Here is a 144,179-nt window from a genome sequence, read left to right on the forward strand (position 1 = left end):
GTTTCAAAAGATGCCTGAGCACAGTCAAGTGTGTCTTGTCTATCCAATATGTCTATCACTTGTTGAAGGGAGGGATTTACTAGTTTCAAAATTTGCTCCCGTATGCGAACATCAGAAACGTTCTGTGCAATTGCATCACGCACCATTGTATCTGAATAAGAAAGACCACAGTCACAGTCAAAAGAACACTCCCTAGTAAGTCCTTGCAATGTTGCTACCCACTCCCTATTAGTTTGACCGGCCGTACATTTTGTACGAAGAAACGTATACCGTTTTGCAACCACATTAACTGTTTCTTTGAAATAGGAACCTAAAGCAGACAAAATTTCCCCGTAGGACAGAGTTGCTACGTCGCGTCGGGGAAACAATTTCACTATCACACGGTAGGTGGACACACCAACACAAGAAAGCAAAAATGGCTGCCGCTCATTTCCTTGAATTCTGTAGGTGGCTAGATGGAAGGCGAACTGTCGGGACCATTCGGTCCACGACTCGTGCGCCGGGTCGTAGTTCCTAAAAGGCGGTGCAACTGCGAGTTGTGGCTGTGGTAGCGGTGAAGCGGCGGCTGCCGCATCGGTTTGAATGGCACGTTGACCCTGGACGAGCTGTCCAAGGGCATCCAATAACGCCTGCGTCTGCTGAGTCTGCAAGCGATTAAATTCGGACAGTACATCTGGCGAAGCCATGACACAAGTAAATGTAAGCAATCAGAAAGAACACTTTAAATCGTCGCCAAATGATGTGTCGACAGAAGTGCCGACACAGTGTTATTTTGAGGGGGCCGATAGGCACGCTATCTAACGCAGATGGGCGTGAATTCTGGAACAGGATAACTATTGAATGGTAGCAAGAAAAGTATGTAGCTGCTTTATACTTAACTTTAATGACTCCTTGTGATACATCTCTCAGGACTATACAAATGAGACTCGTAAGATACATGCACTGTTACAATTGGCGCCTTGCTAGGTCGTAGCCATGGACTTAGCAGAAGGCTATTCTAACTGACTCTCGGCAAATGAGAGGAAGGCTTCTTCCGTATTGTCGCTAGCAATGTCGTCCGTACAACTGGGGCGAGTGCTCTATCGTATATCGAGACCTGCCTTGTGGTGGCGCTAGGTCTGCGATCACACAGTGGCGACACGCGGGTCCGACATGTACTAAATGGACCGTGGCCGATTTAAGCTACCACCTAGCAAGTGTGGTGTCTGGCGGTGACACCACAACAAGTACTGAAAATCTTACAGTGAACAAAATCACAACAAACACGACAAGCCATGGGAGTGAAATGCCACAGAAACACACACTTAAAAGACATAGACAATATGATGACAAAAAACAAACTAAGACTGATTTCCAAGTCGAGGAGAGCGGCCTAGCAATACCCGTGCCACCTCCAACTGATAAAAGAAATTTCCACCCATTCAAGAGTCAAACAGCGTTCCATAACAAGATACAAATGCATCATATTATGCTGCAGGGATGACCAGGCAATAAATCACTATTTACAACCTCCACCCACACTAACCTATTCTGTACCTTACTCAGATAAACATATTTCACATAGCAAACCATGTCCGCGTCCCTTAGCGTACGGCGTTAAGCGTCGTTGAATAGCTAGCGCGCCGCCAAGAAGTAAACATAGAACATGCCATCCGAGCTATCATAGTAGCAAGTGTGAAGGGCAACGATTTCAATGTATTTGTAACGTAAAGGTAAAGGAGAAGGCGAGTTGACGTTTTATGATCTTTGTTTATAAATGCTTTATTTGACATAATTGCTGATATTCCATGCGGGACAACACTACGGGTTTCCCGCCTCTTACTGGGACCTGAACGCGTTGCTTTTGTCTGTGAAAGTGCCAGATCGATAGGTGTTGCATCGAGGCCAGTACCTGTGCACACTGCGGAGACTGGTTCGCCCTGCTTCAGTTTGTCATCAAACGGGGACATTCGTGTCTTTGCAACTGTGTGGACTGTACTGGAAATGGAGCGCTATTCTTGGGACGAAAGGACAGACATGTACTGTGCTTGTGGGGATACAGATGGAAATGGTCACGCTGCCTAACGTTTGTACGTTCGGCGGTTTCCGAAACCTCGAGTGCTAGATCTGCGCGTGTTTACTGCCAGTTCAACAGAAAATGCCATATATGCTTTCACCAATCAAATTTTGAATGATCTGAATAACAGAACACCACCCATTGGGATTTTTTGTGATCTCTCAAAGGCTTTTGATTGTGTAAATCATGAAATTCTACTAGACAAGCTCACGTATTGTGGCATGAGTGGGACAGTGCACAAATAGTTTAATTCGTACCTAACTGGAAGAGTGCAGAAAGTTGAAATAAGCAGTTCTCATAATATGCAAAGATCAGCACATTCCTCAAACTGGAGAACTATCAAGTATGGGGTTCCACAAGGGTCGGTCTTGGGTCCTTTGTTGTTCTTAATATATATTAATGACTTGCCATTCTATATTCATGAAGAGGAAAAGTTAGTTCTCTTTGCTGATGATACAAGTATAGTAATCACACCTGACAAACAAGAATTAACTGATGAAATTGTCAATAATGTCTTTCAGAAAATTACTAAGTGATTCCTTGTAAACGGACTCTCGCTGAATTTTGATAAGACACAGTGCATACAGTTCCGTACAGTAAATGGTATGACGCCATTAATAAATATAGACCTTAATCAGAAGCATATAGCTAAGGTAGAATATTCAAAATTTTTAGGTGTGTCCATTGATGAGAGATTAAATTGGAAGAAACACATTGATGATCTGCTGAAACGTTTGAGTTCAGCTACTTATGCAATAAGGGTCATTGCAAATTTTGGTGATAAACATCTTAGTAAATTAGCTTATTACGCCTATTTTCACTCACTGCTTGCATATGGCATCATATTTTGGGGTAATTCATCACTGAGGAATAAAGTATTTATAGCACAAAAACGTGTAATCATAATAATAGCTGGAGTCCACCCAAGATCATCCTGCAGACATTTATTTAAGGATACAGGGATATTCACAGTAGCTTCTCAGTATATATACTCTCTTATGAAATTTGTTATTAACAACCAAACCCAATTCAAAAGTAATAGCAGTGTGCATAACTACAATACTAGGAGAAAGGATGATCTTCACTATTCAAGATGAAATCTAACGTTGGCACAGAAAGGGGTGAATTATACTGCCACTAAAGTCTTTGGTCACTTACCAAATAGTATCAAAAGTCTGACAGATAACCAACAAGTATTTATGAAGAAATTAAAAGAATTTCTGAATGACAACTCCTTCTACTCCATAGAGGAAGTTTTAGATATATGTAAAAAAAATATAAAAAAATAAAAAAGTTGTTATATTAACTTAATTATGTTGTTAAATTAACTTAATTATGTCATGTATTGGAAAATTTGACTCGTTCCACATCATTACGAAATATCGTATTCATGATCCATGGAACTAATATTAATCTAATCTAATCTAATCTAACCCTACCACAGGCAGAGTCACTTGAGGCACGTTTTCCACTCCTACGATCTCGTAATGGCACATGTGAATTGAAGGACTGTTTCGAAACCCGCTGTATTAATTCTGTGTTACAGATGCGGAGGCCTGACGGACGCGGTCGTCAACGTCAACGTATCGAGCGTACGCCAGGGCTTGAAGAAGAGGTGTTAGCAGTGCCGGTAAACACACCCTGAACAAGCTGCTGCGTGTCGTCCACAATTTGGCGTATGTGACATGAAAATTATTTGCACCCTTACCACCTTTCGAAGGTTCACGCCCTTAACCCAGACGATTTTCCGCGTCGAATTGAATTCTGACAGTGGTTTTTGCAAAGATGTGCCATTCATGTGGACTTCGCGAACCGCGTACTTTTTTACGGATGTGACATACTTTACAGAAGAGGGTATGTTCAACAGCCTTACTCAGCACATGTGGGCACGCTGCCCGCACACTGTCCTTGTTCGTGGTCACGCAGATTGCTTCCCTGTCAACACTTTTGCCGGCTTGGTAGACGATAGTCTGGTCGGTCCATACATGTTCCCCTGGCGACTGAACGCAAACAGGTAATTAATCTTTTTACGAAAAACTCTGTCAGAGTTGTTGAATACATTCCAGTAAACGTGGAACAGCGAATATGATACTAAGATGATGGTCCACCTGGGCACTTCACACATGCTGTGTGAATATATTTGGGTGAAACCTTTGGTGAGGACTAGATGGGGAGCAGTGGCATGGACTGCACTTTCATCCGACTTGGCACCCACTGCTTTTTCTTTCTAGGGCCACCTGAAATATGTTTGTGGTGTCACCGACAGACTCCATACTTGCTAGGTCCGTTAGTATACGTCAGACCCGCGTGTTGCCACTATCAGTGATTGCAGACTGAGCGCCACCACACGGCAGGTCTAGTCTACAGAGACTCCCTAGCACTCGCCCCAGTTGTACAGCCGACTTTGCTAGCGATGGTTCACTGACTACATATGCTCTCATTTGCAGCGGCGACCGTTTAACATAGCATTCAGCTACGTCATTTGCTACGACCTAGCAAGGCGCCATATTCAGTTACTATATTCTGAACAGATAATATTGTGAATCATGTACCGTCAAGAGCGAAGTTCATCATTAATGAATTAAAGTTAAGTATCAAACTAATTACGTACGCTTTCTGAATTCTAATTCCTTGTCATGTTCCAGACCTCACGTCAGTATAGTTCTTCCCTTCTCACGCCAGCCTGCGTGAGCTAGAACGCGTGCATTTCGGACTCCTCTAGTAACATGGTGTTGGCTCTTCTGCCAACACAACAATGTTGTCTATGGGACACTCAATAAGACTGATTAAAAGCTGATAGTGCGCATGATGGCATCCACCGATGTAATTTCCACTTTGCCAGGAGTGTTTGAAACTGTGCGACAGTCACTCCAGTGTCGTTGGACGGGGTGCAACCAAGCAGGAGAGCATAATTTCGAGGCCTTTTTGCAACTGTTTACAAATAAAGCTTATAAAACTTCAGCCCGGCTTCTCATTTACCTTGATGCCACAAAAAAGAAAACATTGCCCCTGAGGTCTGCTACCATAACGGCTCGGATGGGACATTGTGTGCCTGCTCTCTTGCCTTCTTGCCATTCGCTAAGGAATGCGAACATAGTTTGCTATGTAAAATGCGCTTGTTATGACGAAATATTTTCTATATTCAGTTCAGATACACCATAGGTATATTTATAAAGTCGTGTTTCAGTCCCTACGACACATAAGCGGGAACCAAACACAAACAACAGAAAAGAATGCAAAACACAATAATCACACTTCCCATTTGTACAATCGAGTAATCATATAAGTGCAATACAATAATTAAATGAACTCATTACAGAGTCTATACTTACTACCAAGGACCTTTACTAGCAACTTTCTACTACTGCATACAATAGGGCAGCCAAGGCTACCTAATCTATGGACAACAGCAGCAACATAAGATTTAGAAAACTAACAGCTATATACAGTGGATGAACATGCCTTCAGTGTGATTACAATAGAAAACAGAATCTCTTGTACAACAACGTGCAGATAAGACACAATACAAAAAGTACACTCTTGGGCCCCCACAACAATGTCTTGTAACACTGGAACTTGTAACAAGTACTTTGTATTCGAAACATGTACAGCAGCCACTGGCTGTCTTCGCTGTACATGATACCTGCTGTACAATAACCTCAGTCCGATAACTTGTGAGCCACACACTAAGCACTGAGAACATCTAAAGAACATTCTAGTGTTCTGTATATTACAACAATAACAAAATCACTCTTCTCTGTATTTGGCTTTTGCTGGTTACCGAATAACGACATGTCTGCCCTCCATATAGACATTATTGAAGACAGCTTCGCACATTCCGGATTGACCACTGACTGCGTAATGTGTCCAGGCTCCTCATCGTACCACGTTCCAGATGAGCTGTTGTCTCGGTTGCTGGCCACCAACAACCACCCTCTGTCTCCTCCAACTGCTGCCTGCAACGATAAATTGGGCTTGCAACACCACACCCAAAATAAGTGCACACAGTGGCCCATACCAGGGCTCGTGCCATCTAATCACTCACCCATCTCTAGCCACACCGCTACTGGCTCAGATCTACGCCCTGCTGATTGGCCTGCCATCGCTCAAGGCCTGACCAGAGGCGATGTGTTGCAGGATGGGAGGCCTCTCCACTGCTGCCTGCTGCTTTCTACTGCCATCCAGAAGATGCTGACAACTACAAGCAGTGCAGCTCCCTGGTTTACGCCGTGCCTTGCCACCCCAGGTAGACACGGAACGCCGGTGCTACTGAACAAAACACCGCCAACTGTGCTCTCCGGTCACACTAACAGTGCCAGAGTAGCCCCATCGGGGGCGAGCAGGAAGAACAACATGCCGCGTTTTTCAAATTCATGCCCCCCCCCCCCCCCCCCCGTATCTTGAGAATCACAGCAATTCTACCATATTACCACAATATTTTGTTGCTTTTGTGGTGCAGTATGACACTACTTGTCACATTGTGTGTTGATGGAACTGAGTCTTTGTGTGGAATGGATCTGTCGACTTGTAATTTTTCTCAAGGAAATTCAAAGTTGTGTATCTACTGGAAAAAATTCATCATGATTTAACAATTACGTTCTGAGTCTGTCCGAATGTTCAACCTGGCTAACGAAAATAAATAATCGATGGCAGAGATGGCCATGGCCTATACGTGTCCGGGTTGCGAGCACTACCTTGACACTCCTAGCTTCGTAACTAAATCAGCCCGATTTCCTTTTAGGAGTTACACAAACAAATATTGTGCAGAATTCACAAGTTGCGTAATGGCCGCGGATTAATCAGTGGTACAGGAAGTGCAGAATGAATTTCTTTCATTTCCGCCAGTGATCACAAAACTTTTGGTCTCTAGGCTACCGGTTATCTAAAGACCAAAAGTTTTGTGATCAGTGGCGGAAATAAAGGAAATTCATTTGCTATCATTCATACAATACTAAAATATTATTAATCATTAAGACTAAAGGAAAAAAATAATTACAGGAAATCTATAACTTTAGGACTCTGTGATTAATTCCAGGTCAGCTGCAAGAAGGGTCCAGTTAAACATGTGAGTCACTACTGTTTGGAAGTTTTTCACTGAAATAAAACGGATGAGTTTTCCGGTTTATGCGTAAAATAAAGTTAGCAACATACTAGCTCCGGAGACAAAGTACTAATAATCGTACTGATAGATCCTGCCATTTAACTTCTGAGCCCACCTGGAAGAAGTGCACTCGATGAAACCCCTAGTGAGGTCGCCTCTGCTTGGTGATGGTAGTTTGTTAGTACTTGCCTAAAAGTTCTGTAGAAATTTGAATGTTATTCTCTCTGAAGACACTATTGATTTCCTTCAATCTGTTTAAGTTATTTTTGGTTACTACTTCTGTTTCGGATTTTTTCTGCATTTCTAAAAAGTACTACCAATTATTTGGACTTATGTGGTTATTCCACATTTCCCCAGCTTGGTATATTTTGGTTTGTGAGAAATTGGGCTATAACTCCCACATATTCGTACTCATTCACTCATTACTTTACGGAGATGATTATGTATTGCTTGCTAGATGGTCGATCGGATGAACCTCAGGTGGACGTTTTCCGCGGCTTTTTTTGAAAGTGTATGGACATTTGCTGCAGACTGGCATTCCTACATGGACTTGCGAGGTGCTGACCATTGGCGTTTGTCTTCTTGTTTGCTGAACAAATTCCAGAGGATGTGTCTGTGTTCTCTTTCTGTGATGATTTGCGCTTTAAAATCTCTAGGTAGAACCTTAGCGTGGCGATGAAGGATCATGCAGAGTGTTCGAATTGTAACTAGAACGTCTCAACTTTGGTGTAGTCATTGATTGCATTGTTATATACCTGAGCATGAAAACTGAAGACGCCAAAGGAACTGAGACACGTGGGCTCTTTTCGACACTATACACTGATATGCAGAAGTCACGGAATAGCAATATGCACACATACAGATGGCAATAGTATCGCTTACACTAGGTATAAAAAGGCAGTGCACTCACGGAGCTGTCGTTCATATGAAAAGGCTTCCGACGTGATTGTGGCCGCAAGGCGGGAATTAACAGACTCCGGACGTGGAATGGTAGTTGGAGCTAGATGCATGGCCAATTCCATTTCGGAAATCGTTAAGGAATTCAGTATTTGGAGACCCATAGTGTCAAGAGCGCTCCGAGAATGTCAAATTTCAGGCATTATCTCTCTCATCATGGACGATGTAATGGCCGACGGCCTTCAGTTAACGACCGAGAGCAGCAGCGTTTAAGTAGAGTAGTCAGTGCTAAAACACAAGCAACACTGCTTGAAATAATCACAGCAATCAATGTGGGAATATGCGACAAACGTATTCGTTGGGGCAAATTTGGCGTTAGTGGGCTATGGTACCAGACGATCAACACGAGTGCCTTTGCTAAAAGCCGATGTCGTCTGCATTGTCTCCTGGGCTCGAGATCAAATCGGCTGGGCACTAGATTGGAAAATCGTTGCTTGGTCAGCTGAGTCCCGATTTCAGACGGTAAAGCACTGAGTGTGGCGCAGACACCACGACGCCATGGACGCAGGTTGTCAACAAGGTATTGTGCAAGCTGGTGCTGCCTCATAATTGTGCTGGCGTTGTTTAAATGGAATGGGTTCGGTCCTCTAGTAAAACTGAACCGATCATTAATTGGAAACGCTTGTGTTCGGCTACTTTGAGCCCATTCGCAGCCATTCACGGACTTCATGTTCCCATGACAATGCGCCGTGTCACTGCATTACAGTTGCTCGCGACTGGTTTTAAGAACATTGTCAACAATTCTAGCGAATGATTTGGCCACTCAGATCACGCGACATGAATTACTCGAAAAATTTATAGGATATAATCAAGAGATCAGTTCGTGTGAAAAATCCTGCACCGCAACACTTTCGCAATCACGGACGTCTATATAGGCAGCATGGTTAAGTAATTCTGCAGGGGACTTCCAACGGCTGCTGAGTCCATGCCACGTCGATTTGCATTACGCCGGGCAAAAGTAGGTCCGCCACTATATTGGGAGCCATCCCATGACATTTGTCATCTCAGTGTATGCCTTTAAGGATTAACACTAGAGCTTACAGCCTTGACGATGAGGCAAAGAGATATGTCTCAAGGCACAATTAAAAGTGGCACAAATTACGCTATCTCTGATACAGTGAATGCAACGCTGAGGAGTGACTGTAACGCTGATTCACGCGTAAATATAAGTTTATCAAACGAAAATTAAATTCTGCAAAAATTACATTATTTCTTGTGTATTACTTTCTCCAACGTATAATTTTCTCATAACGGACAGCTACGGTTGTTTCCTCATTTCCTTTCGTCTTTTTTTTTTTCTTCTCTCTTTCTTTTTGCTTAACGTATGGAATAAAGCTGGAAGATTTTATCGCCGCAAAACAATATCAAGTCACGAGCAGGGGAACAAGGTTGGCACATTCTAGAGCCGTTCTTCGGCATGAATTACTTAACGGCAATAGGGGATGACAGGACATCACTGTGAAGGAAAAGACGAACATTTTATTTCTCAGTGGTGTCAGTGCGCTTTTAATAAATTGTCACAGTACAGTTCAAGTCATCTTAGAGAAGTTCTCTGCGTAGTGTAGATGAAATAACAAGAAAAGCTGTAGCGAAGAGAACCTGTATTTTGCTCTCACTCATACAGCCTCACTATTTTATGGTCCATTTTCTTATATAGTAGCAAGAAGCGATGACTAAAACGGACCCCATCCATTCAGATTTAGGCTTATCGTCATTTTTCCAAATTATATCAGGCGAAAGCCGGTATGATTCCTTTGAACGGGCCACGGTCAGTTTATTTTTCCATCCTTGTCTAAGTGAGTTACTGCCCTATCTCTAATGCCACTAATGTTGACAGACTGTTAAACTCCGAACATCCGTCTTTACTTCCCTCACAAATAACCAACTCAAGTTAGATTTCTGTAGAGGGAATCAGCCCCCTCTTCTTCTTAGCCAATTAATGCAGGCAAAGAATTCCAAGTTTTGTGTTCTTCTGTTTTTAAATAACGAATCGAGGAAACCATTCCTCAAGAATTTTTTTGAATTACTCTCATCTGTAATGGGGGCTGATGGGCTCCTAGACGACTGCAAACTTAAGAAAGTTAGAAACTGTTGGAGCAGCGATCATATTGAATATTTTTGATCCTCATTTCAGTAAAACTCTTTCTTTCTACAGACTCTTAGGTCTGGAAATTAATTTCATTAGAGAATTGTGCTGGAAAGTCATGGAATGTATACCTTCACTCACCAAAATCTTCATTACGATTCGCTGTCCAACCAGAAGTATTACCTTTTGCCCATTTGATTTTGTGAAAGTGAGACCAGGGATGAGAACGAGAAGGGTATACGATATTTGTACGTTCCCACTCTTCAGTCATACGATCAGCAACTCCGTAGTCAATAAAAAAAGTGATTTAGTTTCAAATTGAAAAATATTTCGAAATAACGTCAGCAGGCACTCAAAAAGTGAATAAACATCACCTGTTATACAACAAAAAGATTGAATCTGAAAGTTATGGTCTTATCTGATTTGTTTGGACAGTGTCATGCTGCCAATAGAAAGCTTTAGATAGCAAATAATTGAACTGAGATATTAATGACATTACAGAGATATAAAAAAATCTTAAGTGATAATTGTTGATCAATGACACTTACAAACTTAATCAAGAATTCTCTCACACGTACGCTGCGTTTCTACAGAATGAGTGTATGATCTAATGGACACAAACAGCAAGTAACTGAGAGATATTATTAAATTAGTAATGTATAATACTTTATTAATGTTGTGCACCATACACTAACACTGTGCATAGTTACAGAAAACATATTATGAAGCAAGTCTCATTCGAACGAGGTTTAGCATAGACATTAGAATATTTAATGATCGTGCACTAGCATAGCTGAATAAACCGGGGCAGATGAGGAAATCTGTCGTGGCCGACTGAAGAGTCCATGCAGAAATCCACATCAAGTGATTTACGGAAAATATTGAGAACTTGTATGTCGATGGTTTCTCGAAGATACTTCGGAATGTGGTTCACCACCAGTTTGTACTAGACAGACTGAAGTATTGAGGGTTGAAGCTTGTACACAACAATGAGGATTCAGATAACGTTGTGGACGACACGCCAGTTCAAGGTTGCGTGTCATGTCACAAAATTTAAAACTTGCAAAGACAGAACAATTTACAATACAGTAGTTAGCTTTGTGACCACATTTAATAAACAAAAGCACATTTTATAGTTATCGTGGCTGATCAGTAACAGACATAATAATTTACTTCATACGAAATTGAGGCCACTTGTTGACGTATTGCCTGTTGGTTTTCGTTTTGGGTTATTTGGCTGACGTCTCTTCAACGATTGTTTCTAGCGTTTCGCCAGCGTATGTGGCTGGCATTGTCAAGGATTCATTTTCCACTACTGGGGCGGGCTAGACTCGAGCCCGCGGCCGGAGTTTGTGTGTACCTGCCGCACCAACGTCCGAGGACTGTCTCTTGTCATTACCACCGTGGTTCTCTCCTGTTATCTGCAACAGCCATTCTCTGCAGCACTGGAATCCAGTCTTTTAAAACTACTTTCATGCTTATGTGTTTCAATAGCTCCCCAGAATAAACTGGCGCGATAATTCTCCACAGAGAGAACCTGCATGGCGAATTTCATTGCGCGATCGGTCTCTCACAGCGCGTGTTCTATCACGGCCGTCTTCTTCTCCTGTCCCATCCTATGATATTGTTTGAAAACCAAAGCGGTAATGACCAAGGAAAGTTTTCAAATGACTGTCAGGAAAGGCCTTTAGTAATACTTGCTTTGCCATTTTGATCTTCCTGTCAATTCCAGTTTAGGTCCAACACATTAACTGTTGCCAATCAGAGATCTTCTCACTGACAACTGGGTGGAAATATATGATGGTATAGATAAGTCTAGCCTGATACAGCAAACAGTTGGAGTGTTGCAAGGTGATCCACGAGCCCCTTACAAATTATCTTAGCTACGGCAGACATCATTGAGACAATAAAACCCGACAATGTAAATCTACTCATGTATGCAGACAACATGGTATTAACCTCAGTTTCGGACGATCATCTGCAGAAAACCTTCAACCAGTTAGTGTACTGGGCACGCAAAAACGACCTATCCTTAAATGGAGAGAAGATAGTCTTCATGACGTCCAGAAGAGGAGGAGGACCGGCACTTTCTACGTTGGAGAGACACCACTAAAGTCAGTCACCAGTACCCAGGAGTTACCCTTCAGTCACAGGGAACAATATTCACACGCCACATGAACTGCGGAGCCAGTGCAGCAAAGAGAGCTATAAATGATATCAAGTCGATAGGCAAACTCTCCCTGGAAACAGCCCTACTTCTGTTTGAAATCAAAGTTGAAACTGTTGCAATTTACGGACTGGAAAACATATGGATTCATCTGAAGAAAACAGATCTCGAAAAAATAGAGAAGCTGAAGGCTACTCACTTAAAAAGGATGCTATGTCTCTCCAAATACACACTCTCGAGGCTTGCGCATTAATTTCCCAGAGAGCCCTTCTCCATAGAAAAACTGCGACTGAAGCACTTACTACCAGTGACGACAGCCTAGTAGGACTTAATGATGCAACTACATGAGAAGAAACGCAAGATATGGAAGGATATGTTACAGATGCCATGAGAAACCGTGAATTGACGCAGAGAGGATACGAACTTTGCCACATAGTGACAAGTCTCTCCGTGCATGGATTTCACCACAAACTGTGCAACACTCAGAGGTGCGGTGACCAGTGCGAGGGATATCATGTCTTAATCTGTAGGATCAGAACAGAATTGCTGGTGAAATTCTCAGTGTGTGTGTATGTGAAATCTTATGTGACTTAGCTGCTAAGTTCATCAGTCCCTAAGCTTACACACTACTTAACCTAAATTATCCTAAGAACAAACACACACACCCGTGCCCGAGGAAGGACTCGAACCTCCGCCGGGACCAGCCGGAAATTCTGCAGTGACTAAGAATAATAATAGCGATAGAGAATAAGTCCTGTACTCCATGCACTAAATGGCCAGTTTGGCTGCAGTAATCTATTATTATAATTCCAGTTTTCACACGTTCTATTTCCTTTCCCCTACTTCACTTTTATGTTTTCTCCTTCCATCAAATAAACTTTTCTGCGGTATCCAAAGAATTCTACAGGGCCTTATGCCTTTGCGTAGTTAACCACTTGCTTCTTTATGATATCATTTCTCAAAATTATCGGTAGACATTCTCTTCTGTTATTCCTTCCCCCCAGTTCAAGTCAGCAGTTGCACAACGCAGTCTTGCAAACTCTCGACAACCTCTTGTTCTTTCAACTTCTGAAGGTCTCATGTCCTTAATTTCTTACCTTCCTCCAATTTATTCGGTTTTAGTGTCCGGTTTATGACGAATAAATCATCATCATGATCCACATCACAAGGTGGAAATGTTTTTCAAGTTAAAATCAGTTTCTCTCTCTCTTATTATTATTTAATATATCTACAACCCTAAGATGACCTCGCGATTCTTGCACATATAGAACATTTTTTTCATCTTTCTTAAACCAAATGTTAGCAATGGCACAGAGAGATTATTGACATTGACTCCGAGCGGGTGTTGATTTAAATCAATGGGGGAAAATCGAAAATTTTTACTGAACTAGGATTCGAACCCAGGTCTCCTGCTTACTAGGCAAATACCCTGACCGCTCCGCCAACTTCATGGACTATCCTAACCCGCCTCTCATCTCTCCCACATTTTCAACTTACCCACACGCTACTAATGTAGTGCCCCTGGCCCATTATCTTCAATACTCGCTGCCTTTCGCCGATTCCCGTTGAAATTTATGCCAGACAAGAATTAGAATCGCTTTCTCCTCTTTACTAGACAGCTACGCTGAGCACTGCGACATGCTCTGGCGACTTGTCCTTCTGCCAGCCCATATTCTCATGCTATTTTCCTTCTCTTTCTGTTCCTGCTATCGAATTTCAGTTCCCAATGCAATTAAGATTTCGTATCCCTTAACCAACTGAACAATTTATTTTACCTCATCATACGAGTGTGGTCTTTCAAACTCTTTATTAGCTTCCCTGCAAATAGGCATATAAACTGTTCTTACTGCTGTTTGTGTGGCCTTCATCTCTGTCTTGTCTACGACAGTTCGTTCACTATATTCGTACTGATCATAACAACTTACTCTCACTCAGATATTTTCTTATTCAGTTTCAGGCCTACTTCTGTGTTTCCTCTTTGATTTTGTATTTGTAATCCTGTACTCAGCTAACCAGAAATTCCGTTCTTCCTCCTACGTCGCTTCATTAATATATATATATATATATATAACATTAACCTCTCTAGTTCCCTTTTTAAATTCACTAATCTGGCTACACGATTAAGGGATGTAACATACCATGCTCTGACCCGTAGATCGCCAATTTCGTTTTTCTGATGACTAACACCCTCCTGTGCATTCCCTGCTGGGACATGAGCTACTGTTTAACCTCCGGAATATTTCACTTCAGGCCATCATCATTAAACCATAAGGTAGAGCCAAATATCTCGAGGAAATTTTACAGTTGTAATTTCCCCCTGCTTTTAGGTGTTAGCAGCGTCAGTCAATAGTCCAGACTTCTGTAAATGCTGCGCTCTTCTGGTACCGCACGTTAATCTGTCCTCTCTACACTTTCTGACATGGTTTCACCTACGGTACTACACTACCTGTATCTTTGAGGCACACAAACCACTCCATCTCCATAACATACATTGTCATGGAGGAATTAAGTTCTATGTTCTGGAACCTATACAGAAGGGCACGTGAGTAGTCTTTAGATTCTCCAGTAAGCTTCAAATTTTGTGAGTGTGGTTTACGAAGCGGTGTGTGTTTCTACTATCATTTGTTACTAATTGTTGAATATGTAAGGCAAAACTGGTTAGGGACGCCTTTCCTCCACAAAACAATTTTGTTTAAACGCTGGGGTTGTTTTGTTAAATATTGTCATCTGATGATGAGTTTCAACGTCTTAAACGCAAAGGCCAAAGACTTGGAAAAATACACCGAAAGATGTAAGAAAATATTGGCCGAAACTTTGCGTGGAGTGATAGAAATATCTGTGCAAAATCATGACAGTTCTGCGCAACACGTTTTGAAAACTGATGATTCTCCCTACAAAGAATATATTTGTCAGCAAGTTTGCGAAAAGAGCATCGCGAACTGTTACCGGTACTTTTAAATTATGTTTACAAGGAAATTCATCTAGCTTTAGGCCTAGTTTGGTTATCTATATACTTTCAGCTTATGTAACTATTTTAAGCATTAATACGTCCTCACGTTTTCTGATATGTACAGATGTTACCTACCTGTTGGTAATCGATACGTTCAATGTACCGAGGGCAACAGGCGTTGCCAACTCCATGGTAGGCACTGATTCTCTTCACATTTCTTTCTTGTAGTATTAGACCCTTTTACCGACGCTGCCACCAGAAGTCTTGTGTGCTTTTGTTGAGTAAGAATGTGCATTTTGTTTAAGTACATTACAATGAAATCAAGTAACACGAAGCGTGTAATTAAATATATTACTACGATGAATTTTTATGAAGATACTCTTCAATGGAGTAGGAGGGGTTGCCTAAAAATTACTTTCTTTTTTTCGTAAATTGCTCTACATTACTCACAAAACATTTAACATCGTCTGTCAAGTTGCTGAGTACATCTGTAGACATGTACCTGATTGTTTTATAATACTAATATTTGCCCTTCAGAAGCTGTTTTTGTTCATAATGTTGTGTTTATGTTTATCCTTCTTTTGAGAAAACATACAAAGAGCGTTATTCAATAATGCGTTGTGAACAGTTGACAATATATATAGTTTTTGAAGGTTTCATCAAGATGTTTTAGAACTGGCAGCAAACATACGTCCTATGGTAAATGTCTGCTTTTTGAAATTATTATTACTGTATGCTGATAGTGGGCTTACACATGATGCGCCGAAAAATCTCTCAGAAAACTACACTGAAGCGCCAAAGAAACTGGTATAAGCATGAGTATGCAAGCCGCGCCTGATTAGCCGAGCGGTCTTAGGCACTGCAGTCATGGACTGTGCGTCTGATCCCGGCGGAGGTTCGAGTCCTCCCTCGGGCATGGATGTGTGTGTTTGTCCTTAGGATAATTTAGGTTAAGTAGTGTGTAAGCTTAGGGACTGATGACCTTAGCAGCTAAGTCCCATAAGATTTCACACACACACATGAGTATTCAAATACAGAGACATGTAAACAAGCAGAATACGTCGTTTCGGTCGGCAACGCCTACATAAGACAAGTGTCGGTCGCAGTTGTTAGATAGGTTACTGCTGCTGCAATTGCGGGTTATCAAGATTTAAGTGAGCTTGAACATGGTGTTATAGTCGGTGCACGAGCGACAGGACACATCATCTACGAGGTAGAGATGAAGTGGGGATTTTCCCATACCACCATTTCACGAGTGTACCGTGAATATCGGGAATACCAGCAAATTTCTGACATCGCTGCAGCCGTAAAAAGATTTTGCAAGAACGGGACTAACGTCAACCGAAGAGAACCGGTCAACTTGACAGAAGTGCAATCCTTCCGCAAATTGCTGCAGATTTCAATGCTGGGCCATCGACAAGTGTCACCGTGCTAACCATTCAACGAAACATCTTCGATATGGGCTTTCGGAGCCGCAGGCCCACTCATGTACGCTTGATGACTGCACGACACAAAGCTTTACGTCTCGCCTGGGCCCGTCAACATCGAAATTGGACTGTTGATGACTGTAAACATGTTGTCTGATCAGGTGAGTCTGGTTTCAAATTGTATTGAACGGATGGAAGTGTACAGGTATAGACACAACCTCATGAGTCCATGGATCCTGCATGTCAGCAGGGGACTGTTAAAACTGGTGGAGGTGCTGTAATGGTGTGGGTCGTGTACAGCTGAAGTGATATGGGATCTCTCATACGTCTAGATACTACTCCGATAGGTGACACGCACGTAAGCATCCTGTCTGATCACCTGCATGTGTTCGTGTTCACTGTGCGTTCCGACGGACTTGGGCAATTCCAGCAGGACAACACGACACCCCACAAGTACAGAGTGGCTCCTGGAACATTCTTCGGAGTTTAAACACTTTCGCTGGCCATCAAATTCCCCAGACATGAACATTATTGAGCATATCTCTGATGCTTTGCAATGTACTGTTTAGAAGAGATCTCCACCCCCTCGTATTCTTACGGATTTATAGACAGCCCTGCTGGATTCATGGTGCCAATTCCCTACAGTATTACTTCAGACATTAGTCGAGTCTACGCCACGTCGTGTTGCGGCAATTATGCGCGCTCGCAGGGGATCTACACGGTATTAGGCTGGTGTACCAGTTTCTTTGTGTCTTCAGTGTATCATACAACGTTAGACAGTTTAGAACGACGTCCAATAGAGTTCAGCTTCCTATGGTTTTTCTTGACTGAGTTACATTGTTCATTTTCCTGGACTAGTGAGCGGATTTATAGATTTTGCTGATGTAAGTGAGCATAGGTACATAAAACACTGAGCAAAACCTCGCTGCAGCAACGTGTTCACTTCATAACAAAAATTAACGGAGTACTGCCACTGCTCACTAGCTTTGCCACTCCCATCGCCTTCGATTTCATCAGTGTCCAGTCGAGTTCATTGCAGTTGATGCGATGCGCAGCTTCTTATAACAGCACTTGGGTTTGCCATTCGCCCTCAAGTGTAGTACAACCTTACTGAATATAATTGTAGAACAATGATTTGAGCAAAAAAAAAAAAAAATGGTTCAAATGGCTCTGAGCACTATGGGACTTAACTTCTGAGGTCATCAGTCCCCTAGAACTTAGAACTACTTAAACCTAACTAACCTAAGGACATCACACACACCTATTCCCGTGGCAGGATTCGAACCTGCGGCCGTAGCGGTCGCTCGGTTACAGACTGTAGCGCCTAGAACCGCTCGACCACCCCGGCCGGCTGATTTGAGCAAATACTTGACTGGCAGAACCCATCCAAAGCCCAGACCACTCTCCGGTAATTTATGCGTAGCGGGCAATATGAAGAACCCTTGTCGCTGCCCTGGAAAACGTCGTAGTGCCGGCGGCGTCTTTTTTCGACCTGTTAGACGTTTCAAGCTCGTCTGCATAACTGCAACGAGTCCTTTTGCTGTGTACGATAACGTTGCGTTTACAGTTTCGCATAGATGTGGAATGCTGAAAATGGAGAAGCTCCTCTCGAGCAGAACGAATGCAGCTCACATGCTTATCTGTCTTACCCGTCGCCACGTTCTTCAAAAGCAGTCTCATGGAGAGTGGTTTGAAATTTAATTCAAAAGTTGGCACACAACTTCCTTTCTTACCCTCCTCCCCGGCAAGTACTGATAACGAATATTGTCGCAGTAGAAGCTGAGTAACACTGTGGGATACTGGTTATGACACTGAACTATTGCATGTAGGGTCATGAGTTCAAAACTCACCTGGACTGTAGGATTTAATTTCTATATTCGTTTCGAGTACATTCTAGAAGTATCCACAATTGTCGAGAATCATTGTACTGGAATGTTCTGTAGCTGTGCGGCATATATATTGTATGTGTTCTGGCTCGCGCCCTTGAATGAACAAGTGCTGAATAAACCTTCGTTAAGTGAAGTTAGTCATTCATCTAATTACACCTTCTTCTACGTGAAGTTATTCTGGTAGAGACGCTGGGTATTGGAAATTGTGATAGCGCACATTATAGATGACACAGTGGCTCCCATCAGGCCACGACAGAGCAGCCGTTTACGTGTCGAGAAACCCGACTTCGAGCCATGTTCAACAGATCGCAATCTATCGGAGACAGAAGGAGGAGAGGACGTTACGATGACAGCAACTGTGTGTCACCACATGAGACATCCTTCGGTTCTCCGATGACGATGACCAAGATCCAAACAAGTGGCTGAAAGTGTATGAGCGTAAAGCCAAATTTAACAAATGGGATGACACCGTATGTTTGGCTAACGTATTTTACTACTTGGAGGGCACTGCTAAGCGATGTTATGAGAACAACGAGGAGAAGTTCACAAGCTAGGAAGTAATCCGGGCGGAACTGCACAAGTGTTTTGGAGACACACAACGACAGAAGTGCAAGGCTGAAGATAAATTAAAGTGCAGGGCACAGCGTCCAGGAGGAACTACAGCATCCTACATTCAAGACGTCTTGGAGCTGTGTAAAATAGTGGATCCTAGAATGAAGGAGGAAGGCAAGGTTGCACATCTCATGAAGAGTGTTGCTGAGGACATGTATCCTAAAGGAGGTTTCGACAGCAGGTGACTTCATAAAAATGGTGCCAGTATATCGAGACAATGCTTCCAAAAAGAATTACACGCAAGATGTTTGAACGGCTTCCAGACGTCGTATCGATGTCTGTGATGGAGGAAGCAACTCATTTCACAAGTGTTCTTCGTCAGTTACTGAGAGAGGAAGTTCAAAAGGCGCTTCGATTGCACGGCGAACAAAAAACCGAGACGCTTCAAGAGGTCATAAGGGAGCAAGTGGAACAGACATTGAACCCAATCTATCGTCCTTCATTTCCCTTTAAAACGGTTAAAAACTCCAGACCCAAGCAGAGTTGCGTTCCTACAATGCCACATGAGGAACCTGTTTGGGCACCAAGGAAGACTGACGTCTGGAGGACCCAGGGTAACCAACCAGTATGTTTCCACTGTGGACGACCGGGACATGTGGTGCACTATTGTCGAGAAAGACGGCCGATATTTGATGACGCCCGCGCCAGAAGACAGCAGACCGATCTTAGCCGACGTCAACTCCGGGGCAACGAAGATAAACAAGATGATGTGGGTGCAGGACGACGTAGGTCACCAGCGCCACAAGCTAGCCGCTTGAGAGGACGCTCCCCAGCACGCCGATCAAGGTCTCCATCGCCTTTTAGAAGCTCCAGCCGATCACCTACCCACCCCAGCCTGGAAAACTAAAGGGTGCGACCTTCCTTGAAGGTGAGGCCGGCGAAGAGAAAAATCCTCCGCCGCCGATCACTACAAAAATGACAGGAAACTACGTCGATATGGTCATGGACGGCCGACCAGCACAAGCTCTTGTGTACTCTGGAGCATAATATTCAGTCATTTCGGAGGAGTACCGTCGCCAGTTGCAGAAAACCGTATCCGTCGACAACGAAACATCTCTGCTGAAGGTGGCTAGTGGGAAATAAGTAAAACCTACAGGAGGATGTACCATTAGTGTGGGTATATTTGTCGTCTTACAAGAGTGTAGTCATGACATCATTCTAGGATGGGACTTTTTGAAAGCTTCTCAGGCAATTATACATTAAGGTCGCTCAAAGATTATACTAGACGAGATGAGATACTGTGGACAGGAAGATGCGCATCCGAGTGTGTGGAGACTATGTGTGCTAGATGAAGTGATCATTCCTGCAGTCAGCGCTAGAAAGGTAACTGTCACGTGTCATGCCATGCACCAACCCATCGATTTTCTAGTGGATGTAAGAGAAGCATACCACTGAAGAATAATTTGGTCATCCCAGCTTCTGTCGTCTCGTTTAAGAACTGATTCGGTGATTTGTGGATGGTTAACTGTCGCCGAGAACCTCAGATCCTTCCATGACGCATGTGCGTAGCAAACGCTGAGCCGTTAATTGAAGAACAGCTGAGCGTCATAGAAACCTCCCATGCCGAGTCTGTGGGTGAAATTAGTGCCACCACTACGAGACAAGATCTTCTAGCTCGACTATCACCAGATCTCACTATGGAACAAAGAAGAAGCTACTTGCCATTCTTACAGAGTTCTCTGAATACTTCAATCCACAAGTGAAGAGCAAATTAGGCAAATCGACGGTGAAGCACTGGATTAGCACTGGAGACCATCAACCAATAAGCCAGCAACAGAACGTCGAATAATTCGCGACGAGGTAGAGAAAATAATGAAGAATGACATCATTCAGCCTTTGCAGAGCCCATGATCGTCTCCAGTGGTTCTCGTCAGGAAGAAGGATGGTAGTTGGCGCATTTGTGTTTATCTCAGAAAGCTTAATAAGATAACTGAAAAGGACGTTTACCCTCTTCCACGAATTGACGATACACTAGATTGTCTAAGGGGGGCTAAGTTTTTCTCAGCTATGGGCATGTTTTCGGGATACTAGCAAATCGAAGTAGATGAGGCTGATCGTGACAAAACTGCAGTCATCACCCCTGAGGGCCTGTATGAGTTTAAGGTAATGCCGTTCGGTTTGTGTAATGCACCAGCAACTTCTGAACGAATATTCTAAGGCGCCTGAAATAACGACGTGTCTTTGTCATTTATGGCATTATAGTGTTCTCAAAGAGATTTGATGAACATATAAAAAGACTGAGGGCGGTTCTTAATTGTCTCCAATACGGCGGGCTGAAACTTAATCTAAGAAAGTATCTCTTTGGAGCAAAAGAAATCAAAATACTTGGACACCTTATGTCGAACGAAGGTGTGCGGCCAGACTCGGTGAAGGTGAGATCCATAAAGGAATTTCCTATTCCTAAAAGTATTATATATGTGAGAAGCTTACTCAGATAATGTTCTTATTACTGTCGTTTTATCAAAGACTTTTGTATCAAAGCCAGGCCACTCCAAGAGCTATTATAAGCTGATGCTAAATTTATCTGGGGTGGTAATCAACAAGATTCTTTCGATGTACTGCGAAAAGCTCTGGCGACTGACCCTGTATTTGGTCTGTATGATGAGAGAGCACCTACAGAACTACACACAGATGCCAGCGGATATGGGATAGGTGTTGTTCTGGTGCAAATTTCGGATGGAAAAGAGAGGACACTTACAAAAGCCGAGAGAAGCTACTCAACTACAGGAAGGGAATGTCTTGATGTGATCTGGGCCATGTGCAAATTTCGACAGTATCTTTATGGAAGGCTATTCACAGTTGTTACAGACCATAATTCACTTCATTGGTGGACAGGTCTTAAGAATCCAACAGGACGACTCGTCAGGTGGGCACTACGTCTTCAAGAGTATGACATTACCGTAGTGTACAAAAGCGGAAGAAAACACCAAGATGCCGACTGTTTCTCAAGAAACCCTGTGCAAGACCATCAAGGTTTTGATGGTGACTATATCGCTGCACCCCAGTATCTCTCTGCTGAGCAGAAGGAGGACGCCAAGATATCTCAGATTATGCTTGCCTTAAATCGGTCAGAGGATGTGAAAGGACAATTTAAGGTAGTTAATGGATTACTTTGCGAGAAAAACTTCGATCCGTTTGGAAAGAGGTGGCTACCAGTGATTCCTAAACACATGCGTTCTACAGAAATTCCATGACACACCTGAGGACAGACATTTAGGTTTTATTAAGACATACGATAGAATCCGCAAGAGATTTTTCTGGTCAGTTTTATTTACGAGCGTCCGTCACTATGTGTCGCACTGTTTAGAGTGCCAGATGAGAACGCCTTTCCAGCGTGTTGGGATTGACCTCCTAGGGCGATTTCCACTGTTTGCACTGATTATCTGCTATTACAAAAGCCGTGAAAACAGCCGAAGTGTCCGAGGTAGCCAAATTAATCGTGAAAGACATTGTATTAAAACACGGCGCCCCAAGGTCGTTAATTAAGGATCGAGGAAATGTTTTCCAATTGAATCTTGTGGCAGAGATAAACCGTTGGTGCAACATTATTCGTCACATGACTATTGCCTACCATCCGCAAACTATCGGGCTTACAGGACGCCTTAATAAGACCTTGGCCGTCATGCTTTCAATGTTCGTCGATTTTGAGCAGAGCAACTGGGATGAGGTGCTACCTTTCGTGACGTTTGCCTACAACACCGCCAAACAAGACACCACAGGACTTACGCCATTTCTCCTGGTGCATGGGCGTGAGGCGACTACGACGATGGACACTGTGTTTCCGTTACATCTTGATGACGTGGACGACGACTACATTGGCCAGGTGTTAACCAGAGCTGAGGAAGCTCGGCAGTTAGCTCGACTCCCCACGCTGCAGGCTCAAGAAAACGATCGCCGAAGGTATGACGCGAGCCACCCCACTGTTGTCTACCAGCCTGGTGACCTCGTCTGGATCTTCACTCCTGTTCGGAAGGTTGGTCTCTCTGAGAAGATCCTCAGGAGCTGTTTGGAATGGTTCAAATGGCTCTGAGCACTATGGGACTTAACATCTATGGTCATCAGTCCCCTAGAACTTAGAACTACTTAAACCTAACTAACCTAAGGACATCACACAACACCCAGTCATCACGAAGCAGAGAAAATCCCTGACCCCGCCGGGAATCGAACCCGGGAACCCGGAGCGCTACCGCACGACCACGAGCTGCGGACAGCTGTTTGGACCTTACAAGGTTGTAGGACAGTTGTCTGATGTTACTTATGAAGTTTAAGATTTCGACCCCGACACAAGACGAAGAAAGATCAGAGATACGGTCTACATCCTTCGAATGAAGCCCTATAAGGATCCTGCAACCCAGGGTAAATTCGAAGATCCAGGGACAGGCAACAAGCGGAAAGGTGACGAAGAGCGTAACGGCAAAAGAAGTTCTAAGACGATTATCACCAGGGCGAGAATCAGTCATCAGGTGTCGGAGTATGCAGGACCGATGACTCTTTCCCGGACTAGGACGACGTAACACCGAGGCGCTGTTCACTTAAGCAGGGAGCAATGTCGCAGCAGAAGCTGAGTAGTGGTTATGATACTAATCAGTAGCATGGAAGGACTTGATTTAAAAACTCACCTGGACTGTACAATTTTAATTTCTATGTTCGTTTCGAGTACATTCTAGAAGTATCCACAAATGTCAAGAATCATTGTACTGGAATGTTCTGTAGCTGTATATGTACTGTATGTGTTCTGGCCGGAGGCAGTTCACTCCGCGCACTTGTATGTTCAAGTGCTGAATAAACCTTCGTTAAGTGAAGTTAGTCATTCATCTAATTATACCTTCTTCTAAGTGGCAATATCCTTCCAATACCAGGATCCAAATTGCGCCATTTGTTATGAAAAACTACTACACTAACATCAGTTAGCGACTTGATTTATAAAGACGGCAGACCTTTATAATTCATTAAAAAAAGAGAAAGATTAATTGTGTTTTGAGGAGTAGGAAGAACGCTTAAGGTAGAGTGACGAACCTTCCCGTATTCGATTGCAGAATGACGGTTCATTATTAAATACATAAAGATAGCGACATTTTCTCCCCGCTTTATTGAAACGTTACTGCACTCATCAAACCGGACAAAATGTCTGGTGAGAAACATGTGCAGTGATGGATAAAAACGATTCGCACATAAAATCAGTCGAACAGAAAGCTTGTGACAGACTGGGACAATTGTAAGAACTTTAAAACAGGTTAGTAGGAATCTGAAGCAGAATATAAATGAAGCCAGTCGAATTTCTTGATTTACGCGTAAGCTCTCAAAATTAGAGAAATCCATAAAGTTAAGCAAACGTCCCTTGTTTTACTGTAGACATACTGAATAAGGTTTTCTTCTCAAAAATGATTTCAGGTGTTACATTTGCAGCTGATATTCAGTATAGTGTATAAAAATGGTTCAAATGGCTCTGAGCACTATGGGACTTAACATCGGAGGTCATCAGTCCCCTGGAACTTAGAACTACTAAAACCTAACTAACCTAAGGACATTACACACATCCATGCCCGAGGCAGGATTCGAACCTGCGACCGTAGCAGTCACGCGGGTCTGTACTGAGGCGCCTAGAACCGCTCGGCCATTATAGTGTACAAAATGAGTAACAGATAATCGATCGCACGTTGAATGATACAGACTCATAATTGCCGCTTGCGGGATTCATTACTGAAGAAATAGAAGGGGTATGGATAGAGTTTTCGGTTCCTTCGATTTGAAAGTAATCGTACATGGAGTACTAATTCATATTCGAAGAGTTCGAGGAAGAAATACGTGGCGGATCTTTTTAAGAAACCGACTCAGCGTTCGCTTAAAGTCATTCGGAAAAATGAGGGAGTAGTAGTGAAGATTATGGACATGAAAACTAAGCTAGCCTGGAAGGATTGTTTTAACTGCTGCTCTTCATCATCCGATGCATTCTTGAATGACACAGAAAATAGAGCAGGTAACAGCCATACTATTCTCCGCCATGAATGACTTGTGTGTCACGAATATGGATGTATGAGGACGTGCTGAAAAGTAATTCTTCGGAATTTTTTATGTGAAACTCCAATGGCCCTTTAAATCAAACAAACTTTATTAACATTCTACGTCCTCATTCTTCATGTCTACATATTTATTTCTCAGCATAGTCAGCTTACGACAAACACGTTTCTCCCAACGAGAGACCAATTTGCTGAGAACGTCACTGTAGAATGTTTGTTGACAGAGTGAAAAATTCCTCTCTGCTATCACCGCTTTTAATTTTTCTGCGGTTAGAAACTCGATTGAAGTACGCTGTTTCTCTCGCACCGACATACTTATTTACGTTACGCTCCACCCTGCTTTAATTCAGATTCCTCTAACCGCAGAGGAAAGTCGACCGAGTGAATTGCATGATACCACAACCGATATTGAGAACAGAATAAAAAATTCGGAGACATCACTTTTCAGCACGAGGCACATGCGGAATTTTCTGTGATAGCTGAGATAGGTTTCTTCACTGCACTCTCGAGCTACTCGTCTCGTGATAAAAATGTATAGCGCCGGTGGTTTTCATAACTAAAGGCATGTTTACGTTGGAGCAACAACAAACGACAAGAACAATACTAGTCTAGTCTAGTCTAGTCTAGTAGCGTAGCAGCGAAAAGCGTACATGGCATTGCCATAGCAGTGTTTATGTTGGAGCAGCGCTCTGGGCTACGTTTAGAAGCTGATCAGTCGTAAGAGCATTGATAACCACTGCTTTAAGTTTTTTCGCTAGTGCCGAAAATCTATGCCGGAAGTTTTACTGCTGATGTATCTGAGAGGCTTGCATCGCTGGAACGGAAAGGGGATAACCATCATAATTATATTCGTTGTAGATAAGTATTGAACGGAAGTAACAGTTTAACTGAAAGCAACATGTATGCGAAAAAGTTTTCCTTTTCACAATAATGACTGTAATAAATAACATTAGACTGCGACAAACATAAGTTACGAAGAGATCGCAAACATTTACAGCCTGTTAATTTGGCATAAGAAATGTATTCTTAGCTGCGAATACATTGAGACTATAGTTGTGCAATTTATTGCCGACATATGAAAATTTGTGAAATTCCTGCATTACGTGAGCGGTCGCCTTACCACTTCGGCTATCTGATCATGCTTCAAGAACCGACCCAAACCTCTATATGTCACCCTGTGTCCACTTTCTGCACTTCCACAATCATTGGATACCCGCACAGGAGGGGAGTTACTTATTATTGTGGTAGCCTTTGCCGAGGCGCGTAAATACTATTTTCAGTGTCTAACCGTCTACTAAACAATGTCCTCCAGCTGGTTTCCCAGTTGAAAGTAGAATGAGTGATACGTTTACATGTTTGAAGTTGTTTTCACTGTAGGACAATGTTCCACATTTTCTCCATCACATATTAAATTCTGCAGTGAGCAAGGTTATTTCACAGTGTCGTCAGTCACATCTAAATAATTTTTTTCTCTTTTGGCCAATATTCTTCATACAACACGTTATGGCAAACACAAATTCATCAAATCTTCTTGAGCATGACAACTTAATTTGATATATTTTTTTATCGCACATAACTGATGCCTTCCGTTAATTAAATTATTATTTATCTAATTACATTTGGCATCAACCATTTCTAGTAACACAATCGAACATTATGTTTGTAGGATCTGAACATAGAGCCATAACGGGAAGGGCAAATAATACGAACTTGTTTTCCGTCTACATTTCCCAAGCAATGTGGAAAATTTCAGCGCAGCAGTCATCTGTTATGTTTCTGAAACCGTTGACTCCTGAATTTTCACTTTTGACAATCTGACGACCTTCCCATTTATCTCTTTTGTAATACAGTGTGGAATAAATGGATAAGGTTACGTGAGAAGTTTAGGACTACCTTGGCTTCTAGTCCCAAGGCAAAACAAACGCACTGGTCAACACTTCACTCGATGTCTTTGAAAATCCGTTATGAATGCCTTATACGAGGGCTGTCCAGAAAGTACGTTACGATTGATCGCGAAATGAAAATCACAGTGAAAATCAGAAATGTTTCATTTGCAACAGTTAGCTACACCTTTCAGCTACTTCTGGACGTAGTCGCCGTTCTGACTCAGACATTCGTCGTAGCGTTGTACCAACTTTCCAATACCCTCATCATAGAAGGCAGCCGCCAGTGCTTTCCGCCAATTCTCTATGCTGGCCTGAAGCTCGTTGTCTGTGCCAAAATGTTGTCTTCATGGCCAGCGGTTCGTTTGAGCAGAGATGAAACTCAGTGGGAGACAATTACGGGCTGTATTGTGGGCAACCAAACATTTCCAATTGAAATGATGCAGGAACATCTTCATTGCCCCTGCAGAATCAGGCTGAGAATTGTCTTGAGGAAGAAACCGCACGACTGTTACGTAATGTTGGTTGCATAGCTTCAGGGGAAAAATCTCAACAGGCCCTCATACTTGGCGGGAGACACTATTTTCTATAACATCTTTACGCGCTCACTGAGAGCTCAGGAATGAAAAGAGCGACATAATTCTACCTAGAGTCATACCAGAGACACTGCCCAACACATCTTTGCAAAGCTTTATCGGATTTTCGTAGTCGTTTTCATTTCGCGACCGATCGTAACTTACTCTCTGGACAGCCCTCGTATAAAGCCGACAGCCACACTTTGAATCGCTGCTCTCGTGGACGCTCTTACCTTTATTACAGCTCGAACATACCCGGACACTAGGAAAATCCTCTGGCTCGACAAAGGACGAGGTTAAATGAAATCGCAACTATGAACTTGTTTTTACAGCGTAATTTATTGTCTTGGTGTACAAACTGGATCTACTTGCTCATCTGCAGCGATCTCAGCGCCCAGCGTGCACTGAGTTCTCGTTGATCCAGTCGATGTAGGTGGTGACGCGCGCGTAGGCTCCTGGGTACCCAAGTGAACAGCCGTAGTCAGAACCAAAAGACACCACGCCCACTTGCGTGATTTCGCCGTCTTCCTCTAGTACTACCAGAGGGCCGCCGCTGTCGCCCTAAGGCACACAGAAAACATTATGTCGCCTGCCTTACACAAACACAGATGTTACATAAACGTGGAACTGTGAAAGGATCAGGTTCACAGATGAAGTATCTCAGCTCGAATGGGTAATACCAAATATAAAGTTATTTTAAAATTCGCGAATGTGACTGGTTCAAAAATGGTTCAAATGGCTCTGAGCACTATGGGACTTAACATCTGAGGTCATCGGTCCCCTAGAACTTAGAACTACTTAAACCTAACTAACCTAAGGACATCACACACATCCATGCCCGAGGCAGAATTCGAACCTGCGACCGTAGCGGTCTCGCGGTTCCAGACTGACGCGCCTAGAACCGTACGGCCACTCCGGCCGGCCGAATGTGACTGGTATGCAACTCATTAAGGTAACTTACATTTAAAGTTCTGAATTTGTGTTCGATCGATGTTTGAATTTTAACGAATCTAAATATTGCACTGTGATGGTGCGACCTCTGATTGGAGAGGATAAATCTGACATAGGGCAATTAATACAGAAGACGACTTCATGAGAACTCTGAGACGTGCAGAACATAGACAAATATCAGTGGATAGAACACCTCTCAAGTTTCTAATCACATTATAGGCTCTCGAATGGGCGCCACTTATGACGCAACAAACGTCAATACGTGAGTGCTACTCATTGAAGTCGCAGCTGTTGATGTAGCATTCTCAACACCGACGTTTTGGAGATTCCAGATTCTCGCGCAGTTTGTCTGCTACTGATGTGCAGATAGGCGCGACAGCAGCTAAATCACCTACTTGGGCATCATCATTTGTTGCAGGTCGTGGTTGACGTTTCACATGTGGCTGAACACTTCCTGTTTCCTTAAATAACGTAACTATCCGGCCTACGGTCCGGACACTTGAATTATGTCGTCCAGGATACCCAGCAGTATACATAGCACACGCCCATTGGGAATTTTGATCATACATCAACACGATATTGACCTTTTCCGTAATTGTTAAACGGTCCATTTTAACCCGGGTAATGTATCACGCCCCCCCCCCCCCCCCCCCCCCCCATGAACCATGGACCTTGCGTTGGTGGGGAGGCTTGCGTGCCTCAGCGATACAGATAGCCGTACCGTAGGTCCAACCACAACGGAGGGGTATCTGTTGAGAGGCCAGACAAACGTGTGGTTCCTGAAGAGGGGCAGCAGCCTTTTCAGTAGTTGCAAGGACAACAGTCTGGATGATTGACTGATCTGGCCTTGTAACAATAACCAAAACGGCATTGCCGTGCCGGTACTGCGAACGGCTGAAAGCAAGGGGAAACTACAGCCGTAATTTTTCCCGAGGGCATGCAGCTTTACTGTATGATTACATGATGATGGCGTCCTCTTGGGTAAAATATTCCGGAGGTAAAATAGTCCCCCATTCGGATCTCCGGGCGGGGACTACTCAAGGGGATGTCGTTATCAGGAGAAAGAAAATTGGCGTTCTACGGATCGGAGCGTGGAATGTCAGATCCCTTAATCGGGCAGGTAGGTTAGAAAATTTAAAAAGGGAAATGGATAGGTTGAAGTTAGATATAGTGGGAATTAGTGAAGTTCGGTGGCAGGAGGAACAAGACTTCTGGTCAGGTGACTACAGGGTTATAAACACAAAATCAAATAGGGGTAATGCAGGAGTAGGTTTAATAATGAATAGGAAAATAGGAATGCGGGTAAGCTACTACAAACAGCATAGTGAACGCATTATTGTGGCCAAGATAGATACGAAGCCCACACCTACTACAGTAGTACAAGTTTATATGCCAACTAGCTCTGCAGATGACGAAGAAATTGAAGAAATGTATGATGAAATAAAAGAAATTATTCAGATTGTGAAGGGAGACGAAAATTTAATAGTCATGGGTGACTGGAATTCGAGTGTAGGAAAAGGGAGAGAAGGAAACATAGTAGGTGAATATGGATTGGGGGACAGAAATGAAAGAGGAAGCCGCCTGGTAGAATTTTGCACAGAGCACAACATAATCATAACTAACACTTGGTTTAAGAATCATGAAAGAAGGTTGTATACATGGAAGAACCCTGGAGATACTAAAAGGTATCAGATAGATTATATAATGGTAAGACAGAGATTTAGGAACCAGGTTTTAAATTGTAAGACATTTCCAGGGGCAGATGTGGACTCTGACCACAATCTATTGGTTATGACCTGTAGATTAAAACTGAAGAAACTGCAAAAAGGTGGGAATTTAAGGAGATGGGACCTGGATAAACTAAAAGAACCAGAGGTTGTACAGAGATTCAGGGAGAGCATAAGGGAGCAATTGACAGGAGTGGGGGAAATAAATGCAGTAGAAGAAGAATGGGTAGCTTTGAGGGATGAAGTAGTGAAGGCAGCAGAGGATCAAGTAGGTAAAAAGACGAGGGCTAGTAGAAATCCTTGGGTAACAGAAGAAATATTGAATTTAATTGATGAAAGGAGAAAATATAAAAATGCAGTAAGTGAAACAGGCAAAAAGGAATACAAACGTCTCAAAAATGAGATCGACAGGAAGTGCAAAATGGCTAAGCAGGGATGGCTAGAGGACAAATGTAAGGATGTAGAGGCCTCTCTCACTAGGGGTAAGATAGATACCGCCTACAGGAAAATTAAAGAGACCTTTGGAGATAAGAGATCGACTTGTATGAATATCAAGAGCTCAGATGGAAACCCAGTTCTAAGCAAAGAAGGGAAAGCAGAAAGGTGGAAGGAGTATACTATATACAAGGGCGATGTACTTGAGGACAATATTATGGAAATGGAAGAGGATGTAGATGAAGATGAAATGGGAGATATGATACTGCGTGAAGAGTTTGACAGAGCACTGAAAGACCTGAGTCGAAACAAGGCCCCCGGAGTAGACAATATTCCATTGGAACTACTGACGGCCGTGGGAGAGCCAGTCCTGACAAAACTCTAGCATCTGGTGAGGAAGATGTATGAGACAGGCGAAATACCCTCAGACTTCAAGAAGAATATAATAATTCCAATCCCAAAGAAAGCAGGTGTTGACAGATTTGAAAATTACCGAACTATCAGCTTAATAAGTCACAGCTGCAAAATACTAACACGAATTCTTTACAGACGAATGGAAAAACTAGTAGAAGCCAACCTCGGGGAAGATCAGTTTGGATTCCGTAGAAACACTGGAACACGTGAGGCAATACTGACCTTACGACTTATCTTAGAAGAAAGATTAAGGAAAGGCAAACCTACGTTTCTAGCATTTGTAGACTTAGAGAAAGCTTTTGACAATGTTGACTGGAATACTCTCTTTCAAATTCTGAAGGTGGCAGGGGTAAAATACAGGGAGCGAAAGGCTATTTACAATTTGTACAGAAACCAGATGGCAGTTATAAGAGTCGAGGGACATGAAAGGGAAGCAGTGGTTGGGAAGGGAGTAAGACAGGGTTGTAGCCTCTCCCCGATGTTGTTCAATCTGTATATTGAGCAAGCAGTAAAGGAAACAAAAGAAAAATTCGGAGTAGGTATTAAAATTCATGGAGAAGAAATAAAAACTTTGAGGTTCGCCGATGACATTGTAATTCTGTCAGAGACAGCAAAGGACTTGGAAGAGCAGTTGAATGGAATGGACAGTGTCTTGAAAGGAGGATATAAGATGAACATCAACAAAAGCAAAACAAGGATAATGGAATGTAGTCTAATTAAGTCGGGTGATGCTGAGGGAATTAGATTAGGAAATGAGGCACTTAAAGTAGTAAAGGAGTTTTGCTATTTGGGGAGCAAAATAACTGATGATGGTCGAAGTAGAGAGGATATAAAATGTAGGCTGGCAATGGCAAGGAAAGCGTTTCTGAAGAAGAGAAATTTGTTAACATCCAGTATTGATTTAAGTGTCAGGAAGTCATTTCTGAAAGTACACTCCTAGAAATGGAAAAAAGAACACATTGACACCGGTGTGTCAGACCCACCATACTTGCTCCGGACACTGCGAGAGGGCTGTACAAGCAATGATCACACGCACGGCACAGAGGACACACCAGGAACCGCGGTGTTGGCCGTCAGTGTCAGCCAGTTTGCCGTGGCATACGGAGCTCCATCGCAGTCTTTAACACTGGTAGCATGCCGCGACAGCGTGGACGTGAACCGTATGTGCAGTTGACGGACTTTGAGCGAGGGCGTATAGTGGACATGCGGGAGGCTGGGTGGACGTACCGCCGAATTGCTCAACACGTGGGGCGTGAGGTCTCCACAGTACATCGATGTTGTCGCCAGTGGTCGGCGGAAGGTGCACGTGCCCGTCGACCTGGGACCGGACCGCAGCGACGCACGGATCCACGCCAAGACCGTAGGATCCTACGCAGTGCCGTAGGGGACCGCACCGCCACTTCCCAGCAAATTAGGGACACTGTTGCTCCTGGGGTATCGGCGAGGACCATTCGCAACCGTCTCCATGAAGCTGGGCTACGGTCCCGCACACCGTTAGGCCGTCTTCCGCTCACGCCCCAACATCGTGCAGCCCGCCTCCAGTGGTGTCGCGACAGGCGTGAATGGAGGGATGAATGGAGACGTGTCGTCTTCAGCGATGAGAGTCGCTTCTGCCTTGGTGCCAATGATGGTCGTATGCGTGTTTGGCGCCGTGCAGGTGAGCGCCACAATCAGGACTGCATACGACCAAGGCACACAGGGCCAACACCCGGCATCATGGTGTGGGGAGCGATCTCCTACACTGGCCGTACGCCACTGGTGATCGTCGAGGGGACACTGAATAGTGCACGGTACATCCAAACCGTCATCGAACCCATCATTCTACCATTCCTAGACCGGCAAGGGAACTTGCTGTTCCAACAGGACAATGCACGTCCGCATGTATACCGTGCCACCCAACGTGCTCTAGAAGGTGTAAGTCAACTACCCTGGCCAGCAAGATCTCCGGATCTGTCCCCCATTGAGCATATTTGGGACTGGATGAAGCGTCGTCTCACGCGGTCTGCACGTCCAGCACGAACGCTGGTCCAACTGAGGCGCCAGGTGGAAATGGCATGGCAAGCCGTTCCACAGGACTACATCCAGCATCTCTACGATCGTCTCCATGGGAGAATAGCAGCCTGCATTGCTGCGAAAGGTGGATATACACTGTACTAGTGCCGACATTGTGCATGCTCTGTTGCCTGTGTCTATGTGCCTGTGGTTCTGTCAGTGTGATCATGTGATGTATCTGACCCCAGGAATGTGTCAATAAAGTTTCCCCTTCCTTGGACAATGAATTCACGGTGTTCTTATTTCAATTTCCAGGAGTGTATTTGTATGGAGTGTAGCCATGTATGGAAGTGAAACATGGACGATAAATAGTTTGGACAAGAAGAGAATAGAAGCTTTCGAAATGTGGTGCTACAGAAGAATGCTGAAGATTAGATGGGTAGATCACATAACTAATGAGGAAGTATTGAATAGGATTGGGGAGAAGAGAAGTTTGTGGCGCAACTTGACCAGAAGAAGGGATCGGTTGGTAGGACATGTTCTGAGGCATCAAGGGATCACCAATTTAGTATTGGAGGGGAGCGTGGAGGGTAAAAATCGTAGAGGGAGATCAAGAGATGAATACACTAAGCAGATTCAGAAGGATGTAGGTTGCAGTAGGTACTGGGAGATGAAAAAGCTTGCACAGGATAGAGTAGCATGGAGAGCTGCATCAAACCAGTCTCAGGACTGAAGACCACAACAACAACAACAATGTATCACGAAGCAAATACCGTCCGCACTGGCGGAATGTTACGTGATACCACGTACTTATACGTTTGTGATTATTACATCGTCATCTATCACAAAGCGAAAAAAGTGGTCCAACTAAAACATTCGTATTTCTTTACGTACTACACAAAAATGTAATAAAAATGGGGGTTCCTATTTAAAAAACCGCAGTTGATATCCGTTTGACCTACGGCAGCGCCATCTAGCGGGCCAACCATAGCGCCATCTGGTTTCCCTCTTGAAGCTAGACAAGTTTCATTCTTTGTAGTTTTTTCGTTTGACGCTTATTTCGTGAGATATGCTTTTCTTATGGTATTTGATGTTGCTGTAAACTGTAGCCGCACAGTCTAAGCAATAGGGCATAATTATCTCATGCCTCACTATAGCACCCACAGTTGTTAACAACGATCAACCAATACAAGTTTTAAATAATAAGATATCGCACAGTTGATATTTTATGTGGTGTTTCCAAGCCGTTTGATTGTGTAGATCATATTACTCTCGTAGAAAGGAATTTTAAGGAACTGATAGCTTTACAGCCGAATTAGAACTTTTTGCAAACGACCCTTGTGTTATAATTAAATTCTTCCCGAGACATTTAAGTCCCATCTTTATCTACCATAATGATAGAAGCCGAAGAAATGAATTAAAACTTCTGCCGCGGCCGGGGCTGGAATCCGAAGAAATGCTGACCCTTAGCACTACCGCAACTCTTTGGTTAATTGTCCTGCACAAACTACTCATGTCGAATGCCCTACACAACACTCAGTTCAATTCATATCTTCAGCTAATTTTCCCCCTAAATTGTCACTATTGCCAAGGCTCTCCGGCATTGGAATAACACTCCAGCGTTGAACGTACCTGCACTACAGGTTATCTTATACAGGACTTCCCCATTACGTCCAACGCTGGATTGTTATTCCAATGCCGGGGAGCCCTGGCAAAAGTGACGAATTAGGGGGAAAATAAGCTTAAGATTCGAAGTTCGTGTTGGGGAGGGCGTTCTACTCGGGTAATTCGTGCAGCACTCTTGACCATGTAATTACTATCGCGTAACGCTCAGCGGTGGTGTAATGGTCACCATTTCTCCCTACTAAGTAAGGAGACCCAGGTTCGAGTCCCGACCATGACACAAATTTTAATTCATTTCTCTTCTGATTCTATCATTATCGTAGATACTAGCTTTGCTTAAACAAATTTCGGCATTGCAGCCGGTTGTCGTACAATACATTCCACGATATTCCAGCTGGGTGCCTGCGTGTCATCCCCAAGTGAGCCATCGAAGACTGTCCGCAATAAACAGTATAGAGCACCGTGAGTTTTCCGCGCATGTGTCAAAATCATGATGACGGACTACATTACCCGGCGGCAGCGCCCTCGCTGGTGGAACTACGGAACTCAGCAGTCCTCTCCATTGCCACTCTGTCATCTACGATAGCAGACTTTCTCGGATCAGTGAAGAACGACTTGTTATTGCGGAAGGCCGGAATCAACAAAATACCAACGTGGTATGGCTTACGTAGGTTAGACCATACGCACCGTGAAAGAACGCTCCGCTGAACATCAACGCTGCAGTCGTTGTTTATAACCAAGCAGGTCCACTATTCCTGAACATCGTATTTCCACTGGACATACAGTGGAGAAAGAACAGTGATGCTGACCACAGGGACACCTTTTTTGGACTCCATTATTAAAGTAACCGTGGAAATTCGCCCGGAGGAAAAGCGGATGAACCGTGATAGCGGCTGCCAGTTGGACAGCGGATGGAACCCTGTCATCTGCAAGATCTGCTCTAATCGAAGACGACAGAGAGCAACGACGGTCACGGCACTACGTCTGTCTGTCAGTTTGATTTGACGCATGCGCGGAATACCCACAGTGCGCTATACTGAACGAGGGCCTGCTGAAAAGTAATGCTTCCGAATTTTTTATGTGGAAACCCTTAAAGCTTTTTAAATAAAACTTCCGTAATTAACATTCTACATCTTTATTTTTCTTGTCTGCGTATTTAATTCTCAATAGAACTACCCGACTAACGAACAAAATTTCTACAACAAGAGACCAGCTTGTTGACGCTTAGAAAGTTTGACTTTGTTGTCGGAGTCACAACCTCACCTCTGCTTCCATCAGTTGATCACTATCAAAGTGAAGTCTTCGAAGATGTTCATTAAGCTTTGGAACCAAATGGAAATCGGATGCGGTCAGGTCTGGGCTGTATGGAGGATGGTCGATGACAATGAACACAAGGCGCCGGATCGTTGCAGTGTTCGTGTATGGTCTTCATTGTAATGCTGAAGCCGGCCGAAGTGGCCGTGCGGTTAAAGGCGCTGCAGTCTGGAACCGTAAGACCGCTACGGTCGCAGGTTCGAATCCTGCCTCGGGCATGGATGTTTGTGATGTCCTTAGGTTAGTTAGGTTTAACTAGTTCTAAGTTCTAGGGGACTAATGACCTCAGCAGTTGAGTCCCATAGTGCTCAGAGCCATTTGAACCATTGTAATGCTGAAGGAGAGAGTGTTCCATGCTGGAACGAACTCTTCGAATTCGAAACTTGTTTACAGCATGCTGCTTCTCACGCGCCGACATAGTTACGTCACACACCGCCGCGTTACACGCTAAGATTCGGAACCCTCTCCCGGCAGAGGGTTGAAACTTGTGTCAGTGAAGAGGTAAGTCGAGCTACTAATGTGAGTGAAATGTAATACCTCAAACGATTTTGAGAATAGAATAAAAAATTCGGAGGTATTAGTTTTCAGCACGCCCTCGTTGGTGGACGAAGGACGTCTTTGTTAGTCTTCGATGGCTCACCTGAAGATGACAGGCAGGTGCGCAGTGGAAATATCGTGGAATGTATTTTACGACGACTGGTTGAAATTCCCAATATTTGTTTGATCTTTTAATTCTCCGGCAAAATTTTAAAATTCACATCGATATTAGCCTTATAAATAGTCCCATTAGCGAGAAAGCGACAGAAGAAATTTTAAATGATGTTTTGAAAAGAATGGTTAAATGCTTCTCAGAAAACGGACTCTCCTCATGTTTGGAAAAGACACGCTTTATTCAGTTCTGTTCAACAACTAGAGCCATACCAACGTAGCACATGAGCAGGAGTCAATAAGCGGGTAAAATGCTTCAAATATTGAATACACATATCGATGAAAACTTGAAGTAAAAGAAGCATGTTACTGAGCTTCGCAAAGTGCAACTACTTTTGCTCTTTGTATAATTGCTAATCTTGGAATCAAACGAGTTAACCTGTGAAATATTTTGCCTATAGCCACTCAAGAATGTCTTACGGAATAATTATCTGGGGTAACTCACCACTTGGAAATGAAATACTGACAGCATAAAAGCGAGCAGTAAGGATAATATGTGGTCTTCAGCCCCGGCCGTCATGTATGTGCCTCTTAAAGGAACTAGGCGTTTCAACTGTGCCGTCACACTAAATACATTCGCTAATGAAATTCGCCATAAATAATCAATCTCAATTTGAGGAGAACTGTAACCAACAGCATTAGAGGGAACATTATGTTTATTACACATTATTAAAGCTGTTAGTTCTTCAGAAATTAGTTCAATATGCAGCAACAAAAACCTTTGATCATTTGTCGAATAACATAAAAGGTCTGTCTGATAGGCACTACTTCTCTGCTGCCTCCCAAATAACACATGCGCTCTCCTGCTTGCCTTGTCGGACTGCCCGTCCATGAAGAAAGCGTACTGCAGAGAAAAGGCTTATCCGGAGCCTGTGGGATTATTTCCACAATCAATCTTTCAAGCAGAGCTCATGCTCTTTCGCAAATTGTAACTTTGTGCGACGATTCCTTCCCGTGGTGGTGATAAGTTCCTGTGTAACCAAATTGCTGCGGTCATCGGTCCCTAGGCTTACACACTACTTAATCTAACCTAAACTAATTCACGCTAAGGACAACAGACACATCCGTGCCCGAGAGAGGACTCGAACCTTCGACAAGGGGGCAACCGCGCGAACCGTGGCAAGGCGCTTCCTTCCGGGACACCCTGTATTTGCAGCAAGCTCCCGATTATTCAGGTGGAGGGGGGGGCGGTATTAGTGCATAGTTAGACAATTTTTGAAAAGGTAAGAAAAACGAGGGCTGTCGTTTTCTGTTATAATTGTAATGAACGTTTTCTTTCAGGCTGCAACATTAGGCATGAGATTCACGTTTTACCACTGCAAGCTATGCGGACCTATATACCGCCGCCGGTCGTCCTTGAAATATTTTTCCGTTGTTTCCCGTATGTTAGACAAAACACGAAGACACTAATGTTGTAACACTACAGTGACCGATTTTGCCTACCTTATTCCCTTGGAGCTAAGGTTCGATAACTTCGACTGATTCTGCTAATAATGCAAGCAGTGCAATGGGTTTTCATATATGATATGTAGCATGTTTTATAAACACTGATAAATATCAGATTTGGATTAGATGTGGGGCTCGAAAAATGCCTCTGAGCACTATGGGACTTAACAGCTATGATCATCTGTCCCCTAGAACGTAGAAATACTTAAACCTAACTAACCTAAGGACATCACACAACACCCAGGCATCACGAGGCAGAGAAAATCCCTGACCCCGCCGGGAATCGAACCCGGGAACCCGGGCGCGGGAAGCGAGAACGCTACCGCACAACCACGAGCTGCGGCCGATCAGATGTGTATTTTGGGTGACCTGTGCTTCTCGGTTGCAGTGCTCATATCTTTGTATGCTTCTCCGAGCACTATTTACTCCCCTTTAAACGAAGCAATCGTTTGGATGCTTGTGTGCAGTCTGTGGTTCAAGTCTAGTACCTATGCACAGAGAGTATGGGCAGAGGTTTGGATCAAACTTTGACTGTCACATGAACAAGTGTTCAGTCGAAATGAGTTTGATCGAGGGTCATTTAAGTATAGGTTAGTTAGAATGTACTTCGATTCAGAACTTATATTAAAAAGATAACTACCACTCAAAATGGTTCAAATGGCTCTGAGCACTATGGGACTTAACATTTGAGGTCATCAGTCCCCTAGAACTTAGAACTACTTAAACCTAACTAACCTATGGACATCACACACATCCATGCCCGAGGCAGGATTCGAACCTGCGACCGTAGTGGTCGCGCGGTTCCAGACTGAAGCGCCTAGAACCGCTCAGCCACAGCGGACGACTAACTACCACTTATTCCATTTCTTCTGGGGCAGATCTGTGAGGTGCGCTAGTGAGGGTCCGTCGTGTGAGCACTGCCTCAGGTCTCTCAGTTTGACTCCTAGCCCGACACAAATACGAACAACACGAGAGTAAAAGAATTTTATCACCAAACATTTTCTGCTTTTATGTGTCTATTGTGCGAGACGAGTACGATGGTGCAACGTAGTAGCTACGTGTGATTATGTTGCAAGGGGATATAATATGGAAAATGAGGTGTTACTATGCCTGCATTATGTCGCGTCGTCGATAGAGACGATACTTACATTACAAGGACTTTCATTGGTGGCACCCCTTGTGCAAATGTGGTCGATGCTGATGGCTCCAGGAAAGGCCTCCTCACAGTCTTCATTAGGGATGACGACCAGGTCTACGTACATCAGCGTAGGGCTCACGGTTTGTGACTCTGAAACATCGTTCGTAGAACGTTTTAACGTCTTTTGCAAGACGTGAATTACAACTAGTTTGTAATTCAGCAAACTTTCTTTGGTGCGTTTTCTTAACTGACCAATTTAACTTTGCAAAGAATGTATTCGTAATTGCGAATAAGACCAGACTCCAGCTGCGCAATCTACTGAGGGCAATGAAAATTTGTGCCGGACCGGGACTCGAACCCGGATTTGCCGCATACCGCGAGCGGTCGCCGTAGCCGCCTCTGCCGTCCGAGCACACTTCTCGGACTGACCCAAAACTTCCATATGTTGCCGCGTGTCTATGTCCAATATTCGCACAATTGCTGTGATTCCCACACAGGGATGGACTTAACGATTATTGTCGCGGCCTTGTCTTGGCATGAAATACTATATCACAGTGTCTGTCTTTTTTACGATGTACTCCGCAATGTCCTTCAGAGATGCATGTCCACATTTCAAAAAAAGTTTTGCATCACCCCAGTTCCCAGAACTGCTGAAGATAGACGTCGAGTGTGGATATTGTATCACAGAGACAGTCCCTTTGACTGTTCAGAGATGTCACTAAAGCCGTCCAAAGATGTAAACAACCAAGCACGAGCAGAGCCTATTGGAGCGGCTCCGACAGCCGATCAGTTCAAGTCCTTCCACCGGGAAGGACGTACACACCTCGTGTTGCCTGTAGTTCAACCATGCCTAGACGATCAATACAACGGTTCGATCGTGTCCACATTGTTACTTTGTGACAGGAAGGAAGGGAACTGTCCAGGCGTCTCGGGGTGAACCAAAGCGATGTTGTTCGGACATGGAGGAGATATAGGGACACAGAATCTCTCGATGACATGCCTCGCTCAGGTCACCGAAGGGCTACTACTGCAGTGGATGACTTCTACCTACGGACTATGGGTCGGAGGAACCCTGACAGCAAGGCCACCTTGTTGAATAATGCATTTCGTGCAGCCACAAGACGTTGTGTTACGACTCAAACTGTGCACAATAGGCTGCATGATGCGGAACTTCACTCCCGACGTCCATGGCGATCTTTGCAACCACGACACCATGCAGCGCGGTACAGGACACCATGCAGCGCGGTACAGATGGGCCCAACAACAGCCGAATGGACCGCTCAGGATTGGCATCACGTTCTCTTCACCCATGAGTGTCGCATATGCCTTCAACCAGACAATCGTCGGAGACATGTTTGGAGACAACCCGGTCAGGCTGAACGCCTTAAACACACTGTCCAGCGAGTGCAGCAAGGTGGAGGTTCCCTGCTGTTTTGGGGTGGCATTATGTACGCCCCTGGTGGTCATGGAAGATGCCGTAACGGCTGTACGATACGTGAATGCCACACTCCGACCGATAGTGCAACCATATCGGCAGCATATTGGCGAGGTATTCGTCTTTATGGACGACAATTCGCGCACCCATCGTGTACATCTTGTGAGTGACTTCCTTCGGGATAACGACATCACTCGACTAGAGTGGCCAGCATATTCTCCAGACATGAACCCTGTCGAACATGCCTGCGATAGTTTGAAAGGGCCATTTATGGACGACGTGATCCACCAACCACTCTGAGGGGTCTGTTCCGAATCGCCGTAGAGGAGTGGGACAATCTGGACCAACAGTGTCTTGATGAATTTTTGGATAGTATGCCACGACGAATACAGGCGTGCATCAATGCAGGAGGACGTGCTACTGGGTATTAGAGGTACCGGTGTGTACAGCAGTCTGGACCACCTCCTCTGAATGTATCGCTGTATGGTGGTACAACATGCAATGTGTTGTTATCATGAGCAATAAAAAGGGCGGAAATGATGTTTATGTTGATCTCTATTTCAATTTTCTGTACAGGTTCCGGGCGAAACCGAGGTATGCAAAACTTTGTTTGATGTGTGCATTTCCTGTATTTCATACAATTGTCCACCGCAGCAGGGGCTTTTCCTTCGGACGTGTATGCATGTCTGAAGCACATTGCAAAATAAATCGTTAAAACTCAGGCGCTGCAATCTAATATAGTAATTGTAGGTTTCACCTTTCAGTGAATCACAGCTTTAACCTAAGACTGTCCAAGCACAACCATGCGCTTTTACCCCAAGTCTTGCAAATATCTATATTTGTGATTTGAAAGCAATGTCCATTGAATTACTGTAAACCACTGTTCATTTATTCCAGCAATAATCATTTCGGCTTTATAGGCATTCTGAAGTGGATGTCGAAATGCTAAACTATATATGACCGACGTTTGATGTTATAGTCGAAAAAACATATTTATGATCTCATAAAACAGTTATCATGTAACAGGATATGAGTTTCTAACAGCTGGTTTATAATACGTCAACTTGTTTCTAAGACCAGAAATATGATTTTTCCGCGCTGACATATCACGTAGACAGGTCAGATTCATTGTAACATTTCAGCATCTCCATGAGAAAGGCTCTAAATGCGAAAACATAATTGTGTGAAATAAATTAGCAGTAATTTACAGTTAAATGACGGAACTTTTTTTTAAGGAGATACGGAAAGAGAGAGAGAGAGAGAGAGAGAGAGAGAGAATTTCATGTTCGTTGTCCGTAGTACTTTAATTCAGCGATACATTTAGGGCAGTACTGTGGTTGACAAAAGACTTTTTGGAGGCGCCGCACACGACGTGACGCCCCCTCACTCCTTACCGTCAGACACCTTGCCCCAGCCGCTAAGGGTTGCTGTCCAGTCATTGTAAGTCTTGTCCACCTGCGACGCCAGCCTCACAGTCTTGATTGTGTCTGCGAACAAACAACGGAAGGTATCGAGTTCGTAACATAGAGTGACAACGTTCACATGCTCATGACTGATGCGACAGGCTCTACGCATGTTGTTACGTTCACCTGTAGCTAGAAATTAGAACTTCACTACGCGTCGTACTGTCAGCAGCAAATCTAAATAAGAAAAGACAGTAAGAAATATCCTCTAGTGTACAGGGGTTACTTGTAATTGAAGAACCTTTTTGAGAAACCATATCGATTAAATTAACCAAAATTTTATGAACAAAATAAGTTGAAACCACCAATAATTATTTGAATGACACCGTCTTCCCAGTTACTTCGTAGCTGCACAAATATTTTGAGCATTAATCAACACGTCCACACTCAGACCTGTCATAGAATGAGTATGCTCTAATGAAAACCACTTTTAGAACATTACAAATGAAGTCAGTAACACAATTCTGGTACTGAACGCATAAGTCAAAATGTAGAGAATTAATCATTTTTACTCACAGATATAACGGTGGAAGCCTTTCTTAATTGTCGTTCAGTGAAAACTGAAGGGATGCTCAAGTTAACTTTACAATAAACATAAAAGTGCCTAAAATGAAATGTAAATAAGAATATTGTTAATATTTGTAACCAGTTTCTTCAGTTGCTACCTTCAGTTACGTTTCATCACTGTAGATAATAAAAATTCAGTATTTTGCAAGTGAATTTATTTGCCCGTATGGAACATATTTCGCCTGTACATGCAAGGCATCTTCAGTGGTCTATAACACACAGAAAAGTATATAATTAACCTGTTTTGATATGAAATGTGTAGTGATTCTTTGGCAGCTTATTTCCATTTAGCTTTTTCTGTTTACATCTGTATGAATACGTTTTTTATTTACATTCATTTTTTGTTCTTTTTATGCAGCCGTTTGTTTCCCTATATGTGATAAATGAGTAATGATATAGTTGCAAATAGAATTAGCTGCATTTAAATAAGCTGCCAAAGAATCACTACGAATCTCCTATCAAAACAAGTATTCTTTGTATTGTTGTAGAGCACTGAAGATGTATAGCACGTATAGGCAAAACATGTATCGTACGAAAACATAAATTCTGTTGCAAAAGAGGGTATTTTTATTATCTATGTTGGTAAAACGTAATTAAATAAGAATAGCTATGTATGAGTCGCAGACGAGCGAAAAAATCGGTTCAATGAAGATTTCAGTAACAAGTTTGAATGCCATCTGTAACAGCCATCTTTCATGAGATTATTATTTGTAATGATTAACGGTGCTTAAACTGATTCAGCAGGTTGCTTTTCTGCCTTTTGCGTATCATATGGCCATGTCTTGGAGAAGGATTGCGCGGAGAACCAAGTATATTGTTTTTATTTCCTTTCTTTTGCGTATCAGCATCGTATATTGCTCATAACCTCAGTTAGCTATGTGATTTATGTATGTATGTTTAATTGGCGGGCCGGCCGAAGTGGCCGTGCGGTTAAAGGCGCTGCAGTCTGGAACCGCAAGATCGCTACGGTCGCAGGTTCGAATCCTGCCTCGGGCATGGATGTTTGTGATGTCCTTAGGTTAGTTAGGTTTAACTAGTTCTAAGTTCTAGGGGACTAATGACCTCAGCAGTTGAGTCCCATAGTGCTCAGAGCCATTTGAACCATTTTTAATTGGGGACGGATGTGTGACTGTAGGACCAGTCTACTTTTCTTGGTTTTCGTCGTAGAACATTTATTGAATTAAATGAAATTGCATGGTTTCAGAGATCTTTTTGAGTCTCAGACGTCTATGATACATATATACAGACTAAAGTGGCGAATGAAAATTTGTACCATGCCAGGATTCGCACCAAGGCCTCCTGCTCGTTGGGCAGAGGCGCTGACTCTAGCAAGGCTTTGCACAATTGCACGGACTACCTAGCACGCCACCCTACTCACTTCAAATTTCCATTCACGCCTCTTCTAACTTGGTATGCCTCCTAAAGTAGATCAGCACTGCAAAGACTCTCCAACTGTATTGGCGTAGCACCTCAGCATCGAAGGAAACGGGGTATCCTGCCTGAACCCCAGGTGTAGGTGCTTTAATCAAATGAAACAGTTTGGTCCTAGGGACCTTTTCAAGTCTCAGACATCTATGATGCAGATTGAAGTGACGAATGGAAATTGTACCAAGGCTGGGACTCTAACCCGTGTCTCCTGCTCACTGGGCAGGTGCGCCAACCACTACGCCACCCTGGCACAGTGGCTTTGCACAACTGCACGGACTACCTTAGCATGTCTCCCTCCTCAATGCAAACTCCCATTCACGCCTCGGCCCACTTGGTATTAAAGCACTTGGTGTTAACGTAATAAAACTCAATCCCTGAACAATAGCTTAAGATGAGATTGCACTGAGTGGAACCTGTGAATAGAGAGGCACTACCTGCTCAAGATAAGAAGCACGTCGACTTCACCAAGTCCATACGATATGGCAAAAAGAAGGACTGGTACTTCAAGGAAATTCAGTTACAGAATCAGTCAGTAATCAAGCAGTAGGTAACATCATTACATTAATTAAATAAAAAAGAAAAGCAACTGGCAGCTTTTAAGTTACATCTGTTCCACTTAAAAATTAGTAAAATGCTACACTACTGGCCATTAAAATTGCTACACCACGAAGATGACGTTCTACAGGCTCGAAATTTAACCAACAGGAATAAGATGCTGTGATATGCAAATGATTAGCTTTTCAGAGCTTTCAGACAAGGTTGGCGCCCGTGGCGACACCTACAACGTGCTGACATGAGAAGAGTTTCCAACCGATTTTTCATACACAAACAGCAGTTGACCGGCGTTGCCTGGTGAAACGTTGTTGTGATGCCTCGTGTAAGGAGGAGAAATGCGTACCATCACGTTTCCGACTTTGAGAAAGGTCGGATTGTAGCCTATGGCGATTGCGGTTTATCGTATCGCGACATTGCTGCTCGCGTTGGTCGAGATCCAATGACTGTTGGCAGAATATGGAATCGGTGGGTTCAGGAGGGTAATACGGAACGCCGTGCTGGATCCCAACGGTCTCGCGTCACTAGCAGCCGAGATGACAGGCATCTTATCCGCATGGCTGTAACGGATCGTTCAGCCACGTCTCGATCCCTGAGTCAACAGATGGGGACGTTTGCAAGACAATAACCATCTGCACGAACAGTTCGACGACGTTTGCAGCAGCATGGACTATCAGCTCGGAAATCATGGTTGCGGTTACCCTTGACGCTGCATCACAGACAGGAGCGCCTGCGATGGTGTACTCAACGACGAACCTGGGTGAACGAATAGCAAAACGTCATTTATTCGGATGAATCCAGGTTCTGTTTACAGCATCATGATGGTCGAATCCGTGTTTTGGCGACATCTCGGTGAACGCACATTGGAAGCGTGTATTCGTCATCGCCATACTGGCGTATCACCCGGCGTGACGGTATGGGGTGTCATTGGTTACACGTCTCGGTCACCTCTTGTTCGCATTGACGGCACTTTGAACAGTGGACGGTACATTTCAGCTGTGTTACAACCCGTGGCTCTATCCTTCATTCGATCCCTGCGAAACCCTACATTTCAGCAGGATAATGCACGACCGCATGTTGCAGGTCCTGTAGGGGCCTTTCTGGATACAGAAAATGTTCGAATGCTGCCCTGGCCAGCACATTCTCCAGATCTCTTACCAATTGAAAACGTCTGGTCAATGGTGGCCGAGCAACTGGCTCGTCACAATACGCCAGTCACTGCCCTTGATGAACTGTGGTATCGTGTTGAAGCTGCATGGGCAGCTGTACCTGTACACGGCATCCAAGCTCTGTTTAACTCAATGCCCAGGCGTATCAAGGCCGTTATTACGGCCAGAGGTGGTTGTTCTGGGTACTGATTTCTCAGGATCTCTGCACCCAAATTGCGTGAAAATGTAATCACACGTCAGTTCTAGCATAATATATTTGTCCAATGAATACACGTTTATCATCTGCATTTCTTCTTGGTGTAGCAATTTTAATGGCCAGTAGTGTATGCTGTCGTGGTGTTCGAGGTGATTATCTTTCTAATTGACGACGTTTTGTCTTACCAGTAAGCGTAACCATTTCCGACAGGTGAACGACAGCGACGTCGTTGTCCGTGGTGCTGCCGTCCGTCCAGTAGTCCGGGTGGACGACTGCGTCCGTCGAAGTCTGCGTCAGCGCTCCCTCTGGGTTTTCAGCGGACGACAATGTGCCCAGACTTATCGTGAACGACGTTGTCCTATAGGCAGGAAACAATTACCGAAGAGCATTTCATACAGCGGAATAAAAAGAGAAGTTTCTCTACTGTTTCTTGTTTTACGTCAGTTACACAGCACTAACGAATTTTGCTTTCGGGAATGAACAGGTCTAACAGAGAAGTTCTGAAAATGAGATGTAGATCAGTTGCCGTAGACAAACTGAATAATATGATGAAGGTAGTGGATAATACCAGTCTACAAAAGGTGTCAAGCTACTTGTAATGACGACGAAGGCAAGTTTCTTTACGAGCACAAACAGGAAGATGAATTAAAGAAACTAAAAGGCATGAACACAAAACGGAAAACGACCAACGCATTGATGGATAACACTTCTTTGGCCATTGTACTGAAGGATATAAACTATTATGCAGGTTTCGTTTTCAATAGGCAAATAATAAAATTGAGTAATTTAGGTGATAAATAATATTATCCAAGTTGAAATGCTGTTTCGTAACATTTTACTTTTTGTACTGTAGAGGAGTTCCTCACAGTAGTTCATTCCCTTCCACTACGGCGCAGTATTTATTATGTATACTATTGTATACTGCTGCTATTGTATATATATTTGTTATTTTAAGTTTTTTTTAAAAAATTTGTAGTGCTTTTCTTAATTTTAAGTTTTAACATTATGTATTGTGTGGTGTATTTGTTTTTAAAACAAATTATATTTTGATTAGATTATTATTCTCTTGCGAAGATTCACAAATTTGTTGTGAGTTTTGCACCACTTCTTGGCGGGAAGAGCAAAGACTTTTCAAAAAACCTATGTCCTGTATGTCATATTTTATGTGTCACCTGAAATCGCTTGCAGAAGGCGTAGCGTTCTCAAGATCAAGAACAGAGTTCGCATTGACACTTAATTTATTTGTGTTGTGATCATGTTCGATCACGACCGAATATGAGACATAGCAGCTACGAACAGAGAAACCTAAGGGACCAGACAGAGTTGGAAATTTTCTTTACTATACTACACCACACATTAAAAGAAGTTGGATTTAAATCACAAACAAGGTAAATAGCAATGCGCCATCTGCCTTAACTACGACGTTTGCAGACATGCAGTCGGTCCCTGGTAGCTGTATGAAAATTATAAAAACACCGTTATTTCTGTTGCTATTAATAGGAGATGGATAGCATAGAAATACTTTAAGTAATAAGCAGGCACTACTACATTTGAGAGCACAATAACTTATTTAATTACCTTAGTCAGTATTGCTAACAATAGGTTCAAAAATGGTTCAAATGGCTCTGAGCACTATGGGACTCAACTGCTGTGGTCATCAGTCCCCTAGAACTTAGAACTACTTAAACCTAACTAACCTAAGGGCATCACACACCCATGCCCGAGGCAGGATTCGAACCTGCGACCGTAGCAGCAGCGCGGCTCCGGACTGGAGCGCCTAGAACCGCACGGCCACCGCGGCCGACAACAATAGGTTCCTTACAATTTCTATTTTCTATCTTTCTGGCTGTTTCCTTAAATAAAGTACTTTAACATCTTCGATATTTCATCAGCACTGAACAATAGTAATATTTTATAATAACTAATTAGTTATTACGGACCAAGCCATATGCGCGTCCGCCGTCTTTAAAAAATATCACTACTGAGTTAACAGAAGAGGATTACAATTCTTCAGCTGTCAAAAAATAAGAAACACAAAATATCTATATCGATACAATTTATGAACAATTTGTATTCCGCACCGTGGCGCGTAAGGTATTCTTTGAAATAACAGGTGATCGCTGCTCAGCGACGATCTAAGAAATTTTTACACAGATGGGTTTTATGAACCTGCATGGCTAGACTATCGAATGTAAGTTTATTTAAGCTATCGAAACAGATACTAATATTACAATTGACTCATTGCATGACCACTTTGATTTGAGTCGCTTAGTCTTTTGGGACCCGATGAATAAAAATTAAGGTAAACTATTTAAGATATAGAATAAGGAATGAATTGAGGAGCACAAAACTGTGCATGTTGTGCAGTCTTAATCAATTCTGTTAATATCTTTTCAGCTTACAAGGGCATCATGTGCTAGCCTAGTGACTGCCTTGTAAGACGAATACTGGTTAAGGAAATAAATTGATACTGTATAACATCCACAATTTTATGTCTTTCGCTTACAGTTGAATCAGTGATCTGGAATAGCGGTCATATCTCAGAAAACAAATCTTTCAGGACACAAAAAACTGTTTTACTACACAATGGGCTTAAGTATGGTATCGTGGAGTTGCTATGTAGCAATAGGCCCCAGGATGCACAACATACCGTACTTAAGCCATCGAGTGTGGTCAATTATCCAGTTTGAACGTACTGGAATGACGCTTTTTCGAAAATGATAATTACTGACGCAACAAGTGTTCTGTCTGCAGCAGAAGGATTGTGTTATGCAATTTTATGTTATTCATATTTGTTATATCAATAAAAGAGTGTGTTATCAGCGCATAGGTCTATTCATAATGTATGAAAAATACAACCACAATTAAAATGTGGCAAAGTATGCAATGGGTGGTATCCTTCGATCATCTTTATCCTGTCCATCCTTCGGTGGCCTCTGGCAGATGCTGTTATAAATGTTATAAAATAGTTTCCGCTCGTCAAGCATGTAGGGCACGATTTTCTTTATATCATCTAGTTATCTCTCTTTTTTTATTGGATCAGATCCAATCTATGCTTGTTCATATGGAAGACGTGCCTGACATCCTACTTTGAGCTGTGGAAACTGGAAAGCAGTGAGTCCATAAATGAAGTGGCTGTACGTAAATATCTGAAACTTCAGTTTGTTTTGCAGTCATAAGAGCGCATGGAGATATCATCGCTTTTGTAGTGGTTTGGCCCCAGGCCTTAAGTCCAGACTATCGTCAGTTTCCACGTTTATGATGCGAAAGTTCTGGTTCTGACACAATGAACATATCAATGTTTCACACTCCTCATGATTCATCTCCAGACATAGCCCCTTCTCTGACTCAATACCAATCCAACGACCACTTATGTTGATGGGACATGACCCCTTCTTACACCCAACGACGCATACAGATATAAAGGTCAGTTATCTGTGGATAACACAGTTTGAAGAAAAGTGGACATGCCCCTTTTGGGTTTGGACATGCCTCTTTTTTTCATGTCACCGATTCAGTTATGAAGTTGTTCACCAAGAAGAGACAGAACATTTACCTAACATAAAATTGTATAAGTGCGATGAAGGAATAAAAACACATGTAACAAGAACAAAGTAAAGTTTTCATATGAGAGAGAAAATATTCTCTGCACTCATGGAGAAGTAGCTGAAGAAAACATTTGTGTGGTGGAGTGTAAAGTACATAGTGGTCTCCTCTCTTCAGAGAAGTGAAGGGCAGTTTTCAGGTGTTTCATCGTATAATATAGACTTTCACGGCCGGTATTGGCGTATGAATTTTGTTTTGTAGGCGTCAAAGAGTGCTCCAAGACGTATTTCTGTGACAACGTTTCCGTCTCTAGTGTTGGGGGACACCATCCGAGGCTACGAAGACTCAGATAGCAGTTTCAGACTTGAGAGTTTATTTAACTTTGAAACTGTTGACCGGTCCTTATAGCTTCTGACTGTGTCTCCAGCACTAGGAGATGGGACGTTAGGCATAGAATTAAGCCTTGGACCACCACCCAATGTCTACGAAACAAAATTCATCAAACGTTTAGGAGTTTTTGAACAGTGAATCTACAGTGAAATCGGAGGTGGAAATAACAGAGAAAAAAGCGGTTAAAAAAAAAGACTAAATCAGGAAAGACAAGTACGAACTGAAGACTGAACATCTCAAGGAGATGGCTTTCCCTCACATTTAATCACAGCATAGGTGACCACCATTGGTGATGCAGAACGCCCAGTTGTATGGATAAATGTCACAAAGCTTTGTTTAGCGACGAGAGCATATTCAGCCCTGGAGTCAAATGTGCTTATCTGCGAGTGCAGTGCGCACAGGAGAGCGGAAACTATTGTAGTGTATCAGGCAACAGCATACTGGGCCAAATCGAGGCATCATTGTGTGGGAGCCGTAGCCTGAATGACAGTACCACCTCTGGTGCTGGCTAAGGGAGAGGATACCTGTAGAATACCATCTAGGCAATTCTGTTACCGCACCTGCGTTATGGAGATGTGTTCTCCAGTAGAACAGTGCCTGAGAACGTACTGCTCTCTTTATGTGATGCACTCTTCGTGGTAGTTTAGTCCCATCGCAATCACCTAAAATTTCGCGCGCCTTGCTCGTGCGAAGCGATGTCAGGTTGACTCTACATTACAGGGGACATTCCTTGACCAAACGCAACACCATATGGAAGCAGCTTGGATGACTATCTTCTGAGATGATATCGGATACTTACATGGTCCCGTCTACGCACAGTTACAGAGGTATTGTACCTTGCGATTAGTGTAACACACGATCCCTACAATGTGCGAATATTGTGGATCCATTGCTCCTGAATGCTCATTCTCCACGGTTTGCTAATCAACACAAGAAAATAAAGATGGTTGGGATACTGAATTGGAACAGAAAGCATATCAAAATATGCACCGAAAAAAATGTTGCATGGTTGCAACATCAGGTAAATTTCAATGCTCTAGTCCGACAAGAAAGGAATTCCTTATTATCACGTTTTATATTTTCATTTACAAACTGTCCGACAGCGTTATTTCCGAGAAAGTGGGCTGCCAGTCAGTGTGGGTAAATGAAAAGTGCCAAATTCAAATGGCTGTAAGCACTATGGTACTTAACATCGGACGTCATCAGTCCCCTAGACTTAGAACTACGTAAACCTAACTAACATAAGGACATAACACACATCCATGCCCGAGGCAGGATTCGAACCTGTGACCGTAGCAGCAGCGCGTTTCCGGACTGAAGGACCTGAAACCATCCGGTCACAGCGGCCGGCGAAAAGTGCCAATTCGGACCAATACGTTTCAGGTCGCGCAGTGTGAACCACATCTGCAGCATCTCGTAAACATCCAAGGTCCTATCCAAACTTATGCTGCACGTTATAGAGCGTCAGTCTGGTTTTCAGACAAATAGTAGGTGAGCTGCTAATGGAGCAGTGAGGTTCTCAAATGACGATACACAGCAGGAACTTACCAGTGGCAGCATATGTACAGTGTGATTATAATAAAAGTTAAACTTTCAAACCGCTGTAGAAATAACACCACTGGTCAGAATGACGTCAAATTGCAACGGAATATTATCGGAGAAGGGGAAAAACGTATGGCAGAAGAAAAATAAATAGTTACAAAATGTAGCAATAGATGGCGCTGTAAGCATCATAATTTAATAGTGGTCGACTACAAATCATTTATACAACAATGCCTAAGGTGTACGTTTGACTTTAAACGAACTGTACTACTCAATGTGGATGGGTGTATTGGTGTGAGACTGTTAGTTACGTAAGCCCATCCACCACGGCAAAGGCGTACCACATCGGATGGGAAAAATCGGTTTTTAATTGGCCTGAGGCCAAAAAACGCATTAAAAACATCAATCAATCTGTTTTTAATTGTCCTGAGGCCAAAAAACCACAAAAAAACACCAGTCAAAGTCAAATCGGATTATTAACTTCCGTGTGACTGTCGCAAAACATGTTCAATATGGTGACCACCGTTTTCTGCAACAAGTTGAAATCGAGAAACAGTATTTTCCACAACAAATCGATGTGTTTTCGCGGTCACGTTCAGAATGTCTTGCTCAATGCGTGCCTTCAGTGCAGTTAAGTTCGCAATTGGAACACTGAACACATCTTTCAGATAGCCCCACAGCCAGAAGTCACATGGATTAAGATCAGGGATCGGGACGGCTAGGCTGTAGGGAAATGGCGGCTGATAATTCTAGCATTTCCGAAAGGCGCTCCAGCAGCTGCTTAACTGGATTTTCAATGTGCGGAGGTGCGCCATCTTGCATAAAAATGATCCCATCGACACATCCACGCTGTTGGAGAGTTGGAATGACGTGGTTATGCAAAAGACACTCATAGCGTCTACCAGTGACCGTACAGGTAACGGGACCGGAAGCAACCGTCTCATTGAAAAAATGTGGCCCTATGATAAATGATGCCATAAACCCGCACCACACAGTGACTTTTTCAGGGTGAAGTGGTACTGGTTGATTTGCGTGTGGATTTTTCGTTGCACGTACTCGACAATTCTGTGTATTGACATATCCTGTCAGATCGGAGTAGACTTCATCTGTCCACAAAATCTCCCACAGCCAATCATTTTTCACTTCCATTCGACGAAGAAATCTAGAGCAAAGGTCTCTCTTGCTGGCAGTTCAACAGGAAGCAACTCGTGCACATGGGTAATTTTGAATGGATAGCAAAGAAGGATGTTTTGTAGGATTTTATGCACCGTGCTCACGGGTATGTCCAATGTCGGGGCATTTCTCTGTGCACTACACGTTTGCACCCCAACACTGGTATCCTCCTGCTTTGCTGTGGCTCCTGCTCCCACTGACGAATCAGTTCGTTTCCTCCCTCCATCAGGTTGCACACCAAAAGATTTCGTCATTTCGAATTTCCGAATCATTTTCTCCAGACCCACGGCAGTCATCGGACCAACGCCTTTCTTCAAACCCTTCAGTGTGAGGCGTAGTGCCTTCGCATCGCTCCTGTCACTTGTTAGGACGATATCGTTATAGGCATGAGCCATCAACAGATGTCACCAGCTGACATGGACCTGAGTTACAGAGCTGCACGTAGTTGTACTAGTAGGCGGCAGAGGTCAGCAGTTGACGGACAGTGCTAGCAGTCGTAGTCAAAACAAGGTTGTAAAGTTACGTTTGATTAATATTTAATGTATTTGCATAATTATAATTGTTTTATATGTGTAGTAATTAGCAGTGTGAGTTTTGTATGAGTGAAGAAGAACAGAAGTAAATGAAAATTGTTTTGTTTATTCACGAAGTACCAGTTAAAGTATACAGGGGATTTACTATAATTAAATGTGCAGTCAGTTTATGGTACTAATAAATCGTGAGTAGAACACAAATTAATCGGTAATTTCAGAAGGAATAATTTTATATTTGATACTTCTCTAAATTCGGTTATTTAGCAATTGCCATAGAAAGAAATGTTTTACTATGATTGGTCATTGAAGTAAAGCGCGGGTTAGCGCGGGATAATACTGCAACCTGATTTGCTGTTTGTGATATCAGCCAATCCGAAAAATGCAGGCTCGCGCCAATCTATGCTGGGAACAAAGCCTTAGAAGGGTCGGGGCTGAAGGTTCGAAGTAGTAACATCTCATTGAAAGCAGCTCCGACGAAAGTACTGTAAAATCGCGGAAAAATGCTAATTACGAGTTCGCGAAGTAGTACAAAGTGTATTTAAGTGAACGGTATAGTGGAAGTCGTGTGGAATTTCGGACGGAATATCAAAATTATTGCTTTTGACTGTTAGTTAAAACTGCGTGGCGTGTTGTGCGATCTAAGACTGGAACAGGTATTACGTGTAGATCAGAGTGCACAACATTTGAGCGAGCATTTTCATAACTAAACGATCCGGTGAACTCTATTAACTTCGGTAACGGGTGTAAATACAATAAAGTGGCTATGTGTGTGATTGTGGTGTGCGTGTGAACTTTACATTGTGTTGCCACTTAGTACGGACTTGGTAGTATTAACTGTGATCTTTATCGTAAAAATACACCTGAAAATTTACATCGCCAAGTTAAAACTTTTATTTCAGTAGCTAGCCACATCCCGTTTACCGGACAATTCTATGTATGTTGCGACCTGCAATAGACAGTAGTGGTCTAGTATTTTCTACTACAGCTTTTAGCTATATTCCGTTGCAGTTTGACGTCATCCAAAGCAGTGGTGTTATTTCTACGGCGTTTTGCAAGTTTAACTTTAATTATAATCACCTCGCATGTGTGAGGGTGGATGAGAGTGAGTGAGTGACTGATGTATGTTTGAGCAAGTTAATGCACTTTACTTTCTCCTTTTATAAGGCATGGGTAAAAATCCTCCGCTTGTCAAACTTGTACTCACAAGGGGGAGGCTTCAGATAAGGACAACCGACTTGGCTCATATTTGGCAGGTCGCTTGTGTACAATCTAAAATGAAAGGGAAGTCTTTTCGACTTCCGCTTATGTACCGACGGTATAAAAGCCATGGTAGGAAAACGCCACTTGCATACCGACCAATGGCTGGTGAGTATAGAATCTGTGTTGGATTCCCAAGCACATTCTTTTTTTCATTTTTATTAAGTCCTTTTCGAAATTGGTAGGAACAGTAGGGTAAATAAGCTAAGTAATTTTTTCAAATGACTTGGGTTAGTAAATTCTGGTCGGTTTACAATGGTTCTTTCGTTCACTTCGTTGCATGCCTTTCATATCTTTCGAACAACTACATGGGTGGTACTTGTCACGTAATATTAGGAGCAAATATACTCGGAGCAGGAAGAACATTTAATGCATTCAATCTTCGCGCAACTAACGCCCCTTCCGAGGAATATGGGGAAAACATATTTCATTTACATTTAAAAATATTTCTTTTTTGGGAATTAAATTTGATACTTGCCACACATGCGATAACAATGCCTGAAAAGTCGGCGCTGAAAGTTGAAAGTGAATTATGTCTCAAATGGCTCTCAGCACTATGGGACTCAACTGCTGTGGTCATAAGTCCCCTAGAACTTAGAACTACTTAAACCTAACTAACCTATGGACAGCACACAACACCCAGCCATCACGAGGCAGAGAAAATCTCTGACCCCGCCGGGAATCGAACCCGGGAACCCGGGCGTGGGAAGCGAGAACGCTACCGCACGACCACGAGATGCGGGCGAACGTGAATTATGCAGTTAACTGTTATTGCATCCATGCGGAATGCCTGTTGGATTTTCAGAACATAGAATAGTTTGTCAATTATTTAAACAGTGAGCTCCAACATGGGATTGGAAACATGAAAATGAATGGCAGTTACTTGAAGATGGGCACAGGCCCGAAACCGGTCGCGTCTTAAGTCACCTTCAGTTGTGAGTGGTAGCGGATCTTATTCTACACCATGTAAAGTAAAGGAACAGTCACAGAGTTCAACAGCACCTATTATGTATAAAATTAACAGAGAAATGGAATGACAGCTAGAACCACGCCTGAGAGATAATGAGTTTTGGTTCCTGAGAAACCAAAGAACACATGAGGCGTTACTGAGCACTATTTAGTTTTGGAGCCAGATTGAAGAAAGGCAGATGCACGTTTGTAATATTTGTAGATTTTAAAAAAATCTTTTGAATATGTCAAGTGGAATACACCTTTGAACCCCTGAAATCATCACCAGTAGTATATGGAAGCCACATTTTATCTGCAGCATGTAATCGTACATAAATCAGACTGCAGTCGTAAGTAGAAGGTCATGCATGATAGGCAGGCAATAATTGAGAAAAGACTGAGATAAGAGCTCACCCCACCTATTATATTAATTACTCTGTACATAGAGAAAGCAGGAATGGACTCAAGAAAATTTATGGGAGAAGAAATAAAATTTTGAGCTTTCTATAAAAATATCTATAAATGAAAATACGGAATATCCTTTATCAATAACTTTCTCCTCGTGTAACGCTTACTTTAGATAACATATTCAACTGCTGAACAATACTGTTAGTGGACCCTGTGTTGCGTATGTGAACTGTGTCGTGTAAGAAATCTTTAAACTTAGTGAAATAATAAATTTTAAGTAATCATAACTAATCTAATTAAATACCAAAAGTAGCTATTTGTGAACTAAGTGAAAAAAATTAACTGAAACTCAGTGCTGAAGTACATTATGAAAGTTGCGTGACATGAAGTGCAATTTCTGGTTGGAAATGTCCACAACAATAAAATAATGTTCTACTCGGAACGCTCCACTGTCAATTAGTCTGCTTGCTTAGCACAACACCTGATAATTCTGACTACGAACTGTTTCCTTATAAAAATGCAAAGTGAAATTTGCCCTGAAATAAAGGTAACTTATCGCATGCTCAGCATGTTGTTAGGAAGAACTACGCTTACAGCTGGTAAAATTGTTGTTTATTGAAACATAATAGGCTTTGCGACTTAAAGCCGCGACATCAGGTGCAACCTACACGGTAAAAAGTAAAGTACAGTCTCACCACAGTTTATGGATATTAAAATTAATAAAGGAACGTCTAAAATATCCTCTCAACGTTAAAAGATCATAGACATACCCATTACTCCTAGTCAAAATTTACTATTCAGAGAATATCGTCAATATTAAGTCGAGCGTAAGGTATCGACGAGCTCCATTCTTTAAAATTTGCCAGCACCTAAAAAGAAAATATTTTACAGCGAGCGGACGCTAAAAGTTTTTAAAAAGGTGCCGGACTGGCGACAAAAAAATTGTCACTGCTAACATGATTAGTCGCAGCACTATGCATAGTAATTTGCATAGAGCTGCGACAAATCACGTTAGCAGTGACAATTTTTTTATCAGTGTTTCTTTTCTCGTCGATTCTACGGAGAACCTCCTCATTCCTTACCTTATAAGTCCACCTAATTTTCAACATTCTTCTGTAGCACTACACTTCAAATTCTTCGATTCTCTGCTGTTCCTGTTTCCCCACAGTCCATGTGTAACACCATACAAAGCTGCGCTCCAAACGTACACTCTCAGAAATTTCTTATTCAACTTAAGACATATGTTTGATACTAGTAGATTTCTCTTGGCCAGAATTTCCATTTTTTTCCAGTGGTAGTCTGCTTTTTAAGTCCACTTGCACCGTCCGTCAGGGAGTTTTATGCTGCCTAGATAGGAGAATTCATTAACTTCGTAATCGCCAATTACGATGATAAGTTTATCGCTGTTCTCATTTCTGCTACTTCTCGTTACTTTTCGCTTTAGTTCCATTTACTCTCAATCTACATTCTGTACTCATTAGACTATTCATTCCATTCAACAGATCCTGTAATTCTACTTCACTTTCACTGAGGATAGCAATATCATCAGGGAGTCTTAACATTGATATCGCTTCACCTTGAACTTTAACCTCTCTATTGAACCTTTCTTTTACTTCTGTCATTGCTTCTTCGACGTGTAGGCTGAATAGCATGGGCGAACGAGTACATCCTTTTCATCGTGTAGACTGAACAGCATGGGCGAAAGACTACACCGCTGTCTTACATCCTTTTAAATCCGAGTACTTCGTTCTTGGCCTTCCACTGTTATTGTTCCCTCTTGGTTCTCATACATATTTTATATTACCTACCTTATCCTATTGTTTACCACAATTTTTCTCAGTATGTCGATCATTTTTCACCATTTTACGAAATCAAACGCTTTTCCAGGTGGACATATCCTGTGAACGTGTCTTGATTTTTCTTCAGTTTCCCGTCGATTGTCAACCGCAACGTTGGAACTGCCTCTCCGGCGCCTTTACCTTTCCTAAGGCTAGATTGATCGTCGTCTGACAGATCCTCAATTTTCTTTTCCATTCTTCTGTATATTTTTGTCAGCAGCTTGGATGCAAGAGTTGTTAAGGTGATTGTGCGACAATCCTCGCACTTGTCGGCTCTTGCTATCTTGGGAACTGAGAGGATGATATTTTTCCGAAAGTGTGATGGTATATAGCCAGTCTCATAAATTCTACACACCCAGCGTGAATAATCGTTTTGTTGCCACTTACTCGAATAATTTTATAAATTCCGATGGAATGTTATGTATCCCTTCCGGCTTATTTAAAGTCTTCCACAGCCTTCTAAATTATGATTCTAATACTGTATCCCCTGTCTCTTCCTCCTGTTTCTTCTTCTATTACCTCCTCAGACAAGTCCTCCCCCTCACTGAGTCCCTCAATGTACTCTTTCCACCTATTCGCTCTCTCCTCTTTAACAGTGAAATTCACATTGCATTCTTAATGTTACCTCCCCTGCTTTTAATTTCACCTGAAGTTGCTCTGACATTTTTGTATAATGAATCATTTCTTTTTCGATTTCTTCACACTTTTCATGCAGCCATTTCGCCTTAGCTTCCCTGCACTTCGTATTTATTTCATACCCAAGTGATTTGAATGGTTTATATATCACGGAAAAAGGCAGTTTTGTTTGGTATGTTTGCCATTATGAGCGTCCTTGGATGCCTAAACACGTGAATGATATGCTATTCTTTGAGTACCAGCGGTTGTATTAGGAGGGAGAGAGAGAGAGAGAGAGAGAGAGAGAGAGAGAGAGAGTGACGAATGGTCAATGACTGAGAAGCTTTGATGGCAAACGTGCTGAATAGGGAATGAATTTTATTTGAGATGCTCCCTGGTGTGACTGAGGATAGGGGATGCTTTTGAGTTGATTTCATAGAGTGACGGAATGTTTGGAAAAAAGTAACGTAAAAACAGCTCCTATTTGTTGCAAGCACTGTTCAAAAAATGGCTCTGAGCACTATGGGACTCAACATCTGAGGTCAACAGTCCCCCAGAACTTAGAACTACGTAAACCTAACTAACCTAAGGACATCACACACATCCATGCCTGAGGCAGGATTCGAACCTGCGACCAAAGCAGGCAAGCACTATTATTGTAGTTTAAAGATCCAATTTAGTTTAACAATATCTACGTTTTGAAATCCAGGACAAATTATCGCGCATTTGTTTGTATTCTAATTATTCTTTACCCTTCACTTTCAGTTAGAAATATATATAGGAAAAACAAGGAGTAAATTTTGTAACTTTAATACGTTTGTCTGAGTCAGTTTTCATTGTTCATAATAATGGCAAAGGGAGCGAATAGTTTTCAAGTTAATGTGATCTGTGTTAATGTTATTAAAGAATGCAGCTGAAACTATCTTCAAAACAGCTAATACAGCAGAAATTGACAGAATACTAAAAATAGAATGAAGAATAATTGGGACATGTATAAATAAACAGTATAAAACAAATGGACATTGAAGAATAGCATCAAATGAAACAGTATATAAGAAAATAGAACCAGTCATGAGCACAATCAGGAAGAAACGCATCTCATTCTTTGGACATCTGATGAGAACTCCAGAAAACAGAATTTGTAAAAAAATAATAAAAAATTGTGGAATAGCAAGAGCGACATTAAATGGATCACAGAATTTAAGGAAGATATAAAAGAACTTCAAATTACAGTAGATGACCTAAAAAGACAAGACAGAGAAAACCAGAATATTGCAAGACCCGCAAACCAGACTACAAATGAAAATCAATAAAAGGAGTACAGGAAGAGTGGTCTCAGATGAAGAAACAAAGAAAATATCTGAAGGAATGAAGAAATATTGGGTAGACAGAAGAGCAAAACACCTTTCATATAAGAATAGAATCTAATAATTATATTACCTAAATATCATATTAAGTTATTGTTGAACCAAATTGTATCCCTGTCTAACAACTTGTTTAGAACTTTGTATTTTTGACTAGAGTGGTCTAATGAAGGCCATAAAATGAATAATAATAATAAAGAAAAGAATCGTAATGTTATTTCAATTTCAAGCAAGCTTTTGATTCATTTGCATACATTTACCTAAGTTTATCCTCGATTTAGTTCGGAACCGCGCTGCTGATACGGTCGCAGGTTCGAATCCTGCCTCGGGCATGGATGTGTGTGATGTCCATGGGTTAGTTAGGTTTAAGTAGTTCTAAGTCTAGGGGCCTGATGACGTCAGATGTTAAGTACCACATTGCTTAGAGCCATTTGAACCATTTGAATTAGACGCATTTTTCGAAAAATAACAAATTCTGAGAAGGTAAAGCTGCTTAAAGTAAATGATAAGGCAAGTAGCCACACAGCGATTTCTTTCAGGTAAATGCAGTTCAAGATTTACGTAGATAAGTAGAAAGAGCAGAGCTGAGTTATCCGTTGCAGGTAACAATCAATGGCAGTCTAAACGAACTTTTTAGATGGAATTATGAAACTATATTCATTTATAAATTCTTCGTATAATTTAGTTGGTGCATGTTCTAAGAGGGTATAGTTTCAATACGTCACAATTTGCCAGTGTCTTGCGACTGTTTGATAAAGAAGCCATTCTTTGTATTCGGTTTCATTTACAGATAGTCAAATTTAGGTTAGTGTAATTGGCACCACACACGTGGAAAGTAATCTACATAGTTAATGTTGATGTTGAAATGCAGCATGGCGAAGGCTGCTCTAGATCAGAGTACATGAGCGACATTGTAATTTGAGTTTAAATGTCTCACAGTTTTGAGTTAAAGGTTTCACCTGAGTAGCAGGCACAGTAAACTTTCACATTCATTTTCAATACGCTATGACAAGGATTAAAACATCTTAGTGGTAATCATCGCACTTTCGATTCTGTATGGATGAATTTCCTCACAGCATATTCCTTTATTCTGCCAGGGAGTTCCTGGAAAAAGTTTAATCAAATTCCAGTGTTATATTGTTCAAAATGGTTCAAATGGCTCTGAGCATTATGGGACTTAACTACTGAGGTCATCAGTCCCCTACAACTTAGAACTACTTAAACCTAACTAACCTAAGGACATCACACACATCCATGCCCGAGGCAGGATTCGAACCTGCGACCGTGGCGGTCACGCGGTTCCAAACTGACGCGCTTAGAACCGCACGGCCACACCGGCTGGCTGTTATATTGTTGATAATGCGAATGTATAGGGTGTTCAACTGCCCCTACCTATTGGTTTTATGCAATATGCAACGCCTTCAAAAACCAAGTGCGAAATTTTCGTCTTCTTTAGCTCGCTACGTGCCAACTATTTGTCATACAGAAAGAAGACGTTCTTGTAGGAAATTTAATGTTTCTAAATTTTGTGCTGGGGTACGTTCTCGCTGGAGGCCACGGTTTACGAGTTATCCAAGAAAAATGAGTTTGGAGGTCACTTTTATACGATTGTCTTGAATAATTAAAAAACTACGGCCTCTAACGAAAACGTAGCCAATACAAAATTTTATTAAATTAAATTTCCTGTAAAAAAGTACTTTTCATTTTTTCTGTGGGACTAATGCAGTGAAGCGCCAAAGAAACTAGTATAGACGTGCGTATTTAGATACCAAGATATGTAAAGACGCAGAACACGGTGCCGCGGTCGGCAAGGCCTATTTAAGACAACTAGTGTCTGGCGGCGTTGTTAGATCGGTTACTGCTGCTACAGTGGCATGTTACCAAGATTTAAATGAATTTGGACGTTGTGTTATAGTCGGCCCACGACCAATGGGACACAGCATCTCAGAGGTAGCGATGAAGTAGGGATTTTCCGGTACGACCATTTCACGAGTGTACCGTGAATACCAGGAATCCGGTATAGCATCAACGCTGCGGCCGGAAAAAGATCCTGCAAGAACGGGACCAACGACGACTGACAGAAGTGCAATCATTCCGAAATTTGCTGCAGATTTCAATGCTGGGTCACCGACAAGGGTCAGCGTGCGAACCATTCAACGAAACATCATCGATATGGAATTTTGGAGCCGAAGAACCACTCGTGTACCCTTGATGACTGCACTATATAAAACTTTACGCCTCACCTAGGCCCGTCAACACCGACGTTGGACTGTTGATGACTGTTGCCTGGTCGAACGAGTCCCTTTCCAAATTGTTTCGAGCGGATGGACGTGTACGGTTATGGTCACAGCCTCATGGATCAATGGACCTTGCATGTCACCAGGGGACTGTTCAAAATAGTGGAGCTTCTGTAATGGTGTGGGGCGTGTGCAGTTGGAGTGATATCGGACCCCTTATACGTCTAGATACGACTCTGACAGGTGACACTTACGTAAGCGTCCTGTCTGATCACCTGCATCCATTAATGTCCGTTGTGCATTCCGACTGACTTGGGCAATTCCACCAGGACAATGCGACGCCCTACACATCCAGAACTGGTACGCATGGCTCCAGGAACAATCTTCCGTGTTTAAATACTTCCGCTGGTCACCAAACTCCCCAGGCATGAACAATATTGAGCATATTTGGGATTCTTTGCAACGTGCTGTTCAGAAGAGATCTCCACCCCCTCGCACTCTTACGGATTCATGGACAGCCCTGCAGGTTTCATGTTGTCAATTCCTCCAGCGCTACTGTAGACATTAGTGAAGTCCATGCCACGTCGTGTTGCGGCACTTCTGTGTGCTCGCGTGGGCCCCACCCGATATTAGGCACGTGTACCAGTTTCTTTGGCTCTGTGTAGTTTGCGGGTAGCGAGCGAGAGAACAAGAAAACTTGCACGTGGTGTTTGAAGATGTTGCGTGCTGCATTAAAGCCGTAGGTAGGCAGTGCTGAAGCAACCTGTATACTCAGGGGGTCGTAGCCTTTATAAGATTGGTGTTATTTTTGTATTAAATTTTCTGATGTAATTTCATGTACCAACTCGTTCCACGACCAAGGAGATTCCTCAGTTGGTTCTCCTGGACAATACGTGCAAATAAAATAGAAGAGTATGAAACAGAGAAGAGACGAAGGAAAGGAAGGAGGTTGGTTTTAGTGAGGTCTCTGTACGACCAGATGCAGCAGCAGTCTTTTGTGTTGCGCCAGTGCAGACTTTGATCCTACTAACTGAGCTACGAGAGAGTGGTGCGGCGCAGTCGGGAGACCTACCCGTAGGCGCAGTGGGCCGCGGTGAGGACGCAGTTCTCCGTGATGAGCGAGCCGCCGCAGAAGGCGGAGCCGTCCAGCCGCACCGCCGCCTGCCACGGGAACTGGCCGAGGCTCGCCTCGACGCCGCCGATGATGCGTCCCCCTCCGGACGGCTTCGTGTCAACTGAAACGCGAAAATTTTCTGTTACGAATCTGCCGGCAAGAAGAGTTAACTGTGTCAATATGGTGAATGCTTATACAAAAACATCTGTGCGAATGTCCGTACCAGGTGGCATGAATGTGACTCAAATGAACTTAATAACACCGATTAGCAACGAGACACGAATGTTTAAGAGTAAAGAACTGTACAATATACCTAAGAGTCCCGCATGACGTTATGCTTATAAGTGCTGCAGTCATCTAGCTTTAACCCTCGAAATATCTCAGGGGAGGGTGAGGGGATTACTTTATGCCCACCTTTTGAAAATATTTTAATCTAGTTAGTTACTTCGTATTTTAAAATACTGAAAAAAATTGTTTTTGTTTTTAATAAACTCTTCTAACTGATTACAATGAAACTTCCTGGCACATTAAAACTGTGTGCCGTACCGAGACTCGAACTCGGGACCTTTGCCTTTCGCAGGCAAGTGCTCTACCATGTCAGCTACCCAAGCACGACTCACGCCCCGTTCTCACAGCCTTGCTTCTGCCAGTACCTCGTCTCCTACCTTCCAAACTTTACAGAAGCTCTCCTGCGAACTTTGCAGGACTAGCACTCCTTAAAGAAAGGATATTGCGTAGACATGGCGTAGCCACAGCCTGCGGGATGTTTCTAGAATGAGATTTTCACTCTGTAGCGGAGTGTGCGCTGATATGAAACTGATTACAATCTTTCAAATTTTTCAGTTAAAATTAATCGAAATATTTAAGTTTTAGTAGTAGGTACCACTTTCCACAGTATCTGTCATATTCAGTATTTTCAGGTTCCAGAGTCTACTTACGCATCAATATCTCCTTAAAAAGTATGCTGTGAGTAAAAGTCAACAACAATTAACGAAAATTCAATTTCAATGTTTTTTTTTTGGTGAGCATGAAATATCCCCCGCCCCTTTTGTAGTACTCGTTACTAAAAGTACGTTGATTATGATAGGAGCGTGCTACAATATATTTTTACGTTCTAGACCATACTAACACATCAGTACCTCTTTAAAAATATTTTGTTAATTTGAATCAACAATATATAGCGAATTTTGATTTTTAAAATGTTTTAGGGTGGGCGTAAGACCCTCTGCCTTTTAATGGGCGTATGAGTGTTACGGAAAAAGTCTTGTTATTCCTAGGGTTAAATGTTGTGAGGAATCTGCACCAGCAAACGCCAAGGTATCTGGAGATGCGGAATACGCTGAGGCAGTTTGCCAAACGACACTGCAGGCGCCTTCTGGAAACTGATCGTAAGACGGCTGTTCGGAAAGTAAGAAACTATTGGTCGCGTACTTGAAACAACAGTGAAAATCAAAACTGTTTTATTTACAGCAATTAGCTACACCTTCCAGCTACTTTCGTACATAGTCGCCGCTCCGACTTAGACATCTGTCGTCTCGTTATACCAACTTTCCAATACCCTCGCCATAGAAAGCAGCCGCCTGTGCCTTCCACCAATTTTCTACGCTGGACTGCGACTCGTTGTCTGTGCTAAAATGTCTGTGCCAATTCATTTGAGCAGAGATGAAGATCAAAGTAAGGCACGTATAGTGGATGATCAAACACAAGCCTTCGAAAAAGCTATAGGAGCGTTTTGATTCAGTGTGCGGCCGAGAACTGTCTTGAAGAAGGAAATGCATGACAGTTACGTTATGTGAGGTTGCATGAAATCACGCGAAATCTTTCGGCACGTAACCATACTTGGCGGAAGGCAGTATTTTCAAGGCTCTTTGCTCTGTGCTCATAACTGAAAAGAGCGACGTGACGCTATCTGCGGGCGTTCTAGAGACACTGCCCAACACATCTGTGCAAAGCTTCATCGGATTTTCACTGTAGTTTCCATTTCGCGACAGATCGTTCCTTGCTCTCCGAATAGTCCTCGTAGTTACGAGTGTAAATGACGCGGCCCAAATCTTATTATAGCCCAGTGCAACAATAATAAAACGGGGGACAAAGTCAATGGAACCTGATGCGATCGATGACCCAACAGAGCATACAGAATTTGAAGACATCATCAAAGTAAACAGCACTCAAGAAGATATTGCGTTTAGAAATAAAGACAAACGCGAATGTGTATTTCCTTTATTGTGGGAAAGTAAAGCTTTACACAATGGCAACAAAATTTGTTAACGAATAATTTGACTGACGAGAAGAAAAATATGAGTTGGTCAGTCAGGTGTAAGAACACATCCGTAAAACATTTTGCATGACGCCAGTGGAGAAAGCAGATGGAATGCTACTCGTACTTTGGGAGCACTGTTGAGCCAAAACTGAGGTATGTCAGTTTCTGTTGGGAGGCTACTGGCGTAAGCAATTACAGTAATTTGCAGTCACTGCCAGCGACCACCTCGCCCAGCCCAGGCTGCCACACCAGTAGCCTAGCCATATTTTCAGCCGCAACTGCAGCTACCACCCACAAATGCCGCCGATGCAACAAGTGTGAGTTGCAATTTTGTCATATGATGACATGGTTGGAGACCATGGCTGTTATTTGAAGATGGGATTGAGATAGCAACAGCCACAAATTTATTTTCAGTTCCTTTATTCAAAGGGTACCGTTACCAGTTCCGAATCGTTATGATTCGTCTACAGACGATTTTTATGTTTTCATTGCAACGTTTTTTTACATATAAATTGTCCTAAAATATAAATAATACATAATTATAAGCACGCCACAAAGATGGTTGAGTTACAGATTTTCATTGGCTGTGACTTAAGTGAAATGTCGGTTAGGAGTGTTTTTCATTACATTCGTCCAACAGGTGTGAACACATTCTGTGTGAGTTGCTTGACGCTTCATACTGTCACAGATTTCCTGCTAGTGAAATTCACTACAACATCCAAGTGAAAAATACAACCGACAACGTTCTGCTTGTTTCGGAATAGTAATAGCACATAACACTTAACAATCCAATGGTCATATTAATTTATTTTTATCCTTAGTATGTGATGGAATAAGTTTCGTAAACGCTGCAGTCGTTTTGAGTACAGTCCTGCGTAAGATAAGACGAATTATGGTATGCTTTCATTAAGTACTGCAACTGGGCACCACATCTTTTTATTTCAGGCTGATTATACGTAAATCTCACATCCGAATTAAAATTATTAGGGAAAATGAATGTAATTAATACGAAGCAACTTCTCGATCTGAGTAGTATGATAAATCCACTAGCACCAACTGTGGGCCTAACAAAAATAATACATGCAAATGCTAAGAACTAAATTGCACCCTACAATGTAATGCCATCGAAACAAAAAGGCTCTCGATATGTTTCTCCACAATAAGCCTCTATATTCAAGAAGGGCAGTAGGAGTAATCCTCTAAATTACAGGCCCATATCATACGCAGCAGGATTTTGGAACATATATTGTGTTCTAACATTATGAATTACTTCGAGGAAAACGGTCTATTAACACGCAGTCAACACGGATTTAGAAAACATCGTTCTTGAAACAAAACTAGCTCTTTACTCGCATGAAGTGTTGAGTGCTATTGACGAGGTTTTTCAAATTGATTCCATATTTCTGGATTTCAGGAAGGCTGTTGACACTGTACCACACAAGGGGCTTGTAGTGAAATTGCGTGCTTATGGAATATCGTCTCAGTTATGTGACCGGATTCGTGATTTTTGTCAAAGAGTAAAAAACAAGTGATTTCTAGCGGTCCCCAAGGTAGTGTTACAGGTCTTTTGCTGTTCCTTATCTATATAAACGATTTGGGAGACAATCTGAGCAGCCGTCTTAGGTTGTTTGCAGATGACGCTGTCATTTATCGACTAGTAAAGTCATCAGAGGATAAAAAAAAATTGCAAAACGGTTGAGAAAAGATATCTATATGTTGCGAAAATTGGCAGTTGACCCTAAATAACGAAAATTGTGAGGTCATCCACATGAGTGCTAAAAGGAGTCCGTTAAATTCGGTTACACGATGAATCAGTCAAATCCAAAGGCCTTAAATTCAACTAAATACCTGGGAATTACAATTATGAACAACTTCAATTGAAAGGAACACATAAAAAATGTTTTTTGGAAGGCTAACCAAAGACTGCATTTTATTGGCAGGACATTTAGAAAATGCAACAGATCTACTAACGAGACCACCTATAGTACGCTTGTCCGTCCGTTTTTAGAATACTGGTGTGGGATCCTTACCAGATAGGATTGATGGAGTACATGGAAAAAGTTCAAAGAAGGGCAGCACGATTTGTATTATCGCGAAACAGGAGAAAGAGTGTCACTGAAATGATACAGGATTTGGGATGGACATAATTAAAACAAAGGCGTTTTTCGTTGCGGAGGAATCTTCTCACGAAATCCGGGTCACCAACTTTCTACTCCGAATGCGAAAATATTTTGTTGGCGCCGACCTACATAGAGAAAAACGATCACCATGATAAAATAATGGAAATCAGAGCTCGTACGAAAAGATATAGGTGTTCATTGTTTCCGCGGTATAGGAGATTGGAATAATAGAGAATTGTGAAGGTGGTTCGATTAAATGTGATTTGCAGAGTATCCATGTAGATGTAGATTGGACTAGCTATTTCCCAGATTGTTCTAGACAAAACATTTATACCATATAGCCCCAAATATTACACTTGAGATTTCCCCAGTGTATCTTTCACCACAGCGAGGTGATAATCTGCTATTACCACAGTAGTGTTTACCATGAAACTTCCTGGCAGATTAAAACTGTGTGCCGGACCGAGACTCGAACTCGGAACCTTTGCCTTTCGCGGGCAAGTGCTCTACTGGCAGAAGTAAAGCTGTGAGGACGGGGCGTGAGTCGTGCTTGGGTAGCTCAGTTGGTAGAGCACTTGCCCGCGAAAAGCAAAGGTCCCGAGTTCGAGTCTCGGTCCGGCACACAGTTTTAGTCTGCCAGCAAGTTTCATATCAGCGCACACTCCGCTGCAGAGTGAAAATCTCATTCTGGAAACACCCCCCAGGCTGTGGCCAAGCCATGTCTCCGCAATATCCTTTCTTTCAGGAGTGCTAGAACTGCAAGGTTCGCAGGAGAGCTTGTGTTAAATTTGGAAGGTAGGAGACGAGGTACTGGCAGAAGTAAAGCTATGAGGGCGCGGCGTGAGTCGTGCTTGGGTAGCTTAGTTGGTAGAGCACTTGCCTGCGAAAGGCAAAGGTCCCGAGTTCGAGTCTCGGTCCGGCACACAGTTTTAATATGCTAGGAAGTTTCATATCAGCGCACACTCCGCTGCAGAGTGAAAATCTCATTCTAGTGTCTATCATGGTTCATCGGTGCACCCGGTGATGCCAACGTAGTTGCTTGCCTAAATGTTGTGCCCGTTGGACACAGACATCGGACCGTTCACAAGAAAAATTATATTGTAACATACAGTGAAGTTAGTATAGCCTTCCAGTGTGAGATAAGTATTAAAAGTGGTTCAAAAAGACTCATCGGAAGCTTTTACAGACCGCTGTCTCAGGACCAGAGTGGTGAAAACTTTGAGGAGACACTTTTGCGTAAATTTCCTGTTCACTTTATAGTGTTGAATGGAGATCTATAAAGAAAGACAAGAAGATATTTTTGCTTATCAAGAGCGACAGGAACCGCATTTTAGATTACCTGAGCGATCAACATGAAAATTTCACCTCCAGGGGTGACAATATTTGGCATCAGTGGACCAAGTTCAAGAAATGGTATTATAGAATACGCATTATACAGGTGCATGCCGAGCAAAATTGTGGATGTTTGAAAGACTCACTGTGACTCGACTATAATCTTAGGAATCTGCCATAATAGCAAAGGGAGCTTCACTGCGAATCGAAACATAGCCAAAGCCTCAAAGACAAACAAATACTGAAAGAATCCATAATTGGCCTAAGGAGAGTCATGCGTAATGAGTTCAGTGAATTTAAAAGTAAAATTATATCTACTGACTTGACAAAGAACCCTAAGAAGCTTTAGTCATACGCTTAATCAGTAAACCGATAGATGTCAGATGTTCACACCTTCTGTGACCAAAATCACATCGAAACAGAGGAAGACACGAAGAGGTCCAGAACACCAATCCTCTTTTTTCAAAAACTATTTCACTTAGGATGACTGACGTTCGTTTCTGAAGTCGTCGCACGCACTTTAAAAGGCAGGTATCGAAATAAGTAACCATGGAATAGAAAACAACTGCAATCACTGGACAGTGGAAAGGCTGCTTGTCTTGCCGGGATAATAGTACATTTATAAATAAAGTATTCCATAGAACTTGGTACTCTTCTTGCAGCAGTGTATCGAGGTCGCTGGAGGAGCGAAACGTTCGTAATGATTAGAGAAAAAGCGTAATTTATTCACGTTTCCTATAGAGGTCGCGGATCGGACAACAAAACTGTAGGAATTTATCGCTGACGTCAGTATGTTGTAGAACTTTGGAACGTATTTTATGCTCGCATATTATGACATTTTTTGGAGGTCGAAAATCTCCTATGTAAAAATCAACAGGAGTCCCGAAATAATGATCGTGTGAAACGCTGCTCGCTCTGCTCGTCCACGAGGTCCAGGAAGCAGTAGATACAGGCGCCAAGGTTCATATCGTGTTCCCTGGTCTCCGGAAGGCGTTGTACTCAGTTCCGCACTGTCGCCTAATGAACAAAATACATGGGTGTGGAGTATCACACGTGCTGTGTGAGTTGAAGGGTTAGTAGCATACAGAGCAAAGCATGTCATTCTCAACGGAGAAAAGTCTTCAGATATAAAAGTAACTTCGGGCTTGCTACCAGTGTTAGAGGACCAAGACGTTCGGTTTATAATGGAAGAAGACTGAGGAAAAATCAGACTCGTTCATAAGATTTGTCGCCTGGAGAAAGCGTTAGACAATGTAAAATGGTGCAAGATGTTCCAAAATTCTGAGATGAATAGGGGTAAGCTATAGGGAAAGACTGGTAACGTATGATACGTACAAGAACCAAGAGGGAGCAATAAGACTGGCAGACAAAGAACGAAGCTCTCGGATTATAAAAGAAGGAACTCAGGGCTGTAGACTTCCGCCCCCACTGTTCAGTCTACACATCGAAGAAGCAATGGCGGAAATAAAAGGAAGGCTCAAGAGAGGAATTAAAATTCAAGGTGGCATGGGCAAAACCACTAATTTACTTGTCACGGTGCGCTCGGTTATTGGCGACTGCGTGGCTTCCTGTGATGGTCCAGATGCCTCCCGTAGCCTTGGCCTCACAATTCCAGGACTGAAAGCTCTTATCTGGCAAATGGCTCGCCAGCATGTGCGTTATGTTACACATCTTATTTTCTTTCTGAGCCGGACATCTCAGTAGCAGAGAGCATGGTTACATTTGGGAAGCTGGGTTAGTTGGTTGAACATCGTTCGTCACCTATGTACTAGCAATTTTGATACTAGTGATATCGGTATTAATTTCTTGTTTTGTCAGAATGTACTAATGTGTCAGTTTTTCCAGGTGCACACGGTAGTGATATGGGGTCTCGCCTGGTGTTGGAAGTCGGCTGCCTGACGAACGATTAAGTCGAGTACGAGTTGCGCATTCGCGGCCAGTCGACGGATGGAGACGTCGGGGAGCTGTGTTTACATCTCGGTGGGGCGGCGACGCTACCTCTACAGGTTACTGACACCGCCGTGTGGATTTTCCTTAGTTTTCAAGGCGAATTTTGTTCACCGACAAAGAGCATTTCAACAGGAAAGGTGTTTTGAACGCTGGAAATAGCTACATTTGGGACCACGAAAATCCCAAAGCCACGTGTACACGAAGATTTCAGGAACCCTTCGACATCAATGTCTGGGCAGGTATCTGCGATGGTCATGTGTTTGAGTTGTGCACACTTCCTCCTCACCTAATGAGTGCCCTTCAGCAAGTTCCGGTGGAGTTTTTGGAAGGTGTGTCATTCGACATTCGGGCGAATTGCGGTTCCAGCATGATAGTGTGGCAGTATGTTTTACAGTTCACATCCGAAACCACCTGAAGGTAGTCTAAATTTTTAGACAACATAGTTGTATGGAGATAAACATCAATTAATTTACTTATAATCAATTATTCAAAATGACAGTCACAATCGCATTTTATATTTTGCCGCCAACCGGTTTCAACCCACGATGGGGTCATCTTGAGGGCAATATACACCATTTGGTCGCTCGCTGGAGTCGTCACCCTGCCTGTGCACGGTTGTCCTGAAGATGACCCCATCGTGGGTTGAAACCGGTTGGCGGCAAAATAAATAATGCGATTGTGACAGTCATTTTGAATAATTGATTGAATGAAGTCTACGGAGACAGGTAAATCGGTCGAGGTGGACCGCATGCTTGGCCACCAACATCCCTCTTAAACCCTCTGGAATTTTTCTTGTGGGCTAAGATAAAGAGTTTTGTTTACGAGGCCCCGGTCCAGTCGCAGGAAGATCTGGTTGCAATGATCATGGCTTTTGCAGAAGTGATTGACCATACACCATGCTTGTTGGACAGAGTTTATGCTAACTTATTGCGCAGATATATTGTGTACACCGAACTTGGTGGTCGTCATATCGAACAGCTGTTGTAATGTCACAGCCTAAACAGACTGAAATCTGTTCATCTTCTTTCCTTTTAACATGGAAACGATACATTTTCGATCATGGGTTCCTGTACAAAACTTGATCCGCTAAGTCTCCCCGACAACCTCTAGAAGTGTGTAATATGAAATGTAAAACGCCCTGTAGTTATGACGTAATAATAAGCACTAATCATTGTTGCTGACGATTATATCAGTCATAAGAATGTGGCCATAGAAATTGCTTCGAAAACAAAGCAAACTGGCAAAAGTTGTTGAATAACAAATACAATTGCAATTTTATGAATAAATACCCAGCAGTTGCATATTCATCTTCAATAATAACCGTTTGACTCCCGGCCGGTGTGGCCGTGCGGTTAAAGGCGCGTCAGTTTGGAACCGCGTGACCGCTACGGTCGCAGGTTCGAATCCTGCCTCGGGCGTGGATGTGTGTGGTGTCCTTAGGTTAGTTAGGTTTAAGTAGTTCTAAGTTCTAGGGGACTGATGACCACAGCAGTTAAGTCCCATAGTGCTCAGAGCCATTTGAACCATTTTGAACCGTTTGACTGCTCCTCTAAATAACTTTTTTATCGACCGGTTTCATAGCCTAGAAGCCACATTATCAGGTTAAATATGGTGAGTCATGACATTAAAGTTGCCACAATTACAGGACCGAACATTCCTTGTCTATGAATAAATGACGCAATTAGCGGATCGTCAGGTAAGCGGAAAGTACGGGTCCGGGGTTCGTCAAGGGTGCCATGAATCCAGATGAATGACGGTAGAGCTAGCATATTCATCCCTGTATTATAAATGTCATAGCATGACGTTGCAGCCATTGTTCTTTTTTCTTTTTTCCCTTTCCTTAATTTCTAACCTGTTTTAACAAATTCCCATTTTTGTTATGTTAATTTTTTTTTTTTTTTTTTTTTTTTTTTTTTTTTTTTTTTTTTTTTGATACCCGTTTAACTGTCATAAATGTGCAGGTTCTCTCAGGCTGTAGCCAACAGACGAAGCCCGCGGACATTATCAGCAGATTTGAAATAATGCGATATGCAGTCCCTCAACTGCACCAAGAGAACTTTATTCCTCTACCGATTTCGGTTCATAAAACCATCATCACTATTACAAAAATTATAGTGGAATGCCATTGTACTGGTATGTATGTGTAAATCACCAACCTGACGCGTATTATTTCCGTATTTCAAGTTTGTGATCGTCATCTTCTGACATAAGTTGCTGCAATGATTAGCAAATGTTATGTGAACCAAGATAGAGGCAAGTTATAGTGAATTGCCTTGTGCCGATATGTATGTGTAAATCGCCGATATCCGACTTTCCCTCCAGTGATGGTGGTTTTATGAACCGAAACCGGCACGGGAATAAAGTTGGAAGTTTGGAAATTTGAGGTAAGTTACTATGGGACCAAATGGCTGATGCCATCGGTCCCTAGGCTTACACACTACTTAATCTAACTTACGCTAAGGACAACACACACACCCAAGCCCGAGGAAGGATTGGAACCCCAGACCACGCGGCTACTTCGGACGGCAGGAATAACATTGTGTCGGTACAGCTGGTGGTTTGCTGTGCATTATTTCAAGTACTTGACAGCTGTAGACTGTTGCTTCGAGAAGAAGTATTAGCAGAGGCTGTAGGCGTGGACTCACCTTGGTGACTGCCTGACGGTCTGAGGACCACGGTGTCCATAGGCCGCCTCGCCCTGCCCGAGGGGAAGCGACGCACATAGCGCTGGGGGTCTCCCTGCAAACAAAGTAAACGTACGACATTCAATTACTCTGCGCATTGTGGAACTTATTCACTACATCAAGCTCAAGTTAACATTCTGGGTGTATTCATGGGTCCGATTAATATCCGTTACTGAGGCCTAACAGCAGTATTACTTTTTTTTATGTCAATACTATGTGGCTTGCTGAGTGATTTTCATCACTGTCACTGCATGTTTTTTTGTGAAACAAGTCAAATTATCCGCGATTTGAATGTCACATAAAAGTGATGGATAAGCCGCGTCTCACATGGGAGAAAGCCAAAGACTTCCCAGCTCTTATTATATCACGACTAAATGTTCAAATGTGTGTGAAATCTTATGGGACTTAACTGCTAAGGTCATCAGTCCCTTAGCTTACACACTACTTAACCTAAATTATCCTAAGGACAAACACACACACCCATGCCCGAGGGAGGACTCGAAGTTCCGCCGGGACCAGCCACACAGCCCATGACTGCAGCGCCTTAGACCGCTCGGCATCACGACTAAATAACTAATCACTTCTCTACAACACGCATTTTCCCAAGAATGTTAGCGCAGCGAGGTATGCATAAGAGCTCGTAATGAGCATGGAAATCAGGACATAGGGTCCTGGAACATGAAAGGAATGACACCTGTTTGCTCACTTGATCAGAACATTGCCCGTGGGAGGCAAGCTTCCATTTCAAAGTTCCGTTCCATTTTACATGTTTAATCTGTCAGGAAGTTACGCAAGAACACATACTTACACTACAGACTGAAAAATTCACTTTGAAATGGAGAGAATTATTGTTCTCTTTCGTTATTGAAATCATGCTAATATTATTTATAATACAGGCACTGTTGTAGCTGAAAGTCACATTTGATCCAAACATTTCACTGTTACATACCCACTCACGTTGCTATTGTATGTGTTTTCTGAATCTTACTTTGCGTATGCTTTGCGAGAAATACCTTTATTACTTATTTTGTAGTATCATTGTCGCAGATACTACTACAACGGTGCGCCAACACAAGGTTGGCAGCCCGTCGTCTGCCGAGCACACCGCACTCTAGCGGGCTGTGGAGCTCGACGGAACTGGAGTGTGCCTCGTTCACTCCTTAGCTAGATTTCAACCTAGGCAGACGCACTTTCATAATCGACCCTCAGCCAGTTCTGTAATGTTTGTATTGATTCTCTGAGGAGAGCCCATCAGGCTTAGTCCCTGACAATATGTTGTATTAGTTCATGGTATTCCATGCTCCGAAGTTTAGTTACAGCCGCAGCTGCAGTCCTACAAACTACTGAAGATAAGTAATTTTCATTGTACTATGTGTTTCTTGAATAATAATCCTTTTCTCTAACAGTATGCCGTACCGCATATTATTGCAACCTGCACTCCTTCAGCTCCTATCAACTCGGCCTCCTACTTATGTGCATTTAGTAACGAGCTGAAAACACCCACGCGTTTTGTGCCTCTAACCAGTGAGACACAATGTATTTAATGTTTAGTTTCTAGCTTCCTGAAACAACTGGTTTACAGTTTCGACATATTTTGTAGATTCTTCTCCGAACTGTTTCACTTACTTGTAGAAATGGAAGTATTTTTATCCTCTCTCTCACGGTACTCCGAGGTGATAAAAGTCGTGAGATAGAGATCTGCACATATACAGATGGCGGTAATATCGCGTACCCAAGGTATAAAAGGGCAATGCATTGGCGGAGCCCTCGTTTGTACTCAGATGATTCATATAAAAAGGTTTCCGACATGATTATGACAGCTCGACGGGAATTAATAGACTTTTAACGAGGAATGGTAGTTGGAGCGAGACGGATGGGGCATTTCATTTTGTAAAACGTTATGGTTCTCAATATTCTGAGATTCACAATGTCAACAATGTTCCGAGAATACCATATCTGAGATATTACTTCTCACTGCAGACAACACGTTGGCCGATGGCCTTCACTCAACGACCGGTAGCAGCAGCGTTTGCGTAGAGTGACAAGCATCTCTGCGCAAAATAACCGCAGAAATCAATGTGGGAGGTAGGACGAACGTATCCGTTAGGACAATGCCATGAAATTTGGCGTTAATGGGCTATGAAAGCAGACGACCAACACGAGTGCCTTTGCTAACAGAGCGACGTCGCCTACTGCAGCGCATCTCCTGGGTTCACTTGGAACCAAGACAACTGAAAAAGCGTGGCCTGGTCAGATGAGTCCCGATTTCAGTTGCTAAGAGCTGATGGTATCGTTCGAGTGTGGCGCAAATCCCACGAAGTCACCCCCAAGTTGTCAACAAAGCACTTTGCAAGCTGGAGGTGGCTCCATAATGGTGTGGGCTGTGTTTACGTGGAATGGACTGGGTCCTGGTTACGTTCCGCTACTTGGGATCATTTGCAGCCATTCCTGGACTTCATGTTCACAAACAAAGATAGAATTTTTTGGATGACAATGCGCCATATAACCATGCCACAAATTTTCACGATTGGTTTGAAGAACATTCTGGGCAATTACAGCGAATTTTTTTGCCAACCAGATCGCCCGACATCAAACCCAACGATCATTAATGGGAAGTAATCGACAGATCAGATCGTGCACAAAATTCGCATCGGCAAGACCTTCGTAGTCATGGACAACTATAGAGGCCGCGTTGTCATAGTCATTTACGAGAAACACGTATTATGATATCGTTTTATACGTACCACTTTTACTGTGAAATTAATGTTACGCTATCGTCTCAGTACTTCCATGTCTTCACTTTTTGATATTAACTTATAATTGCGTTGCTGTAAATGCGCTGTAAGCGCTGACTTTCTATGCCATCCTGCAACAATCTAAACGTTTGAATTATTTTTCCTTCACACTATCCGTCGAGTATGTAACGTTGTAAAGAGTAAATACCTAATTTTGCAGTACGTTTGCATCGTTTGTAATGAACTATAAATTTCGTAGAATAAATTTACATTTATCCTTTGAGAATGGCTGTATCCTCGTGCGAGAGTGCTTTTGTATCTTGTGTTTCAGTTTGTTTCTTCTTTTCTTCTTTTCATACCTTATGAGTCGTTTAGTACTGTTTCTTGCTTGTACGTTATGCTATATTGCTGTTGAACGTGTACACACTTTTGCTTACGCGTTTATTCCCTTCTTAGGTATAGTTTCAATCATAGACTTTGGCAACACTCATCTTGTGCTTATCTGCGTTGTAGTGGTCAGTTATATGTGATTGATAGTTTTCTGTGTTAATGCCATCTTCATGAGTGTGCGGATTGTGTATTTGAGTGACGCTTGTTTTGCGAGTATGAATTACTAATGTTTAGATGATTGTTTCCTTTATTCTGAGTTCATGGTAAATTTCGAATGTACGATGAATGGTTTGATATTGAGGATTACCTATCTGGTTTCTCCTGTCTTTACGTTGCAGCGAGTGCTGAAAAACTACTTCTGGATCTACTGGACTCCATGTAAACAGAGCCCTCTCGATAAGAATGTCGGAATTGGAAAATGCTACATTTTTCCTTAGGAAGGAAGTTATTTACACACTGATAAAAGAGAAATAGTGACAGTAATAGTTATATTTCTAGTATTCTTTATTAGTGACATGTTGTTACGATGGTGATAAAAAAGGAAGTGTACTGACGTAACGAATAACGGCTTCTCAAATCGCTGTAATCGTGGATTTGTTTCTTATCTTCGGAATATATCGATTCCTCGCTAGAGAATCACGCAAATGATAAAGTGGCAGGCAATAAATTCTCCTCTTCCAAGAACTGCCGCCGCCAGAGCAGTATTTAACCGTTTCTGAAGTCAGTTTCTTATCTAAAGTTGTTTGGGTGCGGCCTATCATCCCTCAAAGTTTGTTGTGGCACATTTCTTTCCAGATGGCGACTGTGTGGCTGTCATGCAGTCACTGTGTATACCTGGGCCTGTTTCCTGGAGCAGCGGAAGGAATCTTATGTCGTGCATGGAGAGGACGGCCTGCTGATTCTCTAATCCTCCTGAATTGGTTGTGGCTGGACCTGACTAGGCTGCTTCCGGAGCTTATGATTTCCGAAGATTACCGGTGTTTTCCGAAGCCCCGCTCTAAAGAAACTGGTGAAAGGCATGGCAGTAGGCAGCACCTGTCGAAGCTCTGCTAGCAGGAAAAGGAAATGGCCTATGAAACTGCTACTTTTTGCTCCTAATCGTGATCGGCGTCAAGGACTCATTGTGAAATTACTTCGTAGGTCAGATTTAGATTTCACGAAATCAAAGGCCAGCTGGAAACCTTCTCGACTGTAGGATGAGAGTCGTGGACTCTGTGGGGCGCAGTTGAGGCTTTAAATGTATTGCGCGGACGAAGATTCCTGCTACGGAAAACTGACGAAGTTAGCAAGTGAATTTACGGCGCACGTGATCTGACTGAAGAGCGGAGCAGGTTTTAGGTTTTTGGGAGCAAGGGAGCGACTCTGTGGGCGAGGACTTGGTCTTTGGTCAGGGGCCTTACGTCAGTACATGGAGGCATCAGCTAGCTGGAGGTCGTGTTTGATAACAACTTGGCGGTCTTGGCGAGTTCTTACAGAATGCAATAAATTCCAGTTGGTGCATTGGAGACTTGGAGTACGGTGTTTCTGCGTGTGTCCTTCTTTTGATGTTACAATGTTATGTAGGGGACACTAGAACGCAGGTGTAGACAGGGTGCTTGTTTCCAATATGGTAGTCGGATATGAGAGGCTGTGGAAAGTATTTGCACTGGAAAGAGGTACTGATTAGTTGTATAGAAGTAGTGACTATTTTAACCTTGTCTTGCTGGCTAAAGCCAGGCTCGTGACACTTACTTAGTCTGGTACAGGGCGTCCCACATAAAAACGGTACGCCTCGCGCCCGAGATTCCAGTAACAGTGAACTAACTAAAAAGGAATAGATAATAGTAAGGTTAAAAAATATGTAGTTACCGTTTCATGAGAGGTACTGGAAGTGGTGGCCATGGGAGTCCAGGCAACGCCGGCCGTGGTGACCGAGCGGTTCTAGGCCCTACAGTCTGGAACCGCGCGACCGCTACGGTCGCAGGTTCGAATCCTGCCTCGGGCATAGATGTGTGTGATGTCCTTAGGTTAGTTGGGTTTAAGTAGTTCTAAGTTCTAGGAGACTGATGATCTTAGAAGAAGTCCCACAGTGCTCAGAGCCATTTGAACCATTTTGAATCCAGGCAACGCTGACTTCGTATGACTACGTTACCAGCACCGCTCTGTAATTCTGCAGACATGATGTTGTTGATGTCTCTAGTAATGTTTCGGTTAAGATCGACTGTTGTGCGAGGAGTGAAAGCATACACTTTACTTTTTAATGCGTTCCATAACAAAACGTCACACGATGTTAAGTCCGAGTACCTTGGGGGCCAGGGGGCTTCACTGACAAGTCTGTGTTTAAGGAAGACTGGCGATGTGGAACATGCTTTGGTTGGATGTGTGAGCGGATGTCTGGAACACTGCATACAGCTTCCCTGCGTCTGTTAACTGTGCACAGAAAGAGTCAAAGATCTCTAGATATGTGGTACTGTTTAAGGTGTAACTGAAAATTATGTGCCCAACATTGCGCACGTAGCAACGCACAGCAAACACCTAACCTCTTTGAGTGGAGAGGTTCTTCATGCAGAATATGTAGGTTGTCGTGCGACCAGTATCTGAAATTCTGAGAGTTTACATAACGTGACAATGAAACCAGGTGTCATCTGACGTGACGCAAAGCGTGGAGTCCAAAGAAACGTTAGTAATTGATGTTGACAGCCAGTTGCAACAAGTCACCAGAACTGAAGCCATCAAAGCCGGAATGGAGATATCAACGAATGAAACAAAAAGTGCAGACTCTGCAAGGAAGCTGAGGAAAGAATTGATCATATCTTGAGCTGTTCCGAAAAGATCGCTCAAAATAATTACAAATGGAGGCACAATGACATGGCATAAGTCATCAACTGAAACCCGTGCTAAAATCACCACCTGCCACTGTCAAGGTACTCATGACACCAAAATCCAGAGAATGTTCTCGAAAACGAGCAATTCAGACTACTGTGGCACTTCAGACAGATCGCAATCAGGAATACAGTACCATCAGACGACACTATTGTCGATAAAATGAAAGTGTGGATCATTAAGATTGCCGTCCCAGGTGATAGCATAATCGACGACAAACAACTTGAAAAACTAGGCAGATACGACGACTTGAAAACTGAGCTTCAGCGACTCTGATGCAAACCACTGAAAGGTGTCCCTGAGGGTTTCGGTGCACTGTTAGCAGCGCAATGGGTTCTGAGTGAAGAAACATTTGGAAACCACTGCCATTGTTAAAATATTTACCTTCCAACTACAAAAATCCACTTTATTTGAGTCTGAACGAATCATCCACTGATACGTCAAGAAGTGTCCGACTAGTGATAAAATACGAAATGCAACATAGTGAACTAATTTTGTAAACGAGATGTGTTACTCTGAGTGGCAAACTGGTAAGAGAAGTTAGTTGTATTAGTACTACTACAGCTAACTTCTCTTACCCGTTTGCTACTCAGAGTAATGAAGAAAATGACGGTCAACCACTTGCACATATAACCTTGCTCAACGAACCTCTGTCTCATACGCAATACGTGTCCTACGTCAGTTCCATACAGAAGTTATTTATCTCAACCGTCTAAGTGTATCACTTCCGTATATCTAATAAAGAAGCAGGTGTCGCCATTCTGCGGTATCAGCTCATACAGATGAAGGGTAACTGTAACCTTTGTTTCAGTCGTTCATTTTAATCTCAAACTTTCCATCGTGCCTTTATCTCGCCCATCCTATCAGCGCTTGGTATACATTGCGCACTACTCACTGATATGCAGGAGATGAACACTTGTCTAGAGCTGTTCCCGTCTGGTTTATGAAGAAAACGCAGTTTACATCAGTTTCTTTGTTAAATCGTAATTATCGGTTCGGGCAAACCAGGTCATTTCCAGTTGTACACCAACAGCAGCCGGTGGTAGCAATCCTTATCGTGCTATTTGCTTATAAAGTTACATAAAATTGAAACATTCTGCGACACAGTGCCAACCCTCTGTGAATTTTCTTAGATCACACGTTGCCACTGTTTCTTTGGCTCCACGAAATTCTAACGCTTTTTAAAGATTCAGGAGAACGACGCTGGGTATGTTCATCTAAAATGTGTGCGAGTAATTAATTTAATTATCTACATAACTATTAATTTATGTATCCGCTGCTAGTCAAAAATGAGTAAAATGAGCAACGATTCTATCTGTATGCTTTTCAGTTATCGGGGCAGATGTGCGTTAATTACTAATTAAGTTATTGCAATATTGTTGTTGCCTATCTTTCTCTTATTTAGATCGCCATTTTACACTGCCAGTGGAAGATATAAGTAAAGTTGTTTGCGCACATTTTACAGCACCTTCTCAGATAAGAATGTATGATAATAAAGCCATACGTCTTAGTGATGGTTAATGGTTGCAACCAGATTGGAGTATAAGACGTGCAGTTGCGCAGCTTCGCGAATAGCCTTCGAATGAGGTAAACTGGATGTAGTGAATTCGCACTGCAGAATTAAAGTCTGCTGCCCTCTAAGTTAAATGTGTGGCGGTCCCACTAAGACTGACTAATAATATCGTATTTATCCCAGTCACTGAGGTGAAATAGAGAAACAGAGATTCTACTACCGCCTACGCCTTGCTATACCGGTGCAGAAGAAAGAATATTGTGAGTAGAGGACTGAGGGAAGTTGTGCAGTGTAATACGCCCAACTATTCCTGAGTCGGTACCTTACTGCACTAAGTTTGGTTAGATGGACTACGACACTGACGTAATGAACACAGCTGGTTCCACAACCTTTTCTGTAGGGTCAACGAATTGTACAATATTGGGATCTAAAGACAGATTGTGGTGGAGAAGGAGTAGATCATAAAATGCGTTGCAGTAAAATTATAAGAAGTCCAACAACAAATGAAAATAAAATTAAATTAAAACCAGGACATATGAGGGCGTTTAAGGAGACAAAACAGAAAATTATGTTTTCGTGCGATATGATGACAGTGACAAACAACAGGGAAGAAACTGTAAAAGATTTCTATGAAACTGTATATTTCAGTAGACGTTCAAGATTTCTATGAAACTGTATATTTCAGTAGACGTATCAATAATACAGATATTTAATACTGAAAATAATGACTTCACGTTGTGACGCCAGATGAGGTGTGTAAAGTCAGTCGAAGAATGAGAAAACGAAAGGCACCAGGATACGATGTTTCGATACACATGGCTAAATCTGGAGACAACGTAATACAAAAGTAACTAAAAAATTATTTACATTATGTCTGGGGAGGAAGATAATTTTTCAGAACTGCAACAATGGTGCAAATATTCTATTTCGCCTTAATGGAGAAAGACATGATATAAAAACCTGTACACCTGTCAACCCCCTCTCCATTGTGTACCAGATACTCACTAAAACATCTTTTATTCACGTAATGAAACAAGCTGGATTTTTGCCACGAATGCAGCACAAATGGAGGATTTTCAAATCGTGAAAGATAACTGTGAAAGAGCTTTCGAATCAGTTGTAACAAAGTTTGCACAGAAAGACACTCGATACACTGGGCAAACTTTCAAAATATCTCTACACTGAAGAATTCACTATCTCATCTACAGTATATGGACACCTCGTAGTGGACATTAGTATGGGGCGTGTCCGCTCTTCGCCTTTATGACGGCTTGAACTCTACTGGGGAGACTATCAGCGAGGTGTCATTGAATGTTTGTGGAGGAAAGGCAGACTATTTTTTCTCAAGCGTGGAAAGAGGAAGTAGTGATGTTAGTCGCCATTATAATGCATCCCAAAGGTGTTCCACTCGATTTGAGTCGGGGCTATAGGCAAGCGAGTTCATTTCAAGAATCTCAGTGTCCACAAACCATTGCATCACAGAGGTTGCTTTATGAGCATCGTCCCCGAACCGTAACACTTTCTCCTTAGTACTTCAGTTTTGGTACTGCAGTTAACGTTCTCCAGGCATTCACCATATCCAAACCCTTCCTTCCGATTTCCGCGGAGTATAGCGTGAATCGTCCCTTCAAAGCACTCGTTTCCAGTCATCCACCGTCCGTAGCGTCGCTCTTTACACCGTCTCAAACAGCACTTCACACTGAGTATATTAATGTGTGACTTGGAGGAGTTGCTCGACTATTGTACACCATGCCTTTCAACTCGATGCGAACAGTCATTACGCTACCTGCACTGCTGGTAACTTCGAAACTCACGCGTGATTTTCTCCGATGGTTTCATGTGAGTTTTTTACAACTCCCCTTCGCAATGCTCGACCGTACCTGTCTGTCGGTATCTGAGGTCTTCTTGTCTGTGGTTGTTCCTTCGCGTTTCCACTTCACAAACACACCGCAAAGGGTGTAGTTGTGCGGCATTAGAACAGCTGAAACTTTCTTGATGGAATTGTTACTCAGGTAACATCCAATGACTATCTCGAATTTGAAGTCACTAATCTCTCCTGACCGTCGAATTTTGCAGTTACTGTTTCTCTACTGACAACACCATACTCTGCACACCATTTTATACATGCGCGTCTGTCTTCGTGAGATCTGGTGGTCAGTTCCGCATTACAAGTGTTGTCATACTTTTCTCATTAGATAGTGTATATTCCTCACTGCAACAGCTCCAATTAGACTTCCTCAGAATAATGATACATTCCAGATAAGGCGTTAGAAAAGGAAATTCTTACACTGAAGCGCCAAAGAAATTGATATAGGCATGGGTATTCAAACACAGAGATCCGTAAACAGACAGAATACGGCGCCATGGTCGGCAACGCCTTTATAAGAGAACAAGTTTTTGGCGCAGTTGTTAGATCATTTACTGCTGCTATAATGGCAGGTTATCAAGATATAAGTGAGTTTGAACGTGGTGTTGTAGTCGGCGCACAAGCGATTGGTCTCAGCTTCTCCGAGATAGCGATGAAGTGGGGATTTTCCCATACGAGCATTTCAGGAGTGTACCGTGACTATCAACAATCCGGTAAAACATCAAATCTCCGACATCAATGATGCCGGAAAAAGATCCTGCAAGATCAAGACCAACGACGACGACTGAAGGGAAGCGTTCAACGTGACAGAAGTGCAACCCTTCCGCAAGCTGTTGCAGATTTCAGTGCTGGGCCATCAACAACTGTCAGAGTGCGAACCATTCAACGAAACATGATCGATAGGAATCTTTTGTTTGTACATCCTTTTGGCAGGAGATCTCTGGGACGACGGCCGTTTACTATCGTGACAAAAGAAAACACATACAGCCGTCCTTATGATTTTATTTTATTTTGTTGCTACCAGTTTCAGCGCTTCAGTGCGTCATCTTCAGGCTATTTTAGATGCGGTGCAGGTTGATATGAGCCCCATACATAACACAACAGTTTCCAGCATTACTGGATGCGCAGATAATGTGTCAGCACTCCAACCATCAACTGCCAACTGAAGCGTTGAAACTGGTAGCAACAAAATAAAATAAAATCATAAGGAAGGCTGCAGGTGTTTTATTTTGTCACGATCATTGATATGAGCGTTCGGAGGCGAAGAACCGGTTGTGTACCCTTGATGATTGCACGAGACAAAGCATTACGCCTCGACTGAGCCTGTTAACACCATTGGACTGTTGATGACTGGAAACATGTAGCCTGGTCGGACGAGTCTCGTTTCAAATTGTATCGAGCGGATCGACGTGTACGGGTACGGAGACAACCTCATGAGTCCATGAACCCTGCATGTCAGCAGGGTTCTGTTCAAGCTGGTGGAGACAATGTAATGGTGTGGGGCGTGTGCAGTTGGAGTGATATGGGACCGCTGACACGTCTAGATACAACTCTGATAGGTTACACGTTCGTAAGCATCCTGTGTGATCGCCTGCATCTATTCATGTCCACTGTGATTTCCGAGGGACTTGTGCAATTCCAGCAGAGAAATGCGACACCCCACACGTCCAGAATTGCTACATAGTGGCTCCAGGAACACTCTTCTAAGTTTAAACATTTCCGTTGACTATCAAACTCCCTAGACATGAACATTATTAAGCGTATCTCGGATTCCTTGGAACGTGCTGTTCAGAAGAGATCTCCACCTCCTCGTACTCTTTCGGATTTATGAACAGCCCTGCAGGATTCATGGTGTCTATTCCCTCCAGCACTACTTCAGACATTAGTCGAGTCCATGCCACGTCGTGTTGCTGCACTTCTGCGTGCTCGCGGGAGCCGTACACAATATTAGGCAGGTGTATCAGCTTCTTTGGGTCTTGAGTGTATATCGAAGAACGTATTGGATCACTGGATTTCCTGTAACTCACCTTCGAGTTACTTTTGTGATCTTTGCTCTCAGTGCAGAACAGAGGATGAACAAAGAAAGTTTGTAACTAGGTCTGAAATACATTGTAACAACACTGAAATAGTGTATCAAATGAATTTTGTGTTTAAGATAGCTTAAACGATGTGTGTATGGACAGGAAAAAAAACCCAGAAGAATAAAAGTGCTTGCGATGAATACAATAGGTTAAAAAACCTGGAACCTAGCTTTCGCAATCCCGTAAGGGGAAAACTTCCTCTCTGTTTGCATTACCATTTTTTCTTTATGGTAATTATTATAATTACAGTAGTTTTGTGTAATGAACCTTCCGGCTGATTCGATACTGTTCTTCAGTAATTTCTTTCCTTGCTGACATCTTCACCTCAGAGTAGCACTTGCATCCAACGTCCTCCATTATTTGTTGTGTATATTGCAGTCTCTGTCTTCTACTACAATTTTTGCTCTCCGCAAATGCATCAGGTACTGTGGCCCTATGTTTGATACTAAGAGACTTCTTTTGGCCACGAATGCTATCTTGTTGAGTGTTATCTACTCTTTAAGTCCTCTCTGCTTCGTCTATCATAATGACTTATTTTGAAAAACATATCAAAACGTCAGGGGGCTGGGGAATGCATATTGTGTGTTAGGGAACTACTGGGAGGGACTAGGTAACATGTTAATCAGGGAACAGACTGAAGTGAAAGGCATAATTACGACTTACACGAAAAGTGGCAGTCACACAAAAACGAGCACAACAGACAAAACTTCTTAAGTGCAAGAAAATTAATGAAGAAGACACTCAAAAGAATCAAGAAAGTCGAAGAAGACCAACTTCTCTTTCAGATCCAGAAGAAAAACACAAGTAACTTTTACAAGTTTAAACGAAAAATAAACAGATATAGCCCACCGGCCCTACAACTCCAAGACAAAAACGGAAATATTCCCCACAACAACAGGGATAATAGTAATGCATCTGAAGAATATTTCAGAGACTTCTCAACTATGAAGACTTTGTAGAAAAACTGTACGTAAGTACCTTAAAGTTAACCAATCCAAACTTGGAGCAATTACAACGAATCTCAAAAACTAAGACCTCGGGAGAAAACCATGTCACAGCTAAACTTGGGAAAAATGTCGCCCAAAATTCCATGGAGTCCCACCAAAACATCTTTGAAGAAATTCGGATAAATGAAAGAATTCCAAGTGAATGGAAGAAGGCCCTCATCTACCTACTTCATAATAAAGGGTCCAAAACAGACCCCAGCAACTACAGAGAGACTTCTTTCTTAGACGTAACATACGAGATATTCTCTAGAGTCCTACTAAACAAAGCAGAACCGCAACTCAACAATCACCCTGGAGAATACCAAGCGGGTTTCAGGAAAGTAAGATACTGTCCAGAACCTCCAAAAACCTCATGGTTTATCAAAAATCAAAATCACTTGGTATTACTTTCATTGACTTCCAAGAAACATACGACTCAACCGAATTGGATTCCCTCACCACCATAATAAAGGTAGAAACAAAGTCACGAACCGAATCGGCGAAAACCTTTCCAACATATAATTCAAAGTTAACGGGAGAACTGTCCGACCCTTTAGACATAACAGTGGAGTATGAAAAAAGAACTAACTTCCTCTCTCCTATTTAACTGAGTCCTAGAAGAAATAGTCAGCGATTGGAACACAAAGATCCATAGTTTAATCCGACAAGAAACAAGATATAAAGGCCTTTGCAGAAGATGTGGCCCTTCTAACCGAGACCTGAAAATATGCCAAAGAACAGGCCATCAGTAAAAAAGGCTATAAGGAAACATATGTCTCAAAATATCCTTCTAAAAGACTAAAATAACGACAAACATAAAAAACACACAGAAACTTCCTAAAATGGGAGAACTTAAACAGGTATCGTTAAAGAACTCAAGCGGCGCGGAGTGGTCGTGCGGTTAGAGGCGCCATGTCCCGGATTGCGCGGCCCGTCCCGCTGGAGGTTCGAGTCCTACCTCGGGCACGGGTGCGTGTGTTGTTCTTAGCCTAAGTTACTTTAAGCAGAGTAAGTCTAGGGACCGATGACCTCATCAGATTGGTCGCTTAGGAATTCACACACATTTGAACATTTTTGAAAGAATTCAAATACCTTGAAGAATGTATCAGGTGGAATGTCCTCGAGAAAAAACCGACGGATTCTGATAAAATGAACTAGCTTTCCAACTCATCAAAAACACATATAACAAGAAGTCCCACTTATGGAATACAAAAATAACTCCCTATAAAACGGTAATCAATCAGAAGTCGCATAAGCAGCCGAAACACCATCCATCATCTGTCAGGGCCCAATTGAAACATTCGAGGTCAAAGAAATCAAGATAACGACAGAAATCCTAGGTCCAAAATTCCGTAACAACAAATCAATCCAAATCAAAAACGAACCCCTTTACCAAAAAGCCGAAATCTCTCACACACAGTGACTAAATAAAGTATTGATTGTTATGGACAGATCCTTGAAGTGAACTCAACAGACAACCAGAAATTTGTTCACTAATTCGAAAAAAAAAGTTTAAGGGAACAGAGGAGGGTAAAAATACTCAAAGATAAAACTGAAATAAAACCGGAGGCAAGAAGGACGGTTACAACTAAAAAATCAGAAAGAACGAAACAGTACTGGGCTGAAAGTAAGGCTCAGAACATTAAAAAGTCCTTAGTTTAACGTATTCTGAAGGCCGGTGAAATAATAGGAGAAGAAAATGAAATGTAGGCAAAAGTGAAATAGATGATCCAAGGAAATTCGTTGGCGGATCCCAAGAAGCCCTCGTGTTGTCTATTGTCGTCCCGTAATTGCAACATCATCCAATTTGACAAATTATTTCACTTAGTGTAATGATATGACCTATTGTCTAAAGGGATTTCATTCTATTTTCATGCAGTTTTTGCTTTGACTGCCGCCTAATCTTTTTGCAGGGGCGTTGATGTGGAACGTCTTGTCCTCTGCTAGAGATGTCACCGTATTTGTTCGACCACAGATGGCGACGAAGGAGACTTGCAGGTTCCGTCATATTTGTCTTTAGCCACGGTTTATCACAACCCTTTCTATTTCGCAACAGCTTAATTCACGTCATCGCCATTCTTTGTGTAAGAAGTCGTTTGTATGACTATTCTGTATCGACAGCATCTTGCGTATGCACTGTAATGTCACCTTCCATCACGAGGCAGAGAAAATCCCTGACCCCGCCGGGAATCGAACCCGGGAACCCGGGCGCGGGAAGCGACAACGCTACCGCACCTATTCTACTCTGCTCAAGATACCTAGAACACGCAAGAAATGGTGAGACAATAGGGAAACTGTAGTTTTTCATACATTCCACTTCTAATTAGATTATAGTTTTAGCGTAATGCATGTGATAATAATATGGAATGAAAACGACATCCATGCGCACAACACCTACTTTCAATAAAAAACCACTTTTAGTGAAATAATAGTGTGTGGCACTATCTTGTTTCCTGTTTCACATCATTTATGGAGCGGAATTCCAAACGCCAATATTCGTCCACAGATTAGCGGTAATGTTCAGGCCTTTTCCTCCAGACGGTAGAAACACCTTCTGCATTGTAACTGATTATCTACTTACTGTGTTTTTTTATTTTATTTTTATTATTTGGCGTGTTTTTTTATCGTGCTGCAGCAGCTTTGGACAACTACAGAAACCAAATACGACGACTCTCTGAAAAGCAAAGTATCCGATTTTCATTATGTGAAAACTCCTAAAACTTTTTATATAAAACATACGTTGTTAACATTCTGCATCTTTACTTTTCACGTCAACACATTCGCAACCCTCTGCCGCTAGAGGGCCCAGAATTGTTGGTGTAATAATGCGATGTGTAATGTAACAATGTCGGTCAGTGAGAAACGGCATGCTGCAATCGATTTTATAACTGCAGAAAACGTGCCTCCAATACAGATCCTTAGAAGAAGGAATGCTATATACGGTGATGATTGTATCGACGTCAATAATGTACGATGTTTGGTTATTTGTGCTCACTGCCATCTATCTTACTCTATACAGTCCCGACTTGGCCTTATCCGATTTTCACCTGTTTCAAAACATAAAGGACACCTTCGAGGCCTTCATTTTGGTAGAGATGAAGCGGTGCAAGGAGAGCTGCAATTGTGGCTCCGTCAACAATGTCAGACATTCTACAGTGACGGCATCAACAAACTGGTCTCTCGTTTAGAGAAATTTGTTTCACACCAGGGGGACTACGATGTGGAATAAATATTTAGACACGAAGAATAATGATATTGAATGTCAATAAAGTCTGTATCATTTAAAAGGCTTTAACAGTGTTACATAAAAATTCGGAGGTATTATTTTTCAGCACGCTTTCGTTTACAGAGTAATCATAATATGAAAAGTTTGAGCAGTATATCCACATAGGTACGATAGTAGTGGGTAAACAACCTTTTTGGTTCTGTACTAGGACCTCTAGAGTTCCTTATCAGATTGAGTGGAGGCTTCACCAAATAGTATTTTTGGTATGTAATGGTATGAAATGTTGTTCTGTTAGATTGGTTTCTATTTATGACTGCAATTTACTTATGGACCAAATCAGAATTATTACTGATTACTGTTATATGGTAGGTTGCAGAGAAAGTGTGTGTGTGTGTGTGTGTGTGTGTGTGTGTGTGTGTGTGTGTATGTGGGTATGCGAGCGGAATAGTGTGTGTAATGAAAGAGAGGTGATTGTTTACATGTCAAATTATTTTCAACATGTTACACAGCTGTAAGTCGGCTAGGAAAATTGTATTGTTTTCTCTTATTTATGTTAAAGAGTTTACGAGAGATGGCACTTCACTTTGGTTTTTGTGAGGCCGTGGAAAACTTCAGACATATTCTTTGTTAGGGAAATGAGTCATATATTAGCCTGGGAAACGGAGAGGGTTATATCAGAGTTTATATAACCCCCACGATAACAATAACACGATTTTTACGCGTGTCCTGATTACAAATATATCAGTTCGCTGATGTATCACGTCGGTGCGTGTATTCTGTATAACTCTTCGTGAATCAGTAATAGACTTCCTACTCACCTGCGCCACCGCCACTGACAGGAGAACGCACGCCAACAGGAGTTTCATGTCTAGTCAATGGATGGAGCAACGATGGAGTCGATCAATTTATACACCTTCTGAAGAGCACCAACACAGTGGTTTTTGAATGTAGCTCGATAAGATTATTGCCACATTTATGAGGCGCAGATAAGAGTTTGTCGTCCCTGACTGGTGAAATACTGTGTTAAAGTGCTTAAAAGCACTTATTTTGAAATCTCAGTTTCGACCTCGCTCAGAGCATGAGGCTGTCATACATTTTCTATCCTGATTGTGCAAGTGGAAATTTTCATGGAAACTAGGTGAGGTGAACAATTTCTGCTGCGCTACGATCTGCAGCTGGTGATAGATTGTAACCTGTTTCAAGTGTAAAGTAGCATCAATATGGAGTAACCACCAGTAAAAAAAAATGGCTCTAAGCACTATGGGACTTAACATCTGAGGTCATCAGTCCCCTAGACATAGAACTAATTAAACCTTACTAACCCAAGGACATCACACACAGCCATGCCCGAGGCAGGATTCGAACCTTCGACCGTAGCAGCAGCGCGATTCCGGACTGAAGCGCCTAGAACCGCTCGGCCACCACGGCCGGCTAACCACCAGTCATTTGTTACTGAGGGGACCTACGAATTCTGGTCGGTATAAAACAGAAAGGAAGATTAGTGTATAACGTGTCGTTGACTATGACGAAATTGGAAGACATTCAAGTTTTGGACACGGTTGGGGAAGGAAACATTCTGTCTTCAAAGAAACAGTCCAGGCATTTGTCTTCTTAGAAACCTAGGAAGAGCTAGTCCTGGATGACTGGAGGAGGATTCGAAATCTGATCCTCCTGCGTACGGGAGCTCTGTAAGATACCCGCAGCGCCGCCTCGGTTGCCTTCTCGCCCTGAAGCCTGACAGAGCTAATCCCAATACTCGTTAGTCTCGAAACCCACTTCCGCCGTCGGAGTTACACGGATAACGGTTAGGACACATAACTACATCAGTGTCCAGAACGTATGGCAGATTAGAGTATTCTCATGTGGTGTACAAGAATATTTCGAAAGCTAAATATAATCAATTTACACAGTAAATAATATGCATCGCAAAGGAGTGTATTACTAGTTTCTTTCATCGGGCGAGAGCATCTTAAGGTAATCATTGTCCTGATGGTAGTATGCTGAAGATGCACATAGAACCCACACCACTTTGTATTCGCGATGGTGTCGAGTGGAGCTTTAAAACTTTAACATGTTGCTACCAGCGCATGGAACACTTGAAGATCCTCTTGACTTGTAATGAACCAGTCTGCAAGACAGAAATATTACTACGCTGTGTCACCTCGTGGTCTACTCGTGAATGTCGCGCATTGTAGGCGCAAAGTCGCGAGTTCCAGTCCATTCCCTTCTTTATTTTTTAATTAGCGTTTCTACTGTCTTCTAAAGGTATCAGTCCGGTGGAGTCTCAAAGATAATCCTATTCACTTTCTAACCCACCAGTAATAGCGAAAACTTCCAGAAATAATTCTGCAGAACAGGTCGCGGCTGCGTGAAGACCAGATCAGTTTATGCTCTACAGTTCCATAGCCCTACAGCGGCTACGCGCCACCGGCCACCTGATGTCGAGCGGCGTCCGACCAGGAGACTGCGGCAGGGCGATATCAAGGCGTTTATCAATTGTTATCTTCTTATTTGAAGTTCGGTATTTATCTTGTGTTACGTAATAGGTTTTGCATACTTCAAACTTACGAACGTTGTGTAAGCGATGTAAAGTTGAGTCGCAAATGGAAAAATGTCTAATACTTACGGTATATTTGCTTTGGGTGTGATAGAGGGAAATGTTTTCCAGAAAGAACGTTCTGGCATGAATGATTTTCCAGATTCAGGAAGTTTCGATAACTAACCTATGTGATGAACTGCAACACTTTAACCTTGGTGCTACAGATAGATTTGTGTTTGGAGAGGGTCCACCTTGCGCAAATCATAATTTTCTTTTTCTTTTTCGGACATGTTTCACTGAAGTTTCAACATCGTCAGTTGGTTCTTGTTATCGTCTATAAAAGAGGAAAAATTTATTTTACTACATATACACATATAGATTTGAGTTTTTATGACAATATTTACAAATTAAAAGAAACAGATAAACTCTGCATATATAATGTGTTACTACGAGCTGCGTATTTCCTGGAATTTATTTTATTTAATGCAGTCGTTTTATTTCACAGTTTGTGATCTGCAACCATGTAGCACTTAATGTGGAGCGTTCTTTACTTCGGAAATTTACGACTGTATGCCTACTGTTATGCATACCATTAACTAATACAATGTGGCATATTGTGTGTCTGTGTTTGTAATATGTTTCAGTTGCTTTTGCTGATTTCTTCATGATCTTCACTGTGAAGACCTAAGTAACAAACTGTAAAACCGAACAGCTCCATTAAATGACATAAAATCCAGGAAATCCACAGCATGTGGAAAGAAGGTAAATGTACAAGATTTGTCTTTTTTCAAATACGGAAATACTGTCTTAAAATCTCAAATTTATATGTGTACAAACAGTTGTTGTTGTGGTCTTCAGTCCTGAGACTGGTTTGATGCAGCTCTCCATGCTACTCTATCCTGTGCAAGCTTCTTCATCTCCCAGTACCTACTGCAGCCTACATCCTTCTGTATCTGCTTAGTGTATTCACCTCTTGGTCTCCCTCTACGATTTTTACCCTCCACACTGCCCTCCAATACTAAACTGGTGATCCGTTGATGCCTCAGAACATGTCCTACCAACCCATCCCTTCTTCTAGTCAAGTTGTGCCACAAGCTCCTCTTCTCCCCAATTCTGTTCAATACCTCCTCATTAGTTATGTGATCTACCCATCTAATCTTCAGCTTTCTTCTGTAGCACCACATTTCGAAAGCTTCTATTCTCTTCTTGTCTAAACTATTTATCGTCCACGTTTCACTTCCATACATGACTACACTCCATACAAATACTTTCATAAACGACTTCCTGACATTTAACTCTATACTCGATGTTAACAAATTTTTCTTCTCCCGAAACGATTTCCTTGCCATTGCCAGTCTACGTTTTATATCCTCTCTACTTCGACCATCATCAGTTATTTTGCTCCCCAAATAGCAAAAGTCCTTTACTACTTTTAGTGTCTCATTTCCTAATCTAATTCCCTCAGCATCACCCGATTTCATTCGACTACATTCCATTATCCTCGTTTTGCTTTTGTTGATGTTCATCTTACACCCTCCTTTCAAGACACTGTCCATTCCGTTCAACTGCTCTTCCAAGTACAAACAGTAAAAAGCGTTTTTCCTGTTTTATAGAAGATGGGAAAAAGCCTACTGATGATGCTGAAACTTCAGCGAAACATGTCTGGGGAATAAAAATAAAAATAAAAAGTGTGTTTTACTCAAGCCGGATCCCCCGAAAAACAGATCTGTTTGTAAGCAAACACGGACAGAAGAGAAGCAACCTCAAGATGATTACTTTGAGCTACATTTGAATTCAATAGGAAAGGTGGAGAAACCGGGTGTAGGAACATTGCATGCTCTAACTAAAAGCAAGAAAAAATCAGAACGGCAAGTATTCCTAAACTTTTGCTTCAACGTCTTCAGTTCACTCATTAAGGATGCCTACGCAGTATTGTTACTGGTAAAACTATTTCTTTTAACTCAATGGCCTGCTGCACGTCTTTCAGTTGGACGTCACTTCGGCCGCTTGCGTGTCCCTAATCTACCCCAGCGACCCAGCGGGGTAGAGGGCGAACAGTTTAACGTGGAATCCGAATCAGTGCCGTTTCTGGTAGAGATCAGACATCAACTCCGTAGAGTCGCTTTAAAGTCGCCAGCGAGTCCTGTTAAGTCATCTCCGAACTCCCCGTCTCAGTGTGCCCGTAACTCGACTCGTGAGTCTCCGCAGCTGTCATTTATCTGCTGGCCGGCCGGTGTGGCCGTGCGGTTCTAGGCGCTTCAGTCTGGAACCGCGCGACCGCTACGGTCGCAGGTTCGAATCCTGCCTCGGGCATGGATGTGTGTGAGAGTCCTTAGGTTAGTTAAGTTTAAGTAGTTCTAAGTTCTAGGGGACTGATGACCTCAGAAGTTAAGTCCCATAGTGCTCAGAGCCATTTGAACCATTTATATGCTACCAGGTACAAAGGGGCTCGACTGGCTCAGAAAGGAGGGTGAGAAGACGAGTTCGCAAGTAAAGCCGTGGTCTTGCGACATTCCCGCTACATAAGTAACCGTTTTGAAAGAAATTTCCGACATGAAACTGTAAATTACTATCCATTTATCTTACATAATCTTGATCTCGGCTTTATAGTCATTCTCAAGTGCAAGTTGCCACAAAATATCCGACCTGTCTATATAACAGAAGCAATTTCTATACCAATAAAACAACCGGTTAGCAGTGCATATTCTTATGACTGTTAATACCCTAGCGGAGGGAACATAACTGATGTCATTGGCTTCGATGCTGTCACACACTAAAATCCCCATGTCGGTGTCTATTGATCACCAGGCATTACATTCGTTGCATAATCATGAAAATACTGGAATGTGTTGGTCTACACGTCTTTCAAGAATTCGAAGTCGACTCCTGTAACTTGCATTCTCTCAGGAGTTAGATCTTGGCAGGAGAGCTAACACCCTTGTATTCATTGTGGCCAAGCGGTAACCCTGGGGGTGCAGTGGCTGGGCAGGGCTACCCATGGTGATGTTGGAGAGAAGAGGACATTACGACTGACATCACGACTCACCGACCACAGACCTTCCAGTATTGTTCATTCCTCATGTGCTCTAGATCGCCGTTCTGTCCAATCTCGACGTCCTTTGCCCACAACTTGGGCGCAAAAGTGACATCGTAATGGTTTATAGGAAGAGACTGTGTGGCTTCGCAGCCTGCACTAGATCCTTCCTGGTCGCCATGGTCACCTCAGAGGAGTGGCAGATGGACGCCGCCCATCCTGCCGTCCGTTCCACACGCTGGAGTCGGTATAAATGGTGTGGGCCTCCTGATGGCGTCCTGCGAGATCACTTGTTCTTCCTCTAGCGAGTGGGAACTGCTGTGACCTGACGCGGTCCCTTGGCATCGTTTCCTGTGTTTCGGTGAAACTTGTTGTCGCGTGTGGCCTACCATGTTGAACCATGGCATTGACTCACGCCTCCTAGGGTTCAGTTGGTACGATAAGTGAATTAATTGTCAGTGGTGCCGGCAGTACTCGTTGGTATCAGTGACATTGGACGGCCAGGCGTCGGTCCACAGTAGTTGGGTCTGGTTCAACAACGTCGGTCTGATGTGTGTGGGCTAGAGGAGGCGTCGTGAGCGTCGCCGTATTAGTCTTTGGGAGGACCTTTGGCGTCGGTGGACGTACCACGTCCTGCAGAGCAAGTTGTGTGATCCGACGTTAAAGGCACTCGGATCGTAGGTGACTTCTTTACTACATCCAGAGCTCATTTTAGGTTGGCGTTATAAATAATTATCGGTCGGCAGCCTCCTATCTGAAGGTGCGATTGTACGTGTCATCGGAGTTCAATGCGCAATGCGCACTTGGCGCACTCTGTTGAGGACTGGACATGTCTTAAATTGGGCCGACTTTGCTGCCACGATTTCTTGAACGATGCCGTAGGGGCGCAACACAGCCATGACGTCTGCTACTGGCAATTTAACGGGTAGTTCGAATATGCATACAGTCAGCTGTCCCAACTTAGCATGGTCAGCTTCCACGTTGCCAACATTGCCGTCAGTGTAGCAAAAGTGGAGTCCTTGTTTCGTCTCTCGAAGAACCTTGTCAAATGTAGCGTGTTCAATAAAATTTGTAGGCGCCTCCTAGGCGACGACCCGCAATACGACCGTGACTGCAACTATGATTGCGATGGCGGTGAAGACTCTGAACCAGTGGCGGCGCTAAGTGACACAGGTTCTACGACACTCCAACGCCTCACGATGGACGATGATGACGAGCTCGCTGCCAGTCCCTAAATACTGCTTTCTGCCGCTAACGCCTGCGGTTCTTGTTCCCCAGTAGGTCGGTGGAATATTTTGGTGTTGTTTGGCTGGCGTAACTGACCCGATCACTGCCCTCAGTGTTGAATATTTGGTGTGCAGCGAGCTGCTTCTTGTCATACCCTCCACTGGCCATTGACACTGCATTCTCCTTCGTTGATGATGATGTTTCGTTTGTGGGCTGCTCAACTACGTGGTCATCAGCGCCCAAACGAAGTCCAAATTTTTTACACAGTCCAATTTTTTTTCACAAGCCAATCTAGTCACTGTCACGAACAATTATCATAATGAAATGATAAGGACAACGCGAACACCAAGTCCCCAGGCAGAGAAAACCCCCAACCCGGCCAGGAATCGAACCCTGGACCCCATGATTCAGAGGCAGCAATGCTAGCTGCTAGACCACGAGCTGCGGAGATTCTCCTTCGTGGTGCTTACCTTGGTGCTCCGCCGAACCGCTTACGTCATTGTATCATACCAATGAACTGTGCAACAGAATGTAACACACGTACGACTTCTGCCCCCCAATATTCCTTCACATTTTAACTACCTTCACTACTGTAAAACTTCTATATTTATCTAACTTATGAACTCTGATCATTCGACCCCCACTCCCCTCTTCTACGGAATGAATGCGTCCCCACATTCTGTCCATCCATCTATTTACATCCGACTCTATTTATCTGGTTTTGACCCCTTCAGCGGTTCCGAACTTGTACCTTATTTACAGAGTTCACTTCCTTTGAAACTATATATTGTGGCTTGTGATAATTAATTACACTAAAATCTTCCTCTTATACACAATTGTTTCTTGTGGTCCTTGGGCACACTTGGTCTTTGCCTTCAAGACTGTTCACTCATTAAACCATCTTCTCGGGGACCGTGTAGTTCAGATCGGTTCAAACCCATAGGCTGAAGGTTGGGAGGGGTCTAATTTGGGCAACTATTCTCTTGAACAAGATATGTATATAACCCCTAACACCTCAAGGAATACACAGGCGGATGATGTTGATGAACCAGTGACTACCAATTGCTGCTGACGCTTACTACTGTAGCTTTTTACGTGGTCTAAGAGATGTCCCATGGTAGCACGACCATGCTGGGCGGCAATCTTCTGTTCCAGAGAGATAAGCAGGTCCTCGTCAATGATACCATTAAGAAACGAAAGGTGTTTGGGAGTGGGGGTGGGGGGCAACGCCGAGGAAGGTGTGTCAGGTGCATAAATTAAGGACTGAACCATACTGACAGCTATGGTTCCTATTATTGTAGCTGGTAATCACAAAGTAAATGTCAGTCCCACATCACTGCTCTAGGTCTCGGGTTATACCGATGATTCGCCATATTATCCTGTTTCCTTCACTTTGCTTTTTCCTTTTTATTCTCGTTGTCAGCATTTATCTCTCCCCCTCCACCCCCTCCCCACCTTCTACAGAAATTGGGGTCACACGAGGCAAATTGTTCATATCCCCCTTACATGACCGAATTTGGCTTATGGTGGCGAGCTGCAATTCAACGTTAACCGGCGACGTCATCTCTGGTACCTGGTAAGGGCCATTATACTACGTCACAAATTTATTCCTTTTTCCCTTCAGCACTTGAGGATTCATTAACATAGCCCACTGACTCGTATGGTGCGTTCACATCATGCGCTCCTTGCTGCTTCTCTAAGGCCTTTGTATTCATTTTTTGTACTTGTCTCCAGATAAGTTTCACTCTTTTAGTGAAATCCTTCACCGAAGAGATGTCTCCTTGCGGTGAGGCTTTGCAAAACTCAAAGTGTGACAGCATCTTGCATCACTACTTCATACAGAGATCACCCTGTACTCTGTTGAACTTCCGATTTGTGTGGAGTGATAACATAGGCCAGTATGGCGTCCCAGTTGCTATGCTGGGAATTTATGTAAAATCTCATTTTTGCAACTGTCCTGTGAACTCATTCTGTGCGACTGTTAGCTTGTGGAGAAAAACCGTCTGTATCTTCTTACTGCACAACTGCCTGCATAGCTGCTGCATTAATTCTGCCATAAAATATGCACCCTGATCTGTGATTAAGGTTTCAGGTGTCCCAAGCCAAAGTATCCACTGGCTGACTAGTGCCTGAGCCACTGTTGTAGTTGCTGGTCTGCTAAGGCTATCATGGAAACATGAGGAGAAAAATGGTCAGTAACAGTTAATATGTAACAATTCCCTGCTGGCATATATACTAGGAGTCCCAGGCTATCCAATTATACCATTTGGAAAAGCTTATCAACTTTTGGTAACCTGTGTAGTTATTTTTCTGGTAGTTAACTTCTCCTCTTTGAGCACCAGAAACACAGTTTTTCACACAATGCTCCACATTCTGCCTTCACGTCTTACGCCAATAACTCTCTGTTGCCCTTCTCTCCATTACTTTTCAATGCGAATGTCCCACTAAAATCGAATCATGTGTTTGCCTCAACACTTCTTCATGCAAGCTCTGCGGTACTACTAATCTCAGCCCATTTCACTTCGTGTGCGCCATACTCTCTCCTCCATGCAGTACTGCTGTTGTTTAGCAAACCGTTGACAATCCAGATCAGCCATCCATTCACTTACGTCAATGCCTGTGCATTCCATAGTGCATACCTTGTGGCTGAGTTCGACTGTGTTAGTGTGCGACCATCCTGACTGATGTGCTACCTCGTAATGAAACTCGCTTGTGGTTACAAGGTCCACCTCGACTATCTACTCATTGGAGCTTTAAGTCCAGAAGCTACTTAAGCGTTGTGTGATCGGTCACCATTATAAATAGCCTACTATAGAGGTAACAATGAAAGCACCCGATTCCAAAAATAACTGTGAACATTTCCGTCTCCGTAGTGAAATAATTTCGTTCAGCGTTATTGATCTGCCATGAAGCATATGCAGTAGGGTGCTCCTGTCCATGTACACTCCTGGAAATGGAAAAAAAAACACATTGACACCGGTGTGTCAGACCCACCATACTTGCTCCGGACACTGCGAGAGGGCTGTACAAGCAATGATCACAAGCACGGCACAGCGGACACACCAGGAACCGCGGTGTTGACCGTCGAATGGCGCTAGCTGCGCAGCATTTGTGCACCGCCGCCGTCAGTGTCAGCCAGTTTGCCGTGGCATACGGAGCTCCATCGCAGTCTTTAACACTGGTAGCATGCCGCGACAGCGTGGACGTGAACCGGATGTGCAGTTGACGGACTTTGAGCGAGGGCGTGTAGAGGGCATGCGGGAGGCCGGGTGGACGTACCGCCGAATTGCTCAACACGTGGGGCGTGAGATCTCCACAGTACATCGATGTTGTCGCCAGTGGTCGGCGGAAGGTGCACGTGCCCGTCGACCTGGGACCGGACCGCAGCGACGCACGGATGCACGCCAGGACCGTAGGATCCTACGCAGTGCCGTAGGGGACCGCACCGCCACTTCCCAGCAAATTAGGGACACTGTTGCTCCTGGGGTATCGGCGAGGACCATTCGCAACCGTCTCCATGAAGCTGGGCTACGGTCCCGCACACCGTTAGGCCGTCTTCCGCTCACGCCCCAACATCGTGCAGCCCGCCTCCAGTGCGGTCGTGACAGGCGTGAATGGAGGGACGAATGGAGACGTGTCGTCTTCAGCGATGAGAGTCGCTTCTGCCTTGGTGCCAATGATGGTCGTATGCGTGTTTGGCGCCGTGCAGGTGAGCGCCACAATCAGGACTGCATACGACCGAGGCACACAGGGCCAACACCCGGCATCATGGTGTGGGGAGCGATCTCCTACACTGGCCGTACACCACTGGTGATCGTCGAGGGGACACTGAATAGTGCACAGTACATCCAAACCGTCATCGAACCCATCGTTCTACCATTCCTAGACCGGCTAGGGAACTTGCTGTCCCAACAGGACAATGCACGTCCGCATGTATCCCGTGCCACCCAACGTGCTCTAGAAGGTGTAAGTCAACTACCCTGGCTAGCATGATCTCCGGATCTGTCCCCCATTGAGCATGTTTGGGACTGGATGAAGCGTCGTCTTACGCGGTCTGCACGTCCAGCACGAACGCTGGTCCAACTGAGGCGCCGGGTGGAAATGGCATGGCAAGCCGTTCCACAGGACTACATCCAGCATCTCTACGATCGTCTCCATGGGAGAATAGCAGCCTGCATTGCTGCGAAAGGTGGATATACACTGTACTAGTGCCGACATTGTGCATGCTCTGTTGCCTGTGTCTATGTGCCTGTGGTTCTGTCAGTGTGATCATGTGATGTATCTGACCCCAGGAATGTGTCAATAAAGTTTCCCCTTCCTGGGACAATGAATTCACGGTGTTCTTATTTCAATTTCCAGGAGTGTACTTCCTGCTTCAAAATAACTCCTAGGGCAAAATTGATCGAATCAAAAGCACGAATAAAGGGTTATTCAAACTCTGGATAAGCTAAGATGGGACTAGATGTCAACAGATCTTTTAACTTCTGGAATGCTGCCTCACAAACAGTTGATCAATGGAGCTTTACTCCTCTCCGCAGCAACTGCATGAGAAGTCTTGCAATTTTAGAAAATTTCGGTACATACCTACAGTAAAAATTCGCGAGCCCAAATAAGATTGCAATAACTTTACCTTGGTGGGTGTTGGAAAATTTTCAAAAGCCTCAACTAGCTTTGGATCTGTACGAATTTCATCCTGCCCTATAAAGGGATGCAAATACCGAACTTCTTGCAATACAAAATGACATTTCTTTAAACTCAGCGTTAACTGTGCTGCATGTAGATGATCAAATACTTTGCGCAACTGCTCCAAATGTTTCTGGAATATTCTTTGAATACACGATTATGTCACCAGGTATAGCATGTACTGTTTTGGTTTTAATCCTCACAATACATTACCAAACAAACACTGAAAAGTTACCAGCGCGTTTTTAAGTTCGAAAGGCATGCAGCGAAACTGAAAATGCCCAATCGGCATTGAGAACGCAGTTTTCAGTCGCTTTTCTGCCGTTCCTTCTAGCTGGTGGTAACCACTATGCAAAACCAATGTTGTGAGGTATCGACACTGACCCAAGTTGTCCAACGTCTCTGTTCTATTAGGCGTAGGATACGCATCCAACACCATTTTCTGTTCGAGAAACCGGTAGCCACAACAGAAACGATATGCTTTGCCGCCGTCTAGTGATTTTTTGCTTACAATTACAATGGGAGCAGACAATGGATTACAACTAGGTTCTATGATGCCATCTCTAAGTTGCTGATCTATGAACTCTTCCATAATCGGTGTTGACGTCTTGGAAGACATTTGTAGATGGGTGCTTCACTTTCAATACGAGTTTGATGCTGAACAAACAGTGTTGCGGGTAAAGAGCTTGATGGATTAAATAATTCCACGTAGGCTCTCAACAGTTTATCCACTATGTACTGTACTGGGCTTCCAGATGTTTTACGTTACTTGTTAGTGCTGACCTGTCAGCACACCCTCCCAGAACTGTGTAATTAGCTGTAAAATCAAGGTCTGCTTCATCCTCATCTAACACTTCTAAAATAACTACCAGCACACCCCGTGACAACTTTACCTCCGCGGGATCAAAATTATCAATGCTAACAGGCACTATCCTCGTGCCATCTACCTTCCAAATGCTGGACATGCTACATCGTATCAAACAACAAATTACATGTAGTACATCATTATTCACCAAAGGTTCGACGATACATAACGAGGTCACTGGCAGGTCTGTACCAACATGAATCCAGACTATCTTTCCTGTACCTTTTGGTATGCGATGCCGCTAATTGACCTTAAGGGCCTTGTATGCAGTTTAATTAGCTTCCCCTGGCCATGGGTCGGATCTTGCGGCAGTGAAGGTATTTCGGCTGCAGAGCATAGCTGAAATAAAGTTGCATCCAACTCTATTGTATGCTTTTCCAGATCAATTAAGGCGCGATGAGCAACTAGGAAATCAATTCCGAGAATCAAATCGTACCTGCTACTAACCACTGTAAGAATTTCTGCTCCACTTGGAAGTTAACCTTCACCATTCGGAACCTCAACACTCCAGCACCTGGTGAATTTACAAGCTCTCCACCTACTCCACTTAACGTCCAGTGTGATGCATTGAACCTATTTGCCACAAATACTCGTTTACTTACACCAGATACCTCAGAAACTGTATCCAGCATGTTAAATAATTTATCCCCCACATAGAAAAAAGTCTGCCACTAGGTTCTTACATGCGCTAACTCTTATTGGGAGCGTGGCAAGTTGTACCCCGCGCCTTGCGCCAGTTAACTGCTGCCCGCGTGATCTATCTTACGATTGAAACTTCCATTGTTACTGATTTCTGTTATTGCATTGTCGATCCAGCTGACCAAAGTTCCTACAATGCCTGCAACGTTGGTGTCTGCAACGACGGCCATTTCGTCTACACCGAAAACATTTTATGCCCATACTAAACACTGTCCAACATTCACGCGACTTAGCCAATGACTCAATTTCATCTAATGATAAAGCAATATCCGTCACTTCACTCAAATACTTAGGAAACTTCAAACGAATCTTTCTCGGCGTTTCGGTCGTAACCCCCTCAAAAATGTGTCAAGGGTTTCCCGCAAAATTACCGAGTTAACCCCTAGCATCATCTGTGAGTTCATCGTACCTACACTTATTTTACAAACATCAAAAAACTAAAAACCCGCCTCGATTGCTATAAAAGCACCTAGTGTTAACCCAGGTTTCGGCGTAGATAACTACACCTTCTTCAGAACAACAATAAAACCCACAAGTGCCTAAGAAGACCTTTGTCAATGATTAAGAGAACACCATAGCTATACATTTATAAACGACAAAGAAAAGTAAAACACACACAGTACTCATGTACAAAGTCAAAACCACTACTTAATAGTGTACGCTCCACCTCACACCGGCCTATGTTCGATGAGCCATGACCCGCCATAAACTGCGGCTACAAATGGTTGCGCGCTTGTAAGTGAGCGACCATTTGTAGCTGCAGTTTATGGCGGGTCATGGCTCATCGAACATAGCCGGTGTGAGGTGGAGCGTACACTATTAAGTTAAGTAGTAGTTTTGGCTTTGTACATATGTACTGTTTGTGTTTCACTTTTCTTTGTCGTTTATAAATGTATAGCTATGGTGTTCTTTTAATCATTGACAAAGGTCTTCTTAGGCACTTGTGGGTTTTATTGCTGTTCTGAAGAAGGTGTAGTTATCTACGCCGAAACCTAGGTTAACACTAGGTGCTTTTATAGCAATCGAGGCGGGTTTTTAGTTTTTTACTATATTAACCAACGATTGCTGACGCGCTGCGATGTTGAAGGTTCTTAAATTTTACAAATAAGGTCGCCGAGCACTTTTAGTCGATTTATACTGCTTACGAAAAACCCTAATAAGTCGTTCCCGACAGTATTATGTCATCATGTTCTTCCGATATCTCTCTGTTAATCCTTCCTGAAAATCCTCAAATGTCGTAGCTTCTCTCAGATTCTCATTACACATAATATCTCCTCCCATTGACTTCAGCCTAGGAACACGCAATAAATGCTCCTTGCTCCATTCCCTCCAATTTGGCGGCTGTAACCAAATTATGAAGAAAGATAAAAATATCTTTCCCCTGTTTCCCTAAAAATGGGGTAACCAATCCCACAGCAGTGCCATCCAGATTAGGCGGGCTGGACTGTAACTCCTCCCCCTCCACCACTCTGAGCTTATTTAACTCTATCTGTAATTTATCTACCTGTTTCCCAAGTTGCTCGATAACCTCAGTATAGTGAAAGAATTAAAAAAAAAATGATCCAGGCAAAAGGCAGGAAAAGCGACAATGCTTGAGCAAAGTTCCTGACACCAGTGAAATTGGACTGTGTTAACAGGCACAGGACTCCACAGTCCATCGCCAGATTCGATAGCTGCCCTGCCGTAACTGGAATCTGCTGCCTCGACGGTGGTGCTATGGCCTTGGTGGGTCTTACTACGGTGGCTGCGGGCCTCTGTTATGGTGACGGCTGGGGGACGGTGGCACTACGATAGGCCAGTGCCCTGTCTCACCGACCACCCTCAGCTGCAGCTGTCTGGCGTCGGCAGGTCAGAGTCTCTGGTTCCGGCCCCGGTCACGGCGTTTGTGGAGGCAGCGTCCCAGGACGATGTCAACAGTATGTTACAACAGGCGGCTGCCTGTTGGCGGCGTCCGACGATAGCTACTGCGGTGGTGTGACTCCGGCTCCTCCTAGACGGCGACCTACATTATGGCGTTGACTATGGCTATGACTGTGATGAGACGACTCTGATATCGTCGCGGCACTAAGTGACACAGGCTCTGCGTCACTCCATCACCTCACGATGGTCGGTGATAACGAGCTGGCTGCCTGTCCTTAAATACAGCTTTCTGCTGCTGATAACTAGGATTCCTCTTCCCCAGTAGATCGGTGGAATACTCTGGTGTTGCGTGGCTGGCGTATCTGACCCAGTTACCACCCTCGCTGTTGACAACCTGGCGCGCCTCGAGCTGCTTCTTATCACTTCGTCTACTGGCCGGTGACAAAGCGTTCTCCTTTGTGTTGCTTACCTCAGTGCATTGCCGACCCACTTACGTCACAGTATCATACCACTGAACTGCGCAACAGAACGTAACACACATACGCCTTCTGGCTCTCAGTGATCCTTGACGTTTTAATTAACTTCATTACTGCAAAATTTTTACCTTTAAATAACTTAATAGCTCTCATCATTCGACCCTTTACAACTAGTAGAGACGATGTGATCAAGAACACCATCGTTCAACAGCGGGTTATAAAGAGGGGTAAACCACAATGGATGGAGTGATAGGAGAGAGAAGTATCAAGCATGACCATTGAGGACTGACGAGAGGAGCGAGGATGGAAAGTAGACGAATTCCCAGTTTGCCACAGATAATTAGGGCAAGATACGTCAGGTACTGGACGAAGATAATGAGAGCAAATTTGTCGTTGTATATTGCTACAGGTAGGTCTGCTCGCGTTGCTGAGTAGTCAGCGTCATGAATGCCATGAGAGCGGAATGGGATAGATACCCGGCTGGGTTGGAGACTTTGTCCAGTTGGGGGCAGGTCGATGATGTGGTGTGTCAAACAACAAGAATTCCATCAGGTGCCCGAACTCCCCAGAAGGGGACTTCTGGCCAAAATATGTGGCCATGGATACGCTGGAATACGTTAATTCATACTGTTTGCCGATGTAAATCTAAGTAAAAGCATACAGGTGGATTTTTGTTATGTTTCAGAGAATTATTTGTACACAGTTAATGGATGAAATAGTGTTATAATTTGCAAATGAACGTGCCAGATTCTATATTGAGATATACTGAGGTCGTTTCTGAGCTGTTTCACAGACGAGCCTTTAAAGAATTACGTTTTAGACATGTAGAGACTCTGAAATGTGGGTGTATGATAAATTTTGAGTAGTTTATGGGGACCACATTTGAGGCGCCAGCTATCGAATCTGGCGATTCACCTTCCCACTATCAATGGATTCTAGTTGGCGTCTCACCAGGTGGCGCGTGTTACGCCCTTATGCGATTGTCTCTGCCCCGGCTAGGCTTCAAAAGCAGCCGCTAGAACGGCGTCGAGGGGAGGCCTTCGAAAGGCGCACTGCAGGTAGTTTACGTGTAGTCTTCGCGAATTGTGAAACTGGGGCCAGCGGCAATTCTTCAAACAACGGACACGCGGTGTGGACCGGGAAGACGTCTTTTCCATGTCGTTCACCCTTCTTTGCCCGGACTGGGTAGAAGGCAAAATGTTTCGTTCACCTGTGTTGTGCGTATCTGGTTGTTCAGTTCTGTGCACTGATTTCCCGCTCCCCAAGCTGCTTGAGCAGATGTTTCGCGTTTGTATTCACTAAGTCGCCATGCATACCTTTGTTATTTGTCTCTATGTCATTCTGGGACAAATTTATTGCCCTACCTCGTCAACGTGTTTTTTGAAGTGACTTGTGTTAAAATGCTGGTCTGGGTTCTCTCGAAGAATTTGCGTGGTTAATTATTCTTGCGAAGACACGTTAATGTAATATGGATCTATCAAATTCGGCCCGGCCTTAGGCTGTAGGGTTTATGCCCCGATTTGTATTGGGGGAGCACGCTTGCTCAAAGTTCCTTTGTGGCGTTGAAATTTGGTGCCTTGTGTTACATTTGGTTGTTATGGGCGACTTGGGTTATTGTATAATGTGCCCAGTTTTCAAACATTATTATATCAGAGGCCTATGAATCATCTAGTTCTTTTTTTAATTTTGCGTTAAGTTTTTAAATTGTTTTATGTGAGAGAACAACTGTTGCTCGATTTTGTTTTCACGAAGTTTTAGAAGCTAGTCTGCTCTGTGGTATTATTACTATCCAGCCCCTTAAGTTTTCTGTGTTATGACCTCCAAGTAATCGTAAGACCATATTATTTATATTCCTTCCTGGAAGAATTTACACCTCCCTTTGAGTGATTTTCTTTTACACCTTACATTTTTAGCGAGGCTTATTTCCTAGGCGTATGGCCTTATTAGAAAGGTTCTGCGAGGGTCACTCGAAAAGAAATGCACACTATTTTTGTAAAAATACAGTTTTCATTCTGCATGTGTGAAAGTTTTACAGTGTGTAGATACATCTTTCCCGCTTGTTTTCAAACTTAGTTCAACCTGTTCCCGTGAGTGCCGCCGTCACAGCACGTCTTCAAGATGGCTGCTACACTTCACGTTCGTCAGAAGCAACGTGCTGCCATAGAATTCCTGCGCTGCGAAAACGAGACAGTGGGAAATATCCACAAGAGGTTGAAAAAGATGTATGGAGATGCTGCTGTCGATCGCAGTACAGTTAGTCGGTGGGCAAGCAGGTTACGTGATGAAAGTGGGCAGAGCAATATTTACGATTGTCTTCGCAGCAGCAGGCCTCGTACTGCACACACTCCAGACAATGTACAGAGAGTTAACGAATTGGTGACTGCTGACAAACGCATCAGAGTGAACGAATTGTCACACTACGTTGGAATAGGGGAAGGAAGTGTTTGCAGAATATTGAAAGTGTTGACGTTAAAAAAGGTTTGTGCCAGGTGGGTTCCCAGGATTTTGTCAGTGGCTCACAAAGAAACAAGAAAAACGGTATGCAGCGAACGTTTGGAACAGTACAAGAATGGTGGAGATGAATTTCTTGGAGGAATTGTGATAGGTGATGAAACATGGCTCCATAATTATTGACCAGAGACGAAGAAGTAGTCAGTGGAGTGGCATCATGCAAATTCACCCAAGGAAAAAATATTCAAAACCACACCTTCTACTGGAAAAGTTATGGCTACGGTGTTTTTCGATTCCGAAGGAATTGCTTGTGGACATTATGCCAAGTGGAATCACCATAAATTCTGATGCATATGTGACGACACTGAAGAAACTTCAAGCTCGACTGAGTCATGTTCGACCACATCGGCAAAAGCAGAATGTTTTGCTGTTGCACGACAATGCACAGCCACATGTCAGTCAAAAAACCATGGAAGCGGTCACAAAATTCGGATGGACAACACTGAAACACCCGCCTTACTGTCCTGACCTGGCTCCATGTGACTATCATCTCTTTGGGAAACCGAAAGACTCTCTTCGTGGAACAAGGTTTGAAGATGATGATTCCCTTGTGCACGCTGCCAAACAGTGGCCCCAACATGGTCCAGAATTTTACCGTGCGGGTATACGGGCGCTGGTTCCAAGATGGCGTAAGGCAGTTGAGAGGGATGGAAATTATGTGGGGAAACGAAAATATTGTTCCTAAAGTATGTATCTACATACTATAAAACTTTCAAACATGTAGAATAAAAGACGGATTTAAAAAAAATAGTGTGCCTTTCTTTTGGAGTGACCCTCGTATAAGAGCAATCGTGGTTAAACAATAACTTTCAGTAGTAGTTGAGTAATGCATTAATATTCGGTGTTTGTTGACAGCACCAACTAACTTTCCTGGAGTGCGTTCTGAGTCGAGGCATCTTACTGGATGGGCCTGGCTTTCTTGTGGCCGTGTGGGCGCCTCTCGAGCATTTACTAGCGCCGCTTGATATTTGTTTGCATTCACATGTCGTGACTGGCTGTGGTCAAGTTGTTATCTGATTGTATGACACTGTAAATGAAATTTTGCTGTCGGTTAGGAGGCCTTTACCTGATTAATTAGCTTTGCACAGGGAATTTTCCCTTTAATATTATTTTTTTAAATATATATTGTAACCTTGTTCCTAATTTTATTTTAAATTATTTGATGTAAACCCTTTGCGTAAGCCGTAAAGGCGAACTGTTACGTCCTCAAATGGTTCAAATAGCTCTAAGCACTATGGGACTTAACATCTGAGGTCATCAGTCCCCTAGACTTGGAACTACGTAAACCAAACTAACCTAAGGATATCACACACGTCCATGCCCGAGGCAGGATTCGAACCTGCGATCGTAGCAGCATCGCGGTTCCGGATTGAAGCGCCTGGAACCACTCCGCCACAGCGGCCGGCCTGTTATGTTTTGTTAACTAGTTAATATATATCTTTTGGGATTCTGCCTAATGTATTGGTCTTGAGCTCGCTTTCAGAAATTTATCTAGAGTTCAGTTTTAATTATTGTACCGGTTTATTTAAATTTTTTAATGGCCAGTATTGTTCTAGTCTTATCTTCTTGCATCTTGTTTAAGGCCATTAAAGGGGTATTATTGTAATTCAGCAACTGTGCTTTTACCATTTTGAACGCTGTACAAGTATGTAAATTTAACGTGGCAAAGTAACTTGAAATTTTCCTACACTTTACTCTTAAAGGGTACCTGTTTTTTCTTTGCAAAACAGATGTTTGTTGTCAAAAGGGGCTTAGTCCTTTTGTGGTGTCACCGCCAGACACCACACTTGCTAGGTGGTAGCTTTAAATCGGCCGCGGTCCTTTAGTATACGACGGACTCGCGTGTCGCCACTGTCAGTAATAGCAGACCGAGCGCCACCACAAGGCAGGTCTAGAGAGACGTCCTGGCAATCGCCCCAGTTGTACAGCCGACGTTCGTAGCAATGGTTCACTGACAATACGCTCTCATTTGCCGAGACGATAGTTAGCATAGCCTTCAGCTACATTTGCTACGACCTAGCAAGGCGCTGTATTCAATTCATATTTGAACTTTGGGGAAATTGGTTGATTTTACATCTTTCAAACCAAAAAATGGTAGGCCACGTTTTGCAATCAATATCTTATCATGCATCTCCACTCTGTTATTTACTAACAACTTTCTTCATTGAGATACAGTGCTATGTTAACACACATGTACCAAAGATCTTTTTATGAACATGATATTCCTGTTATGTCATTGATATCTACGGAGATTTTCTATTATCTGTTTAGGGATTTTGATTGTGCAAATTACAGAATCCTTTTGGGGAAAATTTATGATTTATAGGATGCAGTGAGTAAGTGGTTCCATTTATATTTAACTGATAGGAAGCAAAGGGTTGTGTTAGTCATGCAGCTGTCATGATCAGTCTTCTTCTGAGTAGGGGAAAATATTTACTGGCGTTCCACAAGGTTTAGTTCCGTGACTGCTCCTGTTTGGGAAGGTCTAGTGACATCTGTTGTGTAGCTGTGTGATGACTACACATCAGATGTTGATTTTTCGACTATGCGTGATCGTGCTGAAGAAAATGATACATCTGAGCCGTGCGCGGCTCGTGTTCATGCCGTTTATTGCTTGCCAGCTTGTCTTTACGGTACTGTTGCCTCCTTCTTACTCGATTTACTGGCGTCACCAAGTTGCTGGTTTGCTTGCCCGTGAGTGGCAGCAGCAGCGCTTATCGATACAGGCACTGTCGTACTATCTCTGGAGCGACCGTTAGTATTTCCGGGTCGTCGTCTGTTTGGAGTCCATTCGCTGATGGAGTGCCAGTGACCCATGGACAGCCAGTACTTGCCGACCGCTGGCCACACACATAAACTGTCCGACGGTAGGAGATTGGAGCGGGAACGACCGCCGGTTGGTCGTTCGGTTGGTCGTCTTATTGGGCGATGTGTATTTGCTCTTTTGACCGTTTCTGGGCCTCGTCAGTTGTTCGTCTTGCCGGAAGTGGGTCGGTTCCTTCCTCGTGCAGAGATGTCGTCGCCGATGGGCAAGAGTTACCTCTGCATGGGAGGGTCCGAGCCGGTGAGCCCGGGTCTCCGTGTCTCCGAGTTCTGGACAAACATCGAGTTAAGTCAGTTTGGAGCTTCAGTGAGCTGTGGACAGCCAAGACTCGCGCGACCTTGGCCGACACACATAACTGGAGTAGGGACGACTTTGGTTGGTCGTTCGGTCGGTCGTCTCATTGGACGACGTGTATTTGGTCGCCGACCGCTTATGGAAACTCTGCGTATGTGTGACTAGTCATTTCTCCTTGTTGTTCCACGGTGATTAGTTTTAGAATTGTTGGAGATCTTGGTGCAAGTGTTTATGTGGAAATGTGTGTAGCTTCTGTGATTTTCGCTGAGCAGATGAATGCTGTATGTGTACTGAAGCAGCCAGTCTGTCGGTTGCGACAGAGCAGCGAGGAAGCCTCCGCAGGGTGAGGTCAGGCTGGGGCTGCCGGCAGCGTGCATGCATGGTCGGAGTGGTGAGGCTCTAGCAAGAGCTGCAGAGTCCGTTGCTCACTAGACCTGGGTACTGGAGTTGAGTAATCAGTTAACCTGTTATGAAACCTGAATTGCTGTGACATCTCTTCATTCACTGCTGGTTTTTGTTTTCTGGGCCGTTCCTGCAAGCAGCAACATGTGGTGTGCTGGAGTTGGCAAATTTTGTAGGTGTTTTTCTGTATGGTGTTTAGCTAGTGAAATGAGAGTAACTTATTAGTGAAGTGTGCCAGCGGTATCTTCTGCCTTGTGGCCGTTAACGTTCCTGTTACCTGCCCTGGTCGTTAGCTTAGTTTTCCGGCAGTGTGTTTTCCTCACTGCGTTGATGCTGTCCAGCACGGCATGTAGTTCGACAGCTTTGGTGTTTTTCATTTTTTGTCTTTGAGTGGTTATTGTGCTTTGACTGTCTTTAGACACCAATTGTCAAGACGTAATGCTGCGGAATCTTCGTCCTCGGATATTTTCGGTTGTCGTGCTGTTGGTCGCGTGGAAGAGAATTGATTAGGTTGTTGGTTGGTTCATTAGCTGCCCGTAGGTCTTGCTGCCACCCAATTATTTAGTGTTTTGCTTGGCTGCCTGTCTCACCTAAACTGTTGTTACAGTTTCCTCCCCAGGCCGACCTTTGGAACACTTCTGAGCGCCACTGTTCTGCTGTTGTGATTGTGATTTTCTTTTGTCGCAAGTACTGTGCCAGGCCTTCAGCTGTGTATTAATTTTGTCTGTTGTATTTTCAGTATATGTCCTTCAGCCGTGTTTTATTTAAAATTCTTGTTTGCTCTGTATTTAGGCCTTCAACCGCCTTTGATTTAAAGTCTGTGGCTTTCAGCCGTAATGTGTTAATTCCTGTCTGTAAGGTTTCCCTTTAATTATCTTGAATTCATAAAATGGCCTACAGCTGTACTGTGTAAATGCTTATCTTAATGTTTGTCTTTAATTATTTTGATAATTGTTTGGGCCTTCACCTGTCAAGATATTTCAAGTTCTTAACATGGTATTCTGTTGTACTGTGTAAATATTTGTCTTTAAAGGTTGCCTTTTACTATGTTGTCCAGCCCGATAGCTGAGTGGTCATCACGGCTGTCTGTCATGCCAAGGGGCCTGGGTTAGATTCCTGGCTGGGTCGGAGATTTTCTCCGCTCAGGGACTGGGTGTTGTGTTGTCCTCATTATCATTTCATCCTCATCAGTGGAAGGCAACGGGAAACCACCACTGGCATTACTTCACTAGACACTCATGCGGTGGACCTCTCTGATGGGGCTTCCCCCATGAGAAGACCTGCCGTACGGCAGAACACAAAGTTAATTATGTTGAAATATTATTGGGCTTACAGCTGAGGAATTAATTTAAATGTTCCTTAATATGGCTTTTAGCCGAAATTTGTAAATGCTTGCCTTTTAAAGAATTTCCTATGTTGATCTGAAATATTATTTGGGCCTTTAGCCAAGAAGAAATTTTAATTTTACTAAAGTAACGCCTTCAGCTGTTTGTAAAAATTATTGTGCCTTAGAAGGAATTATTTAAAGATATTTTACTTTACTTAAGTAACGCCTTCAGCCGTTTGTCTAAATCCTTGTAGGAATTATTTATTATTGAGAAGTTGCTTGGGCACTCAGCCATGAATTGATATTTGTTGTTGTAGAGAGAAAACTGTGCATTGGTTTTCGAGGAATAAAGTTGTGCGTTCTTGTGTAAGTAACTGTAACTGATCTTGGCCGTTTTCCACAACCTGATCCGCTTGGTCCAGCGAAACCAGATTTCAACATCATTCATAAAAAAATGGCTTGCTAATATTCACGAATAAATCGGAAATAAAGGTGTTTTCTGATGATGTAAGCATTATAATCAAACCTAACAGAGCTGGAGCAACAGAAGGAGAAATAAACAAAATATTCAATAGGATTATTGTTTGATTCTTGGTAAAAGACCTAACGTTTAACTCCGAAAAAACACAAATCATCTACTTCTGTACAAGGCCGAATGTATAGCAATAACAGTATAGTCTGATGGAGGAAGTAATGTTGTAACCTCCACACAAAATTTCTTTCTCCAGTGTAACCTCCCCACAAAATAATTTACCGTAACCTCCCAACAGAAATTCGTTCCCATTTAACCTCCACACAAAATTCTTTCTGATTTAATCTACGGCCGATCTACCACTACTGTATAACGATCTTGATTGTGCCAGGAATGTAGCAGCTGCAGCAACTGGGATACATCGCCATCGCTTGACACGGTAATGATGCATGATACCTATACTAACAAATCCAACCTTGCATGAGCTATCGCAGCTAGTAAGCCACTACTGCTCTTACTACCCATCCCACTGTCGCAGAGGCTTTTTTCCCACGGCACGAGCTGTTATATTGCTAGAGAAGGCCGAAATGCACGCTATAAGCTCACGCAGGATGGCGTGAGGTCTGAAACAGGATACGTAATGAATGCTACAAAGAAAAGTACGTAGCTGCTGGAATACTTAACTTTAATCCATCATTTGTATACATCGTTCTTGATGAGACATGCTTCATACGATAACTATCAATTGCTGTGGCGCCTTGCTAGGTCGTAGCCATTGACTTAGCTGAAGGCTATTCTAACTATCTTCTCTGCAAATAAACGAGGCTTCGTCAGTGTTGCATCGCTAGCTAAGTCGTCCGTACAACTGGGGCGAGTGCTAGTAAGTCTCTCGAGACCTGCCGTGTGGTGGCGCTCGGTCTGCGATCACTGACAGTGGCGACACGCGGGTCCGACATGTACTAATGGACCGCGGCCGATTTAAAGCTACCACCTAGCAAGTGTGGTGTCTGGCGGTGACACCACATTCCTCCCCCGCAAATCGGTGAACGGTCGTGTTATAAGGCTTTCGCCCGCCGTGGGGAGGACCCCATGTTGGCGTATGCGATGAGGGGGGGAGCCTAACAACAGGCGAGGCTGTGCCACCCGCACCCGGCCATTCGGTCCGAGGGGAGCTAGGAAACGCCTGAAAACCTAGTCCAGGGTGCACGCCAACATGCGGTGTATGCGCTCGTAAAGAGACAGGAGGGGCCGAAGGATCGACCTCCATCGCGTCGTGGTACCCGACGCGCGAAGACGCCAAGTGGTCCGGAGCGGGCAAGAGGTCCATGGCGGAGGACATCTGGTCACGGGAAGCGATCGGCGGCGCGTGACCCAGGGAGGCGCCAGGCGGTTGCAGCGACGCATCCACTGCGGGCGGCGCCGGCGGGAGAACAGGCGGTGGCGGCGGTGGCGGCGTTGGCGCGTCGCCATGGGGCAAAATGGAAGGCAGCGTCGGTAACACCTGGGGATGAGGCGAGCCAGTAGATGGGTCCCCAGGGCGCTGACCGGACGGCACCGTCGCTGAAAGCAGACGGGGAGCGGCAGAACCCGTGCGACGACAGAGGCGCAGCTGATTGAGATGCCGACGCACCTCACCAGAGGCCCCCAAAACCAAATACATCGCGCGGCCGAGGCAGCGAAGAATGCGCCCTGCTAGCCAAAGCCGTTAACCTCGATAGTTGCGATAGAATACAATGTCGCCTGGAGCATAAACAGGAGTCTGCCGCTGCACAGGAACCTGATGCGGCGGAAGCAGAAAAGACATCAAGGTTCGATGAGGAAGACCGTGGAGCAACTCAGCCGGCGAGCGACCATCTCGGGGCTGAGAGCGATACGAAGACAAAAAGAGCAACAACGCGTCCTCCCAAGAATGCGACTCTTTCAACTTCAACATCTGTGACTTGAAAGTCCGGACCAATCGTTCAGCGGCACCGTTTGACTGAGGCGATAACGGCGCGGACGTGAGATGTTGAATACCATTGGCCTTGCAGAATGACTGAAATTCTGCGGACATGAATTGTGGGCCATTGTCGGAAACAATAGTCTGTGGAAGACCTTCAATGCAAAAGATAGCGGATAACGCTTGAATGGTGGCAGATGACGTCGTGGAAGACATCCGGACAACAAAAGGGAAATTACTGAAAGAATCGACCACAACCAACCATCGAACATTCCAGAATGGACCAGCAAAATCGATGTGCAAGCGTTGCCAAGGGGACGTGGCTTTCGGCCATGCAAAGAATTTCCGCGGAGGTGCGGATTGTTGTGCGGCACACGCCATGCAAGAAGAGCACATATGCGTAATCGCAGCATCGATTCCGAACCAAGTACAGTGCTGACGAGCAAGTTGTTTCGTACTCACTATATCCCAATGTCCTTGATGAAGAAGCTTTAAGACAGAGGACTGTAACGAACGTGGGACCACGACTCTGGACTGATCATTATCAGAACGCAACAACAAAACACCACGTCGAACAAAAAGTCTCTCCTTGTGAGCAAAAAATCTGCGAACCAACGGATCCTCTATCCGTGACTTTGACAAGGGCCTTGCGTAGCAACAAAACGCAAAACCGTAGCAAGGACAGGGTCAGCAGCTGGGGCTGTAGCTACACGACGAAAATTAATCGGAAACAATTCAACCACGTCATCGGTTTCCGAATCAATGAACATGCAAGCAAGTTCGGAAGAATCGAATGCTCTATCCTCAGCAACTGGCAAACGGGACAACGCATTGGCGTTTCCGTGCATAGCAGTGGACCGATACAAGATATCGTAGCGGTACTGCGAGAGGAAAATACACCAGTGAATAAATTTCTGCGCTGTACGTGGAGGTACAGTCTTGTTCGGATGAAAAAGCGGTGTCGAAGGTTTGTGGTCTGTGATGATGGTAAAGTGACGACCATACAAGAAATCGTGAAACTTTGTAACACCAAACACGAGAGCCAAAAATTCTTTCTCGATCTGTGAATAATTTCTTTGCGCTGACGAGAGCAATTTGGATGCAAAGTCAATAGGGCGATCATGCGAACCATCTTTGTGTGCAAGCACAGCACCGATCCCGAAATCCGATGCATCTACCATCAACAAAAGGGGCTTCTGGGAATCGAATGGCGTAAGGCAAGTATCAGAAAGCAACGCCTATTTCAACTGGCGAAAGACGCATTTGCATTCCGTCGTCCAGACGAACGGAACACCTTTACGGCGTAAGCGATAAAGCGGAGCTGAAATGGAAGAGGCATTGCGCAGAAAGCGATGATAGTAATTTATTTTACCCAGCACACTCTGTAGCTGCTTCAAATTCTGCGGCGAAGGCAAGTCCTGTATGGCACGGAGGTGCTCTGGACTCGGATGTATGCCTTGTGCATTGATGACATGTCCCAAATATGGTAAGTCACAAGCAAAAAAAACACATTTGTCCTTCCGCAAGTGAAGACCATTTTGTCGCAAGACCTGAAATAATGTGCGGATGTTCGCTAAATGTTTGGCTTCTGTCTTTCCGGAGATCACAATATCGTCCAGATAGTTTGCTGCAGTAGGACCGACGCACAAACAGTTTGCAGATATTGCTGAAACAATGCAGGGGCGGACGCACACCCGAATGGCAGTCTTTTGAATCGATACAAACCAAGATGTGTGTTAACCACCAATACGCGCTGGGATTCTTCGTCCACCACTATTTGCAAGTACGCATCTCCTAGGTCCAACTTAGAAAAATATGCACCCGGGCACAGTTTGTCAAAAAGATCTTCTAGGCGGGGTAAAGGAAAAGTGGCAATCACTAGTTGGGGATTCACTGTTGCCCTGAAGTCCACACAAAGTCTCAATTTTCCGGAAGGTTTTGGCAAGATTACTAAGGGTGATGCCCAGAGACACGCCTGCACACGTTCAATCACACCTTGTGATTCTAAATCGTGTAATGTTCTTGCGACCTCATCACGCAATGTGTGGGGAACATTGCGCGCTCCGAAAAATTTCGGTTGCACGTTTACTTTCAGTTCCAAATGTGCTTTATTGTTCTTAGCGCAACCAAGGCCTGGTGCAAAAATGTCTGCAAATTCTTCACATAGACGAGAAACACTGGCGGAAGGCACAGTCTGATTCACTGATAAGGCCTGATTTACGATAGACAAGTTAAACTACTGAAATAAATCTAAACCAAACAAGTTCACTGCAGAAGAAGAATGAAGAACGTAAAATGACACAAGTTTTGTTTATCCCTTGTATGTTGCACGAAGGCTGCACTGTCCTAACACAGGGATCTTGTGACCTGAATATGTAGTTAGCGTAACATTGGCGGCACGCAAGGGAGGTGTGCCCAGTCGTTTGTACGTGTCTTTATTGATCAGAGAAACCGCAGCTCCGGTATCGAGCTGGAATGGGATCACGTTGCCATTAATGTCCAAGTCTACAAAAAGTTTATTGTCCTGCTGAGGACAAGAACGACTGTCTCGTGCAACGTGAACAGACACTGGTACAGACTCACTCGCGACTTGACGTGATTTCCGTCGATGTCGACGCTCACTTTTTGTGGGACGAACACAGTTACTGTTAGAAGGAGTGGCATTGGAGGGAGTGGAATTAACTACATGAATGTCCATGGGCGAAGGTTCACGAGCCTGAGCAGTCTTGGTTCGATTCCGGCGCGAAGCAAAGGACCTGGAATCGTCGTTTTTAGTGTCCGATCTGAGCTTTTTCTGGCAAACACTCTGAACATGTCCTTTTTTATTACAGAAAAAGCAAATAGCTTGGCGTGACGGGCAATTCTCACGCGAATGTCTAGTAGCACACCACGGGAATGATTTCACTGCATTTGCGTGCTTGCGCGGCACACGTGGCTGCGCGGACGTGCGCGAGGACTGTTTACAGTTCCGTGCAGCTCGCCCAGCGGGCCGGTTAATGTGACACACAGCTGGCGAAGTTGCAAATGCTTCCTGAGCAAAGTCAAGTGTGTCTTGCCTATCCAATATGTCTATCACTTGTAGAAGGGAGGGATTGATTAGTTTTAAAATTTGCTCCCGTATACGAACATCAGAAACGTTCTGTGCAATTGCATCACGCACCATAGTATCTGAATAAGGGAGTCCACATTCACACTCAAAAGCACAATCCCGAGTAGGGCCTTGCAATGTTGCAACCCACTCCCGATTAGTTTGACCGGCCGTACGTTTTGTACGAAAGAACGTATACCTTTTTGCAACGACATTGACTGTTTCTTTGAAATATGCATCTAATGCCGACAAAATTTCTTCGTAGGACAGAGTTGCTATGTTGCGTCAGGGAAATAATTTCACTATCACACGGTACGTTTGCACCCCTACACACGCCAATAAATGAGGCTGCCGCTCGTTACCTTGAATTCTGTAGGCGGCGAGATGAAATCCAAACTGGCGTGACCACTCCGTCCAGGTTTCCACCTCCGCATCGTAGTGCCGAAACAGGGGTGCAACAGCATGTTGTGGCCGCGGTAGCGGTGAAGCGGCGGCCGCCGCATCGGGTTGCATTGTACGTTGACCCTGGACGAACTGTCCAAGGGCATCCAATAACGCCTGCGTCTGCTGATTCTGCAAGCGATAAAATTCGGACAGTACATCTGGAGATTGTGGCGAAGCCATGACACAAATAAATTAGAGTAATACGAACGCGAAATCCCCTTTTAAGCCTCGTCGCCACTTGTTATATTGCTAGAGATGGCCGAAATGGACGCTATAAGCTCACGCAGGATGCCGTGAGGTCTGAAACAGGATACGTAATGAATGCTATAAAGAAAAGTACGTAGCTGCTGGAATACTTAACTTTAATCCATCATTTGTATACATCGTTCTTGATGAGACATGCTTCATAAGATAACTATCAATTGCTATGGCGCCTTGCTAGGTCGTAGCCATTGACTTAGCTGAAGGCTATTCTAACTAACTTCTCTGCAAATAAACGAGGCTTCGTCAGTGTTGCATCGCTAGCTAAGTCGTCCGTACAACTGGAGCGAGTGCTAGTAAGTCTCTCGAGACCTGCCGTGTGGTGGCGCTCGGTCTGCGATCACTGACAGTGGCGACACGCGGGTCCGACATGTACTAATGGACCGCGGCCGATTTAAAGCTACCACCTAGCAAGTGTGGTGTCTGGCGGTGACACCACACGAACCATGGCACTTTTTTCCCTCTGCTCGTCAAATCGCTACCCTCACTCGCGTTTCGTCCCCTATCTATCACCTGATGGACCGTGTTAATGCGTAGCCTTACCCAGACGCACGGACATCATCACAGCCCAGCATCCTGTGATCCACTTACTAGATAACTAACATGTTTACGGAGGTGACAGTAGAACTTTTGGTTTGGTCACTACATTGGTGTGGGCGTGAAGGGGCCCCGTCTCTATTTTAAAATACCCACAAAATTCATTCACATTTAGCGTAACCTCAAAACAGAAAATTCATTGACATTTAACCTCCCCACAAAATTCATTCACATTTAATCTAAGCTCAAAAACAGAAAAATTCCTAAATCTCTCAACAATAAAAAATTATAATTATGTCTTTCACATTCAGTGTAACGTCCCAACAAAAAAATAAATTTATTAACCTGGTAATAATACAATGTAACTAACCTCTCAATTAAATTGTCGCTCACTTATAATTTTTCAATAATTGACTGTGAATTTAACCTGGTAGATTTTGGACGTCAGCAGTGCTGCGTCATGGCCCTGAAAGATCATTCTGAATAAAAAAAAAGAAAAACTCTTACCTCAATGAAGTCGCCGGATAACGCATATATATCTGCTCTAAAAATAATATTTTCTGGCACAGCCCTGTGCAATGCTGTCCGATAGATTTGTCATTTATGAAACTGAAACAACTGATTTTTCTTTTGCAACAATCGGGATGATCATGGATGGGAGAAATTAGTAAATTCTTTAAATTGAAATGAATGGTTGTTAAAAGTTACTTTTTATGAGAGAGATTATTATTACGAGATTTTTAAAACATTTACATGGGACTTGAGATGTCATTACTACATATGCGCGAGGCTGTTTTTTACCTTATACAATAATACTCAGGCTCCGACATCGCTGCACCGCGACCGGCCCAGCCAACACGATACACCAGACCAGACCAGAGCAGACTGCAGACTATAGTTCAATTCTTTTATCTGGGCGGCTCGCGCATGCCCGCCTAGACGCGGGAGATTGCTGCGTTGCCAGTTGCACACGACGCACGCGCCAAGAGATGGTTCAAATGGTTCAAATGGCTCTGAGCACTATGCGACTTAACTTCTGAGGTCATCAGTCGCCTAGAACTTAGAACTAATTAAACCTAACTAACCTAAGGACATCACACACATCCATGCCCGAGGCAGGATTCGAACCTGCGACCGCAGCGGTCACGCGGTTCCAGACTGAAGCGCCTTTAACCGCGCGGCCACACCGGCCGGCCGCGCCAAGAGAATCAGCGCCATAGTATGGCATAGTTCGCAAGCTTACGTTTAGGGGGGAGCGCGCAGTTCAAGAAGTAAAGCCACCACGGCTGCATTAACCCTTTCGCTGCTACAAAGACGTGCTCCCTGCATTCCGCGCTGTGGGCGATTTTGTCACTGCACTGCTCGCCTGTGCAGACACATTGTGTTCCGACTGCTTTGACACTCTTATCATTCGATCCGCAAAAACTATTTGGCTCAAAAATTAGATTTTTACCTATCTTCTTGACTGATAACTCCCCCCCCCCTCCCCCTAAATGACTTAATTTTGTTTCGATGTTCAACGCAGTTATTATGCAGCATTAAATATAATAAACCATTGCACGAAATTTTGAAGAGTTTGCAGAGGTAAAGTCCATAGAGTATACTTTCCGGATGGTCGATTTTAGTTGCCACAATGTTGAGAATGAAATGTGGACAAGATACCTATATAATTCACTTAATTTAAGTACCACATAAGTGTCGTATGTAATATTGAGATATGTCCATTATAATTATCCGGGCTGTTACGCCGTGGTCGGTTGATGAATTATGTGGTGATTCCCAACGTTTCGTCTCCGACTGCGGGATACATCTTCAAGGGGGTCCGTAGCTTGATGGAAGGCCCAACACACACACTGGCTCGCTACTGACTGCCGCTAAATTCCGTGTCCGCGCGCCCCCGCGCCGCGGCGTGACGTCACGTGTTTTGAAAACGTCAGTGCAATTGGCCGCTGTCCGTCGCCGTCGATCGCCGTTGCCATCACCCAGTAGTGGACGAGTGGTACACATCTTCTTTAACACCGGCATCCATATACCGTTTAATTTGACGCCCTCCTCCTTTCGGTTGAAATTATTTGGGTGTTTAGCGATTTCGATTGCCTCCTTGTAGAGCCTTCCGTAGTATCCGCTTGTGGCCGCTAGTACTTGCGTCTCCTCGAAACGAATATTGTGGTTCCCTGGCTGGATAGCATGCTCCGCAACAGCTGATCGTTCCGTTTCTCCTCTTCTACAATTTCCCTTGTGCTCTTCCAAACGTTTAGAAACAGTTCTTTTGGTGGTACCCACATAAACATCACCACAGCTGCATGGGATCCTATACACTCCAGATTTTTCCAATGGTTTGCGAGCGTCCTTGGCAGGCCTAAGGTATTCCTGTATCTTCCTGGTGGGCTTGTAAATTATGGTAATATTCCGCTTCGTCAAGATCCTCCCCATTCTTTCCGTTACATTTTTAACAAACGGCAGGAAAACCTTAGATTTTGCAGTAGCCTGTACCTCAGTATGATTTCTGCGTGGCTGCCTCAACGCACGTTTTATTTCGACGGACGAATATCCGTTCTTCGTTAGTGCATTGTGGAGATGTTCCATCTCAGCGTCGAGCAACTCAGGTTCACAAATATTTCTAGCTCTGTCCGCTAACGTCCGCAAACACACCCAAATAATTTCAACCGAAAGGAGGAGGGCGTCAAATTAAACGGTATATGGATGCCGGTGTTAAAGAAGATGTGTACCACTCGTCCACTACTGCGTGATGGCAACGGCGATCGACGGCGACGGACAGCGGCCAATTGCACTGACGTTTTCAAAACACGTGACGTCACGCCGCGGCGCGGGGGCCCGCGGACACGGAATTTAGCGGCAGTCAGTAGCGAGCCAGTGTGTGTGTTGGACCTTCCATCAAGCTACGGACCCCCTTGAAGATGTATCCCGCAGTCGGAGACGAAACGTTGGGAATCACCACAGAATTCATCAACCGACCACGGCATAACAGCCCGGATAATTATAATGGACATGATATTTCCGGCCGTGAAAGTTTACATTTTAGTATCAGACGCTTCTACGGGGAGGAGATGTCAAGAGAAGTGCGACGCCTGGAAGGACTCCAGAAGAAGAGAGTGCAGCTTTTGTGTTCCCTCACATTCCTGTCTCGTTGCAGAGCCGTCGGCGTTATACCGAAGTTTCTGAAGATAAAGCGACTGTTCTATTCGGGAAAGGTCCAACGCATTTTCAAACGGACTGAGGAGGCCTTACTACGAGAGCGCATTCAGCAGACCCGACGGGACTTGGCAAGCACAAACTGTAAGTTAATGTCTCTCCATATTACGATCAGTAATAAACTGTGCAGCGGTGATTGGGATAAAATTGATAGACTACTGCATGATACCATGGGGAAGCGTATGTTGACGACGTCTAGTAGACAGAAGAAGAAGTTTGATAATTTGCTACCTAATCAGACTGTTCGGCATTTAGACGTTTCCCGGACTGTTATCAATTTGTCCAAACGTTCGTTATCTGACGATGAGACATCTGTGCTTGCCAAGGGAGGAAATTTTGCTGTTAGTTCGCGTTTTGTGCCCACGGAAGAAATTATAGCCAATGTAGAAGCAGGAATTCGCAGTATAGATTCTGTAACAGCTGAAGAAATCCGTATAGAAACAGTGAGAATATTAGCCAATGCAAAACCGCCGAAAAGTAATATAACTGTGGGTGAGAGAAGAGCTTTAAAACTCCTGAATGACGACGATAGTATTTTGGTTCTCCCAGCTGACAAAGGAAGCGCAACGGTGGTTATGGATGTGGCCGACTATCAGAGAAAAATTACGGATCTACTGGATCCGTAAGCATATAGGAAGCTGAATAAGGACCCCACTAACAACGTTCTCAGAACTGTGTCGCGGTTAATAAAAAAGTCCTCCATTGAAGAGAGTGTACAGAAAGGTCTCTGCAGTTCGGTTGCGCTACCACCGAGGCTTTATGGATTGCCCAAAATTCATAAAGAAAGTGTTCCGTTAAAACCGATACTAAGTGCCATTGGTTCGCCCACCTACTCGTTAGCCAAGTTTTTGACTACGCTGTTAAAACCACATGTGGGCCGTTCGGACTCGTATATAAAGAATTCGACACATTTCATCAGCAGATTGAATGGCATAGTCGTCCAGCCGGAGGACATATTGGTCAGCTTCGATGTGGTATCGCTGTTTACCATGGTTCCACTTAATGATGTATTGGAACAGCTGGATCGAATTTTTCCTGCCGATATTTTAGAGCTGTTTAAGTGTTGTTTGACGACCACATACTTCAAGTGGAATGAACAGTTTTATGAGCAAACGGATGGCGTGGCTATGGGAAGCCCCCTAAGTCCCGTAATTGCAAACTTCTTTATGGAGAAATTCGAAGAACAGTCCTTAGGTACTGCCAGCAAGAAACCAAATGTATGGTTCCGATACGTGGATGACACGTTTGTGTTGTGGAGACATGGTAGGGAGGAACTAAGCCGGTTCCACGAACATCTGAACAGTATAAACTCAAGAATTCAGTTTACAATGGAGGAGGAGGTTACGGCAAACTACATTTCCTCGATGTGCTTGTGTTTAGAAACGAAAATGGTAGTTTGGGCCACTCAGTGTACCGCAAACCCACGCGCAAGGACCGTTATTTGCACCGGGATTCGAACCACCACCCACAACAGAAGCGGGGTGTTATCAAGACGTTAGCGGGCAGAGCTAGAAATATTTGTGAACCTGAGTTGCTCGACGCTGAGATGGAACATCTCCACAATGCACTAACGAAGAACGGATATTCGTCCGTCGAAATAAAACGTGCGTTGAGGCAGCCACGCAGAAATCATACTGAGGTACAGGCTACTGCAAAATCTAAGGTTTTCCTGCCGTTTGTTAAAAATGTAACGGAAAGAATGGGGAGGATCTTGACGAAGCGGAATATTACCGTAATTTACAAGCCCACCAGGAAGATACAGGAATACCTTAGGCCTGCCAAGGACGCTCGCAAACCATTGGAAAAATCTGGAGTGTATAGGATCCCATGCAGCTGTGGTGATGTTATGTAGGTACCACCAAAAGAACTGTTTCTAAACGTTTGGAAGAGCACAAGGGAAATTGTAGAAGAGGAGAAACGGAACGATCAGCTGTTGCGGAGCATGCTTTCCAGCCAGGGAACCACAATATTCGTTTCGAGGAGACGCAAGTACTAGCGGCCACAAGCGGATACTACGAAAGGCTCTACAGGGAGGCAATCGAAATCGCTAAACACCCAAATAATTTCAACCGAAAGGAGGAGGGCGTCAAATTAAACGGTATATGGATGCCGGTGTTAAAGAAGATGTGTACCACTCGTCCACTACTGGGTGATGGCAACGGCGATCGACGGCGACGGACAGCGGCCAATTGCACTGACGTTTTCAAAACACGTGACGTCACGCCGCGGCGCGGGGGCGCGCGGACACGGAATTTAGCGGCAGTCAGTAGCGAGCCAGTGTGTGTGTTGGACCTTCCATCAAGCTACGGACCCCCTTGGAGATGTAACCCGCAGTCGGAGACGAAACGTTGGGAATCACCACAGAATTCATCAACCGACCACGGCGTAACAGCCCGGATAATTATAATGGACATGATATTTCCGGCCGTGAAAGTTTACATTTTAATATTGAGAAATATTCCACCTTTCGCGACTGTAACAAAAGTTTTACTTACACTGGGCACGTTTGGCTTTATTTTAAAGCACTTCAATCAATCAAAAGGAAGTAGACAAAATACATTAAACAAAACTGTGGACTTACAAAAACATTAGGACTTGAATATACCGTCTGTCAGTGAAGTGCTCAGAGCTATGTCAAATATAATTTTGTGTTTGGCACACACAAACAGCATTTATTTGCTAAAATACTGATGAGCCAACACAAACGTTGAATATTGTGCTACCGCAGCACAAAACTACGAAAGGTGACTTGGCAATGGAGGACACAAAATACAGTCCTCTTATGATGCTTCAAAAGAGAGAAACGCGTCTGGTCTAAATAAGTCACTTATTACAGTTGCAGAAGAGGGATATATTTCAATACCATTGGTAAAACTGCGACTGTGGAACAAAAACAAGAAATAGAACATGAATACCATTGTGTATGTGCCATACCTTTCACCGATGGAAGTGCTTTAAAATAAAGCCAAACGCGCCGTGTGTAAATAAAACTTTTATTACATTCACGAAAGACGGAATATTTATCAATATTACATACGAGACCTATGGAGTACTTAAATTAAATGAGATATTGTTATACAGTAAATATTATATGAAATTTAGGTATCTTGTCCACATTTCATTCTCAACATTGTGGCAACTAAAATCGACCATACGGAAAGTATACGCTATGGAGTTTTACCTCTGCAAACTCTTCAAAATTTCGTGCAATTGTTTACTACATTTAATGCTGCACATCAAAACAAAATTAAGTCATTTATGGAGGAAAGGTATCAGTCAAGAACACGTGTAAAAATCAAATTTTTTGGCCAAATAGTTTTTGTGAAATCGAATGATAAGTGTGTCATAGCAGTGAGAACACCATGTGTCTGCACAGGCGAGAAGTGCAGTGATGACAAAATCGTGCACAGCGCGGAATGCGGGGAGCACGTGTCTGCAGCAGCGAAAAAGTTAATGATGAGGCAAAGCACTAGAAATTTCATTCAAACGAATAAAGTTCGTGAAGTAAGGCACTCCAATATTGTTTTTAAATAAAGAAAATATTAAGCACTGCACAAGGTTTGAACTCATAACCTTTCACTAGGCAGTCCAACACCTTAACCATTCCGCTAGCTCAGCTTATTGAACAGCGTAACTCCATAAGGACTCTAAATATTGTATGAAATTTAGGTATCTTGTCCACATTTCATTCTCAACATTGTGGCAACTAAAATCGACCATACGGAAAGTATACGCTATGGACTTTTACTTCTGCAAACTCTTCAAAAAACCTCACGCAACTACTTATAAACACTGTTGGTATGACTATGAATTACTCACGCTTCGTCGAAGTACAATAGGAAATAAACAATTACCGCTGTTCTTTATGCAAAAAAACAGTTCGTGAGATTGAAACAAACACCTTTCCTTGCTGTCGACTGAGTTAGGAGTCTTATTGCTTGTTTGGTTTAATTAATAGAATATGAAGCAATTGGTATAAAGAATGCTTTTTCCAAACTTTCTATAAAAGAAAGTCTGCTATCAAGACATTGCTTTTGTTCTATTCCTTTATTTATGACTGAACGTTTCTAAAACTGAAGACACTCGTCCGTGCTCTGCACTGCAGTCGAGATCTGGCAACGTTGTTCTCTGTTCATTGGCTGACTGTGTTTTGTGACGTCAGATGCGCAGAACGAACCTAAACTCTGCCGCCAAGATATATGACGCGCACTTTAGCAACAACTTACTGCTACAGCTACACAGTTCCTACTGCAGTCAACACTGCTCTCTGGTCAGAGATTCTCTTATACCTTGCATATCGCAGGCAGCGCATGAGCAATACTTCGAAATTACATCTGCTCGGACCTCTTACATAACCCTATAACCCTCCACTGGGGGGGGGGGGGGGAGGGGGCCAAAAATTTGGCAGCGATGGTGAGTCAATTGGACTTGCCATGAGCAACAAATTTTTCTATAATCTACTTAATTAACTAAGTTTACAGTCACAAAGTATATACATATATATAAGTGCAGAACATGAAATGAAATAGAGTACAAATGCACTGAGTACAGAACATATCAAGCAATGACAAAATGTATACGCAATGAGTACAAAACATATTAACAAATGACGTAAAGTGCACACGCACTGTACATATTTTTACCATTTTACAAGAACTAGGAAAGGAAAGGGAAGGATTGCATCATGGTTGTAGCACAGTAGGTTGCACATAGCTGCACTGAAAGTCCATATCTTTCTACAGAAGCACCATACCAAGTGAGACAATCTGAAGTTCTCTTCCCTGAAGTATTAATCAGTGTAGCCAAGACACTGAAATGTTGTATTAATGTTATCATTTTGGTAGTACATTAGGTACACCAAACAGTAGGACCATAATAACATCTCCATCGTTCAAGGTGGTGGACAGCATGATGTGTCAACACCACACCCTTGCAGAATCCATACTCTTTCACCAACATAGAATTAGTGCAAAAACCAAATATAGTGCTCCATGATCATATAATATCATGAGGATGGACAAGACAAACGGACATTGCAGTAATTTCTGGTAATTAGGTCAGAAGGTGAAGGACATTAAGTCTTACACTAGTCATCATTGAGTATTACACTAGTCTATCAACTGATTTGAGTAATTTTTGGCACTCATTCCCTAGTTACTAAACATTTCTGTACTATGTGTGGAGTATTACAGAACATTATTCATAAGTCATCTGATTAAAGTAAATATTGGCACTTTAGGCCAGTTACAAACCACTTTTATGCATTATTCAGAAGTGATCATTCAAAGCAAGAGTTAATTAATGGCATAGCATTTACATAATTCATCCAATTATAGTAATCATTGGCATTCATTGGCCAGTTACAAACCATTTTTATGCATAATTCAGAAGTCATCATTCAAAACAGGAGCTAATGAGTGTAGCATCAGGCTACTGGTATTCATAGACAAATTTAAAATATAAGAAACAGTGGCATTCATTGGCCAGTTACTAAACATGTAGCAAGTATTGAATATTACAAAACATTTTTCATAATTCATCTGATTGCGGTAATTATTGGCACTCATTGGCCAGTTACAAACCATTTTTATGCATAATTCAGAAGTCATCATTCAAAACAATAGGTAATTAATAGCACAGCACTTACATAATTTATCTAATTATAGTAATCATTGGCACTCATTGGCCAGTTACAAATCATTTTTATGCATAATTCAGAAGTCATCATTCAAAACAGGAGCTAATGAGTGTAGCATCAAGCTACTGGTATTCATATATGATATCATGTAAGTGACATAAGACAAATTTAAAATATAATAAACAGTGGCATTCATTGGCCAGTTACTAAACATATATCAAGTATTGAATATTACAAAACACTTTTCATAACTCATCTGATTGCAGTAATTATTGGCACTCATTGGCCAGTTACAAAGTATTCATATAGTTTTATAAAACATTATTCAGTATTATTCAGAAGTCATCATTCAAAATGAGAGTTAATTATTGGCATAGCATTTATAGAGTATAACAGAAATATTATTTACAGAAGTTATTGGCATAGCATTTATACATTATTACAAAATATCATTCAGTATTACTCAGAACTCATCATTCAAGTTCATAGGACATATTTAAAATGTAACACATTGTAACTATTACTCAAGGTCTGGGGTCCAATAATACATAGATATAATGGATTCAATACATCTGAGAAATTTGCATTATATTTGGAACTAGAAATATCTCTTAAACTGGTAGCATTATTTGGGACTGGTAATACATTTTTTTGTGCTAGCAATGCATTGCGTTGAGATCGATAATTAATTGCTGGGGCATGAAAATATTTGCTTTTGACTTATTGCTGGAAATAAGGATTAATAACGTCATTCCTCCTGAGTCAGCTGTAGCAAGGTTATGAAGCAAATATGTGATCACATTCATGAATGACACACACAAATGGGTAAAAAAATGCAAGTACTAGAACAGGTTTAATGACTAACTGCTTATAGCACATTAATTTCATGAATAGCTTCTCCTGGAAAAAATACAAAATGGATTATTGAGCTGAAAGAAGAAACGCATATTATGCTGAAAAGTAGTGAACTTCGAATTAACAGGTAATGAAACGTGTACTCAATATGTATATACTCTAGCTGTCCTTTCCAAAACAGTCATTATACCATGCGACATAAGACATACTGTCAAAACGAACTGCAACAAATACTTAAATAACTACATAGCATCTCTTAACTAAAAGTAAATATATAAAATTCATCATTATTCTCATCTGCAAGGAAAAACTTCATTATTCATATTACCATAACTTCATTATTATCATCACCTGCAAAGAAAAACCTCATTATTCATATTAGCATATTCTTCATATAACTATTCATCATCATTCATTATCATCTGCAAAAAAGACACTTCATTATTCACATTCATATTACCATTTACTTCATACAACTATTCATAGTATAGAGTTTCTTATTTCTAGCATATTTCATCACTAAAATTAACATCTGTAGTTCTATCTGACAGCCTGCACCAATCGCCTTGTATTCTGAAAGAAAAATAATTAGTTAAGACTGCTGTCATACGATGTGTATAGTATATTTTTGTTAATTCTGATCCACTTACTCTTCATGACATGGTATTGCATTTTCTTTCGTTCATTCCGAAGGTGAAATTCCCATTTCATAGTAATCCACTGTGGTTTGTTTAAGTTATTTCTTTTACATGTTATTACTTTCTGAAAATGATGAATAAGGATTAATATCTTGCATTTAAATCATATACTCATTAAATAAAAATTTGTTTCTAGTGATATAATTAAACATACAGCATAGCATGACAGAAAACGTATTAGGTCAAAAATATAGAGAGTTTTCAAGTGCAAAAAATGTACAGAGTATCATAATGTAGTAGCAACAAAAAAAAATTTAAAATAGTCACGATGTTGAGATATCATAAGGCAAAAGTCAAAGTCAACTGGTGTTTGTTATATCTTAAAGACTTCGTAGTGCATACAAACAAAACAGGAAAACAATCGAACATACACGAAAAATGGAAAATGTGCACAGTCTGATATATAACGACAAGAAAAGCGACCTGCTAATCTTACCTTGCCGGGCACTCGCCAAGAAAAAATATGATAATCATCAGTAAGTGTTCATATAAATATAATTGCATAAGTGGTCATATAAACATCAGGAAATGGCATTACAGTGTGATTAATCATGAAGTATGTTTATTCAATAAAGGGTTTAATATTGGAGATATGGTGATTGCCCTTGCTTTTTCTGGTTCTCAAAGTTTCGACGTGTACTACATTGGGGTGAGGAATATTGCGAATTCGATATGGACCTGCGTATAGAAGCTCAAATTTACTGCATCTACTCTTTCCTCTGTTGGATAAATAGTGTGTACTTACTAATATCTTCTGTCCAATGTCAAAGTCACGGCGTGTACAAACCTGTTTTTGCTGTCTTATCCGGTGTTCTGCGGCACGTTTGATGTTGTTGAGTGCAATGTCAATTATTTCATGGTGGCGTAGTCGAAGAGATGTAGGAAAAGATACTAGTTCTTTAATTTTGTTGGGTGGTTCAACATTTTTCAGTATAACAGTCGGAGATAGCATAGTAGATTCATTTGGTATTGAGTTAATTACATCCTGGAATGACAGTATGTGTGTATCCCAATCAATATGTTTTTTATGGCAGTATATTCTACATAGTTTACCAATTTCTTTCATTAGACGTTCACAAGGGTTCGAAGAAGCGTGATACCTGGGCATATAGATCGGAGAAATGTTTCTAGCTCGTAACATACGTGTCCATAACGCAGATCGAAACTGTGGTCCATTGTCGGAAATTACTTTCAATACATGCCCTACATGGAATAAAAAATGTTTTACAAATGCTTTCGAAACAGATTTAGCAGTAGCTTTGCGTAACGGAGTGAAGGTAACAAATTTCGAAGTGAGTTCAACAGTGACAAAGATGTAACAAAAACCTCTATTAGATCTGGGAATCGGACCAAAAATGTCTACAGCGGCCATGTGTCTCAATTTAACAGGTACAATGGGATGTAACGGAGGAATATGTGAAGTCGTGCCTGATTTAGCTTTCTGGCAGATTTTACATGACGCTAAAACTCGTCGTATACGTTTCTCCATGTTGGCAAAATAACAGTTCTGTCTCAGTATAAGAAAACATTTTCTGGCTCCGTAATGTGCGTAACTTAAATGAGTAAACCAAATTAATTTGTTAACAAGTTCGTCAGGAATACATAGTAACCAATTGTTGCTGTCAGAGTGAGAGCGGCGAAACAGAATGTTATTGCGTACAGTGTAATGGTTTCTGATGGTAACATTATTCCTATCTTGCCAAAGGCGTTTAATTTCTTTGCTCTGCTCCTGTGCTATGTCTCGTAATGACGACGAAATGAAATTTTCAAATGCAACTTGTTGAATATACATGACGCTAAAATTTGCTTGGCAGAAGTTGGTTGCGATGTCTTGCTGATTGTTGCTGAGAGAACGGGATAGTGCGTCTGCTACAATATTTTGTGTACCGGGAATGTGCACAATTGTAAAACTAAATTTCTGTAAATAAAGTTTCCATCTGCTTAATCTGTCGTGTGTAAATTTTGCTGAAAGTAAAAACTGAATGGCTCTATGATCTGTGTAAACGGTAGTATGTCTTCCATAAAGAAAATGCCTAAATCTGGTAAATGCCCATACAACACATAATGTTTCAAGTTCTGTAACAGAATAATTGCGTTCAGCAGGTGACAGAATGCGACTCGCAAACGCTATGTTTTTAATTACTGTAGAACCATCTTCTTCAATTTCCTGAAAAATGTCTACTCCTAAAGCGGTGTTAGAACTGTCGGTGACAATGGAAAAATTTCTAGTAAGATCTGGATGCGATAAAAGTGGTGCATTCAACAAAGCTTGTTTCAGATTGACAAATTCAGACTGCGCTTGGCTATCCCAGGACCAAATAGTGTTTTTACCTGTCAATTGACATAATCTAGGGGTGTCTAAAGCAGAGTAATGAATGAATTTACGGAAAAAGTTAATTAAACCCAAAAAGCTGCGTAGTTGTTTCTTCGTCGTAGGCACAGTAATGTCACGTAAAGCTTGAAATTTTTCCGCGTCAGGAGCAATACCTTCTGCTGAAATTACATGTCCAAGAAATTTTATAGAAGTTTTCCCAAAGTGTGATGTGCTAAGATTAACTGTGAGTCCCTGTGCACGAAAAGTTTGCAACACTTGTTCAAGAATCAGATTGTGTTCAGGCCAGTTAGCTTCTGCAATAAGAATGTCGTCTACATACGTTGTGATTCTGTCTTTAAGTTCTGTCGGAAGTATAGTATTCAGACCTCGAATAAACGCTGATGAAGAAATTGTTAAACCGAACGGTAATTTACAAAATTGATAACAGTCACCAAAACAGAGAAATGCTGTGTACTTTCTGCAGTTCGGATGGAGCTGAATTTGCCAAAATCCCGATTTCAAATCTAACGTGGAATAAATAGCAGTACCATGAAATTTCTGTAGAAGTTCTTCTAGTGTCTTTCTTAACTTGTTCTCTGTGGATATAAGGAATGGGATAATGTTTAGCTTTAAATGTGTCGTGCTGTTTAACATGAAATTCATACATAAAACCGGACATAGTACCAGGGATGTTGTCAAAAACTGGAGCTTGCTGTAAAAGAATATTGCGTAGTTGAGTACGTTCGACGTCTGTATTTGCACTGCTTTGTTTTACTTTATCACAAATCATCTGCATAACGTCATAGTCAGCTTCGTCTGGTGTATTATAATTGTGAACATACGTATCTGTGAACAATGTGGAATGACAGTCTATGTTACGCGATGTAGAAATGACCTCCGTTCGATTAATTGCTTGTTCTTCTGCAGATAAAGAGTGCTGAAATTCTAATGCCAGTTGTACATTTTCATCCTTTAACATTAAATAGGAATTTTGAAAGTCAATAACTGCGTCGTGTTGTACCAAAAAACTCGTACCTAAAATAACGTCTGTTGTCAATAAGGGAACAATCCAAAAATTTGAGAGAAACGTATGACCTGCAATACAAAATGATAAGTGTGTCTGTAACTTTACATCTACTCCTTTACCAGATACTGCTACTTTTACTTTAGTTTTGCCTGATGGTAACGTAGGATAGATATTCTCTTTGTTACATTCGTTGAAAGTTTCCTCATTTATAACTGACATAGGTGATCCAGAATCGATTACTGCTGAAAATTTGGATGATCCAATCTTTACTTCAATGACAGGGTGTGAAATGGTTTTTTGAATAACTGGTTTTTCCTGCAAACGACTGTCTCGGATGTCGTCAAAAGTAATAACATTTTCGTGAACAAGATTCTCTGTGTCAAAAGTATTGCTTGCGTTGCTGGAAGATTCATTCTGCACTGTATCTATTCAAATTCTTTCTGACGTGCTGTTATTTTCGGGAGGATGTTGTAGCATTTCAACTATTTATACTGTTCTGTTATTTCTTCCTGACGTATTACGTTCGGGATGATACCGACTGTCTGGTTCATTCATGATAATCTTTTGTTGCGGATGATTCTGCTACTGGTAAGACCGACTGTTATTAAACGTACGCTGAAAATTGTGCTCATTACTTTTACGTCTGTCATGATAGTCATTTCTGTACGGTGCATTGCGATATGAGTTGAAATAGTGTGTTTTCTGTACGTACTGATTTCCTTGCTGCTGTGCGTTACTATTTGGTGGAGCCGACACTATACGTGTAGGCGGCGAAACATTAAAGCTTGGTTGACCTTGCACATTATATTGTTGGTTAGGTATGCTAACCGGCTGGTTTTGTTGCTGTTATTGGGAAAAACCTCTATTGTTGCCAAAAATGCGTCTGCGATAGCTGAAATTTTGTACATACTGATGATTAAAATTTTGCCTGTTATTAAAATTACGTTCGTAGTTCTGGAGTGTCTAATGAAAATTGTCACTTTCGGTAAAACTTGTCATATCAGGTTTTCTTTACACATCCTTAATCCTAGATAGATCGATAGTTGAAGAGCTGTTTTGATAGATATAAAGGATAGTAAAAGAGAAGGCAGCAGTGCAGAAAACTAAAGATGAAATAGCACTACTACAGCTCGGGGCCCTGTGCACGCTACGGTACATATCCATCGAAGTGTAATGAATCCCCAGAGGTCAATTACGCGCTGCGAATAAATTTTAGTTTCTGCGTTACAGGCAATGCCCGTGAAAATTCAAAAACAAGTTGTTGTATCCAATCCAATTCTAGTTTCTGCATTACAGGCCAAGCTGGTAAAAATACAAAAGCAAATTGTCGTATTCAGTCGATAGGGTGAATCTGTATTCTGTCATTATTAAATACCTTAAATTTTCTCACTGATAGAAAGTGTTTGTAAAAAAAATTATCGTCTCTGTATGTCTGAACTGATTCAGGATTGTATGATAATCCGTTTGTCTGCGTCTATTCGGAATCCAAGTCACGTACTCTCTGTAAATTACTTAAGTTATACCGGCTGTGTGAGTGTGAAAAATGTTCGGAATGTGGCGTATGCTGTGTCGTGTTAGAGACTGAAACATTTTTTATTTCTGTCACTTGAAAACGTTCGTCTATTTGGCTGATCTGTTGATCAAATCTCTTATCTACTTTCGCATCCAGCGTGTGTGAAAGTTCTGCTGACATTAATTTAAACTCGTCGCGTAACTGTGTTGCGTTTTCTGAACATTGTTCAGTGACTGCACTAATTTCATCTCTAAGTAATTTCGTTGTGGCTACACGTGTACTACTTAATTCTTGTGCAACAGATCTAATTTATTTTCTACTGTTCCTAGCATAAGTCTTAGTACCCTCAATGTTCTTTAGTATCATGACATTGCACGGCAACGGCTGTAATCTGTTCACTAAGTTGTTTGTTCTGTTCGTTAAGGTTGTCGTGTTTTTCATTCGACTGTTTGAAACTTTCATTAAGTTGTTTGCACGATTCAGTAAGTTGTTTGAAATGGTTGTCGAGTAGTTCATTAAGTTGTTGTTTGAGATTTTCATTATTTTGTATGTTCAATTCATTGAGTCGTTTGTAATTGTCGTCTTGTTCTTTCTTCGACTGTTTGAAATTGTTGTCTATTTTTTCATTAAGTTGTAGCAATACTGCCATAACTGGATCCATGCCAAAATTAGCTGCTGTATTTTCTGTGCTGTGTGATGTATCTGCAATTGTCACGTTTTGTGTAACCATTTGGTCATTCTCTGATTCTTGAAAAAGTTTGCCAAACGGACGTGCACTGTTGGTCACTACATCGGAATCAAATAAATCTGACATATTTTGAGTACATTGTTCACCTTCGTTAGAAACAATTATCTGTTCGTTACGTAAATTTTGCAAATCGGGTGTGTCAAGCTGGGCAGCGTTCATTGTAACGGAACGTGCCGCTCATCAATTGTTACATTTACTCTGGACATAATTGTATTTGTTTGCTCATCATTAGAATTAAAATCATTACTAGTGATCGGTATTCACTGATTATCTGTAATTAGACGATTGTCACTATTACACTGAGTGTCGCAAGAACTATCGGTCAAATTATTCGAGTCGGCTATTTCACTCATTGCACATCGCGATGTACTGTTAACAGTTTTTCGCGGCATTTTCTCAAATCAAAATTAAGCACAAATTCAAACAAAGACAAAGCGAAATTGGAACAAATACAATTACAACAAAGAGCAATAAATTGCCGATGATCTGTGAAAGAAAGAGTGACAAATTAGTAAATGCGTTGCGGCAGATGCAAACTACATTTAAGTAAATAAGAGCAGATATATGACTACTTCTCAGAAATTCACAAAGAAATACGATCCTGGCCGGTTGTCGCCAAGTGTAACCTCCCCACAAAATTTCTTTCTCCAGTGTAACCTCCCCATAAAATAATTTACCGTAACCTCCCAACAGAAATTCGTTCACGAAATTAACGAAACAGCACAAATTGACGAGGCAGTAGAAACCCCCACCAACGCCGTCCAGGACGCAATGGCAGGCACCATACCTGATCGCACCTCACAACAACGCAGTGCGGCCCTGCCCCAGGAAATCCTGGGCCTAATCTCAATGAGGAATCGCCTCAGGAGACAATGGCAGCGCACCAGGCGTCCGTACTTCAAACGGCACATTAACAGACTACAGGGCATCATACACGATAAAATACAAACACATAGAACACAACAGTGGAATCAAAAACTCGAAGGGCTGGACACCGCACGACCTGGCGTGTGGCAACTAGCCCGACACTTCACCAGGGAGAAACTATACACCCCAACGCTTCAAGGGCCTGACGGACCTGCATACTCAGCGGAAGAGAAAGCAGAACTAATGGCCCGAACACTCGCAGCGTCATTCACACCGAACCTGGTACCATCAGATCCAGCGTTCACACTTGCTACTGACCAAGAGGTTACACGCATTCTAGCCCAACCATCGCGCGACGACATTCGACATGCTAGCACAGCCGAAGTCTCCTGGGCTATAATGCATTCCGCTGCTAGGAAAGCCACTGGTCATGATGGCATTCAAAACCGTGTCCTCCAGGAGTTCACGGATAAAGCAACTGAGTACCTAACACACATAACGAATGCCATACTAAAACACCAACACTTCCCCGCCTTTTGGATGACGGCCAAGGTCCTGATGTTCAGGAAGCCGGGGAAAGACCACAAAACCACCGACCCATCAGCCTTCTGAGCTCGCTCAGTAAGGTTGTTGAGAAGGTGATTCTCAAACGCATCACTAGGCACTGCATAACAAATGACATCCTGAGACCGGAGCAATTCGGCTTCAGGAATCACCACTCCACAACACAACAACTCCTACGGGTCGTTGAACATATAACACATGGCTTCAACATAAACAAAGCTACAGGGGCAGTGTTCCTGGACATCGAAAAGGCTTTCGACCGTCTATGGCACAACGGCCTCATCCGCAAACTCAGCGACGCGGGATTCCCCGACGGGCTGCTGCGTCTAATACACTCATACCTCACAGACAGGAGTTTCAAGACTGACGTGCAGGGAAAACAATCAACACGACACGGTATACACGCGGGAGTACCCCAGGGAAGCATCCTAGGGCCCCTACTGTTTAACCTCTACATAAACGATCTTCCAACCACACACAACACAATGATGGCAATCTACGCGGATGACACAGCCATCCTTGCGCAAGATTGGAAACCATCAAACATAACGTCACGCCTACAGACTGCACTCAGAGTGGCCGAGCCTTGGTTGGAGAAATGGCGTGTTAGAGTAAACGTCGACAAGTGCGAAGCCGTTCTGTTCACTAAAAGACCGAAGCAATTGCGCAAACACCGCTACTGCAGACCAATAATTCTACATGCACGTCCAATACGTTTCCGCGAGAAAGTAAAATACCTCGGTGTCTGGCTGGACCGGAAATTACTCTGGGGGGACGACATACAACACATGACCAACCGAGCTAGCGCGAGGCTCAAACAGGCGTAGCACACTGAACAGAAGGGTGTCGAGGTCCATGTACAGACACTTATCCGACCCCTGATGACGTACGCAGCTCCCGTCTGGGGATACGCTGCGCCTACACGCCTGCGCCGTCTGCAGCTCATACAAAACAAAGTACTCAAAATCATAAGCAATGCTCCACGATACACACGCATCGCGGACCTTCACCGGGAATACCGACTTGAGACTCTCACGGAGGTAATCCACAAACTCACCACAAGACTATACAGAAACTCCAGACATTCGCAGAACCCGTTTATTCTGAGTCTGGGGAACTACGACCACAACCATAGATGGAAACATAAAAGACCAAAAGAAATACTTGCAAGGACATAACATCTATGACCAAGCATACACAAACGTAACGGCACAGGCGAGCCTCTGTTAATCAGACGCATTTACTGGATATCCAGCTGAAATACACTGCCGAATAACTGGCACCACACAGGGAAGCCGTACTATACACTGCATGCAAACAAGCTCCACACATCACCCACACAGTGAGATGATCTATGGCCGATCTCCCACTACTGTATAACGATCTTGATTGTTCCAGGAATGTAGCAGCTGCGGCAACTGGGACACATCGCCATCGCTTGTCACGGTAATGATGCATGATACCTATACTAAGAAATCCAACCTTGCATGAGCTATCGCAGTTAGTAAGCCACTACTGCTCTTACTACCCATCCCACTGTCGCAGAGGCTTTTTTCCCACGGCACGAGCCATGGCACTTTTTTCCCTCTGCTCTTCAAATCGCTACCCTCACTCGCGTTTCGTCCCCTATCTATCACCTGATGGACCGTGTTAATGCGTAGCCTTACCCAGACGCACGGACAACATCACAGCCCAGCATCCTGTGATCCACTTACTAGATAACTAACATGTTTACGGAGGTGACAGTAGAACATTTGGTTTGGTCACCACGTTGGTGCGGGCGTGGAGGGGCCCCATCTCTATTTTAAAATACCCACAAAATTCATTCACATTTAGCGTAACCTCAAAACAGAAAATTCATTGACATTTAACCTCCCCACAAAATTCATTCACATTTAATCTAAGCTCAAAAACAGAAAAATTCCTAAATCTCTCAACAATAAAAAATTATAATTATGTCTTTCACATTCAGTGTAACGTCCCAACAAAAAAATAAATTCATTAACCTGGTAATAATACAATGTAACTAACCTCTCAATTAAATTGTCGCTCACTTATAATTTTTCAATAATTGACTGTGAATTTAACCTGGTAGATTTTGGACGTCAGCAGTGCTGCGTCATGGCCCTGAAAGATCATTCTGAATAAAAAAATGAAAAATTCTTACCTCAATGAAGTCGCCGGATAACGCATATATATCTGCTCTAAAAATAATATTTTCTGGCACAGCCCTGTGCAATGCTGGCCGATAGATTTGTCATTTATGAAAGGGAAACAACTGATTTTTCTTTTGCAACAATCGGGATGATCATGGATGGGAGAAATTAGTAAATTCTTTAAATTGAAATGAATGGTTGTTAAAAGTTACTTTTTATAAGAGAGATTATTATTACGAGATTTTTAAAACATTTACATGGGACTTGAGATGACATTACTACACATGCGCGAGGCTGTTTTTTACCTTATACAATAATACTCAGGCTCCGACATCGCTGCACCGCGACCGGCCCAGCCAACACGATACACCAGACCAGACCAGAGCAGACTGCAGACTAGCAACAACTTACTGCTACAGCTACACAGTTCCTACTGCAGTCAACACTGCTCCCTGGTCAGAGATTCTCTTATACCTTGCATATCGCAGGCAGCGCATGAGCAATACATCGAAATTACATCTGCTCGGACCTCTTACAATGTGTGTAACTGATTTTTCGAAACTTCAGGGTTTGCATACTGATCAGATAGATCTCCTCAAGCATTTTAGTCAAGTAACATTTTCTCTACGTGTAACTGCTAATTTTGATGATTAACTCCATCTGAACAAACCTTGGAAGGCTCAACAGTACCGACCGACCGCTATGCCATCCTCAACCGATGGGTGTCTCTAGATGCAGATATGGATGGGCATGCAGTCAGCACACCACTTTCGCAGCCGTTGTCAGTTTCCGTGACTGGAGCTGCTACTTCTCAATCAAGTAGCTCCTCAATAGGCTTCACAAGTGCTGAATGCACTCTGCTTGCCTACAATGCTTGGCAGATCTGGACAGTCACCCGTCCAAGTGCTAACACAGCCTGACAGTGCTTTACTTCAGTGATCTGACGGGAACCGATGTTACCACTGCGACAAGGCCCTTGGCTTCTGTGATTAAAGCTTTAGAAAATAGCTTACTTTGCATACTCCCATTCACTGATGTCGTACAGAGTACTTTCCTTTGTCAATTTCAAGCACAGACATAAATTGTTCATTGCATAGATACAAGATGTAAGGATAAAATCTGGTATCGGTTCTCAGATTCCTATAGGCTATTATTTAAAAAAAATGGTGTACCAACAACAGCCTCACGATGTAGTCAGTTTTTTTTTATAAAGTTTGTTGTAAAGAATCAGATGTTATTTGCAGATAATAGTGCCGTTAACAAATGTAACATTAAGAACCAAAATAGCATTCCCTATGTACAACTTAATCTTATCTAGGACAGAAAGAATGCAGCCATAACAATATTTGATCACCTCCTCATGAACTGAAGGTGCTGGTAGACAGAAAGTTTCAGAAACAAATTGGAATCATTTATACATGACCTGTTTCCAGTTAAATTTGTGAGTGGGAAGCATGTGTAAAGTTGATTTGCATTAACTTTGTTTGTAGAAGATAAAAAAGTCAGTTATATTAATGGCCAGTTCGTAGCAATGTTTTGACATCGAAAATGTATTTTATCTTAAACAAAGACACTTTCCACATCATGGTGAGTTGTCATGAATGTTATGCGCTGGTCATTTTTACCTGCAGAGTTGCGCTTGTGAGTATGGGGCTGAAGGAGGAGGGGGCGAAATCTGTGCAATGGGTTGTCCACTACTGCAGCGAGTGTAGAGTCAAAGACACTTAGTCACCAGGAATATTAGTGACTGTTTAATGCCTTCTGTACAGTATTTCAACAGTAGCTGACTAGATGCCAGTTTGCACCTAGTGGGCAGCGAGTGTCGTCCCCAGTGGTATACCGAGACAGTGACGGCGGTTAGTGGGTAGTGACCACGTCGACCAAGTCAGTCAGCAGTCGAGTACCTCCATTGCTGTGTGATGCTGCTGGGAACTATGCAAGTCCACATTGAACCTGGGATCCTCAGAGACTGGCTGGTGTGTCAGATGATAGCTCTCATTGAGCAGCCTCGCCTCAATGGATCCCGTTTGAAGCCCAGAACCATAAGGACCAGCTCATGACTTGCACGCAGGGGATTTTGGCTAGTTGGTGACGCTTCTAGATTGGACTGGAGTAGCTTAGCTACATATTCACCCAGAGACTCATCGATCAAATGCATTACACTGAAGAAATGATGCTATTTGCTCAACCGGGAACATTTATACTCCGCCTGGGTATGCTATGATATGTGGTGGCTCTCGTCGTGTTAAAGCACTATGACATATAGCGGGATAGTCAACCAATGACGGCAACCTGCCACACTGCAAGCTGCTGTGCCAACACTATTGCAGTGTTCATTTGCAGAATTACATTATAGGCCTGAATCTCAGGCCACAACATGAATATGATACATGGAACATCCAGAAAAATAAAATAAGCCAGCTACACTAAAGCGACCACTGCAGTTCTTAATACTGGACTCCTGGATTGCAGAGACACTGGAAATAGTGTTGTACACTCCCCTTGTCAAGTGTGTGTACGCTTTCGTTTGTTACGTCACAGCTTGTGCTGAGACAGTCACTCAACCTGTTTTGTAACGTAAAATGCACATCCCAGTAGTCTATATAGTCTATTCTTTACTGCTGCATGGAAACTTCAGACAATATCCACTACTGAAAACGATTGTACAGCTAGTCATTTTTCCTTATCTTTTGTTGTGGTGAGGAGGACCTGTTATTTTCTGGGCGTTGGGAGCTTTCTTTAGCTGGCTCTTGACATGGATGTTAACATAGGTCAGAGTATCATAAACTTTTTTGGCAGTGAAAGCAGTGTCGAGCAGGTAAAGAACAGCCAAAAGTCATTTTGTACCAACTCCTCATAGCAGATGTTGGAGGGTAGCCTGAATACCCCAGAATTGCTTTGTGCAAGATTTTAGAATGATAGAAGGAATATTTTTTGCAGTATAAATATCTCCAAGCGAGGTGAAGGGCTCAGAACTTGAAATCATGGGACAGGTCATAATTTGCGGCCACACTATGAAGGAAACATCCATGAAATTTGAGCAAGAAAGACTCAGTTATGGGATTCGCCATTGCTCGTGGTCACACCACGAAGAGAACTGCATTTCAATCGATCAAGAAGGACTGATTGGCTCACAGTAATTCTTTAGGTAGAAGACTCATTTTCCTGCGTGTGTCTGCACGCGAAGATTTTCGTTGGCTGGGGTTGGAAACTTGTCATGTACTGGAAGAGATTGTCTGCCTTCCATCCCACATCATACCATTAAAATTTGTCCTAGCACGAATTGGTGAAACTTGTTTATAAAATTATTACTGGCCAGAACTCACAAGGTCTGCTGCAATTGGCTGGCGAGATACGTACACTGGCATTACCAGCTACGTGTTGGAAAGTAAAGTCAGAACACACTTACTGCCGCTCACGAGTACACTTGCTTTATGGGCACCTTTGAGAAAGCACTTCACTTTAGGCAGCGGCAAAGACATCTGCCCCTGACTTAGAGGAGAGTACAGAGGTCTACTTGGACTCAGAATTTCGAGCAGCCACTGCAGTTGTTTTCTACAAGTGTTACGCCTGAAAGCAGTAAGTACGAGCCATCGATGCTGTCACTGAGCTGAGGAGGACGCGGAGCTATTTAACGTACATCAGGTTTAATTCTGAAGCTAAGAAAATATGCACCCAGTTAGTCGCACCTGTCATGTATTTTGGTGTATCTATTGATGGTTTTTCTGGGATCTTTCTTCAAATCACTAATCAATTTCATTGGGCGTATCTGTCACGTAGCTTCACAGTATTCTTTCTTGTATTTACTCACCAGTGCCAAAGATATAGTTCATGGTTACAACCATGTGACAATTTAATAAGGGTTTCTATGGTTGCTTCAGTGGGTAGATAATTTTCTTTGATGTCTTGTGATAACAGGTCAAATTGCTATAGTGATCGTAGTTTCCTTTGGAGGTTAGATAAATCCCTTCATTAATGTAAGATGCTACCTGTACTTTTATGCTTAACTGGACATCTACATCTACATCTACATTGATACTCCGCAAGCCACCCAACGGTGTGTGGCGGAGGGCACTTTACGTGCCACTGTCATTACCTCCCTTTCCTGTTCCAGTCGCGTATGGTTCGCGGGAAGAACGACTGTCTGAAAGCCTCCGTGCGCGCTCTAATCTCTCTAATTTTACATTCGTGATCTCCTCGGGAGGTACGAGGGCAGTTCAATAAGTAATGCAACACATTTTTTTTCTCGGCTAATTTTAGTTGAAAAAACCGGAAATTTCTTGTGGAATATTTTCAAACATTCCAGCTTCGTCTCGTGTAGTTTCATTGACTTCCGACAGGTGGCAGCGCTGTACGGAGCTGTTAAAATGGCGTCTGTAACGGATGTGCGTTGCAAACAACGGGCAGTGATCGAGTTTCTTTTGGCGGAAAACCAGGGCATCTCAGATATTCATAGGCGCTTGCAGAATGTCTACGGTGATCTGGCAGTTGACAAAAGCACGGTGAGTCGTTGGGCAAGGTCAAGCAAGTCTGTCTGATCTCCCGCGTGCGGGCCGGCCGTGCACAGCTGTGACTCCTGCAATGGCGGAGCGTGCGAACACACTCGTTCGAGATGATCGACGGATCACCATCAAACAACTCAGTGCTCAACTTGACATCTCTGTTGGTAGTGCTGTCACAATTGTTCACCAGTTGGGATATTCAAAGGTTTGTTCCCGCTGGGTCCCTCGTTGTCTAAGCGAACACCATAAAGAGCAAAGGAGAACCATCTGTGCGGAATTGCTTGCTCGTCATGTGGCTGAGGGTGACAATTTCTTGTCAAAGATTGTTACAGGCGATGAAACATGGGTTCATCACTTCGAACCTGAAACAAAACGGCAATCGAGGGAGTGGCGCCACACCCACTCCCCTACCAAGAAAAAGTTTAAAGCCATACCTTCAGCCGGTAAAGTCATGGTTACAGATTTCTGGGACGCTGAAGGGGTTATTCTGTTCGATGTCCTTCCCCATGGTCAAACGATCAACTCTGAAGTGTATTGTGCTACTCTTCAGAAATTGAAGAAACGACTTCAGCGTGTTCGTAGGCACAAAAATCAGAACGAACTTCTCCTTCTTCATGACAACGCAAGACCTCACACAAGTCTTCGCACCCGAGAGGAGCTCACAAAACTTCAGTGGACTGTTCTTCCTCATGCACCCTACAGCCCCGATCTCGCACCGTCGGATTTCCATATGTTTGGCCCAATGAAGGACGCAATCCGTGGGACGCACTACGCGGATGATGAAGAAGTTATTGATGCAGTACGATGTTGGCTCCGACATCGACCAGTGGAATGGTACCGTGCAGGCATACAGGCCCTCATTTCAAGGTGGCGTAAGGCCGTAGCATTGAATGGAGATTACGTTGAAAAATAGTGCTGTGTAGCTAAAAGATTGGGGAATAACCTGGTGTATTTCAATGCTGAATAAAGCAACCCCTGTTTCAGAAAAAAATGTGTTGCATTACTTATTGAACTGCCCTCGTATAAGTAGGGGGAAGCAATATATTCGATACCTCATCCAGCAACGCACCCTCTCGAAACCTGATGGAGTACACGAATGAAGGATACATCGATAAGCTTTTGGTGCTAGACGCATCCGATAAACAAACTGCTGCTGCTGCTGTTGCTGCTCATACCTACGCTGCACAATACTACCGAAGGCGCAATTCCGAAAAAGTCGCCTGGAGCAACGCCTTCGGAAACCGGTAATTTCGTCCGCAGGTAATGAACGGAGGTCGTCCAAAGACAAGATGTACTCCGAAGACTGAGGACGCGGTTGTTGAAACCGTTCACCAGGCACCTCGGCGAAGTACC

The 144,179-nt window shown here is 43.0% G+C and overlaps 1 protein-coding gene across 1 annotated transcript; it reads right to left on the bottom strand.

Annotated features, from left to right (window-relative positions):
• Positions 1-28,107: 28,107 nt before the first annotated feature.
• Positions 28,108-90,115, bottom strand: LOC126456187 (brachyurin-like). The gene is made up of 7 exons (XM_050091941.1): positions 90,068-90,115; positions 73,551-73,644; positions 63,202-63,364; positions 46,464-46,636; positions 42,298-42,390; positions 39,479-39,618; positions 28,108-28,281 (listed from the first exon to the last, which is right to left on the bottom strand). The coding sequence occupies exons 1-7, from the start codon at positions 90,113-90,115 to the stop codon at positions 28,108-28,110; spliced, it is 885 nt and encodes a 294-aa protein (XP_049947898.1).
• Between the last annotated feature and the right edge of the window lie 54,064 nt (positions 90,116-144,179).

This window comes from Schistocerca serialis, chromosome 2, assembly GCF_023864345.2.
Source record: "Schistocerca serialis cubense isolate TAMUIC-IGC-003099 chromosome 2, iqSchSeri2.2, whole genome shotgun sequence".
Lineage (NCBI taxonomy): Eukaryota > Metazoa > Arthropoda > Insecta > Orthoptera > Acrididae > Schistocerca > Schistocerca serialis.

Excerpts from the sequence above, each read along its gene's own strand:
- LOC126456187 (XM_050091941.1), bottom strand. The coding sequence starts at position 90,115 with ATGAAACTCCTGTTGGCGTGCGTTCTCCTGTCAGTGGCGGTGGCGCAG. Across the intron at positions 73,645-90,067 it reads TGTCAGTGGCGGTGGCGCAG|GGAGACCCCCAGCGCTATGT; the intron begins GTGAGTAGGAAG and ends CTTTGTTTGCAG. Across the intron at positions 46,637-63,201 it reads GCGGCCCACTGCGCCTACGG|GACAACGTCGTTCACGATAA; the intron begins GTAGGTCTCCCG and ends TCCTGCCTATAG.